General features: G+C 41.6%; 2 protein-coding genes across 7 annotated transcripts; one reads left to right on the plus strand and one right to left on the minus strand.

Moving 5' to 3' along the window:
* Positions 1-5,822: 5,822 nt before the first annotated feature.
* On the minus strand, positions 5,823-48,208 carry atp23 (ATP23 metallopeptidase and ATP synthase assembly factor homolog). 5 transcript variants are annotated; one of them, XM_072268257.1, is made up of 7 exons: positions 47,857-47,944; positions 40,729-40,906; positions 39,367-39,412; positions 36,994-37,075; positions 20,706-20,843; positions 16,323-16,406; positions 5,823-11,873 (listed from the first exon to the last, which is right to left on the minus strand). In XM_072268257.1, exons 2-7 carry the CDS (start codon positions 40,874-40,876, stop codon positions 11,670-11,672), a joined length of 702 nt encoding a protein of 233 aa, XP_072124358.1. In that variant the 5' UTR covers positions 40,877-40,906; positions 47,857-47,944; the 3' UTR covers positions 5,823-11,669. The 5 variants fall into 5 exon arrangements, with proteins under 5 accessions (XP_072124358.1, XP_072124359.1, XP_072124357.1 ...); XM_072268258.1 differs by lacking the exon at positions 47,857-47,944 and adding an exon at positions 47,735-47,752; XM_072268256.1 differs by lacking the exon at positions 40,729-40,906 and having other exon boundaries at positions 47,857-48,208.
* Positions 48,209-51,863: 3,655 nt separating this feature from the next.
* rpap3 (RNA polymerase II associated protein 3) lies at positions 51,864-110,160 on the plus strand. Of its 2 annotated transcripts, XM_072268262.1 has the most exons (16): positions 51,864-52,087; positions 53,999-54,139; positions 61,053-61,151; positions 65,469-65,596; positions 69,034-69,155; positions 69,304-69,374; positions 73,872-73,997; positions 75,016-75,143; positions 83,817-83,938; positions 86,567-86,637; positions 90,071-90,175; positions 99,467-99,660; positions 100,856-101,057; positions 101,364-101,461; positions 107,839-107,939; positions 109,890-110,160. In XM_072268262.1, exons 1-16 carry the CDS (start codon positions 51,926-51,928, stop codon positions 109,973-109,975), a joined length of 1,956 nt encoding a protein of 651 aa, XP_072124363.1. In that variant the 5' UTR covers positions 51,864-51,925; the 3' UTR covers positions 109,976-110,160. The 2 variants fall into 2 exon arrangements, with proteins under 2 accessions (XP_072124363.1, XP_072124364.1); XM_072268263.1 differs by lacking the exons at positions 107,839-107,939; positions 109,890-110,160 and adding an exon at positions 101,666-103,502.
* The last annotated feature ends 34,019 nt before the right edge of the window (positions 110,161-144,179 follow it).

The following is a 144,179-nucleotide window of genomic DNA, read 5'->3' on the forward strand; positions in this document are numbered from 1 at the left end:
ATAATAAAACTAATTGTGATTAGATTACCATAATTAGGGATGGCTAATAAATCTTGCCTCAGCCAGAAGTACCAATATCCTAAAAATAAATTAAAAACCCAAGCAAAGGATGACAAATTTGGAAGGCTCCCAAAGTGTTCTGACCACAGTAAAAACACTACATTATCTGGGTAAATTTCGTAGTGACTGTGAAAGGGTTAAACATCCCATGTCTAGTGCACATGCAGGAGAATGCATTGCAAGGTCTCAGTATCTTTTTATTGGTTGGTTTTGCTGACTACTGATAATTGATTGGAAAGTTCACACACTCTGTTTTTGCTTACTTGTGGTTCAGGAATTCATTCAATTGTGATTATTACCTTGTAGCAGAATTTGGGCAAAGCAAGTCATGTATTCGCATTCAGAGGAGGTATGTGAAGAATGTAGTGTATATATGTTAACTGGGCAAAGCACATGCTGTACACTACATTTCATCTTAAAGTATACTTATTCGTTCTTTCTTAATCTGCGAAGAAATTTCCAAAGCCTTGCTTTCTAATAAGAAACCATATTTCAAAGAAGACGTTCTTTTATGCCATTGAGCCAAGGGGTCCATGAACCCCAGACTGGGAACTCCTGACTTAAAACATCATTACAAAGGTATTGCACATGATACTTCTACAGATCTGCTTATAGTGCTCAAACCTGACCTCAGGGTCATTTCAAACCTGACCCAAAGGATCTATGCCCAGACACCTGACCTCAAAGCAAATGACTCCAGTTCAAAAAAAAAAGCGCCTTGCCTGACCTTGACATTGATGCAAGTCACCTTTCCATCCTGGGTCAAGATGCTCAGTCACAAACTAACTGGATGCTGGTCAACAGAGCCAACACCTGCTGACAATAACACACATTGAAGTGTTTAAAGTACTGAGCTAACATAGCACATTCTAACCCGACTCAACTCAAACCCTGTGAGTTTCAGTTTGGGTATCCAAGTTTGTACAATGAATAATATTTACAGTGTTTAAATGCCAGGCACAATGGGCAGGGGCACAATGATATGCAGTCACTCTCTGGCCCAGTGCTGAATGAAATGCTTGATGCACTACTGATAGCAGTGGAAATATGTAAAGAATCCAGTCTGTCAGTAACATACTCAAAACCTCGGAAACCCCTGGGGGACAGTACCATGTTGTAGCGGTTACAGTAACACTTTACAGCTTCAGCAATTGTGATTGGGGTTCAATTCCCACTGCTAACTGTAAAGAGTTTGTATGTTCTTCCTGGGACCTCATGGGCTTCCTCCAGGTGCTTCAATTTCCTCCCACATTCCAGAGACATACATACAACTTTGGGGTAGTAAATTGTGACATGCTCTGTTAGGGCCAGCATCATGGCAACACTTGCAGAAGCCCCCAGCGCACCATCAGACTGCGCTGGTCATTGACATGAAACTTGTCACCAGTGATCATCGGTGACTTTCTGTGGGCTATAGAAAAATGTTCCAGATTTCATAGAACATAGAAGATCTACAGCACGTTACAGGCCCTTCGTCCCACAATGTTGTGCCGACCATGTAACCTACTCTAGAAGATGGTTAGAATTTCCCTACTGCATAGCCCTCTATTTTTCTTAGCTCCATGTACCTATCTAAGAGGTTCTTAAAAGACCCTGTTGTTTCCTCTTAAATATACCTTTGAATTAATTTCGCTGCAATCTGCAACATGTAATTTTCCTCTGAATAACAGACTCCAAATGATCTTCAGATCTCACGATCAACAAAAGAACGTGGAGCAGTCAAGCACGGTGCCTTTAAGGGTCATCGCCATGGCTGAAAATGTGGCAGGAGTGGTGGAATTCAAACCAGGCTGAAACACAGAAGAATGAGGCCTTCTCTATCCAGCTTCCTGTTGGTGAATGTGCAGTCATGGAAAATAAAATTGGTGATCGGACGGCAAGGCTGCTGTATCAGAGGCAGCTCTCAGTTGTTTGTTGCACCGACACTTGGTTATCCGCAGACACGCCAGACCAGAAGGATTTATGATTTTCAGGATGGCCTGGACTGCAAGCTCTGGTAAGGCAAAGGTGGTGGCTCATGCTTTCTGGTCAATTCTTGTTGATGTTCTGGTAATGTCAAACTCATGCTCCCCTGACTTGGAACACCTATCAATTAAATGCAGATCTTGACTGCAGTTTGTATACCAACCTCAACCATCAGGCTCTTGAACAAAAGGGGATAACTACACTCTATTGAGATATTCCTAACAGCAATGATCTGACCTGAAGGACTCTTTATCTTGTTATTTCATGCTCTTGTCATTTATTGCTATTCATTTATATTTGCACAGTTTACTGTCTTCTTGCTCTGGCTGATCTTTCATTGATCCAGTTATAGTTACTAGTCTATAGATTTGCTGGGTATGCCTGCAGAGAAAAGAATCTCAGAGTTGCATGTGGTGACACATATGTAGTCTGATAATAAAACTTACTTTGAACTTTGAGGCATTTCGCTACATGTTTGATATATGTGTGATAAATAACGTGAATCTCATCTCTTTTATCTTGAAAATCTATGGTGAGTCCAGGGCTGGGGTAAGAGGTCAGTCTTGCTGGCATTTGATTTCTAGTGTTCTTGATTTTTGCATTCTACAATGGCTTGACAAATGAATATACTTGCTCTTTGTTCATTTTACAGTGCTGGGATGGTGCTCAGTGATCCTACCTCTTCAACACTAGCCAGACCTAATGCCATTGCAGAAAAACTACACTCAGAAATGTGATCCAAGTGACTTTGCCTGTGGAATGATTGTTGGTGCCAGATGGGGTGGTTTGAGCATCACAGAAATTGCTGACATCCTAGGATTTTCATGCACAACAGTCTCTAGAGTTTACAGAAAGTGGTGCAAAAACAGACAAAAAGAAATCCAGTGAGTGGCAGTTCTGTGTGCAAAAATGTTTTGTTAAAGAGAGAGGGCAGAGCAGAATAGTCAGACTGGTTCAAGCTGACAGGAAGGTGACAGTAACTCAAAAAAAACATACATTTCAACAGAGGTGAACAGAGAACATCTCTGAATGCACAATGTGTCAAACCTTGAAGTGGATGGGCTTCAGCAGCAGAAGACTATACTATTAATATTATTATTAATATAGTATTAACGGTAAGACTCTTGGCAGTGTGGAGGATCAGAGGGATCTTGGGGTCCGAGTCCACAGGACACTCAAAGCTGCTACACAGGTTGATTCTGTGGTTAAGAAGGCATATCCTGCATTGGCCTTCATCAATCGAGAGGTAATGTTGCAGCTATATAGGACCCTGGTCAGACCCCACTTGGAGTACTGTGCTCAGTTCTGGTCACCTCACTACAGGAAGGATGTGGAAACCATAGAAAGGGTGCAGAGAAGATTTACAAGGATGTTGCCTGGATTGGGGAAGCATGCCTTATGAGAATAGGTTGAGTGAACTCGGCCTTTTCTCCCTGGAGCGACAGAGGATGAGAGGTGACCTGATAGAGGTGTAGAAGATAATAAGAAGCATTGATTGTGTGGATAGTCAGAGACTTTTTTCCCAGGGCTGAAATGGCTAGCACGAGAGGGCACAGGTTTAAGGTGCTTGGAAGCAGGTACAGAGGAGATGTCAGGGGTAAGTTTTTTTTTACACAGAGGGGTGAGTGCGTGGAATGGGGTTCCGGCAACAGTGGTGGAGGAGGATATGATAGGGTCCTTTAAGAGACTCCTGGATAGGTACATGGAGCTTAGAAAAGTAGAGTGCTATGGGTAGCCCTAGGTAATTTCTATTAAGTACATGTTCAGCACAGCATTGTGGGTCGAAGGGCCGGTATTGTATTGTAGGTTTTCTATGTTTCTATGGTACACTCAGAAGGTACAGGAGGTATCTAATGAGAAGCCAACACATACTATGCTGGCACTGTAATATGTGGTGACACTTGTGAACTGCCCCCAGCAGATCCATAGGTTGTGTTTGTTTATGCAAATAATGGATTTCACTGACGTTTCGATATATGTGTGGTAAATAAATTAATCTCAATCTGAATCTGTATTTAAGCACTAAATTAGTCTATATTGTTGTAACTGGCATCTTTCCAAGAGGGGAAAAGTAACAGTAGCTCATGTTTAGTAAATTATTTCATTTCTATTGTTAGGGAAGTCAGAATGTGCAGCACTAAACCCAACTGCTCTCATTCATCTGGATGGAGATCAATACATGGAGATGATCGACCACCCCTCCCCATCCTGCTACTGAGGACATAGCCAAACACTAGGTAAATGGTAACTTACTTTGCCAGTGAGTTTACTTAAAGTGAAGGCTAGTAGGTTCTTGGTTAGTAAGAGCATCAATGGTTATAGGGAGAATGCAGGAGAATGGGGTTGAGTAGGATCTGGGATTAGCCATGATTAAATAGTGGATTAGACTCGATAGGATGAATGGCCTGTTACTGCTCCTTTGTCTTATTATCTTATGGTCTTTCATTCTCCAATGAGAACTCCTCCAAATGGAATGTTTGGAGACGTTTTGGCCCAAAATGTCAACTGTTTATTCATTTCCATAAATGCTGCCTGACGTGCTGAGTTCCTCTAGCATTTTGTGTGTATTGCTCTGGATTTCCTGCATCTGCAGATTTTCTTGTGTTTAATATTCTACCACTTCATGAAGCATCTTGTGTGTCTCCAAATGGTTTAGTACACATCTACATTGGACATGTCATCCAACTCCTCAGATTGGTGATCCCTTATAATGCTTTTGGCCCTTGGAAAAAAATCTCTTACTTAAGTTATAAAGAACATTAAAGAAAAGCTAGTCAAAACTTATGATCTTATAAAATATCTATTATCAAAATCCCTGCCATCTTCTCAAAGTTACCATCAGACAGGAGTCAGTGAGGCCTTAAATCCCACATTACCTGGTGAAGGAGAAGGTGCTTCTGTTCAACCATTCTGTTAGTCGTCATGTCAAATAATAGAAAAGTACACCACAGAAACAGACCTTTGGCCCATCTAGTGTATGCTGAACCATTTAAATTGCCTACTCCCATCGACCTGCACCTGGACCATAGCCATCCATACCCCTACCATCATGAACCTTCTTAAACATTGAAATTGAGCTCATGCACCATTTTCACTGGTAGCTTATTCTACACTCTCAAGACCCTCTGAATGAATTTCCCCCTCATGTTCTTCTTAAACCTTTCACCCTTAAGCCATGACCTCTAGTTATAGTCCAACTCAGCTTTGAATACACCTGCAAAACTCTGATCACTACCTCTTTATAGCAACATTATGACCACTTTGCAGTAAACTTTATTTTTGTTTATTCTTGTATAATTTCATTTAGTTCATGTTTATCTTCTGAGTGCTTTGTATCTAATACTAGGTGATTGCGATGCTGCTGCAATTAAGGTTTTCATTGCATTTTTGCATACATTACTTGTGGATATGGTAATAAAATCGACTTTGACTAACTCCTGAGCTAATCTGGATTGACCGATGCGAAAAACAGTTCAGTACTTGCAACCAATGAAAAGATCATTCATGTTGCATCATGTTGTACTTTTTTCTCCAAGGACTAAGTGAAAATACCCGAGGACAACACGGCATTCAATATAATACTACTGAAGAAATTCTGGATCAATGTGTTATATGTTGGTATTATGCTAGACTGAGCATGTTGAGAAGCTTTTGAAAATCCTGAAGTCCCACCAACATTGCTTGTCACATGATGCAGGTGAAGCCACCACATCAGGCACCCAGACACCAAAGGCAACAACATATATATTTTAAAAAAAATTTAATCAATATTTCTTTCTATTAAAGATAGATGGAAATGGGAAGTGAACATAGGAAAAAAACAATTTAACATGGGAGAAACAAGTAGTTCCCAATCAGATGCTGAAAACTCTGTCCCTGACAATAAACCAGAAAGAAGGCAACAAAAGAACATGAGAGTGGAGTAGAAGAGCTTAGCACATGATTTAAGATTATAAACCATAGGAAATTTTAATGTGAAAATGGAGATCTTTTATGGAAAAATCTGGAGAGGAGTAAAATAATTTTGAATCTGTAATGTCTGGTAGGAAAGAACAATGAAATTATTAGTTAGTGCTGAATTACAGTCATTCCTGATAGATTGACTTGACAACCTGAACATTGTTGCCCAGAATAATTTCAATATGCATTACAATGCCAAGAATTTCTCAATAATTCATAGATATTTAAAAATATACATTATAACTAGTCCTTTTTGGTTGGTCCTGCACAAATGAACTGATAACCATCCGGCAGGACTAAATCAGGACTGCTAGAGCATGGGATGTTAATTAGACCATAAGACATGGAGCAGCATTCTGCCAGTTGACCCATCAAATTTGTTCTATCACTCAATTATGGCTGATTTATTTTCTCTCTCAACCCCATTCTTCTACCTTTCCCCCATAACCTTTGACACTATTACTAATTAAGTACCTGACAACCTCCACTTTAAAGACACCCGATGACTTGACCTCCACAGCTATCTGTGGCAATGAATTAAAGTTCAAATTCAATTGTCATTCAACTACCCATGAATACAGCCAAATGAAACATCCTTCTAGGACCAAGGTGTATAAAACACAATACCAACAGTCATACACAGAACAAAATACAAGATAGCAGGAAATATACAGTCACACAAAAAAATATAATCTAGCCCAAGTTCCTGTAGATTGATAGTGCATGGGATATTGTCGGCAAGAACACATCTGAGGCAATTCAATCATCGCACACTAGCGCAGTCACAGACGAATGCAACCCAGCTGGTCTTCCACTGAGTGAACACTGAAAGACAGCAGCAGTGAGAGAGGCCAGCCCCCTACCCAGAATGAACACCCACCATGCCACAGTGTCTCCAATGTCTCTTCCTCTGGGCGGCTGCAACAAATAACCCCTCCAGTTCAAACAAGGTAGACCCGCAGTACTTGAAGTTCATAATGTTCAACAAAGTCTTGCAATCATAAAAAAGACAAAGGATGAACAATTATAGGTTTATCTTGATCTGGAGAGGCTGCTGTGGCCATGTGCGTCACCACCTTACCAGACAATTCACCAACTCTAGCCAAAGAAATTCCTCCTCATCTCTGTTCTAAATGAACATCCTTCTAATCCAAAGCGGTGTCTTCAGGTCCTAGATTTTCTCACTATTGGAGACATCCTCTCCACTTCCACTCTATTTAGACCTTGTAATATTCAGTATGTTTGTGTATGTGCGTGTGGGGGGGGGACCTTATTTTCCAGTGAATACAGGCCCAGAGTTATCAGGTTCTACTTAATTGATCCACTAAGCAGATGCCAGCATGCTACAGAGCAACTCATTTATATGTACTGTCCCTCTGTAACTTTCCTAGAGCTATGGAAATTATTTTCCATGAAGACCATAAGTATTTTTTGAAAACCCTGTATGACAAGCCTTACAAGCACAAAGTTCTAGATAGTACCCACCAAACTGTAAATTCTAGATCATACACACTGCACCTATAAAAAATATTTTTTCTCTACATCCTTTCTGTACAATCAGCTAATTATCTAAGCTCCAAATCAATTGGTTCTTGAACCATTCACCTACTGGAACAATCACAAACAAGAGAAAATTTGTAGATGCTGGTAATCCAAGCAACACACACAAAATGCTGGAGGAACTCAGCAGTCCAGGCAGCATCTATGGAAAAAGAGTACAGTCGACACTTCCGGCTGAGACCCTTAGAACATCAGAAATAGGAGCAGGAGTAGGCCATCCAGCCCATCAAGCCTGCCCCACCATTCAATAAGATCATGGCTGATCTGTCCGTAAACTCAGCTCCATCTACCTGCCTTTTTTCCATAACCCTTAATTCCCTTACTATGTAAAAAGCTATCTAACTGTATCCTGACAAAGGGTCTCGGCCTGAAACGTCCACTGTACCTCTTCCTAGAGATGCTGCCTGGCCTGCTGTGTTCACCAGCAACTTTGATGTGTGTAACTGTATGTTAAATATATTTAGTGAAGAAGCCTCAACTGCTTCCCTGGGCAGAGAATTCCACAGATTCACCACTTTCTGGGAAAAACAGTTTCTCCTCATCTCCGTCCTAAATCTTCTCCCCTGAATCTTGAGGCAAAATCCCCTAGTTCTAGTCTCACCTACCAATGGAAACAATTTTCCTACTTCTATCTTATCTATCCCTTTCAAAATTTTGTATGTTCCTATAAAAGACCCTTTCATTCTTCTGAATTCCAGAGAACATAGTGCCAGGCGATTCAATCTCTCCTCATAGGTTAACCCCTTCATCCCTGGAATCAACCTGGTGAACCTCCTGTGCACTACCTCCAAAGCCAGTATATCCTTCCTCAAGTATGGAGACCAGAACTGCACACAGTACTCCAGGTGCGGCCTCACTAGTACCCTGTATAGTTGCAGCATCACCTCCCTGCTCTTGAATTCAATCCCTCTAGCAATGAAGGCCAACAGTCCGTTTGCCTTCTTAATAACCTGTTGTACCTGCAAACCAACTTTATGCGATTCATGCACAAGCACTCCCAAGTCCCTCTGCAAAATGGCATGCTGCAACCTTTCATCATTTAAAAAATAATCTGCTCTTAGATTATTCTTTCCAAAGTGGATGATCTCACATTTACCAATGTTGTATTCCATCTGCCAGACATTGGCCCACTCACTTAACCTATCTACATTCCTCTGCAGACTCTCCACATCCTCTGTACAATTTGCTTTTCCACTCAGTTTAGTGTAATCAGCAAATTTTGCTATGCTACACTCAGTCCCCTCTTCCAAATCATCAATGTAAATAGTAAACAGCTGCGGGCCCAGCACCAACCCCTGTAGCACCCCATTAACCACAGACTACCAACTGGAGAAACACCCATTTATACCAACTCTCTGCCTTCTATTGGTGAACCAATCCACTATCCATCTTCTGTCCTGATGAAGGGTCTCGTCCCGAAACATTAACTGTACTCTTTTCCATAGACGCTGCGTGGTCTGCTGAGTTCCTCCAGCATTTTGTGTGTGCTGTTCGAACAGGACCAGCTTTTCTTACTTTAGCTAGAACTGTCACGCTCTTCATATCTCTATCAGGGAGTACACTCAACTGCTCTTTGATTTGCTTGGAGGAGACAACTTCAACTTTCCCAATTTTGGCAGAAATTCTCATTCCTAGAACAATTCCACTTAATCTCTTCAAATGGAATCACATCAGGGATGAGGGATTTAATGAAGAACATTAGAAATGGAAGTTGTTTGGGCCCGTGCCTGCTTCACCTATCAATGAAATCATGGTAAATATTTCCTCCAACACCATTTTCTTGCATTAACTCCATCTTGCTTGATTGCTTTCAGATTTGAAAACTGAATATATAAATAGGACCTCTACAACATCCCTAAAGTACAGTAACCAGAAATAGGCACAATGCTCAGGATGTAGCCTAGCCAGTTTCAATATAACTTCCCTGCTCTTGTATTGTGTGGATGTACAACACCATGTCATACACTCCTTTTGAACAGACATATATAAAGCACAGATGAGATATCTAACCTGAGTGTCTTAAACATGACTTATTTACAATTAAGCAAATATCAAACACAAAAGACAATGAATTTCAGAACAGATAAAGTATCTCTTTTAATAGAATATTGAAAGCTTGGCTATTCAGTATTAATAAGACCATTAGCAAAATATGTCACTAAATAGATATTTCCAGGATTAAAGGGCAGATAGTCAGCCTTTTAACTAAAATGGGAAATAAGGAAAATTAAAATGTCTAAAAATATCCTGAGAGCTAATATGGTGACCCACATAGCAAAGTAATATTCCTTTTCTACCTTACATTTATTCCACACACACACTGCAGCCAAGAAGGAAGAAAATTAAGTTTTCAGAAACTTTTAATTTGGCCCACTTCTGCTCCTTATTCCTCTCCTGGGGAGATGCCTCTCACAACAGTACAGGCCAATTCAGTAACTAAACAACAAACTGACTTCACTTCACGGTGCCCCCTTAAATATGAAAGCTGCCAAGACACTCCTACGTGATGTATCTCACATATATAAAAATACCTGCTTACAGCCGACACCCATCACCCTGTCATCAGTACCAGCTATTATTAACAATAGATGTTTTGGTCCAGAATTCTATGAAACTTCACAAAACAATTTTCAACAGGCAAGCAACAAACATTGCTGATGTCAGAGGAGGTAAATGGTACCGAAGTAATATTGTGCTCAATTCATGACGATCACAGGAAAACATTGGTTTTTGATCACTTGTTAAGCACAAAAATACCAGATCACCTTCACATTCAAATCCACTAAAGTTTATAGGAACCAAATGTATGGAGGCAAGTCGGGATGAGTGGCACGCCCACCACTGCTAGAAACAAAAGCATTTCTAACCTCAGACTAAGTAGAACTGAATCCTCAAAAGGAGTCAGGATTTTCAGTCTTTTCCTCAGAGGAGGAGCATTCCCTCATCGTATTTATCTAAATCCCATTGGTGAACACAGGTAACGGTACAACTTTACATAGATACTTCACTTATATTGAGCGTGGCCTCTTTGCCTCTACCTGTGTCACCTGAAGGAAAAAGAAACTTACCAGAGGACAAGACAGAATTCCATATTTGAAGAAATGGAGTTAGAGGACATGATTTATTGGGAGGAAAAATATTCTCTCCTGCCTGCCCCATAATAAAAACAGAATGGATTTATAGAAAAGTGACATCAATGTCAATCTATCATTACTTTCATAAAATGTAATACATTAGTTAATGTAATAGCATATGGAATAAGCAATGATTACAAGATTTTATGTATATGTTTGCAATGTGTACAGGAGGTGTAATAGCAGTTGCGAAATTAGATCACAGTTAAGTCTACTGATGTTTTAGTATTCCTCTGCTTCTTATATATTATTGGTCATATAAAACATAACCATATCTATAACTTTCCGTACAGAGACCTTCGATCAATATTTGGCAATCTGCTTGTTCACACATGTATTAGGTTAATTCTGCATATTCAATAAAACAGACAGATTTAATATAAAAAACACAAATCTTTGACATCAGACAAAGGAAAGAGGTGTGATAGTCATTTTCTCTAAATTGGTATGACATTCCATTAACCATTTTAACTTTTTATGCTCTGAAAATAAATTCACTCAGGATTTTCAGTTTTGGACTAGTTTTCCTCTCTTCACAGAAACAGATCATTATATGTGAAGTCAGTTCATTGTCCGATGTCTTTGCTTTGAAATACAATAATGTGATGAGTAATCTTATAATAACAAACACAAGTAAATATAGAATGGCAACTGGAGCAAGGAAAATGGTTTAAAATCAGTATTACTCTTTCTACAACATTACAGATATTTTTATGGTAATAATCGAATAATTGTCATTGTGTTTAACTGTGACATGACCACCACAAACTGGAATAATTTTATGAAAAAATAAAGAATATTATATTAAAAACTCTAAAAGGATTTACATCCAGCCATGCACAAGAGTTCTGTTTATTTTGTTAACAACTTGATTGAAAAAGTCATGCTCAAGAAAAATGAAATATCTGTAAAACAATAAATGATTCTAGTTACAACGGATTTTATAATTGTGTTGATAATTAATTGAAATGACACCACACCAGAATTTTTTTAAAGATTTGTATAAAATCTGTTCCTGTTCTGAAAATTCCTGTGGGCATACTTTGCATCCTTTTTATTGTGTGGAATTCTTCCAAAAGGTTCATGATCATTAAAACAGCTATCAAAAACATCATCAACAGCTTTCTTTGCAGTTTCTTGACTGACTTTGCGAACAGCTAAAATGGAACGGCAAGCTCGCTCACGGACACATTTCTGAGTGGAAATAAAAGAGCAAAATTATACTAGAGTCAGAGTTGATAGCAATTACAAAGCACAATTCAAGCAAAATGTTATTCGCAGGTAATTGGTACAATAATTCCTCTGTGCAAAATGAAAAGCATTCGGAATCTTGCATTGGAGCACACCTCAGCACCTTAAACAGCTTAAAAAATACCTGGATTTGTAATTCCTTCTTACCTTGTCACAATGCAATTTACATAACTGTAATGTCTGGAACTCTGTCATGGACACTCCCAAGCCCAGATGCAAAAAGAGGAGGGTTGGACATGGGGCTAGAAACCCTATCCCATAAAATCCCAGAGCTACAGAAATGCCAATAAAAGCTCCAGAGACCTTAACCTTGGGAGAGGAAAGATCTTCACCTAAAAAATGTAAGACGGCGTACACCCGAGGACGACTTGAAAGACTGGCCCAGGACAGAGGACTTTGGTGAGCTGCTGTAGGTGGCCTCTGCCCCAGTTGAGGTGATAAGGGCTAAGAAGAAGGTGATTCATGATCAACTCTCCATTAAACAAAACTTTACAAGGCCAACAATAACTGATCAGCATGCACATTACTTTTGTAACTCTCAGGGATGTGCAAAAGTGACCGGACATCTTTCTCTTTGTCAAAAAGAGATAACATACAACCTCTGTCTAATAACCCTTTCCTATCGCGGCTATATTATTTTCACACCATCATGAATAAATGCAGTGTAAAAGGTTTACATATTTTCGCCAAATACTGTACAACAGATCATTACAGCTTAATTTGCTAGCCTGGATAAAAGGTTTAAACTTTTGATACCACGTATAAATATGTGAGTATTTATTAGTGAGAAGGCAAAATACATAGGAGGAAGAATAAATATTCTAAGTATAGAGTAACATTTATAATTTTGTACTAATAAAAAGAGCAAATACAATTGTGTATATCTGAGTATGAACTCCTTTTATCATGAGGTGGAGGATAAATGAGTGGCTGAGGGATTGGAGCAGGGGGCAGGGATTCAAGTTTTTGGATCATTGGGACCTCTTTTGGCGCAGGCGTGACCTGTACAAAAAGGACGGGTTGCACTTGAATCCTAGGGGGACCAATATCCTGGCAGGGAGATTAGCGGGGGCTACTGAGGTGACTTTAAACTAGAATGGTTGGGGGGTGGGAATCAAATTAAAGAGGCTAGGCGTGAGGAGGTTAGTTCACTACAGGGGGATGGGAACCAGTGCAGAGAGACAGAGGGGTGTAAAGTGAGGGTAGAAACTAAAAGTACTATGGAGAAAAGTAAAAGTGGCAGGCCGACAAATCCAGGGCAAGCATTAAAAAGGGCCACTTTTCAGCATAATTGTATAAGGGCTAAGAGAGTTGTAAAAGAGCGCCTGAAGGCTTTGTGTATCAATGCAAGGAGCATTCGTAATAAGGTGGATGAATTGAAAGTGCAGATTGTTATTAATGATTATGATATAGTTGGGATCACAGAGACATGGCTCCAGGGTGACCAGGGATGGGAGCTCAACGTTCAGGGATATTCAATATTCAGGAGGGATAGACATGAAGGAAGGGGAGGTGGGGTGGCGTTGCTGGTTAAAGAAGAGATTAACGCAATAGAAAGGAAGGACATAAGTCGGGAAGATGTGGAATCGATATGGGTAGAGCTGCGTAACACTAAGGGGCAGAAGACGCTGGTGGGAGTTGTGTACAGGCCACCTAACAGTAGTAGTGAGGTCGGAGATGGTATTAAACAGGAAATTAGAAATGTGTGCAATAAAGGAACAGCAGTTATAATGGGTGACTTCAATCTACATGTAGATTGGGTGAACCAAATTGGTAAAGGTGCTGAGGAAGAGGATTTCTTGGAATGTATGCGGATGGTTTTTTGAACCAACATGTCGAGGAATCAACTAGAGAGCAGGCTATTCTGGACTGGGTTTTGAGCAATGAGGAAGGGTTAATTAGCGATCTTGTCGTGAGAGGCCCCTTGGGTAAGAGTGACCATAATATGGTGGAATTCTTCATTAAGATGGAGAGTGACATAGTTAATTCAGAAACAAAGGTTCTGAACTTAAAGAGGGGTAACTTTGAAGGTATGAGACGTGAATTAGCTAAGATAGACTGGCAAATGACACTTAAAGGATTGACGGTGGATATGCAATGGCAAGCATTTAAAGGTTGCATGGATGAACTACAACAATTGTTCATCCCAGTTTGGCAAAAGAATAAATCAAGGAAGGTAGTGCACCCGTGGCTGACAAGAGAAATTAGGGATAGTATCAATTCCAAAGAAGAAGCATACAAATTAGCCAGAGAAAGTGGCTCACCTGAGGACTGGGAGAAATTCAGAATTCAGCAGAGGAGGACAAAGGGCTTAATTAGGAAGGGGAAAAAAGATTATGAGAGAAAACTGGCAGGGAACATAAAAACGGACTGTAAAAGCTTTTATAGATATGTAAAAAAGAAAAGACTGGTAAAGACAAATGTAGGTCCCCTGCAGACAGAAACAGGTGAATTGATTATGGGGAGCAAGGACATGGCAGACCAATTGAATAATTACTTTGGTTCTGTCTTCACTAAGGAGGTCATAAATAATCTTCCAGAAATAGTAGGGGACAGAGGGTCCAGTGAGATGGAGGAACTGAGCGAAATACATGTTAGTAGGGAAGTGGTGTTAGGTAAATTGAAGGGATTGAAGGCAGATAAATCCCCAGGGCCAGATGGTCTGCATCCCAGGGTGCTTAAGGAAGTAGCCCAAGAAATAGTGGATGCATTACTGATAATTTTTCAAAACTCGTTAGATTCTGGACTAGTTCCTGAGGATTGGAGGGTGGCTAATGTAACTCCACTTTTTAAAAAAGGAGGGAGAGAGAAACCGGGGAATTATAGACCGGTTAGCCTAACGTCGGTGGTGGGGAAACTGCTGGAGTCAGTTATCAAGGATGTGATAACAGCACATTTGGAAAGCGGTGAAATCATCGGATAAAGTCAGCATGGATTTGTGAAAGGAAAATCATGTCTGACGAATCTCATACAATTTTTTGAGGATGTAACTAGTAGAGTGGATAGGGGAGAACCAGTGGATGTGGTATATTTGGATTTTCAGAAGGCTTTTGACAAGGTCCCACACAGGAGATTAGTGTGCAAACTTAAAGCACACAGTATTGGGGGTAAGGTATTGGTGTGGGTGGAGAGTTGGTTAGCAGACAGGAAGCAAAGAGTGGGGATAAACGGGACCTTTTCAGAATGGCAGGCAGTGACTAGTGGGGTACCGCAAGGCTCAGTGCTGGGACCCCAGTTGTTTACAATATATATTAATGACTTGGATGAGGGAATTAAATGCAGCATCTCCAAGTTTGCGGATGACACGAAGCTGGGTGGCAGTGTTAGCTGTGAGGAGGATGCTAAGAGGATGCAGGGTGACTTGGATAGGTTGGGTGAGTGGGCAAATTCATGGCAGATGTAATTTAATGTGGATAAATGTGAAGTTATCCACTTTGGTGGCAAAAATGGGAAAACAGATTATTATCTGAATGGTGGCCGATTAGGAAAAGGGGAGGTGCAACGAGACCTGGGTGTCATTATACACCAGTCATTGAAAGTGGGCATGCAGGTACAGCAGGCGGTGAAAAAGGCGAATGGTATGCTGGCATTTATAGCGAGAGGATTCGAGTACAGGAGCAGGGAGGTACTACTGCAGTTGTACAAGGCCTTGGTGAGACCACACCTGGAGTATTGTGTGCAGTTTTGGTCCCCTAATCTGAGGAAAGACATCCTTGCCATAGAGGGAGTACAAAGAAGGTTCACCAGATTGATTCCTGGGATGGCAGGACTTTCATATGAAGAAAGACTGGATGAACTGGGCTTGTACTCGTTGGAATTTAGAAGATTGAGGGGGGATCTGATTGAAACGTATAAGATCCTAAAGGGATTGGACAGGCTAGATGCAGGAAGATTGTTCCCGATGTTGGGCAAGTCCAGAACGAGGGGTCACAGTTTGAGGATAGAGGGGAAGCCTTTTAGGACTGAGATTAGGAAAAACTTCTTCACACAGAGAGTGGTGAATCTGTGGAATTCTCTGCCACAGGAAACAGTTGAGGCCAGTTCATTGGCTATATTTAAGAGGGAGTTAGATATGGCCCTTGTGGCTACGGGGGTCAGGGGGTATGGAGGGAAGGCTGGGGCGGTGTTCTGAGTTGGATGATCAGCCATGATCATAATAAATGGCGGTGCAGGCTCGAAGGGCCGAATGGCCTACTCCTGCACCTATTTTCTATGTTTTCTATGTTTTCTATGATATCATCGGGATCCACCACAGGGTTTCCCAAATTTCTAGCATCATCTTACTCAAAGTTTATCAGACAAGCCTATGAATTCCACAAAAGCTACGTTAATCTGAAAAATCCCTTAAGAAATCCCTGATTCTAGCAATATGTGCAGTATTACCATACTTACTTGATGATGTTGCTTTAGACCAAAATTGAATCTGCTCAGTTCATTCTGAAATGTGCACTCCCCACTGAGATTAGCAGCTCGAATCTGTTGAAAATGTCAAGGTCAGTGTATATAATAGAACTCCAGCAAGATTTCTTTTCTGAAATACCACGCAATGGAAAGTTTTTTTCACGTATTGATTAAAAATGACTGAAGCCATCAGAGAAGCATGTAACATTTCAAAATAACTCAGAGTGAGACCTTTCTTCCTGGTTTTCTCTCTGATGATCTCTTTCCTTTATAAAAGAAGCAGTCTGGTAATTACAAGCTGTTGCTTATCTAAGCCATCAATCCATTCTTCTCAGTTTCTCAAGGAAGAGTGGCATTGCAATGTCACATTTTATTTAAAACAGAACTATTCCTGACCAGTTGTAATGACCCTTTAATTAACTGAAAGACATGTCTACTTATAGTACTTTTGAAGTGGAATTGGTTACACAGGCTGAAGATCAGAATTCTCTCTGAGCTAGTTAGGAGGTGTCAATATAAACTGACAGATCACATAACTATTCCAATTGAACGGAACAAAAGCTTTCTGTGAGCAGTCTTGAAAGTGAAATGAACACAGCAATAACTTATAATACAGAAATATTCTCCATCTCACAACTATTTGAACCCAATTCTATGGCTCTGCGACTATAGATTTCTGACATGTAAAAATGGGATTATATCAATTCCTAAAACATGCCAATGAAGAACACAGATGTTCATGGATTCTTATCTGCAATACGCCTACAGAGTAGTGTTTTAACCTTCACACAAACAACGAAATAACTTCCAACCTAACTTCCCTTAAAAAGTTCTGACATGTTTTATCTCCTTCACCAAGAGCCCTCGGCTGTTCCCATCCACAACCTTCCAGCCTCTAACACTATTTCCATAGTCCGACGAGATTCCATAGATGTTGGTAATCCTGAGCAACACACACAAAATGCTACAGGAACTCAGAAAGTCAAGTAGCATCAATAAATAGTCGTGGTTTTGTTCCATCAGTACTTTCCCCACACTTTGTACACTAGCTATTTCTCTTCTCACTTTTCGGTCCCAATTAAGGATCAAGAGCCAAAACATTGACTGTTTACTTCCCTCCATAGGTGCTAACTGACCTGCTGAGTTTCTCCTGAATTCAGTGTGTTGTTATTTCCATTCTTGCCTACTCCATCTACCAGTCACACTTCCTCACCTGGATCCAACTAGCACTTGCTGTTCTTGCTCTACCCTTTTCCCCTCACCTCTATTACTGACCATCTACGTGGAACAGTCTATGTTCCAAGCCTATGTCACTTCCCAACTTTTCCTCTGCTACATCGACAGCTGCATTGGTGCTGCTTCCTGCACCCATGCAGAGCTTATTGACTTCATCAACTTTGCCGTCAACTTCCACCCTGCCCTCAAATTTATCTGGTCTATTTTCAACACCTCCCCTTTCTCGATTTCCTATTTGTATCGCTGGAGACAACTTATCTACTGATGTCTATTATAAACCCACTGACTCTCACAGTTACCTGGACTATAACCTCTTCCCACCCTGTAACCTGTAAAAATCCCATCCCCTTCTCTCAATTGGTTCATCTCCACTGCACCTGCTCTTTAAAGATGTTCTCATTCTTTAAAGAAAGGGGCTTCCCTTCTTCCACCATCAATGCTGCTCTCAACTACATCTCTTCCATTGCACATACGTTTGCCCTCAACCCATCAGGATAGGGTTCCTCTTGTCCTCACCTACCACCCCACTAGCCTCTGTATCCAACACATAATTCTCCATAACTTCTGCCACCTCTAACAGGATCTCACCACTAAGCACATCCTTCCCTCCCCCCCAACTTTCTGCTTTCCACAGGGATCGCTCCCCACTCGACTCCCTTGTCCATTCATCCCTCCTCACTGATCTCCCTCCTGGCACTTATCCTTGCAAGCAGAACAAGTGCTACATCTGCTCTCCGCCCTCACTACCATTCAGGGCCCCAAATAGTCCTTCCAGGTGAGGTGACACTTCACCTGTGAGTCTGTTGAGGTCATCTACTATATCTGGTGCTCCCAGTGTGACCCCCTGTATAATCGGTGAGACTCAACATAGATTGGGAGACTGCTTCACCGAGTGCCTACGCTCCATCCACCACAAAATGCAGCATCTCCCAGTGGCCACTCATCCATCTTAATTCCATTTCCCATTCCAACATGTCAGTCCATGGCCTCTTCTACTGTTGTGATGAGACCGCACTCAGTTTGGAGGAGCAACACCTTATATTCCGACTGGGTAGCCTTCGATCTGATGCATCAACATCAATTTCGTGAACTTCCATTAATGCCCCCCCCCTACCATTCACCATTCCCTTTTCCCTCTCTCACCTTATCTCCTTACCTGACCATCACCTCCTCTGATGCTCTTCCCCCTTTTCTTTCTTCCATAGCGTGCTGTCATCTATCAGATTTCCCCATCTCCAGCCCCGTATCTCCTTCCCAGCTCTTTACTTCACCCCCCCCCCAGGTTTCACCTATCACCTTATGTTTCTTCCTCCCCTCCTCCCACCTTCCAAATCTGACTGCTCATCTTTTTTTCTCCAGTCATGATGATGAAATATCGACTGTACTCTTTTCCATAGATGCTGCTTGGCCCTGTTGAGCTCCTGCATTTTGTGTTTGTGTGAATTTCCAGCATCTGCAGATTTTCTCTTGTTTGTGATCTCCCCACTATCTTTCAATCTGGATGCAGGATCTCAACCAGAAATATCACCATTCGTTTCCCTCCACAGATGCTATCTGACCCATTCAGTTCCTCCAGCAGGCTGTGTTTTGCTCCTGACTGTTCAGGAATAGTTATTTCCCCTCAGTGTGTTCAGGAACAGTTATTACCCCGCAACCATCAGGCTCTTGAGCCAAAGTTGTTAACTTCACTCCTCCCATCACTGAATTGTTCCCACAACCAATGGACTCATTTTCAAGGACTCTTCATCTCAAATTCTCAATATTTATTATCATATTTCTTTTTGCATTTGCTTATCTTGCTGTCTTTTGCACACTGGTTGTTTTCAATCATTGATTCTATTATGGTTATTGGATTTATTGAGTATGACCGCAAGAAAACAAATCTCAGGTTTGTACATGGTGACACATATGTACTTTGATAATAAACTTACTTTGAAAATGTTTTATGTAGCTAAATAATTCAGGGAAATTGACAGATAATGAGGATGCTGCTGCCTTTTTGTAATTATTGTTGCCATCTGTCATTAGCAGATTCATGTATTCATCCAAATATGCACAGAATATGAACAATAACTATCCTAGGAAAAGTGTTCTCTGAGCCAATTACTGCCTCTCTAGCAGATGTTCATCATTTCTTAGCCATCAATAGCAAATTTTAGCAGCAAAGGAAAATAAACATCTGTTTGGTGAATTATAAAGAAAGACAGTTTACATCGACACCAGGAAGCAGATATGTCACAGTACATTCCACAGCCAACATCCCTGGAATACCAGCCATTTCACAGTTCATGTAAGAATCAGCCATGTTGCACATTGCAAAACACTTATTCAGGTAAATTCAGGAACAACACAGGAGTTAAGAGGGATGCACAATAGCAATGTGGTTAGTGTAATGCTTTACAGCACCTGCTGTATGTTCAGGGTTCAACTCCTTGCACTGTCTGCAGGGAGTTCTCCCCAAGACTGCATGCTTCAGTTTCCTCCTACAGTCCAAAGGTTTACAGGTTAGATAGATAGATAGATAGATAGATATACTTCATTAATCCCGAGGGAAATTTGGTTTAGGGTCAGTAGGTGTGGGCTTGCTATGTTGGTGCAAAGAAGCATGGCTGTCTGCTAGCTCATCCTTAATGCAAATCATACTTTTCACTATATATTTTGATGTGCACGTGACAAATATAAGCTAATCGTTAATATACCAAAATCTTTGAATATGGAGATACCTTTCATAATGCAGGTTGTCCCCAGGTTACAAACCCCCAACTAACGGACAGCCTGAACATATGGACATATGACATATGGACAGCCTGCACATATGGACAAATATTTTTTCGGATAGAGATGGATTTTTTTAAGCAGCAGGCATCTTACCCTGATTGTAAGGAGGCATTTCTACAAGCCTTACTCCACCCCCCCAATATTGAATCACAAAAATCAGGTCTGGATGGAGCAGAGCAAAGCCAGACTGCTGATCAGACTCACTCACTAAGGCCAGCCTGTGCCAATTCTTCCCCTGTATGCTCGCTCACCTGTCACAGCCATCTCTACTTATGCCTCATTCACAAACAGTGCACTATAGCAACCAAAGACTACCTGCATAGATCTTGAGATTTTGACCATCCTCAAGTGATACCTTACCTCCGAGCAGGCCAGATGTCTTATATTGTGGAACCAATCTACATGCGCACGACAATGATCAAACGCGTGGATTAATTCATGGGTCACCACCCGGTTCATGTGCTGTTGCTGATGGATATTATTCTGGCATAAGACGATCTAAAGAAAAAAAGCACAAGTCAAATATTGTCTTGTAGCTGATTAACGAAACTCTGACAACTCAAACACACACCATTTACTTGTACACAAGGAGAACAGCCTGGCCCCATCACCAAACTGCTCTGAACAAAGAAATGGCATCTTTATACTGAAATTGGCCAGCTGTATACAAATATTGACTCAATAGAGACTCTGTGCACATCTGAATCCCATTATATTATATATTTCAGGTTTTATTAACCGATTAAATCTACATGTTAAAGACCAATAATACTAGAGAATTAGTAAAATAACTGTCCAGTAATAACTGTCCTAGGATCCTTCGTTTACACCTTTATCTTGTCTGATTATACTCAGTGACCCTGGTTCTCAAGCTTGAACAGGAAGGCTGTAAGTACAAAGGAAGGTGAGGACCATGTTCAGTCTGGGTGACAGCACTGTCTTTGTCAGCTTATCATCCTAACTCGTCTTCATAAGCTTTCACACAGAGTATACAAAGTGTCAGTGCTCTGTTTGGTTAGCACACCATTTTAACCCTTGCGTATCAGTAAAGGGAGATACAGGTTTCCCCTGCCATCCGAAGGTAGAGCGTTCCTATGAAACAGTTCGTAAGCCGAAATGTCGTAAAGCGAACAAGCAATTACCATTTATATGGGAAAATTTTGTGAGCGTTCGCAGACCCAAAAATCACCTACCAAATCATGCCAAATAACACATAAAACCTAAAATAACAGTAACATATAGTAAAAGCAGGAATCATATGATTAATACACAGCCTATCTAAAGTAAAAATACTTTTCCACAATCATTACTGGACCGTTCGCTGAAGCGAAAATCTCACGCAAGCACTCTCCAGTAACCTTTAAGCCATGAAGCTGCCAAATCATACCAAGTAACACGTAAAAATACACAGCCTATATAAAGTAGAAATAATGTATGTACAGTGTAGTATCACTTATCGTAATCGGGAAGACAGCTTGCCGAGCACACTGATGATGGTGTGTTAGACTGAGTCGTGGCAGGTTGTGGTGGTGCAGTGGCCCCCACCCTCCAGCCCGCTGACCGAAGCATGCAGGGGTCCAGTGGTAGCCAGGAGACACACAGCACATCTTTAAGAAAAAAGCCAAAATAAACATGCTAATTAATTAGGTGCCACCCGACACGTAATTGTCGGCCCAGATCAGAGCCGATTGCATCGCCTCTGATCTGGGCCGACATTTATGTGTGGGGTGGCTCCTAATTAATTAGCATGCTTATTTTGGCTTTTTTCTTAAAGATGTGCTATGTGTCTCCTGGCTACCGTTGCATTCTCTGCGAATCGGTATCTGTCCGCGGCCTGGGTGTTGGGGTGGTGGGACACTGGGGTGTCATCTTGTCATCTATTTCCATTAGAGCAGGCAGCTCATGTTCTCCTATGACTGCCTGCCTCGACGTCAAAGGTCGAGGTTCATCATCTGCTGTGGCTGATGTGGAAGGTTTGCTTGACTGCTGAGCCTCGCGCATTTTCCCATCATACAGTTCTTTGTAAGGACTCAAACCATCTTGCAAATATCCCCTAAACCGACGCACCCTTTCATAAAGTCGTACTTTATCATTGCAGCGAAAATCTCACGCAGGGGCTTCACGTTCATTTCGCTACTGCATTCGGTTTCGATTGTTATCCTTTTCCCTTCCAATTGCATCAGTTCTTCAACTATCAGTTCTTGGTCATGGGATGCCAAAACCTCTTCAATATCATCTTCATTAGCTTCCACAAGTCAAACTCACTTCACCCTTGCTTTGTTCACCACGATCAAAACGCTTAATTATGTCTAGTTTTACGCTAAGTGTAACACCCTTACAAGCTCTTTCAGGCTTTTCCAATACCTCAGAACTCATCTTGCAAACGGCTGCTCACAGGCACGTGTTAAAGCAATGCCGTTCCGAATCTGGGGGAGAGTGGCTGCTCGGGGCACACGCTGCCTTTTATCGTGCGCTGATTTTTTTCGTAACTGTGAAAACACCTTCTGAAAGCAAAAACAGGGTACTAATGTAGGTCTTTCGTAACAGTGAGGTTTCATAAAGCGAACGTTCGAAAAGCGGGGGACACCTGTAGTTAAAAATCTAGCTGCTTATAGAACATAGATCAGTACAGCACAGGAATAAAGCTATTGATCCACAGTCTCAGTGCTGAACATATTGCAAATGTAAATTTAATCTCTTTTATTTGTAAATGATCCATAGCTCCTCCACTTCCTGCATACCCATATGTCCAAAAGGTATTAAACACACCAGTGAATCTGTTTGCACTATTTCAGACACCTAAAAAAAAGTTACCTGGACTTCTCCTTAAACTTTCTCTCTTCTCACCAACCCTGCCTGCCACCCTCCCTACCCCACCTTTGTAATTGACAATTCCATCCTGGGAAGGAAAGAAACCTATTTATGCCTCTCAGAACTTTATAACCTTCTGTCAGATTTCTCCTCAGAGGACACAACCCAAGTTTGTCCATCCTCTCCTTACAGCTCATGCAGTAACCTAACAACCTCTTTAAAAGTTTTGGCTGAGACCTGAAGGTTACTCTTTTACAATCTCTTCCATGCAACATCTACCCATCTTATTGTCCTGTGCTAAGAACTACTCTGTTATCAGTTCACAGGCAGCATCCTGGTAAACCTCTTCTGTATCCTTTCCAAAGCCTTCACATCCTTCTGCAATGGGGTAACCAGATTATAACACGTCCAAAATAGGATCAGGACTTTCAAAGCACTATCCAAGAAAATACCTTCACTGTTTTCAAACTCCTGTATTATCTGTCATAAAACCCATCCAGAACTGTGTAAAAAAAAAGTGATATAAGAGGTAACGTCAAAACTGCCCAACACATCACCAACACTGGCCTGTCTGCCATCAAGGGACAAGTATACAGAAAGGTGCTGGAAAAAGGCCAGTAATATGAAGGATCCCATCGACCCTGCTCATGGACTTTGTCCTACTCCCATCAGAGAAGCTACATAGCATCCACACCAGGACCACCAGACTCAAAAACAGTTATTTGCCCCAAATAACACCTCCATTCACTAACCTATCACCATTACTATATCATTTCCCACCAGTCACCTCCTGTACCTAGCATCATTTTATGTATACATGTCCTTAATGGACAGTAGGGTACTGCTGATGATGGATAATGCAGTTTTGATTTCACCTCTTGTATCAATGTTTGTTACATGTGCCCGTGACCTTTGAATGGTACGGTACGCGTTTGACATAGTGCATACAATCAACATAATGTATTTATATTTATTGTGTTTTTGTTTATTTCTGCGTTCTTTATCTTACTGTGCTTTTTCTGTGCTGCATCAGATCCAGAGTAACAATTAGTTCATTCTTCTTTACAAATGTGTGCTGGAAATGACATTATATAATCTTCAGTCTTGTATAATGTCTTTCAAAGTGCGATAGGTATAAATGATAAATTCAAAGATTTTCTTGGATGCAGGTGTCAGTAGCTAATTCAGCAGTCACCAGCCATTCCCATAATGAGGCACTGAACTGAGATGTTTGCGCAGTTATTTTCCAGGGAGAATAGGAGTGAACCTGATTACTGACTTGTGAACCCACTAAACCAGACAGATGATGCTTCCATCCTTGAAAGACATTTAAAACTAAACAACTCTTCAAGGAATCCATGAACACAAGAGACTCTGTTGATGCTGGAAGTCCAGAGTGACACACACAACATGCCGGAAGAACATGAACTGTGGTCGTGACTCTGGGTGAGCACATGGTCAAAGGGTTGGAGAGCAGTGAGGTCACAGAGGGCGGGCAGAGAGAGAGGGTCTCACTGAACTCCTGTAGGACTACTACAGTTGAAATCCATAGTCACAGACATGGGTATTTAGTAAGCATTAACTTTTAAAAAACTACCAATACCCAAATTGATATCAGCGGACCCTGGACATCAGACTCAGGTTACATAGAAACATAGAAAATAGGTGCAGGACTAGGTCATTCGGCCCTTCGAGCCTGCATCGCCATTCAGTACGATCATGGCTGATCATCCAACTCAGAACCCTGTACCTGTCTTCTCTCCATACCCCTGATCCCTTTAGCCATAAGGGCCATATCTAACTCCCTCTTAAATATAGCCAATGAACTGGCCTCAACTGTTTCCTGTGGCAGAGAATTCCACAGATTCACCACTCTCTGTGTGAAGAAGTTTTTCCTCATCTCGGTCCTAAAAGGCTTCCTCTTTATCCTCAAACTGTGCCCCCTTGTTCTGGACTTCCCCAACATCGGGAACAATCTTCCTGCATCTAGCCTGTCCAATCCCTTTGGAATTTTATATGTTTCAATCAGATCCCCCCTCTATCTTCTAAATTCCAAAGAGTATAAGCCTAGTCAAGCCAGTCTTTCATCATATGAAAGTCCCACCATCTCAGGAATCAATCTGGTGAACCTTCTTTGTACTCCCTCTATAGCAAGAATGTCTTTCCTCAGATTAGGGGACCAAAACTGCACACAATACTCCAGGTGTGGTCTCACCAAGGCCTTGTACAACTGCAGTAGTACCTCCCTGCTCCTGTACTCGAATCCTCTTGCTATGAATGCCAGCATACCATTTGCCTTTTTCGCCGCCTGCTGTACCTGCATGTCCACTTTCAATGACTGGTGTACAATCACACCCAGGTCTCGTTGCACCTCCCCTTTTCCTAATTGGCCACCATTCAGATAATAATCTGTTTTCCTGTTCTTGCCACCAAAGTGGATAACCTCACATTTATCCACATTAAATTGCATCTGCCATGAATTTGCCCACTCACCTAACCTATCCAAGTCACCCTGCATCCTATTAGTATCCTCCTCACAGCTAACACTGCCACCCAGCTTCGTGCCATCCCCAAACTTGGAGATGCTGCATTTAATTCCCTCGTCTAAGTCATTAATATATATTGTAAACAACTGGGGTCCCAGCACTGAGCCTTGCGGTACCCCACTAGTCACTGCCTGCCATTCTTAAAAGGTCCTGTTGTTTCCCACTCTGTTTCCTGTCTGCCAACCAATTCTCTATCCACATCAATACCATACCCCAATACCATGTACTTTAAGTTTGCACACTAATCTCCTGTGTGGGACCTTGTCAAAAGCCTTCTGAAGATCTAAATATACCACATCCACTGGTTCTCCCCTATCCACTCTACTAGTTACATCCTCAAAAAATTCTATGAAATTCGTCAGACATGATTTTCCTTTCACAAATCCATGCAGACTTTGTCCGATGATTTCACCGCTTTCCAAATGTGCTGTTATCACATTTTTCATAACTGACTCTAGCATTTTCCCCACCACCGATGTCAGGCTTACCGGTCTATAATTCCCTGGTTTCTCTCTCCCTGCTTTTTTAAAAAGCGGGGTTACATTAGAAACCCTCCAATCCTCAGGAACTAATCCAGAATCTAAAGAGTTTTGAAAAATTATCACTAATGCATCCACTATTTCTTGGGCTACTTCCTTAAGCACTCTGGGATGCAGACCATCTGGCCCTGGGGACTTACCTGCCTTTAATCCCTTCAATTTACCTAACACCACTTCCCTACTAACATGTATTTCCCTCAGTTCCTCCATCTCACTAGACCCTCGGTCCCCTACTATTTCCAGAAGATTATTTATGTCCTCCTTAGTGAAGTCAGAACCAAAGTAATTATTCAATTGGTCTGCCATGTCCTTGCGCCCTATGATCAATTCACCTGTTTCTGACTGTAGGGGACTTACATTTGTCTTAACCAATCTTTTTCTTTTCACATATCCATAAAAGCTTTCACAGTCAGTTTTTATGTTCCCTGCCAGCTTTCTCTCATAAAAACAGACTGTAACAGTTACAAATCCCTTTAAGAAAACATACATGGCATGGTGCCCTGGTTATAGGTACGATTGAAACACAAAGGTCTTAGACTCCCACTGCTGACTATCCTGCTGACGAACGTACAGTCTCTGGAAAATAAGACTGAAGACAACAGAGCAAGACTGCAGTACCAGAGGGACATCAGGGACTGCTTCATGCAGACTCTAATTTCTAATGCAGGGTTGTAGCTCGATGGCTTCACTATTTGCAGTAAAGAAAGGATGGCCAAGTCTTAAAAGTAGAGGTGGTGAAGTATGCTTTATGACTAACTCATCTTGGTGCACAGATATGGTAGCTTTGTCTCCATCTTCTTCACTCAACTTGAAACGTCTAGTGGTCAAATGTCATCCATTTTATCTGCTGAGGGACTTTTCTGCCATCATCTGGTAATGCTTTACATTCCACTTCTTGTGAATGCTGCTTATCTGATGCTATGTGCCTGCAATGCTGCTGTAACTAAGCTTTTCACAGCATCTGGACATACATGTATTTGTGCATTAGAAACTGGACTTTAACTGAACTTTGACTTAAACTTATTGCAACATTTAGTCCCAGAAAAATTCAAAACTTATTAGCAAAACCACTGGGTAGCAGCATCATTCTGGTATGGCTATAAGACACAACACGTAGTAATAGGCCAAATCAAATTCTCATTGCTACAGTCGGACATTCCCACCTGCTTTAAAAGGGCGACAATCATACCAGTACACAAGAGCAAGGTGAGCTGCCTCGATGACTATCACCCAGTAGTATTCACATCTACTGTGATGAAGTTGACCATGGCCAGAATCAACTCCTACCTGAGCAAGGACCTGGACTCACTGCAATTTGCCTATCACCACAATAGGTCTACAGTGGATGCAATCTCACTGGCTCTCCACCGGGCCCTGGACCACTTGGACGATGTAATACCAACATCAGGCTGCTGTTATTTGATTACAGCTACCGTTCAACACAATTATACCCTCAGTCCTGATCAACAAGCTCCAAAACCTGAGCCACTGTGCCTCCCTCTGCAACTGGATCCCGGACTTCATCAGAAGACCCAGAGACAGTGCGGATCGGAAACAACATCTCCTCTTCGCTGACAGCCAACACTGGCGCACCTCAGGGATGTGTGCTTAGCCCACTGCTCTACTCTCTCTACATCCACAACTGTGTGACTAGGCACTGCTCAAATGTTATCTATAAATTTGCTGATGACACAACTATTACTGGCAGGTGGTGATGGAAAGGCAGACAGGGGTGAGATAGATCAGCTAGTTGAGTGGTATTGCAGCAACCTTGCACTCAACGTCAGCAATTCCAAGGAATTGATTACGGACTTCAGGAAGGGGAAGTCAAGGAAAAACGCACCAGTCAGCAGAGGGATTAGCAGTGGAAAGGGTGAGCAGTTTTAAGTTCCTGGATGTCAACATCTCTGAAGATCTATCCTGGGTCCAACATATTGAAGCAATTATAAAGAAGGTACAACAGTGGCTATATCTCATTAGGCATTTGAGGTGAATTGGTATATAACTAAAGACTCATGCAAATTTCTGTAGATGTACCATGAAGAGCATTCTAACTGGTTGCATAACTGTCTGGTATGGAAGGGCCACTGCACCGGATCAGAAAAAGCTGCAGCAAGTTGTGAACTCAGCCAGCTCAATCATGGCACTAGCCTACCCGACTTTCAATACAACTTCAATGGGGATGCTTCAAAAAGGCAGCATTCATCATTAAGGACCCTTCACCCAAGACATGCTCCCTTCTCTTTGCCACCATCAAGGAGGAGGTACAGAAACTTGAAGATACATACCCTGCATTTCAGGAGCATCTTATTTCCCTCTGCCATCAGATTTCTGAATGTATAATGAACCCATGAACACTGTATCACTGTTTTCCTTTGCTCTATTTTGCACTATATATACACTCAGATTAAGTACTCCTTATCCAAAATTCCAAAACCTGAAATCCTCCGAAATCCCAATTTACTTTGAGCGCTGACTCGACATCACAAATGGAAAATTCCACAAGGTGCTGAGAAGGCTCCCAGATAATGTGCAGGTCTCTGCATACCCCAGGCAGTTCTAAGAAGTTCTGAACAGAGGTTAGTGAAAAATATAAAACACTGCATTGATGGTGCTTTGACAGAGTGGATCAGAAGCATCGGTGGATCCCTTAACGGTATGCTGATCATGAAACAAGCAGAGACCTAACATGACAAACTAAAAATTGAAGGTATTTGTGAATATTTAGCACGCTGGCTGCAGAAATTTAAGAAAAGGCATGGCATTACATCTTTAAAAAATGTTAATGATAAAGCGTCTGCTGATCATGAAAAGAGCAGAGAAATTCATTGATAAGTTTGTGAAGATCGTCACTGATGAAAATCTAACACCAGAACAAGTTTACAATGCTGTTGGTTTTTATACTTTACTAAACCTAAAAAGAAAAATACAAGTGTACAGTAATCTTTTAATCAAAACACAGCATCATAGGTGGAGATCGAAAGCCTGCCGTTGGTTGTTGTTGTTCAACAGCTGACTCAGGTATTCGCCTTACTGCTTTTGTTACCCTGCACACATATTTTCATTATATTAATGGTATGTAAGAATTTTTGTGTGATGAACAAGTGCTATCAGTAACAAAATCTGCTTACTGGTAGCGCATAAATTCAGAGTTGGGAGTGGTGGCAATCTCAAGCTATCTCATTATCTATATACTACTAAAACTCTCATGTTCTGTTTGCGACCTCCAATTAGCGCAAACAGCGCATTACAGCGGCACTTTTTTGGCTAAATCGAATTAAAATGCGCTAACTTACACAATGCAGGCAAAGTTCAGGGTTATATATTCATATAAAATTGCTCATTCGCAAAAATCAACAGACAACCTTTCACCCGACACCTGATCGGCCATCATGGAAATCCGGACGCAACAGCCCGACGCATGCGCAAGACCAGCCTCAGCAGCGACACCTACTGGAGCAAAAGGGCAGGACAGCATGTGTTGCTTGAATTTCCAGCATCTGCAGAATTCCTGTTGTTTTTTATTTCGAGGGGTCCACATTCTGCTAATCACCATCAGCATGTGCAGGATTGGGACAGATCTAACTGCCACCCATCAATAAGAGATAATTAAATCTTATTGTAATGACATACTTTGAGACACCCATAAAACCCTTTGCTGCAGTTAAAGGACAGCGGTGACTATATCACATCCACTTAGGAGAACGCCAACTACATCATCAAGAATAACCAGCATCCTTTGGTGTTACTGCTTCGTATCTTCTATCCAGCATTAGGGTAAAAAAAAATGGTCAGCCTAATTATGCCACATGGAGAGGGAAGGGGGACATTATGATCAAGAGATGATGCCAAACGTCGTCAAGTGCGGCAAGGAGAGGGAGAGAACAAGAATTGGATGAGGCCAGGGTCGCACGACTCCAGGATCAAAGAGGACAAAAAAATGACAGAAGAAGAGACAGAGGAGGAGAGGCATGCACATCTCCAGGATCAGAGATAAACAACAAACAGCAGAAGAGATGGAGACGGGGAATGAAAGGACTGCACGTCTCCAGAATGACAAGAGGCACAAGGGTGGCAGATAAACCAGAAATGATGCCATCAAAAGTGTCATTCGTTGAATGAGGAGGAGCTATATTTGCTTTGCTACGCGTTGTTCTTCTTTAATAAACTGAGGTTTTCTACTTCAGTTTCCAAAGCAAAGCGATACCAATAGCATTCAGGAAAATTTAATGTTCATTCTGGTCACATCAGACTGCACCATCCTTCTCTCAAAGGGTGCCCCAATGGGTCACCCCGTTGTCTAGTATATTCCAGAATCAGAAATCGGAAACACTTTCAGTCCGAAGCATTTCGAATAAGGGGTACTCAACTTGTATCAGAATCAGGTTATTATCACTGGCATATGACGTGAAATTTGTTAACTCAGCAGCAGCAGTTCAATGCAATACATAACATAGAAGAAAAAATTAAAACAAATAGTAAGTAAATCAATTACAGTACACATATATTGAATAGATTAAAAATGTACAAAAATCAGAAATACTGTATATTAAAAAAAAGTGAGGTAGTATCCAAGGATTCAATGTCCATTTAGGAATCAGATGGCAGACGGGAAGAAGCTGTTCCTGAATCTCTGAGTGTGTGCCTTCAGGCTTCTGTACCTCCTACCTAATGGTAACAGTGAGAAAAAGGCATGCCCTGGGTGCTGGAGGTCCTTAATAATGTACGCTGCCTTTCTGAGACACCGCTCCCTGAAGATGTCCTGGGTACCTTGTAGGCTAGTACCCAAGATGGAGCTGACTAGATATAAAACCCTCTGCAGCTTCTTTCGGTCCTGTGCAGTATCCCCTCCATACCAGACAGTGATGCAGACTGTCAGAATGCTTTCCACTGTACAACTGTAGAAGTTTTTAAGTGTGTTTGTTGACATGCCAAATCTCTTCAAATTCCAAATGAAATATATCCGCTGTCTTGCTTTCTTTATGGCTACTTACATCCATATGTTGGGACCAGGTTAGATCCTCAGAGATCTTGACACCCAGGAACTTGAAACTGCTCACTCTCTCCACTTCTGATCCCTCTATGAGGATTGGTATGTGTTCCTTCGTCTTACCCTTCCTGAAGTCCACAATCAGCTCTTTCAGCTTACTGATGTTAAGTGCCAGGTTGTTGCTGCGGCACCACTCCACTAGTTGGCATATCTCACTCCTTATGCCCTCTCTTCACCACCTGAGATTCTACCAACAATGGTTGTATCATCAGCAAATTTATAGATGGTACTTGAGCTGTGCCTAGCCACACAATCATGTATATATACAGAGTAGAGCAGTGGGCTAAGTACACACCCCTGAGGTGCGCCAGTGCTGATCGTCAGCAAGGAGGATATATGTTATCAGCAATCCGCATAGATTGTGGTCTTCCAGTTAGGAAGTTGAGGATCCAATTGCAGAGAGAGGTACAGAGGTCCAGGTTCTGGAGCTTCTCAATCAGGATTGTGGGAATGATGGTATTAAGTGTTGAGCTATAGTCGATGAACAGCATCCTGACGTAGGTGTTTGTGTTGTTCAGGTGGTCTAAAGCCGTGTGAAGAGCCACTGAGATTGCATCTGCCATTGACCTAATTGTGGTGACAGGCAAATTGCAATGGATCCAGGTCCTTGCTGAGGCAGGAGTTCAGTCTAGACATGACTAATCTCTCAAAGTATTTCATCACTGTCGATATAAGTGCTACTGGGCGACAGTCATTTAGGCAGCTCACATTATTCTTCTTAGGCACTGGTATAATTGTTGCCTGTATTATTGCAAAGGTACTGCTGACGTAAAACAACAAAGTTCATGAAAAATGCCAGTGATATTTAACCTGATTTTGAACCCCTTTCAAAGAGAAGATTTAAACTTTAAGGTAAATAAAATGTGGTAGACTCCACAGACCTCTTGGTTAATGGCATTGGTCCGTAGCATAAAAAGGTTGGAAATGCCTGCGGTAGAGAGTCCTGACGAACGGTCTTGGCCCAAAACGTCGACTCTGACCTGCTGACTTCCTCCAGCTTTTTGTGCATGTTGCGCTTCAGGTAAACCTGTTTCCTCACACCTCCTGCCATTCTTTAACAACCCACAAGGTGGAGGCTACCCATAGTGCTACAATGATATAAATAATGATTCCACACCTATTTAATTTGGCTCGAAATGACTGCCAGTTTGTCACATTCATCAAGATTTCTTTTGCCATTCTAATAGCGACATTAATTAGCTTATCCCAATACCCAACCATAATCCACAGAGAAGTTCTTTGCTCTGGTGTTATTTATTTATTCTGCTTATTTAAATTTGACATTTATTTTAGCTCGGTATAGTAATGGTCTGGAAGTGATAAATTAAACTGCCGTGTTTTTGCTTAATTTGCCGCTGTTGAAAATGTCAAAAATAACTAATCCTAACACCCCCCCCACCCCTAGGTCTCAGAGAACAAAAAATTACCAGGATCTAGGAAATCAGTTGTGTTAATCTGTAAGACAGTAAGTGTAGCGTGAAGTGAAATAAAAAAAATGGAAATACAAACCTAGACAGTTTATAAAACTAACGAACTACTAACATTACAAAGCAGGTAAAGTCATTTCCCTCTAATGTTCACCATGATTTAGCAATTTTATGCAAAAGAAATAAAATTATATCTTTATCTGCATAACAGGCAGCAATATTATTTCTTTGACCTGATCCAATTCTACTACTTCTGCTCCCTTATCTTATGGTCTTACACCAAGTCCAGATACTCATCTAACCTCAGCAGTTTGAACAGCAGCAGACTTCTGGTTGTGCGATGTCAGTACACTGTGCATCAATAACCACTGTCTTTCCGTGAACAGTTAAACATGGAAATCCAGACCCTGCTCCCACAAGCCATCCCCGCATGTCCAACCCCATCTCCATAGGATGCCCCGTTGGTCCACTGAATGAGTGAATGAAAAGTATTTGAACTCATCGAACCATTGAAAGCTTGTTTTATTATACAATACCCTCACAGGACGCAAGTGGACCTTCTTGAATCAACTGCAATTCAGTTTTAACAGAAGTCCCACACCATTATTACTCCACAATGACCTATGGTTCCAAACGTATGCACGTTCGTATTATTCCTTTAAAATACACTCAGTGGGCACTTTATTAGATACCTCCTGTACCACTGAGTGCATGGTCATGGTCTTCTACTCCTATAGCCCATCCACTTCAAGATTTGATGGGTTGTGCATTCAGGGATGCTCTTACAGCACTGTTGTAACACACACCGATCTACCACTCATTGGATTTCTTTTTTGTTTTTCTCACCATTCTTTGTAAACTCTAGAGACTGTCATGAACGAAAATCCCAGGAGATCAGCCGTTTCTGAGATACTCAAACCACCCCACCCAGCACTAGCAATCACCCCATAATCAAAGTCACTTAGATCACATTTTTTCTTCATTCTGATGTTTGGTCTGAATGATAGCTGAACCTCTTGACCAAGTGTGAATGCTTTTATGCACTGAGTTCTGATTAGATATTTGCATTAACAAGCAGGCATACAGATATACCTAATAAAATGGTGACTGAGTATATGATTATAATGTTTCAATCACCTCCTTTAACTGTTCCTATGCAACAAATTATTTTTCTTTACAAAGTAATTAAAAATTAGAACTTAACTTCCTTATTTGCTGTCCGTGGTAATTCTTCTGTGTAACTGGCTATTCAAATTAGTTGATGAGACCAGTAGACATACTACTCCTTCTCAACTGTAACTAAATGATCTGGCGCTTTTGTGATCTCCTGGGGGATTTAGTGAGCAGCACTCTTGAGAGCGCTGGTACAGCCATCGCTGGGGGTGGGCTCTGCGTCAAGGCCTGATAACAGACGACAAACCCATGGTCAGCTCCATTACTTGTGCCAATTAAAGTGTTGATCAAGATTAAAATCATTGAGGACCGAGTGGAAAACAAACAGGTGTTCAGCAATGTCCGCCTGCATTTGACCAGTCTCCATCGCCTCTCGCTACCACAGTCAAGCGGGAGGTACAGGAATCTTGGGTTCCATGCCGCCAGGTTCAGGAGCAGTCATTGTCCTGTAGTCATCAGGCTCCTGGATGGGCTTTACTCCCCTCAATGCTGAATGGACTCCGCAGCTGTCGACTCACTTTTCTGGGACTCTGCGGTTCACATTCCTTGTGTTTTTGTTTACTTTTTCACTATTCATGTGAGTAGGTTAAAAGGTTGGCACAACATTTTGGTTCTCATTTGCAAATTAGATACATGGTCCGTGTGAGTGTGTTTTACTGAATTCTATTGTGTTTCTTTGTTTTGTGAATCCTTGCAAGAAGTTGAATCTCAGTTGTATATTGTAGATATTTTGACAATTAATTTGAAGATCATCACTCCATGGCCTTAGCTCTTCATTACCTTATTCAGCATCAAGAAAGGAAAAATGCACAGACGTTGTGGATTAAAATACTTGACCAATTTATAAGTCATACACTGAAGAGTATCCACAATTTACAACAAGGCATTAGCAATATTATGCTGATTAAGGATCCATTATGAGCAACTGTCCAAATTTCACATTATCATCATCTTTAGAAACAAATTATAAATAGTCCTTGAGAGAAGGGCACTTGACAGGATGTTATTATACTCTGCAAAGATAGAGGGTCTCTTTCCATCATGAACATCTTGAAATGTACTTTCTAATGTGCATAATAGTAACCTAAGTGACACCGTTTGGTTGTTTCACTGCATGTTGTATCAAATGATTGATCAAAATAAATTGGTAAATACCATTGTCACATATACCGAGGTAAAGTGGAAAAACTTGTCTTTTACACCATTCTTCCAGATCGATTCATTACAACAGTTCATTGAGGTCATATAATAAAAGGGTGCACAATGAATTGTTGGAGCTACAGAGAATGTACAGTGCAAGTAGACAATAAGGTACAAGGTCATATAAAACGAGGTAGATTGTGCAGCAAAAATCCATTTTATTACACTAGGGAACCGTTCAATAGTATAACAATGGGATAGAAGCTGTCCTTGAGCCTGGTGGTACGTGCTTTCAGGCTTTTGTATCCTCTACCCAATGGGGTGGGGATAGTGGGTGGGATCTTTGATTGTTTTGATGTTTTACCACTGCAGCGACAAGTATAGAAGAGTCCTTGGAGGGGAGGCTGGCGAGGCTTTCTTGACATGGTTGGACCAGGACCAGTTAATGGTGGTGTTCATTCCAAGAAACTTGTAGCTCTTAACCCTCTCGAGCTCAGTACCGTTAATGTAAACAGAAGCAATTGCACCACCTGGCTCCCTGAAATCAATGACTAGCTCTTCCGTTTTGCTGACACCGAGGGAAAGGTTGTTGCCATGATACTGTCACTGGCCTGTCCGTCTCCAATTCAATATAATTACTTGCCCACTATGGGAGTATCATTTGCAAACCTGCAGATGGAAATAGAGCAGAATCTGGCCATGCAGTCATGAGTGCACAGGGATTAGTGTCTCAGCCTTGAGGGACACCAGTATGGAGGATAATGGAGACACAGCTGTTGCCGCCTACCCTTACTGACTGTAGTCTGTTGGTCAGGAATTGAAAGATCCAGATGTAAGGAGGTGTTGAATCTCAGGTTTTGGAGTTTGTTGATAAGTTTGCTTGGAATTTTAGTATTGAAGGTGGAGCTGTGGTCAATAAACAATAGTTTGACGTAGGTGGCTTTTCTGCACAGATGATTAGCAGCTTCTCAACTACTTTCCACACCTCATACAGTTTAAGTTTATTTACATTTTTCACAGCATTCTAACATAAATTTCAAAAAGATATCATCACTTTCCTTTTAAGATCAGAGATAAAGGAGCAGAATTAGGCTATTTCCCATTGAATTGCTCCGTCATTCGATCATGGTCATTTATTTTCCTTCTCAACCCCATTCTCCTGCCTTCTCCCATAAACTTTTGATAGTTTTACTGTGTACTGTACCAGCAGTTATGGTCGAAATGACAATAAGAAGTGACTTGACTTGACATTAATTATCTATCAGCCTCTGCTTTAAATATACCCAATGACTGGGCCTCCACAGTCGTCTAAGGCAATGAATTCCGCAGGTTCACTACCAGCTGTCTAAAGGTATTCCTCCTCATCTCTTTTTAGAAGAGATCTCCTTCTATTCTGAGGCTGTGCCCTCTGGTCTAGATTCTCCCACTATTGGAAACAACCTCTCCACAACCACTCCATCTAGGCCTTCCAATATTTTATCAGAATCAAGTTTAATATCACCAGAATATGTCTTCAAATTTGTTAACTTTCTGGCAGCAGTACAATGTAATAAGTATAGAAAAAAAACTGAATTACAGTAAATTATATATATACACACACACGCTAAATAGTTAAGTAGGTTTCATTAAGATCTCGACTCCCTCATTCTTCTGAACTCCAGCCCGGAGATGATAGAAAAAAAATGGACACCCATGTAAGGGGGAAAGGTTAGACTGAAGAGTTGGCACAACATTTTGGCCCAAAGGCCTGAACGGTGCTGTTGTGTTCCACGTTCTACATTCTTTACAGAGCTACATAAATCAGCACTGAAGATTGATTTAGTGAATCACAAAAGGGAATTTGATAAATATTTCAAGGGGAATACATTTATAATATAATGAGCAGAGTAGTAGGAATAAGTTTAAGGAGCCAACACAAGGACAATAGACCAATTGTGTGTTTCGTCTCGGTGTGTTACTCACCTGCGATATTTCAGCATCAAAGCCTCCACTGACTGTTCCGTCACAGTCTTCACAGGAAAAGTGACGATTTGTATCAACAGTGCTGAAGACATAGAATATTTTAGATATAATTTGGTTGCTTTTGTTGTGGACATATAAAATACAACACTATGACTGCTGAGTATCTGAAATAAAAAGCAAACTGCTACGAGCACATCAAAACCGACAGTAATGTGGAGTAAAAAATAAAGTTAACACGTCAGATATATAGTCTTTCACTAGACATAGATGCTCTGAGTAAATCTTTGGTCCCTCAACAACACCTCTCGGCAAGAAAACACAGCAGCATTTCCACTTCTGGAGATTGAAGGAAGAGAAGCTCTCATCACCCCCCCAACCCCCCCCCCCCACCTAACAAATTCTTACAAGGCATCTGACCACGTCCCTACAAAGGATTGTGAGGGCTGCTGAAAAGATCACCAGGGTCTCTCTTCCACTCATCAAATATATTTATCAGGAGCTCTGCAAACAAATGCCCCTAGCATTGTCAACGATAACCTCCCATCCCTCCAACAATATCTGCCCTACCCCCACCATCAGGCAGGAGGTACAGAGGCATTAGGACAAGAACTGTTAGGATGGGAAACAGTTTCTTCCCCTCAGGCTGTAAGACTACTGAACTCCCAGCCACCTCCCAAGATTCATCACATATGAAGCACCAGTAGTGTTATACAGTTTTGTAAACACAAAATACTCTGCAGATGCTGGGGTCAAAGCAACACGCACTACATGCTGGAGGAACTCAGCAGGTTGGGCAGCATCCGTGGAAATGAACAGTCAACGTTTCGGGCCGAGACCCTTTGTCCAGCGTGTTGTGCGTGTTATACAGTTTACTTTTTAATTTATATTATTTGTGGCAACGTTACTTTATGTTGTGCACCTTGTCTGTTGTTTGGCAGTGTACATCAACACAGCTGAATGACGATAAATTGAACTTGAGTTATTCAAAAGCTAATCTTTTCTTTACTTATCCTGATCAGTTTTTTCTCACATAACCACCACAATCATCAACCATTTCTGCCTTCCACTTTTAGTCCATTTCTTTCAACTTCTATGTGCTCAGAAGTCATTTCTGAGGAAAGATGTTGCCCAAAGCATTAACTGCCTCTTACGTTATCTATGTAGAGTGGATTCTGGTTAATTGGGCCATCGGTTAATCAGGGCAGGCCCTTATTTGGGACAACTCTTGAGGAACAAAAACTAATCGAGAAAACTTCCAGGATTCCCTTCATTTGTTTGGGACCTTAACCATTTAATTGGTGCAGGACACGGTTGCCAAAACTTTTCTGGCTAACACCTCAGTTGCATACACATGTGGGCAGTAGACACTTCACCCTGCTTAGAGAAATCAGTTGTTAAATAGCGTTAGTTGCATGCATTTGTGTTCAAAAAGCAGTGAGTTTTGTCACTGATAGTTGGCAAGAAAGCAGTATGGCAATTCAGAACTGTTTCCTTTACTGGGGTTTCAAGCATTTAGGCTTGGAGATGGCAGAAATGGCTGGGAGTGAAAAAGTAATGATTTCACTATTTCAACAAGTTAGGAATTGTCTGCAATATTGTATGAAGGCAGTCCATTATCTGCACTAGGTGTCAGCACTGATTTTGTTCATTTACAGTCAATCAAAATAAAATAGTACATGAATTCTTCTGTCAATAACTACTATGGGTTAATACACAGTTTTATAGTACTTTACAGGCATTGGTAGTGTTCTAAATAGTTCTGTACTTCATTTCAATACTTACATTGTTACTCAGTTAAATGGTAGTTTGTTTTTCTTTCTTTCAATGATTTCCATAAAACTTTGGCAAACTGGGGCAGCTGTTTAATTGAGTCAAAATGTACTGGTCCCGATGTGTCTCAATTAACTGGAATCCACTATATATGCCAAAATGCTATCTAGTCTTCAATATCTTCTAATCTATTAGATTAGTTTAGTTTTATTTGGTATATGTACATTGAAACATACAGCAAAATGGTAGTTTGTACTAACGACCACAGTCTAAAGTTTGTACTGGGGGCAGCCTACAAGCTCACATTTCTCTTGCCAACATAGCATGCCCACACCATTAAAGCTTTGGAATGTGGAAGGAACCCATGTGGCCACTTGAAGAACGATTGAACCCTGATCACCGATATGGTAAGGCATCGCACTAACCACTATGCCACCGTGACATCCCAAGGATTCTGTTCTCCATTGTAACTCTGTACTCTTTGTATCTCAAATGCATTGGAGTAAACTTAATAGTCAGTAAAATTGGTTGAAAGCAAATATGTGCATTTATTTAGAAAAGACTTTTAACAGCTGCCAAGACGCAATGTCAGATTCAACTTACCATCCTGAACTTTTCATGGCATCCATAAGTAGTTTTGCAAAAGGGCCTACAGAAAGGATTAAGTGTCAGAAATATGCTCAAAGGAACACTGAACTCAAAATCAGAAACTCAAAATGAAAACTGATTTAGCATTCAGTCATTTCTGAAAAATTTGAACATTTGCAAACAGATACACTCAATTGTGTCTTGAAGGTCATTGCTTAACTGCTTAACCTTAGAATGAGAGCTAAGCTAGTCAGAGCTGTTGTGAGAAAGCAATATTTCCAGACCGAAGTTGTAGAGAAAGACAACTTCACAACTTCACAACTATAACAGACATCCCACCCTGCAAAAACTCATTTCAGGGAGGTATCCCCCACCCCCCCCCACCAGTCAACCTCCAAGGGTGTATGTAATACCTTGTTTAGTGATTTTGTCTAATCTGTAAACCACGTTGGGTATATGCAGAAAATGTGACATTAAAATATGTACTTACATTATGTTTATTCTATTACAACTTTAAGCAAGTCTACAGGGAGTTTGGCCTCATCACGTAGGACATCAATAGAGTAGCTCCTTAGCAGCCAGCCAGCTAGCTTAAATAACGTTAGCTATGCTGATGAACGAATGACATCTGTTAAACTCACCTCAACATGTCTTTTACATTTTAACCCACCACAAGCAATAGAAAAGTCACTGTTGCAAACAAAGCAGCGAGCAACATCGTCATTATTTTTGAGGTCGACTGTAAAGCCCGCCCACAGATAGGTCTACTTAGCAGGGGTCCCCAACCTTTTTTGCACCGCGGACCGGTCGACCGGGGGGGGGGGGGGGGGGGGGGGAGCGCGCAGGGGGGTGTTAATCACAACCAGAATATAGGTGATAAGTCAACTATAAGTCACTATAAGTGGCTAATACACTCAATTTCGTTTCTAAAAGGGTTTATCTAACGAATTTAATATTAAACACACAATGCATATTTTCCTCGCATGAATATAGTGATAAGTCAACTGTAAGGCAATAGCATCATAACGTTTTAATTAACGTTTGATTATTAAACACACAGCACCTATTTTCCCCATATGAACATATAAAATCATTGCAACACACCAATATCGCTGAATCAGTGGGAGACCTGGGCTTGTTTTCCTGCAACAAGATGGTCCTATCGAGGGGTGATGGGAGACAGCGATACTCGAAGGCGGTTCCTTATGTTCAGTCTATTCCGTAATTTAGTTTTCGTTGCATTCATTGCAGAAAACCCCGCTTCGCAGAGATATGTTGGAAATGGAAGCAACGTTTTCAGTGCTTTCGTGGCTGTCTCAGGATATTCAGCCTTGACTTTGAACCAGAATGCCGGCAAAGATGTTATGTCAAACATACCTTTCAGCCCGTCGTCATTTGCAAGCTCAAGGAGTTGATCTTCCTGCGCTGACATGGATGACACATGCGTAATGGCCTCGTGTGCGTTCAAGTTCAACAGTGCGTGACAGGGAATGAGGAAAGGTGCAGCTGGCTCATGTCGTTTCATGTCACCAAATGATATCAGTTGGGGATCACACTAAGCACGAAGAGAGACCAATCAGGATGCTCCCTCTCCCTCTCAAAAAAATTGATTTCCGGGATATTGTATATAATTTCCGGGCGTCAGGGAGCCACTATCTATATGCAGGAGAGTCCCGGAACTTCCGGGAGAGGTGGGATGCCTGCTATAATGGGTTCTAGCAAAATCAATTACACTTCAATGACAAGAGTGATAGATTTTACAGCTAATGTCACAATGATCTTTCTGTGAAGCTCAGTATCATACAGTTCCCATGTTTCAGCAGACAGTTGCCACCCCCCACCAAACCTCAAGAGAATGTAGTAAAGAGGAAATTAGCAACTGCCAGAAAAAGCTCCCTCCCAAAAAAACAGGCAATTTAATAATTCAGCACGCCGCCCATTTCTTCTCCTCAGCTTCAAGGACACCTTGTCCTCCTAACAGTAGAGGTTCTCCTGGGAAGTAAAGCCATTGCTAAAACCATAGATAAGGGGAGCTCAATCATACACGGAATAGGGAGAAAGCTAAAAGCACAGAAGCGAGTTTCAAAGTTATGGAAGCAGCCACTTCCTGCCCTTCTCTCCGGTTTATAGACACCTCCTTAGTGCTAGTGAAGAGATTATCAATGAGCAGCTGGAAAAAAATTCCTGGATAGGGAGGGTGAACAGCCAGAGCTGTCTTAAAGACGATGGTATAAAACATGATGAGATTCCAGAGTCAAATTTTAAGGAGTGATGAAATCACATGTAGTACCAGAGGAACCAACCCACTGGACCACCATTATACCACCATCAAGACTGTTGAACGTGCTATCCCATACCCACCCTTCAGAAAGTCTGATCACCTGGCTGTACTTCTACTCTGAGTATAGGCAGAGACTGATGCTGTAGCACCAGTAGTGAGGACCAAGAAGGTAGGGCCATGGGAGACACAAGAGCACCTACAGGACTGTTTTGAGTTGGTGGACTGGACTATATTCAGGGATTCATTTTTGAGTCTGAATGAGTATGCCACAGCTGGCACTGACTTCATTGAAACCCATCTGGATGAGTGCATGCCCAGGAAAGCATACTGTACATAACCCAAATCAAAAATCGTGGATGAACCAGATGGTTCATAGACTGATGAGGGTTAGATCTGTGGCATTCAAGTCTGGCGACCCAGGTCTGTACGAGAAAGCCAGGTACGAATTATGGAGGGCTATCTCACAGTCAACTCTGGCAGACTTTGCAGGCTATTACTTCCAATAAAGCAAAACCCAATTTCTAGGCGAGCTCAATGCCTTTTATGCTCGCTTTGAAAGGGAAAATAAAACTACAGCTACGAGGATCCCCGCAGCACCCAGTGGCTCAGTGATCTGTGTCTCGGAGGCCGACTTCATGCTGTCTTTCAAGAGGATGTAACCCTGCAAGGTGACAGGCCCCATTGGGGTACCTGGTAGGCCTCCGGAAACCTGCGCCAACCAACTGGCACAGTTCAAAGACATTTTCAATCTCTCATTGCTATGACTGGATATTCAAAAGGGTAGCAACTACACCAGTGCTCAAGAAGAGGAGGGTGAGCCACCTTAACAACTATCATCCAGTAGCACTCACATCTACAGTGACGAAGTGCTTTGAGAGGTTGGTTATACCTAGAATTAACTCCTGTCTCAGCAAGGACCTGGACCCAATGCAATTTGCCAATCGCCACAATAGGTCTATGGTGAATGCAATCTCATTGGCTCTTCACACGGCCTTGGATCACCTGGACAATACAAATAACCACGGCAGGACGCTGTTTATTGATTACAGCTTAGCATTTAACACAATCTACAATTCTGATCAAAAAGCTCCAGAACTTGGGCCTCTATACCTTCCTCTGCAACTGGATCCTCAACCTCCCAACCAGAAGACTGCAATCTGTGCAAATCGGAAATAACATTTCCACCTCACTGACGATCAACACTGGTGGACCTCAGGGACGTGCGCTCTACACTCTCTACACCATGACAGTGAGGCTAGGCACAGCTCAAATGCCAGCTATAAACTTGCTGATGATACAACTATTGTGGGCAGAATTTCAGATGGTGATGAGAGGGTGTACAGGAGCGAGACAGGTTAACTAGTTGAGTGATGTCGCAGCAACAACCTTGCACTCAACGTCAGTAAGACCAAACAAGTGATTTGGACTTCAGAACCGGTAAGACAAAGGAACACACACCAGTTCTCAGAGGGATCAGAAGTTGAAAGAGTGGGTGTCAATATTTCTGAGGATCTATCCTGGGCCCAACACATTGATGCAGTTACAAAGAAGGCATGACAGCGGCTATATTTCATTAGGAGTTTAAGGAGATTTGTTATGTCACCAAAGACACTTGCAAAATTCTACAGATGTACCATGGAAAGCATTCGAACTGGCTGCATCACCGTCTGGTATGGGGCAGGGTGGCTACTGCATAGATTTGAAAAAAGCTGCAGAGATGTGTAAACTTAGTCAACTCCATCATGGGCACTATCCTCCACACTATCCAGGACATCTTTGTAATGCCCTGGTAAAGATTTTACTGCTAACATTGTAGGGTATTTAATGTAATGGTTTTTCTGTAGAAGCAGTGTGTTCTGCTGGTAGTGTTTGGGTTACTGTTAAAGATAAGGAATGCTTAGGAATATTGTGTCATCCAATCAGGATGGTGCAACTGGGAAAAAGATCTAGACAACACTGGGGGAGAGGTTTTGTGACTTACGCTGAGGTGGGTCGAGGTCTTTATTGATGGGAGTTGGAGAGAGAAGAAGCTTTAAAGAACTGGCTGTTGGATTTGATCCAGCGGGAATGCGCAATTCGATGGAGCCCAAGAGGGGGAATCCTACTGGTGATTGGTGAATATGAGTTAGCACCACGAGTACACAATGGCTTTTTGGAAGATTTGAGCTGCAACCTGTACACATTTGACTGTTTAATTAAGATGCGTCCTTTTGTTTGTTTCTTACTTTTTTGTAATAACTCTTTGGTTAAACTAACATTCATAAATATACTTCCTTTATAGTTGGATGCAGTGTACGGTCTGTTATTTCTTGCCGCCAGGCGATTGCATGGGAGCAGCAGGTTACACAGTATTCACACAAATTGGGGTTTGGGTGGGTGAGACAGCCCAACCTCATGGTGGGACCCAGGTCATATCAACCCTAGACATACGGAGTCTGAGGAAAGGTAGTTTTCTCACCGCTTAGTCTGGTGGCTGTTAGCGAGAGGCTATCGCGCTGCATCTCCAGAGATGCCCAATAAAAAGGGGTTTCATCTTCAAGGAGTGATGCCTCGAAAAGGTAGCATCCTTTATTAAGGACACCCATCACTTTTTTTTCCTATTTTTGCATCACTTATTTTATATATTTACTGTAATTCATGTTTTTCTTTGTTATGTATTGCACTGTACTGCTGCTACAAAAACAACAAACTTCACAACATATGTCAGTGATATTAAACCTAATTCTGAATCCTGGACCTTCCCCCTGATGGTAGGAATGAGAAGTGGGCATAACTCAGATGGCAAGAGTCCTTCATGACAGACACTGCCTGACTGAGGCGCTGCCTTGTGAAGATGTCCTTGCTGGTGGGCAAGACTGTGCCCCCGATGGAGCTGGCTGGGTCTATCACCCCATGCAGCCTCTTCTGATCCTGTGCGTTGCAGCCTTCATGCCAGGCTGTGATGCAACCAGTCACACTGATTTCCACTGCACATCTGTAGAAATTTGCTAGTCTTTGGTGATGGTGTGTGTTGGAGTGAAACCATCATCAAAGACTTTCAGCATCAGGCAGGGATCTACCCACTACCACCTTCAGGGAGAAGGCAGAGAAACCCAGGGACACGCAACATTTTAGGAACAACTTCTTCCAATCTGCCATCAAATTTCTGAATGGTCCACGGACCCATGAATACTCCCTCACAATTCCTATCTTGCATATAAAAAATGTAACTTATAGCAACATTTGATATCTTGCTCTGTACTATTGCCACAAAAAAAATTCATGACATACTGTACAACAGTGACAATAAAACTGATTCTGATTCTAACATTCCAAATATCAAACTCCCAATGAAGGAGAACCACTGACATTCCAAACCTGAAACTCCCAATGACGAAGAGCCACTGACACGACAAATCTCAAACTCCCGAAAACGTAAGCCACTGACACTCCAAATCTCAAACTCCCAATGATGAAGAGCCACTGAAATTCCTAATCACAAACTCCCAATGACGTAGAGCCACTGACATTCCAAATCTCAAACTCTCGAAAACATAGAGCCACTGACACGACAAATCTCAAACTCCCAATAACGTAGAGCCACTGACATTCCAAATCTCAAACTCCCAATAACGTAGAGCCACTGACACGACAAATCTCAAACTCCCGAAGACGTAGAGCCACTGACACGACAAATCTCAAACTCCCGAAGACGAAGAGCCACTGACACGACAAATCTCAAACTCCCAATAACGTAGAGCCACTGACATTCCAAATCTCAAACTCCCAATAACGTAGAGCCACTGACACGACAAATCTCGAACTCCCAATAACGTAGAGCCACTGGCACGACAAATCTCAAACTCCCAATGACGAAGAGCCACTGACACGACAAATCTCAAACTCCCAATGACGAAGAGCCATTGACACGACAAATCTCAAACTCCCAATGATGTAGAGTCACTGAAGTGTTTTCTTCATGATTTCATCAATATGTTGGGCCTCAGAATAGATCCTGTGAGATGTTGATAACCAGGACTTGGAAGTTGCTCTCTCCTTCGAACGTTAACCCCTCAATGAGAACTGATGTGTAAGCAACAGACATCAAAGTTGCTGGTGAACGCAGCAGGCCAGGCAGCATCTCTAGGAAGAGGTACAGTCGACGTTTCGGGCCGAAACCCTTCGTCAACTGAAAGAAGAGCTAGTAAGGGATTTGAAAGTGGGAGGGGGAGGGGGAGATCCAAAAAGATAGGAGAAGACAGGAGGGGGAGGGATGGAGCCAAGAGCTGGACAGTTGATTGGCAAAAGGGATACGAGAGCATCATGTGACAGGAGGCCCAGGGAGAAAGAAAAGGGGGAGGATGGAAAAACCCAGAGGATGGGCAAGGGGTATAGTGAGAGGGACAGAGGGAGAAAAAGAATGTGTGTATATAAATAAATAACGAATGGGGTACGAGGGGGAGGTGGGGCATTAGCGGAAGTTTGAGAAGTCAATGTTCATGCCACGAACACTGACTTCTCAAACTTCCGCTAATGCCCCACCTCCCCCTCGTACGTCATCCGTTATTTATTTATATACACACATTCTTTCTCTCCTCCTCTGTCCCTTTCACTATACCCCTTGCCCATCCTCTGGGCTTCCCCCTCCCCCTTTCTTTCTCCCTGGGCCTCCTGTCCCATGATTCTCTCATATCCCTTTTGCCAATCAACTGTCCAGCTCTTGGCTCTATCCCTCCCCTCCTGTCTTCTCCTATCATTTTGGATCTCCCCCTCCCCCTCCCACTTTCGAATCTCTTACTAACTCTTCCTTCAGTTAGTCCTGACGAAGGGTCTCGGCCCGAAACGTCGACTGTACCTCTTCCTAGAGATGCTGCCTGGTCTGCTGTGTTCATCAGCAACTTTGATGTGTGTTGCTTGAAATTCCAGCATCTGCAGATTTCCTCGTGAGAACTGATGTGTGTTCTTCTGATTTCCCTGTCTTTCGCGATCAATTCACTGGTCTTGCAGAGATTGAGTGTGAAGCCGTGGTAGCAACACCACAGTCAGCTGATCTATCCTCATTCCAGTACACTGCCTCATTACCATCTGAGATTCTACTAACCATCGGCCAAGTTATCAATGGCATTTGAGCCATACCTAGCCACAGAGTAATGAGGCATATTTTAACCAGCTACAAAACTATGTCAGGTAGCATTACTGAAACCAGCACATCCCTTCCCCGTGACTTTAACACATTCTATGCATGTTTTGAAACCAACAGCTTCCAGTGCAACTTAACATATAATCCCCATTACGGACATAAGAAACCATGGAAAGTAGAACATCCAACAGTACGTTGCAGAAAGAGGCCCTTCGGCCTATAATGTTTTGCTAAACCAATTAAATTGCCAATTAAACTAATCCCTTCTGTCTCATGCTCATGTGCCTATATAAACATCTCTTCAAAGTCTCTTATATTTCCACCTCTACCACCACCCCAGCCAGTGCATTTCAGGCACCCACCACGGCGTAAAAATCTGGCCCCTCACTTCCACACCACTGCCTCCTTTACCTCATCCTGCCTCTCACCATTCCCTCCTCAGCACACCCTCCACTTCCACACCACCTCATCTTTCCCCCTCTTCAGGCACCTCCTGCTCACCCTTATTTCCACACTGCTGCCTCCTTTTCTTCATTCTCCCTCTCCTCCTTCTCACCCCTATTTCCACACTACTGTCTCCTTTTCATTCTCGCTCTTCCCCTCCTCACCACTATCTCCACACTACTGCCTCCTTTTCTTCATTCTCCCTCTTCTCCTCCTCACCCCTCTCTCCACACTACTGCCTCCTTTTCTTCACCCTCCCTCTTCTCCTCCTCACCCCTATTTCCACACTGCTGGCTCCTTTTCTTCACCCTCCCTCTTCTCCTCCTCACCCCTATTTCCACACTACTGCCTCCTTTTCTTCATTCTCCCTCTCCTCCTCCTCACCCCTATTTCCACACTGTTGCCTCCTTTTCTTCATTCTCGCTCTTCCCCCCCTCACCACTATCTCCACACTACTGCCTCCTTTTCTTCACCCTCCCTCACCTGTTCCTCACCCCCTATTTCCACACGACTGCCTCTTTTACTTCACCCTCACTCACCCCTACTTCCACGGCGCCTCCTTTTGCTCATCCTCCCCCTCCTCACTCAGCATCATGACCTCCTCCTCACAACCCCCTCCCCCGCAGCATCCACAGCACCGCCTCTCTCCCCTCGCACTCACTCGTGTCCAGAGCCACCTTCAGCATCAGCTGACATTTGTGGTTGAAGGTAAAGAGGCTTTTCTCCAACATGCTTTTCTTCTCTTTGCTACTTTTGTGTTCGGGAAATAGCCCGTAGCCATAATCCTCCTCCTGTTGCTGCTGCTGGCTTTTATCCATTGAGTTCCAGTGGAGAGAGTTCAGAGCAGGAGCTCCCGGTCAGAACTGGAGGTCAGGCACAGCACTGCCATGAAAGGGGTTAGAGGTCAAACTACTCCAATAACTTTAAAAGCAGTCCAAAATTCATTACTTTATTTATTACAATAATACTATGCTAAAATTATATAGTTTATTTTAAAAGGACCGTATTTTATATCAGAGTTTTTCGATGCGTATGCGATTGCATAAGGGCGTCGCGGATTGGTGGTCACTCCCTCGAACGTCATCCGCTTAGGCAAGATAGACCGGTTTCACGCCGACGTCATTTGCTGGGACGACGGGAAGTCGAAACTTTTTTACTGGTTTTGCTTTTCGGAAGTTTTCTTCATGGTTTACTTTTCTGCAATATCAACCGATAATCGAACCTCTGTAGATATACATGTTATACCATTCATAAATCCACATCGCAGACAAAAAGCCCAAGAAGGTTGCCTCAATTTCTATTTGCCAGTGAGCTGTTGTAGTGAAGCAGTTTTGAAAGTTATCATGCGGTACACTTTTCAGCTGGCAATAACAAGTGTATAAATTCCTCCACTGCGGAAATCTGTGTTTTGTGACACTGTATTTTTCAGCGTTTTGGAGGAAAGTCGATATACTGTACTACTGCCGCAAAACAATGATTTCAAATCTCTTGCCATTTAACACCATCATTCCCACAGTCCTGATAGATAAGCTACAGAACCTGGGCCTCTGTACCTCCCTCCCGACTTTCTAACTAGAAGACCAGAATCTGTATGGATTGGTAACAGTATCTCCTCCTCTTTGACAATCAACACCGGTGCACCTCAGGGATGTTGTGCTTAGCCCATGATCTACTCTCTTTATACTCATGACTAGGCATAGCTCAATTACTATCTATAAATTTGCTGATGATACAACCATTGCCGGCACAATCTCAGATGGAGACGAGATGGAGTGAGCTATACTAGCTAGTTGAGTGCTGTTGCAGCAACAACCTTGCTCTCAGCATCAGTAAGACAAAAGAGCTGATTGTGGACTTCAGTAAGGGTAAGACAAGGGGACAGGAACCAATTCTCATAAAAGGATCAGAAGTGAAGAGAGTGAGCAATTTCAAGTTCCTAGGTATCAAAATTTCTGAGGATCTAATCTGGTTCCAACATATTGATGCAGCTATAAAGAAGGCTAGACAGTGGGAATATTTCATTAGGAGTTTGAGGAGATTTGTCTGTCACCTAAAACACTTGAAAACTTTTACAGATGTACTGTGGAGAGCATCTGAAAAGCTGCATCCCTGTCTGGTATGGGCATGGGGTGGCTACAGAACAAGAACAAAAAAAACTACAGAGTGTCGTAAAATTAGTCAGCTCCATTTTGCGTACCAGCCTCCAAAGTATCGAAGGCACCTTCAAGGAGATGTGCCTCAAGAAGCTGGCGTCTATTATTAAGGACTCCCCATCAACCAAGACATGCCCTGTTCTCATTGTTATCATCAGAAAGGAGGTACAGAAGCCAGAAGACACACACTCAGTGATTCAGGAACAGCTTCTTCCCCTCTGCCGTCGGATTCCTAAATGAACATTGAACCCACGGACATTACCTCACTTTAAAAAACTTTATTATTTCTGTTCATGCACTATTTTACATTTAACTATTTAATAGACACATATATACTTGCTGTAATTGATTTCCTTTTTTTCTATATTATCAGTATTGCATTGTACTGCTGCGGCTATGTTATAATATATCACAATACATGCCAATGCTATTAAACCTGATTCTGATTCATTTAATTCAATGGTAATTTATCCGATTCTGTTGTTTACAAAAATGTAATGGCTATCTTCCCGATGTATCTCTGGAATTCTCTATCCCGAAGAGTAGTAGAGGCCAGATTGTTAGATATACTTATGGTAAGGTGGAGATTGATGGAAAAAAAGATGAATATTTGAAAGATTGAAGAATTGAGGGTTATAGAGCACTGGAAGAGGAATTGAGTGGAGGCCATCATAGATTGAATCGTGGGGCAGGCTTGTGAAGGGCCACTGGACTACTTTTGCTCCTATTGTCTTGTGTTCTTGTATCACAGAAGCCAGTTTCCAAACAATTTGATTAATTCTATGTGGTAACAAGAGTTGGCTTGGAACACTTGATACTGTAACACTCAGATATCACATTGCAGACATGCATTCTCGGATGGACTGTGCATTAAGACAAGGCATTTCAGTACAGTTCTAATGCTGTACTGGATTGTGGAAAGTTGTTACAAACAGGTGGACATATGATCAGTCTACTCACTTTCATCAGCGAACGTGATGGAAGCCGTCATCAATGGTGCTATTAAGCAGCTCTCAACGCCCAGTTTGGGTTTTACTTAAACCAATTACTTCCAGACTGCATCACAAACTTGGACAAAAGTCTGAATTCCAGAGTTGAAAGAACAAGAGTGACTTCTCATGACATAAAATAGCATTTCATCAAATCTGATAACCTCAGTCATCAGCATCAAAGAGAAAACACTCCTGTGGTTGGAGTCATACCTCATGCAAAAGAAACAGTTATTGATTGTCATACATTAATTATTCCACCCCCAAATATGATTGCAGGAATTCTTCAAAGAGAAATGTTCAACCTAATGTATCTTCAACACCTCCAAGGGCCTCCCTTCATCTTAAAGTTAAAAGTGGGGATGTTTGCACAATTTTAAACTCCATTTGCAATTCCTCAGCCACCAGAGAATATGTCCTCGATAACATAGGCTGAATACCGCTTATTTTTTAAACTCTCATAAATGCACCCCATTATTTGTTCATTTATTTGTAGCGATATTACTTCATGTGTTATGTCTGTGAGTAAAATGTACTGTGTTGTGCATCTTGGTCCAGAGGAACATTGTTTCATTTGACCGTCTACATGTTGAATGACAATAAACTTAAATATGAAAGTGGCAAGTAACTTTCATGCAATGAACATCTCTCGCAGGGGAGAGATTAACCATCTACCTTAGACATTTAAGTTCATTACTTTAGCCAGGTTCATCAAGAACCTGCATATCACCATTGACCAGAAATGCAAATAGACCCATCACAAAAATATAGTGACCTGCAATAGTAGGTCAAAGGTCAGGTATCCTGCACTGACTGACTCGTATCGACATCCTATCTTTTTAGCCCACTTACAAGGTAGAAGTGAAGATACAATACTTTCCACTCGCCAGGGTTAGTGCAGCTCCAACAGTTCTCAAGAAGATAAAACATAATCCACATCAAAACTGCTCTATCATTACCACAGTCTCCTATGCGTATTCTCCATCGTTGCTTCACTATTGAGCACAAAACCAGGGTTAATATATTGTTGATCAAATCGTGTATATGCTCACTTGCTAGTTCAATTCATTTAAACACGGGCATTTATACTACAAAACAACAGTAGCTAGCAACAGAGGCGAGTCTGCAGATGCTGGAATCTAGAGCAACAAACAAATGCTGGAAGAACTCAGGGCGTCAGGCAGCATCTGTGGAGAGATATGAAAATTCCATACGGTCAATTCCTGTGGACTATCCGGTCTACTGTCCATATCCCTTCACAGATGCTGTCTGACTGACTCAGTTCCTCCAGCATTGTGTTTGTAAATGGCTAGCAATGCCCAATTACTGGAAACTAGCAAGCCAAACATAAAAAAAACCCTCTCCCCAATTGATACTAAATCTGTTTCTAATCCTACTGACTGGTGAAGTAGAGCTGATTGACCCTACTTCTTACAGCCTGGCGTCTCTATGACCCATTAACAGTCAGTCAGGAGAGAGCAAGGAGAAACACGGACCGCCTGCACCGCTTCCGGCCCTGACGTCATTTCCGTGTACGCGATGTCATGGTGGCGGTGCCGCGCCGGGCCTGGGTTCTCTGCGCTTCGCCATGTCGGGACTCAACAAATCGGTGGAGCTGCAGTTTCAGGTTCGGCATCAGGCTGAGGAGCTGCGCGACTTCATGCGGGAGCTGGACGGCTGGGAGAAGGACATCAAAAAGAAGGACGAGGACCTCCGGCGGCAGAGCGGCGTGGTACCGGCGGCGGACCCGGTGCGGAGTGGGAGAAAGGATCACAGCGGGTGGTGGGGGTGGGGGGGGGTCACACGATGGGTGAGAGGGCGTGACGGGGGTGGTCACACCGGGGGTGAGGTGGCGGGACCGGTCACATTGGGGGTGAGGGTGGATGGGAAGCGTTGTCACACCTGAGGGAGTGTGGAGGGTCCCGGCCAATGAGTGGGTTTTGGTGGGGACCACATGTGGAATTTGGGGATGGGCAGCAGGGGTCCCGGCACTTGAGGGTGTTTGGGGATGGGGAGGAGGGGTCTTGAATGCGTTTACAATTCTTCTTTAAAATGATGAAAATAATTTGAAGATATTTGAATCTGTCTACAATTCTGAAAGTTTCTGTTCAACTGGTGGAATATACTCTTTGACACACATATCTAGTTAACGTGAACAGTAGGTGGTGTGGCCACGGAGCAGTACCACATTACTTTCGCTAATGTCTGTGTGGGCTTTTCTTCTACATTCCAAAGATGTATTGCCAGGTTAATTAACAACAGCAGCACGGTAGTGTAGTGGTTAGCACAATGTTTTACAGTACCATCGACCCAGGTTCAATTCCCCCCACTGCCTGCACGTGCCTCAGTACATTCACAACATGGTAACGTAGTGGTTAGCACAACGTTTCACCATTGACCCAGGTTCAATTCCCCCCACTGCCTGCACAATATGGTAATGTAGTGGTTAGCACGACATTATTACAGCTTGGGGCGTTCTGGAGCTCGAAGTTCAATTCCGGCACTGTCCATTAGGAGTTTGTAAGTTCTCTTTGTGAACCGTGTGACTTTCCTCTGGGAGTTCCGATTTCTTCCTCCAATCCAACGAAGTATCGGTTGGTAGGTTAGTTGGTCATTGTAAATTATTCTGTGGTTAGGTGAGGGGTAAATTGGGGATTGCTGTGTGGTGCGGCGTGAAAGGTATGTTCTGCACTATCTCAGTAAGTAAATCAAATTGCCACTACTGCAGATGTGTGGCAGGAAAAAGGGAAAATCAGTGGTGGTTTGATGAGTATGTGAAAGAGAACTGGGAAATCAGTGTTGGAATGGGAATGATGGAAATTCTCTGAAAGCCTGCATTGATCTAATTAGAAATGAAGAAAACCTAGAGCACAACACAGGCCCTTTGGTCCTCAAAGCTATACCAAACGTGTCCTTACCTTAGGAATTATCTAGGGTTACCCATAGCCCTCTATTTTTTCTGAGCTCCATATATTGTCCAGGAGTCTCTTAAGAGACTGTATTGTACTGCCTCCACCACCGTCGCCGGCAGCCCATTCCATGCACTCACTGCTCCGTGTAGAAAAAAATTTACCCCTGACATCTCCTCTGTACCTTCTTCCAAGCACCTTAAAACTGTGCCCTCTCGTGCTAGCTATTTCAGCCCTGGGAAAAAGCCTCTGACTATCCACCCAATCAATGCCTGTCATCATCTTATACACCTCTATCAGGTCACCTCCCATCCTCCGTCGCTCCAAGGAAAAAGGCAGAGTTCACTCAACCTATTCTCAAGCGGCGTGCTCCCCAATCCAGGCAACATATTGTAAATCTTCTCTGCACCCTTTCTATAGTTTCCACATCCTTCCTGTTGTGAGGTGACCAGAACTGAGCGCAGTACTCCAAATGGGGTCTGACCAGGGTCCTATATACCTGCAATATTACCTGTTGGCTCCTAAACTCAATCCCACGATTGATGAAGGCCAATGCACCATATGCTTTCTTAACCACAGAGTCAACCTGGCTGATAAGGAAATATAGGCTGTTTTTGTTTTAGCTAAATTTTTTGTTTAAAATAAATGAATATTGAACTAGTTGTGGTCAAAGTATGATAAAGTATTTTGAATGTAATAGTATATGTAATTACTTCATTGAAAATGGTCCATTATTCTTTGGATAACTGCAGTCTTTGCCACCTATAAGAAATCAAGATTTCAAGAAAAAAACAAATAAGAAGCCTGTCTCCCAGAACAATAGGAAGAATGAAGAAAAAAAAGCAACCAGAATAAAGTCTTACGATTATAAATCTTGGGAAAAATTTGATGTGGTAAGTCTTGATTGTGTACTTGATATAATTTAGCATAATTTAAATTATTGCCTCAGATTTTCTGGCATTTTTTAAAGCTTGGTTTATTCTGTAAAGACAAAATGATATAAAATATAAATGTAATAAGTAATTTCGATCTGTCTTTAAACCAGTCTCTTTAATTCACAGTTATAGGCTTAAAAATAAAAGGCTGAATTTCTTTCCAATTCTGAACTGTTTGGACCATAAATCATCTTTTCAGCTGTTTTGGAGTTGTTATATGTTATTGAGAATAGAGGAACTAGGAACACAATTTTCATACTATAAGTGCTTCCAGAAAGGGCAATTGAATATCAAAATGATGTCTTTTTATGTTTTATTGATTTCACTAAAGCATTTGATAAAGTGCAACATGAAAAATTATTTCAAATTCTTACTAAACTAAACATTGACGGAAGGGACCAGCAACTGCTTCAAAATTTATATTGGATCGAAATGACAGCAGTAAAAATTGATGATAATATAAACAGTTGGCCTAACATTCAAAGAGAAGTTAGGGATGCGTTGCCTCATCAGATTTGTTTAATATCTATAGTGAAATGATTCTCCGAGAAATAGAAGACCTAGATGGGATAAAAATTGAAGGTGTTAACATCAGCAATATAAGACATGCAGACGATACCACTCTAATAGTAAGTGCTGCAGAAGACCTGCAAATCTTCCTAGACAAAGTAGTACAAACAAGTGCAGAATTTGGTCTAACTGTCAACTATAAAAATACCAAATGTATGGTAATATCAAAACAGCAGGATACTTCCAACTGCCAATTGTACATTGATAACCAAGAGATTGAACAAAAGACCAGCTTTAATTACCTTGGTAGCTTTATATCACAAGATGCTTAGAAGTAAAGTAGAAATAAAAAGAATTGTCATTGCCAAAACCAACTTCCAAAAAATAAAACCCATTTTTATCAACAGACAGATTTCTATGACAACAAGGCTTAGGCTACTAAAATGTTACATCTGGTCAATCTTGCTGTATGCTTCTGAAGCATGGACGATAACACCAGAAATCCAAGAAAGTTAGAAGCAACAGAAATGTGGTTTCTTAGAAGAATGATGAAAATATTATATAGAGATAGGGTAACTAATGAGACAGTACTCCAACATACAAAAAGATCTTTAATGAGATCATTAAAGTTGTGATAGTAGGGGATTTTAATTTTCCACATATTGATTGGGATTGCCATACTGTTAAAGGTCTAGATGGGTTAGAGTTTGTAAAATGTGTTCAGGAAAGTTTTCTAAATCAATATATAGAGGGACCAACTAGAGAGGATGCAATATTAGATCTATTAGGAAACGAGTTAGGACAGGTGACGGAAGTGTGTGTAGGGAACACTTTGATTCCAGTGATTATAACACCATTAGTTTCAACTTGATCATGGATAAAGGTAGATCTGGTCCTCGGGTTGAGGTTCTAAACTGGAAAAAGGCCAAATTTGAAGAAATGAGAAAGGATCTAAAAAGCATGGATTGAGACAGGTTGTTCTCTGGCAAGGATGTGATTGGTAAGTGGAGGCCTTCAAAGGAGAAATTTTGAGAGTGCAGAGTTTGTATGTTCCTGTCAGGATTAAAGGCAAAGTGAGTAAGAATACGGAACCTTGGTTCTCAAGGGATACTGGAACTCTGATAAAGAAGGAAAGAGAGATATATGACATGTATAGGAAACAGGGAGCAAATAAGGTGCTTGAGGAGCATAAAAAGTGCAAAAAAAATACTTAAGAAAGAAACCGGGAGGGCTAAAAGAAGACATGAGGTTCCTTTGGCAGTCAAGGTGAAGTATAATCGAAAGAGCTTCTACAGGTATATTAAGAGCAAAAGGATAGTAAGGGATAAAATTGGCCCTCCTGAAGATCAGGGTGGCCGGCAATGTATGGAACCAAAAGAAATGGGGGAGATCTTAAATGGGTTTTTTGCGTCTGTACTTACTGAGGAAACTGGCATGGAGTCAATGGAAATAAGGCAAACAAGTAGTGAGGTCATGGAACCTATACAGATTGAGGAGGAGGAGGTGCTTGCTATCTTGAGGCAAATCGGAGTAGATAAATCTCCAGAACCTGACAGGGTATTCCCTCGGAGCTTGAAGGAGACTAGTGTTGAAATTACAGGGACCCTGGCAGATACATTTAAAATGTCGGTATCTACGGGTGAGGTGCTGGAGGATTGGAGGATAGCTCATGTTGTTCCATTGTTTAAAAAAAGCTCTAAAAGTAATCCGGGAAATTATAGGCCGCTAAGTTTGATGTCGGTACTGGTAAATTATTGGAAAGAGTACTGAGAGATAGGATCTACAAGTATTTGGATGGACAGGGACTTATTAGGGAGAGTCAACATGGCTTTGTGCATGGTAGATCATGTTTAAACACTCTATTAGAGTTTTTCGAGGAGGTTACCAGAAAAGTGGATGAAGGGAAGGCAGTGGATTTTGTCTACATGGACTTCAGTAAGGCCTTTGACAAGGTCCCGCATGGGAGTTTAGTTAGGAAGATTCAGTTGCTAGGTATACATGGAGAGGTGGTAAATTGGATTAGACATTTGCTCAATGGAAGAAGCCAGAGAGTGGTAGTGGAGGATTGCTTCTCTGAGTGGAGGCCTGTGACTAGTGGTGTGCCACAGGGATCAGTGCTGGGTCCATTGTTATTTGTCATCTATGTCAATGATCTGGATGATCATGTGGTAAATTGGATCAGCAAATTTGCTGATGATACAAAGATTGGAGGTGTAGTAGACAGTGAGGAAGGTTTTCAAAGCTTGCAGAGGGATTTGGACCAGCTGGAAAAATGGGCTGAAAAATAGCAGATGGAGTTTAATGCAGACAAGTGTGAGGTATCGCACTTTGGAGGGACAAACCAAGGTAGAACATACAAGGTAAATGGTAGGACACTGAGGAGTGCAGTAGAACAGAGGGATCTGGGAATACAGATTCAAAATTCCCTAAAAGTGGAGTCAGAGATAGATAGAGTCCTAAAGAGAGCTTTTGGTACATTGGCCTTTATAAATCAAAGTATTGAGTATAAGAATTGGAATGTTATGTTGAGGTTGTATAAGGCACTGGTGAGGCCGAATTTGGAGTATTGTGTAGTTTTGGTCACCAAATTACAGGAAGGAAATTAATAAGCTTGAAAGAGTGCAGAGAAGGTTTACAAGGATGTTGCTGGGACTTGACAAACTGAGTTACAGAGAAGGGTTGAGTAGGTTAGGACTTTATTCCCTGGAACGTAGAAGAATGAGGGGAGATTTGATAGAGGTATATAAAATTATGATGGGTTTAGATAGAGTGAATGCAAGCAGGCTTTTTCCACTGAGGCTAGGGGAGGAAAAAAAAACAGAGGACATGGCTTAAGGGTGAGGGGGGAAAAGTTTAAAGGGAACATTGGGGGTGCTTCTTCACACAGAGAGTGGTGGGAGAGGTGTATGAAGGGACATGGTCCAGGTGCAGGTCAGTGGGACTAGGCAGAGAAATGGTTTGGCACAGCCAAGAAGGGCCGAAAGGTCTGTTTCTGTACTGTAATGTTCTTTTTTTTAAGGCATCCGTTAGTCTTCTGAGACCATGGATATGCGCCTGGAAAGTCTTCACTCTCCAGGGCACAGGCCTGGGCAAGGTTGTATGGAAGACCAGCAGTTGCCCATGCTACAAGTGTTCCCTCTCCGCAACACCGATGTTGTCTAAGGGAAGGGCAAGGGCCGATACAGCTTGGCACCGTGTCGTCGCAGAGCACTGTGATTAAGTGCCTTGCTCAAGGACACAATACACTGCCTCGGCTGGGGCTCAAACTCACGACCTTCAGGTAGCTAGTTGAATGCCTTAACCACTTGGCCATGTGTAATGTTCTATGGTTCTATTAAATGAGAGGAAACTTAAATTCCTGGGCCATGTCATCAGAAAGGGAGAAATAGAATGCATTACATTATAATGCTTTATGCCTGCGAAACGCAGAAGAGGAAGGCAAAGAAGAAAATATATGGGCAGTGTGAAAATACTAACAGATCTAAGTGTGTGAGATTTCATTGACGCTGCATGGGATCGTTTGATGTGGAAAGCCATGATTGCCCAAGCGAGTAACGCGCAAGACACATGAAGAAGAAGAATACGTTATAAAGGGTCTTCGTGGTTAACCTGCCGTTTGAGTTGGACTGAGAGTGTGAATGACTGATAAGTACCATCGGCTCTAAAAGCTCGAACTGTTATGCCTACTGTAAAATAACTACATGTCTGTAATGACCTGTTTTCCCATGCACTACCCCCATCCAATTTTCCATCTACCAGTTATAGAGCCCCAAAAGCTTAATTCCAAGAAGCTACTGAGTTCCTTTTTACAATCACATGGTGATTACTTTTTGGTATATTCATGGGTGTTGACAGCAAGTTCCTACTGAGTGGCTTGATGGTCTGTTTAGGAGGTTGTTAATCAACTAGAATGTTGGAGTCATATGTAAAACTTTGTAAGGATAGTAGGATTGTTTCTCTTAAGGATAATTGTTCATCAGATAGTTTTGTGACTTTGTGTGCCATTTGACATCTGCAATAAAAAGTACAGAAGTTGGTGGAAGCAGCTCAGTCCGTCACAGGCAAAGCCCTCCCAATCCTTAAGCACACTTACAAGGAGCACTGCCATGAAGAAGCTGCGTCCACCATCAAGGACCCCCCCCCCCCCACCCCCATCCTCTCGCTGCTACTATTTGACAGTAGGTGTTGGAGCCTTGGGTCCCACACCACCATGTTCAGGAACAGTTATTACCCTTCAACCATCAGGCTCCTGAACCAGTGTGGGTAACTTACTCAACTCATCTCTGAACTGATTGCACAGCATATGGACTCACTTTCAAGGATGCAACAACTCATAAATGAGAAAATCTGTAGATGCTGGAAATGGAAGCAATACACACAAAATGCTGGAGGAACTCAGCAGGCCAGGCAGCACCTATGGAAAAGAGTACAGAGTCACCGTTTTGGGCTGGGGCCCCTCACCAGGACTGTTGCCATTTTGGGCCAAGGCCCCTCATTGTGTTCACAGTATTATGTATTTACTATTATTATTTGTACAGTTTGTCTTTTGCACACTGGTTGTTTGTCAGCCTGTGTTTATGTATCATTTTTCATAAATTCTATTGTATTTCTTTATTTTCCTGTGTAAATGCCTAAAGGAAAATGAATGTTGTTAGTATATGTTGAGGCGAGGGCCTCCATTGGTTGGATTTGACCATGGATATTGCATCCTAGGCTACGTCTACACTACGCCGGATAATTTTGAAAACGAAGCTTTTTCTCTTTGTTTTGACCCTCCGTCCACACTAAAACGGCGTTTTCATCCCCCGAAAACGGAGATTTTCAGAAACGGTCTCCAGAGTGAATAAATCTGAAAATGCCTAATATCCGTTGTAGTGTGTATGGGGTAAACGGAGAGATTTAAAAACGCTGTCATGACAACACCACAACAATGCTTTTTCTGCTTCTGCTTGGTACTGTGCAAGCACTGCCGGACGGCTGTTATAACGCGCAGTCGGTGTGAACGGCGTGAGAGTTAAATTGTAAAGTGAGCTTTTTTGACTGTTTAAAAATGCTGTCATGACGTGCCGGAACAGATGGCCGCAGCACGGCATTTCGTTGTTTTCTTGAACGCAACCCCCCACACAACCTAACAATTTCAGAACAGACGGCAACGAGACTGAAGCCAGAAGAGTTAGAAATGTACTCACCAAATACTTGGACTCATAGCTTACTCAATAAATAAGTATACTCACTTTGCCCTGTTTTCTGTCCTTGCTTGTATGAGGGTGGTTTACCCTTTTATGCAACTACTTCTCTGGCAATAGATGTGTAACAGCCTAATGTAACATTGTATAGAAATACAAGATAGCACTGATGCAGACATGTTTTGTATATTTAACAAGGTGCTTTATTAATGCAACAGAGTTAGTCAGCTTTTCAATGATTGTCGTCGGCCGGGTTGTACTGTCCGTGAACTCCCTGTCGGGTGCCTGCATATGTTCCAGTATTTTTTTTTTGGTTGTAAGTCCTCCTGCGCGAGAGCCAAGAGCAGTTCCTTTGAAGTTTTTTTACTCTGTAACTGGACAAATGCGCACCAAGTATATCGTTTCCTCTTCCCTTGTTTTCTGTGTGTCCTGCGCATGCCCAGTAGGAGTTGATTCGCCCAAATATCCGTCTAATGTGGACAGAGATATTTTGAAAAACACTTAGTGTGGACGCCTGTCGTTTTTATTCGAAATCGGCGTTTTCAAAATTATCTGGCGTAGTGTGGACATAGCCCTAGCTGTCCAGATACGCAAGCCGGAGCAGTACAATATGGAGAGCAAGCCATTGCCCATGTCGCAAGCTCCCCTTCTCCATGCATTTGATGAACCCAAAGGAACAGCAGAGACCAATACAGTTTGGTACCAGCAGCGTCACTGCAGTTGCCAGTCAACATTGAACCCTATGTAGGACTGCTTTAGGAACTCCAGCTCCAGATTTTTCCCTCAGGGTTTACTCCCGAGGCCTTCTCCATGAGTCAGTATAGCTACAAGACAGCAGAGTTTTGAAATCAAAGTTTTCCTTCAAGGTGAATCCCATCTGCCCAAAGCGACTGGTTTTGAGGCACCTGCCTTTGCCCCTTCTCCTGTCAGTAGAAACGGTTCCACCAGGCTTAGTAGCTAAGCCACATGTGAAGGCCAGGAACTGGACTTGGTTGTCAGAGGCTATTTGAGACGCACGCCATTGGGAGTATTTAATAGGTAGTGGCAGCTTGTCCCCATTACCACCCCTGACTATAATAGCCTTGAGGACCTATATGGACTACGATAATAAGTTTAATTTGACTTTGCTCGCTGTTGGAGATTATATAGATGTTGTATTTCATCTTTTACCTTAGGATAAAGTACTGGAAGAGATGGATAAAACTGACAGCACTCCAGAGCCTGATACAGAAGAAGAAGTAGATGCAGAGAAAGCTCTTGCTGAGAAAGAAAAGGTTTGTTTCAGAGATCCCTCACTAACCAGGAATACCTAAAGAGAGTTGTGAAATTGAGTGGCACATTAGTGAACAGAATTGTAAATCAGCACAAGTTGATCTACCCATGGGCACAATACTGCTTATTCATCTTTAAAACTACTTTGCAGTTTAATGTTCACAATCTCCTACAAGCAGACAATTTATATAACAAATGATATATTAACTAAAAGTAATTTGGAGACAATCTATTGAACAATGGGGTCTGAGGGAGGACTGGCAAGAACAGTTGGCAGGAAATATGACAAGATCTGCTTGTTCATTCCCAACTTGCTCTTTTTTTGGAAGTTCTCTGAATCCCAACTTGCCCTTATCCCTTGGCAGGTCTATTTTTAGTCATGTGGTGGACAGGTTTTAAAAGTTTAGATGCTGATATGGTGCTCATTGGGATTTTTTTGCATGTTCCACTTATTTATTCTAGATAACCCATAGAACATAGAATAGTACAGCACAGTACAGACCCTTCGGCCCACAATGTTGTGCCGACCCTCAAACCCTGCTTCCCATATAAGCCCCCACCTTAAATTCCTCCTTATACCTGTCTAGTAGTCTCTTAAACTTCACTGACTCAGGCAGTGCATTCCACGCACCAGCCACACTCTGAGTAAAAAACCTTCCTCTAATATCTCCCTTGAACTTCCCACCCCTTACCTTAAAGCCATGTCCTCTTGTATTGAGCAGTGGTGCCTTGGGGAAGAGGCGCTGGCTATCCACTCTATTCCTTTTAATATCTAGTACACCTTTATCATGTGTCCTCTCATCTTCCTTCTCGCCAAAGAGTAAAGCCCTAGCTCCCTTAATCTCTGATCATCATGCATACTTTCTAAACCAGGCAGCATCCTGGTAAATCTCCTCTGTACCCTTTCCAATGCTTCCACATCCTTCCTATAGTGTGGTGACCAGAACTGGACACAGTACTCCAAATATGGCCTAACCAGAGTTTTATAGAACTGCATCATTACATCGCGACTCTTAAACTCTATCCTTCGACTTATGAAAGCTAACACCCCATAAGCTTTCTTAACTACCCTATCCACCTGTGAGGCAACTTTCAGGGATCTGTGGACATGTACCCCGAGATCCCTCTGCTCCTCCACACTACTAAGTATCCTGCCATTTACTTTGCACTCTGCCTTGGAGTTTGTCCTTCCAAACTGTACCACCTCACACTTCTCCAGGTTGAACTCCATCTGCCACTTCTCAGCCCACTTCTGCATCCTATCAATGTCTCTCTGCAATCTTCAACAATCCTCTACACTGTCTACAACACCACCAACCTTTGTGTCGTCCGCAAACTTGCCAACCCACCCTTCTACCCCCACATCCAGATCGTTAATAAAAATCACGAAAAGTAGAGGTCCCAGAACAGATCCTTGTGGGACACCACTAGTCACAACCCAGCTCGAAAAAGGGAGAGAAAGATATAACTTTATTTAAATAACCTTTTTTCTCAATCTCAGGAAATCCCAATGTTTCACAGTTAGCCAGATTGTTCAGAAATATGATCACAGTTCCATTGTGGGTGATGGGTGACCTCAGTGAAATTGTATAACCAATGTGAATGCAGATAATTGTTTTGATTAAGAATAAACATGGACACCAAAGAAAATTCTTCAGAGCCGTGCACTATATCCAGCTAGGAGAGTCTTGGGTTTGAAAGGTGGTGTTGTTGAAAGTCAGCCCTCCTGTCGCTGAAAGCATTAGGATGGCACTTGAGGTTGAGACAACACTGCCACAACTGAAGCAAGACCAGAGATTGACCTATGAACTAGGTTTCTTATCCACTGAGTTGATCTGCCAGATAGACTTCCAGCGGAAGATGATCTTTGATATTTGTTGTTCAATCTGAATGTGCTGGGCGGAGGTTTAAGTTTTCTCCCCCCTCTCTTTATCACTTGCAGTGGGTGTTGTGTCAACTAAGATTTGCGAATGAGTTCTCTCCAGTTCCTTGTCAGCAGGGAAAACTGGAAATCACAAAACACCGTGTAAAATTTTAATTCGGATTATTCAGTGTACCAATGAGATGTTATTACGTAAGGCACTAAAGAAATGCTTGTGATTGTTTAGTACCTTTTATGATCCAAAACAACTGACAGCCAACTAAGTTCGGTTCCCCAAAGTATAGTTAATGCTGTAATGTGGCAAACCCAGCAGTCAATTTGTACTTAGTGGTAAAACAATATGAAAATAACCAGAGAAATCCAAAGCTGCACACAAAATGCTGAAGGAACTCAGCAAGTCAGGCAGTATCTAGTGAACGGTAGGGCACTGAGGAGAGTAAAAGGACCTGGAAATACAGGTCCACAATTCATTGAAAGTGGCAGCACGGGTAGGTAGGGTCTTAGAGAAAACTTATGGCACATTGGCCTTCATAAATCAAAGTACTGAGCACAGGAGATGGGAACTTGTGTAAGACATTTGTCAGGCCAAATCTGCAGTATTGTGTACAGTTTTTGTCACCTACCTGCAGGAAAGATGTAAATAATGTTTGAAGAGTACAGAGAAAATTTATGAGGATGTTACTGGGACTAGAGAACCTGAGTTATAAGGAGAGATTGAATAGGTTAGGACTTTATTCCTTGGAATATAGAAGATTGAGGGGAGATTTGATGGGAGGTATAGAAAATTATGAGGTGTATAGATAGGGTAAATGCAAGCAGGTTTTTTCCACTGAGATTTGGTGGGACTACAACCAGAGGTAATGGGTGAAGGGTAAAAGGCGAGAAGTTTAAGAGGAACGTAAGGGAAAACTACTTCACTCATCACACAGAGGATGATGCGAATGTGGAATGAGTTGCCAGTGCAAGTGGTGCATGTAAATTGGATTTCAATGTCTAAGAGAAGTTTAGATTGGTAGGTGAATGGCAGGGGTATGGCAGGGATATGGAGGTCTCTGGTCCGGGTGCAGGTTGATGGGACTAGGCAGTTTCAGCTTGGACTAGATGGGCCGAAGAGCTTGTTTCTGTGCTATACTGTGCTATGACTGAATAATCAGGCACTGTTTCAGACTGAAACCCTTCTTCAGGACTGGAAAAGAAGGGGGAAGAATAAAAAGGTGGGGGGAGGGGAAGGAGGACAAGTTAGAAGGTGATAGGTGAAGCCAGGTGCATGTGAAAAGTAAAGGGCTGGAGAAGGAGGACTCTGATAGGAGAGGAGAGTGGACCGTGGGAGAAGGAGAAAGGGACCAGTGGGGAGGTGATAGGCAGGTGAGAAGTGGTAAGGGATCAGAGGGGGAAATAGAAGGGGGAGGGGAATTTTTTTTAACAGGAAGGAATAATCGATATTCATATCATTAGGTTGGAGGCTTCCCTGACGGAATGTGAGGTGTTGCTTCATCCTAAGCATGGCTTCATTATGGTGGCCATGGGTCGACATGTCAGAACTGGAATTGCAATCAGAATTAAAATGGTTGGCCACAAGGAAATTCCGCTTTTGGCAAATGGAGCTGCAAGTTTCACAACATATGCTGGTGGTATCTGATTGTGATTTTGAAGTGAGGATAACAACAATCAGACACTTTTTGTAGTATTGTTAGTATGGTCAGGTGGTATTACTGTTCTATTGTGCTAAATTATTGTTCCTCACCGTTCTGAGATCACAAGATGGGTATGTGAATTACAATCTACCTCATTATGATCGATCTCACACCTTATTGTCTACCTGCACTGCACTTTCTCTGCAGCTGTTACACTTTATTCAGCATTCTGTTGTTGATTTACCTTGTTCTGCTTCAATGCACTGTGTGATAATCTGATCTATACGAACAGAATAGAAGGCAAGCTTTTCACTGAATCTGTACATGTGACAATAATAATCCAATTTTAATTCCAATTCCAAATTAATTTCATCCATGGCAGCATAAACTTTGTTACTCCTATCTTTTAATATAATGTGGATTATTTTCACTGTTAAGCATTTTATTAATGGAGTGTTTCAGTTACAACGCAGTTATTTATTTTACTGAGATGCATGCAATATTTTCTTACAAATATTTGGGAAGCATTTTAAACAAAGAAATGTACATGATTAGACTGCTTTAAATTGCTTTAAATTGTCTTAATCTACAAAGTCTTTCTACAATATTCATTGTTTTTCTTGGCACCAGAATATGTTAAGATAATTCCATCTTTCTTAGTATCTGAAAATAAGTATCTCCATTCTTATGGCAATTTGATAAATAATTACTCTGTACTTTTGCATCTGTGGATCAAGTCTCTTTGTCAGAGCAAATGCTTTGAGAACTGATGGGTATACTTGTTTCTGTTTTGTTCCTCCCAGGGTAATAATTTCTTCAAAGAAGGAAAATATGATGAAGCAATGGAATGCTACACGAGAGCTATGACAATGGATCCATATAATCCAGTTTTTCCTACAAATCGTGCAGCAACTTTCTTTAAAATGAAAAAGTATGTATAGCACGGTGATATACCTTTAAGAGGGATCAGGCTATTTCAAAATCAGGTTTATTATCACCGGCATATGACGTGAAATTTGTTAACTTAGCAGCAGCAGTTCAATGCAATACATAATGTAAGGAGAAAAATCAATCAATACGTATATTAAATAGATTAAAAACGTGCAAAAAACAGAACTACTGTATATTAAAAGAAATGAGGTAATATCCAAGGGTTCAATGTCCATTTAGGAATCGGATGGCAGAGGGGAAGAAGCTGTTCCTGAATTGCTGAGTGTATGCCTTCAGGCTTCTATACCTTCTACCTGATGGTAACAGTGAGAAAAGGGCATGCCCTGGGTGCTGGAGGTCCTGAATAATGAACGCTGCCTTTCTGAGACACCGCTCCCTGAAGATTGCCTGGGTACTTTGTAGGATAGTGCCCAAGATGAAGCTCACTAAATTTGCAACCTTCTGCAGCTTCTTAATGGTCCTGTGCAGTAGCCCCTCCTTACAGGACAGTGATGCAGCCTGTCAGAATGCTCTCCAGGGTACAACTATAGAAGTTTTTGAGTGTATTTGTTGAGATGCCAAATAACTTCAAGCTCCTAATAAAGTATAGCCGCTGTCTTGCCTTCTTTATGACTACATCAATATGTTGGGACCAGAGTAAATCCTCAGATCTTGACACCCAGGAACTTGAAGCTGCTCACTCTCTCCACTCCTGATCCCTCTGTGAGGATTGGTATGTGTTCCTTCATTTTACCCTTCCTGAAGTCAGTTCTTTCATCTTACTAAGGTTGAGTGCCAGGTTGTTGCTGTAGCACCACTCCACTAGTTGGCATATCTCACTCCTGTGAGCTCTCTCGTCATCATCTGAGATTCTACCAACAGTGATTGTATCATCAGCAAATTTATAGATGGTATTTGAGCTATGCCTAACCACACAGACGTGGGTATATAGAGACTAAGCACATACCCCTGAGGTGCACCAGTGTTGATTGTCAGTGAGGAGGATATGTTATCAGCAATCTGCACAGGTTGTGGTCTTCCAATGAGGATCCAATTGCAGAGGGATGTACAGTGGCCCAGGTTCTGTAACTTCTCGATCAGGATTTTGGGAATGGTGTTATTAAATGCTGAGCTATAGTTGATGAACAGCATCCTGACGTAGGTGTTTGTGTTGTCCAGGTGGTCTAAAGCTGTGTGGAGAGCTATTGAGATTGCGTCTGTCATTGACCTATTGTGGCAATAGGCAAATTGCAGTGGATTCAGGTCCTTGCTGAGGCAGGAGTTCGGTTTAGTCATGACCAACCCCTCAATGCATTTCATCTCTGTCAATGTGAGTGCTACCGCGTGATAGTCATTAAGGCAGCTCACAGTATTCTCGGGCAGTGGTATAATTGTTGTCTTTTTGAAGCAAGTGAGAGCTTTCGCCCATAGCAGTGAGAGGTTGAAAATAACCTTGAATACTCCTGCTAGTTGGTTGGTAGAGGTTTTCAGAGCCTTGCCATGTACTCCATCGGGACCTTCCACCTTGCAGAGGTTCACTGTCTTTAAAGACAGCCTAACATTGGCCTCTGAGACAGAGATCACAGGGTCATCAGGTGCAGCAGGGATCTTCACAGCTGTAGTTGTGTTCGCCCTTTCAAAGGAGGCATAGAAAGTGTTGAGTTCATCTGGTAGTAAAGCATCACTGCCATTGATACGATTGGGTTTAGCTTTATAGGAAGTAATGTCTTGCAAACCCTGCCAGAGTTTTGATTGTGTTGCACTTTAATTGTCTGTCTGGTTTAAAAAATAGTGTCCTGTTGGATTGATGTGTTATTCGGGTTATACTAGTTCATAACTGGTTTGAGAAGGCACACTTGCAATGTATTTACCCCTGGTGTTTTTCTAGTTTATAAATGGCTCTGCATGCTATACAATTTAACTTTCCATTGTAATTAAAGAAAGAATCTATTTGAACTTCTGTGCTGCAATCCTTAAAACTCAGAAACTAGCAAAAGGTATCTTTGGCTGGTTTCTGTGAAACCTTTATCTCTAGTCTTGCTGTGCTCTTTTCCTGAATAATTCCAACTTCCTTCACTTTTGTGCGTGCTGACTCTATTTGAACCCGTTCCCAACATAAATATATAATTTTTACCTCTTTAATGAAACAGGCCCTTCAGCCCATCTAGTCCATGCCAAACCGTTATTCTGCCTACTGCCATCAACTTTCATCTGGAACATGGCCCTTCATGCCCTTTCCGTCCATGTACTTATCAAATCTTCTTCCAATGTTGCAATCAAACCTGCATCCACCACTTTGCACCAGCAGCTCGTTCTTCACTCACACCACCCCGAGTGAAGATGTTCCCCCTAAATATCACACCTCTGCTTCTAACCTCAGATTCTCATAATCTGACCTCAAACCTTTATGCCCTTCTCTGTCAATATGCATTCATAATTCCTACCTCTCAGTTGTTAACACCATTCAGATGAAAGCTTTCTGTAATCTTTTAAGTCTTGGCAGTTTTATACACTGTTTAATACATACTGAATTTTTGCCCTGCTGCTTTGTCAGGTATTTTTGATCCAAAGGTTCTTCATAAGTCAAGAGTGAAGCATAAAACTTATTGCTTATGATCATTTTATTAAGTGTTATTAGAGTGGAAAATGAACACAGGAGCCAAGATATAAAGCAAAGACCAGACTAAAAGGCAATTGTGGTTTTCTCATATGTGGTCTAGAGATATCAAAATTCCAATGATAACAATTAACCGTTAAAATAGCCAGACTCAGGTGGTGTGACAGCTGCTACTGAAAAGTAAGAATTGTAGAAAAATACAGAACCAATTGCACTGTGATTACTGGAATCTTCACTAAACGATTACATGTACATAGGTGGTTATATAAAATATAAGCAAGCATAGGAAATGTAAACTACAAAAAAAGTACAATGTAACCAACAATCTGCACACCAATCTAACAAATATGACTGTTTTCCCCAAACAATCAAAGAAGTACAAAACATTTGGTATATTCTCTGCAATTCTTGTTAATTTTTCACTTAAGACATCTTGAATTTTTATTGTACTAAAAAACATTTTCTTATTTCAATATTGGTCCAGCTAATTAAAATTTAAAAAATTTCAGCTGAATAACTCAAAGATGTTAATGATTTTGCAAATGTTCATGTTGCGTGGTATTTCAGTAACTTTTCTTTCCTTATCCTATTCCCTGTGCCATCTTACATCACTACTTCAACCGGGTTCAAAAGCTGCTGCTTTCACTAGGCTTTCCAGCAGATCTTGTGATAATTCCCTGCCCACTCAGTTCATCTTACTTTTGCTCTGTAATGAATTAAACAGTGTGGAAACACTCTGGAGCAATTCGTCATATATTTGTTAAGCCTTTGAATGAAAATATGTTGTGGATGACATCCTATGAAGCTTATTTCCCATGTAGGTATGCTGTGGCAGAATCAGATTGCAATTTGGCAATTGCACTGGACAAAGCCTTCTTCAAAGCCTACCTTCGAAGAGGTTCTGCTCGTTTTAAACTGACTAACTTGCAGGGTGCAAAAGAAGGTTAGTAATACTAAGTCTGTGGAGCAATTAGAATTGCTGTCCATAAAAGATTCATGATCATTTAATTTTTTATTGCTATCTGTGCAGAATTAATAGATTTTAATTTAAACAGTTGTAAATCTTTATTTTTATTTTCTTAATGTTTCAGATTTTGAAATGGTACTGAGCTTGGATGCAGGAAACTTTGAAGCTACTAATGAACTCAGAAAAGTAAATGAGGTAAAATATGAAACTCAAACTGCGCAATTTTATAAAGCATTCTACTGAGAGCATTTGATTCTCTGGACCTGTGCACAATGGAGTTTGGAAAGTTGAGGGAGATCTCTGAAAGGCCTGGGTAGAGAGGACGTTTCCATTAGAATCGGACTTATCACATGTACATAGAAACATACAGTGAAATGTGTCATTTGCATTAACAACAAGCACATCCAAGGATGTGCTGGGGACAGCCCACAAGCATGAGTATCGCCACATGTTCTGGCACCAGCACAGCATCCCACAATGCACCACAGTACAACACAGAACAAAGCAAAACAGAAAATAGCAACAAAGGAACAGCAGCAAGACAAGACCCATTTCTCTCACCCTCCCACCCAGTGTATAATCTGTGAGCACAGCCTCAGGATAAAGGAAAATTCCCTTAAAACAGAGATGAGGAATTTCTTTAGCCAGAGGGTCGTGAATCTGGAATTTGTTGCCACAGTGGGGTGTGCAGGCCAAGTCATTGGGTGCGTTTAATGCAGAGATAGCTTCATTATCTGTAGTGGTGTTAATGGTTATTGAGAGAAGGTAGAAAATAAGAACATAAGAAATAGGATCAGGAGTAGGCCATCTGGCCTGTGGAGTCTGCTCGGCCATTCAATAAGATCGTGGCTGATCTAGCCATGGGCTCACCTCCACCTACCTGCCTTTTCCCCATAACCCTTAATTCCCCTACTATGCAAAAATTTGTCTAACCTTGCCTTAATTATATTTGCTAAGGTATCCTCCGCTGGGCAGAGAATTCCACAGATTCACCACTCTCTGGGAAAAGCAGTTCCTCATCTCTGTCCTAAATCTACTCCCTCAAATCTTGAGTCTGTCCCCTAGTTCTCGTCTCACCTACCAGTGGAAACAACTTTCCTGCCTCTATCTTATTTATCCCTTTCATAATTTTATATGTTTCTGTAAGAACTTCTCGCCTTCTGAATTCCAGCAAGTACAGTCCCAAGCGAGTCAATCTCCTCATAGTTTAATCCCCTCATCTCTGGAATCAACCTGGTGAACTTCCTCTGCACCGCCTCCAAAGCCAGTATATCCTTCCTCAAATAAGGAGACCAGAACTGCACACAGTACTCCAGGTGTGCCCTCACCAGTATCCCATACAGTTGCAGCATAACCTCCCTGCTCTTAAATTCAATCCCTCTGGCAATAAAGGCCAACATTCCATTTACCTTCTTGATAACCTGCTACACTTGTAAACCAACCTTTTGTGATTCATGGACAAGCACTCCCAAATCCCTCTGCACATCAGCATGCTGCAATTTTTTACCATTTAAGTAATAACCTGCTCTTTCATTTTTCCTTCCAAAGTGGATGACTTCACACTTACCAATATTGTACTCCATCTGCCAGACCCTTGCCCACTCACTTAACCTATCTATATCTCTCTGCAGACTCTCCATATCTTCTACACAATTTGCTTTTCCACTCAATTTAGTACCATCAGCAAACTTAGATACACTGCAATCGGTCCCCTCTTCCAGATTGTTCATGTATATTTTGAGCAGTTATGGGCCCAGCATGGACCCTTGCGGCACACTGCTCACCACTGATTACCAACCAGAGTAGCACCCATGTATCCCAACTCTGCTTTCTACCAATCCTCTATTCATGCTAATACATCACCCCCAACTCTATGCATCCTTGTTTTATGGATAAGTCTTTTATGTGGCAGCTTATCAAGTACTTTCTGGAAATCCAAGTAAATAACATTCATCTGTTCCCCTCTATCTACTGCACTTGCTATATACTCAAAAAAAAACTACTCCAGGAAGTTTGTCAACCAGGACCTGCCTTTGCTGAATCCATGTTGTGTCTGTATGATGGATCCATTTCTTTCCAGATGCCTCACTATTTCTTGTTAGTGATAGCTTCTAGCATTTTCCTAACTACAGATCTTAAACTAACTGGCCTTTTGCCTACATCCTTTTTTGAACAGTGGTGTGACATTTGCCTTTTACCAATCCACCAGGACCTGCCCAGCGCCGAGAGAATTTTGGTAAATTATCAGCAAAGCCTATCCTATAACCTTTGCCATTTCTTTCATACCCTGGGATGCAAACTGTCAGGACCAGGGGACTTGTCTACCTTTAGGCCCACAAGTTTGCTCTGCACTACCTCTTTAGTAATAGCTATTGCATCGAGGTCCTCACCTCCCATCGCATTCTTATCTTCTCTATTTGGCATGTTAGATGTGCCCTCCAACGAGAAGACCGACATAAAATAATCATTCAAAACCTCGGCCATTTCCTCATTACTTGATATCAATTCTCCCTTCTTATCATCCAAGGGACCTACATTCACTTTAGTCGCCCTTTTCCGCTTTATAGAATTATAAACACTTTTGCTATCTGTTTTTATATTTTGTCCTAGTTTACTTTGATAATCTAGCTTCCCTTTCTTTATGGCTGGCTTTGTGGTACCTTGTTACTTTTTAAAGTTTTCCCAAACTTCCAGTTTCCCATTACTCCTGGCGATTTTGTTTGCACAAGCTTTGAGTTTGATGCCTTCTTTTATTTCCTTAGAAGGAAGAATGTGGTTTGGGAAAAAAAATTATCCATAATCAAGGAAGAGCAGATTTGATGGGCTGAATAGTATAACTCTGTTCTATATCTTGTGGTCTACTCCACCTCCGTTTTAAAAAAAAATAGTGTCAGCCAATCTATTCAGTTGTTCATGAAGAATGTTTGCTATTCTCTTGTGTGTTGAAAGTATGACCAGTGTTTTTATAAACTCAAAAAAGAAATACCTTATCAAGTGAATCTGAGCCACCGTTCTTGTGGAAATGAAGAATGAATTCACTATTATGGCAATTAGTTAAGGCAATGTGCGATGAAAGGTCACTACTGTTATAGCTGTAACCCTCAGAATCGGCCAGCACACGTTCGTCTAGGGGAAAACAACTTCTGGCCCCGCCAAACTGAGAAATCTTGTTCGTGTGGATGCTGCGTGATGTGTTGTCCGGTTACAAATCCGCACCGCAAAATATCAGACAGTTCACCGTATGCAATTAAATGATTGAACCTTATAAATCTTAATCTGGATAGAGGGTTAGTAAAGAAAATAAAAAGTAAAAGGGCCCATTTTAAGGAAAAAGTCTATTGTGCATCATTGGAACTCACTGTTTGTTCATTTATTCCCATGACCTCCAAGCGCAGCCAGCCCTCGGACCCTCGCTCCTCAGTCCACTCCGTCTGGTGGTCTTCTGACTCTCTCCATTTGCATCCTCTCTACATTGCTCCCCAACAAAAGACCGCGAAAAACCTGGCTCCCGGACACACAAGAAAGAACAACATATTTCCCTTTGGATAGCCCCTGCATTCCAAAGTCCTGTTATCTCTAGTCATGACCCAAGCATTGCTGCTACAGAGAAACCATTACTTTAACCTTGGAACATTACATAGAAGCCATTACATTAGCCTTAGCAGTGAAACCTTACAGCGTGTTACATGGTGTATATGGATGCAATGTTCTCAACTGTCCTTTCATTAGGTACTTTTAGAGGTATTTCTCACCCATTTGGAACTTCCATTTTACTTTTTTTAAAATTAACAGTGGGCCTTTATTTTGTATTGAAGAATAATGAGGTGAATTCCTTCTGTTTATTGAAGCCAACTTTGATGACCACATTTAGACAGTTAACTATGGGAATTGAGAGATTATCTAATCCTGCCACAGGACTCTGTGCTGAAGTACATGCTCAACATGAATTTGAGTACACCATGCCAGCTGGGATCTAAAGACGAGGAAAAATTAGGGTTGGTGTATTCAGAAACAGATTGTGAAATTTTCCTTGTGTGAAAAATGAATTCACTTGCCCTTGGTCTGAACAATTTTTTCTGTGAGAATGAGAAGCAGCAATAACTCTAAAAAGGCAGACTTGTGTGACTGGCATCAGCTCTCTACTATATTGTTAATAATGTATAATCTAATGTATTTTCTAATTCCTGATGCAGATTCTATGGAGATTCTTCAGTCTGATTTAAGAATCTTGGTCTTATCCTGTTTCTTGCTGTTAACAATAACTGGAGCAAATGTAAGCTCTAAAAGAACTGAACGCTTTATAGGAACTGTTGCAAGGTGATTGACCCACTCAGTTCCCCCAACAATTTTTTTCTTCAGGTTACAGCATCTAAATCTTCTGTGTGTTAGAGAATTGCTTGGTTGTCTCGACATTTCTCAGGGAATCTGTATAATATTCTGAGTGCGATCAAAGTATTTTGCTTTCTTGAATACTTCTCCAAGGCTTCCCTGTCTTAAACATGAAGAATAGCAGTAATTATACATTTTACCTAAAGCAAAAGAAATCGTGATGATCTTTGGGAAGCTACAAACTAGATTTGCATTATGCAATAAGTACAAGGGCAGAGTTACTGAAACATGAAACAAGCACAAGTCGTTTTGTCTGATGGTCCCCTCACGCATTTCAATGTGTGTATGTGCTTTTCTCACTAGGCTTTAGATCCAACAAAGTCTATTGAAGATCAGAATCGGTCAAACACTGAAAAGTTGAATGCCCATGAAGAAAAGAGAGTGACCGAAGCACAAGCAAAGCAGCAAGCCATTTTTGAGAAAGACTTGGTATGTTAATGACCAATGATGAGAAGATTTTAAAATGCCATTCAAAATGGCTGGGTTTAACTAGTCACGCAACTGAGATACTCGGGTTGTCCAGTTTGATTCCAGGTTTAATATCATGCAATTTAATAGTTTATATTTGCAGAAATCCATTAATTAATAGTACCTTTTAGTTTGATACCAATGTGCAACACCATGAGTGTGCAGTATAATTCCAACTCACTAATCTAAATACATGCAAACTATCTGAGACCACACCTGGAGTATGGTGTGCAGTTTTGGTCCCCTAATCTGAGGAAAGACATCCTTGCCATAGAGGGAGTACAGAGAAGGTTCACCAGATTGATTCCTGGGATGGCAGGACTTTCATATGAAGAAAGACTGGATGAACTGGGCTTGTACTCGTTGGAATTTAGAAGATTGAGGGGGGATCTGATTGAAACGTATAAGATCCTAAAGGGATTGGACAGGCTAGATGCAGGAAGATTGTTCCCGATGTTGGGGAAGTCCAGAACGAGGGGTCACAGTTTGAGGATAGAGGGGAAGCCTTTTAGGACCGAGATTAGGAAAAACTTCTTCACACAGAGAGTGGTGAATCTGTGGAATTCTCTGCCACAGGAAACAGTTGAGGCCAGTTCATTGGCTATATTTAAGAGGGAGTTAGATATGGCCCTTGTGGCTACGGGGATCAGGGGGTATGGAGGGAAGGCTGGGGCGGGGTTCTGAGTTGGATGATCAGCCATGATCATAATAAATGGCGGTGCAGGCTCGAAGGGCCGAATGGCCTACTCCTGCACCTATTTTCTATGTTTCTATCAGCATAGTTGTGTTCTCCACCTGTGGCATGTGGTAATTGAAATTGTAGAGAGCTCGTTTCATAGTCATACTTATACGTTATTGATCCCGGGGGAAATTGTTTTTTTTTAACATTAGAAGTTGTGAATCTTTTGCTCTGAAGTGTATTCTATTCACTACAACTCCAGTCATTTTAAAGACAAAAATGTAAATGGTTTCATTACAGGGCAACGATTACTTTAAGCAAGGCAAGTATTTAGAAGCAATTGAATGCTACACCAAAGGGATGATAGCAGATGGCACCAATGTACTTTTACCAGCTAACCGGGCCATGGCTTTTCTGAAGCTTGAAAAGTAAGTTTTGCTTTAAACATGTAAGATGTTAGGGCAGCCCAGTAACATAGCAGTTAATGTAACATTATTACAGTACCAGCAACTTGGATTCAATTCTGCCACAGATTGTAAGGAGTTTAAGGCCCGAGTAGGAAAGGCTACAGCGAAAAAAAGCTTTGACCAACGACCAATCAGCTGTTGGGATTGATTAGCAAGAGCAACTTAAACGAAGGCAAGGGCAAGCACAGCAGCCATCGTCACAACAGCTGTCATCTGAGTTGACAGAGTCAGAGTGGTGATCTTGAGACTTTGGCTCTTCAAGGTTTCAGTGAAGAGAGGCTTCAGTTAGTGAAAGCAAAGTAAAGTAAAGCTCAAGGTTAAGTTTTTTTTTCATTCTCTTCTTTACATCTGCTCAGGACAGTAGAGATGCCAGGAAGGATAATTGAACACACCTCTTGCGGGATGTGGGAAGGCAGGGAGACATTCAGTGTCCCTGACGACTACAACTGCGAGAAGAGTATCCAGCTGCAGCTTCTAACAAACCACGTTAAGAAGTTGGAGCTGGAACTGCGGATCATTTGGGAGGCCGAGGGGGTGAAAGATAGGAAATATAAAGAGGATAGTTACCCCCAAGATGCAGGATATAGGAAACTGGGTGAAGGTAAGGAAGGGGAAAGAGGTTAAGAAGCCAGTAGAGTACCCCTGTGGCCATCCTCCTCAACAACGGATAAACATATATCACTTTGGATACTGTGGGCGGGGGGGGGGGGTGGCGGTGGTTGGTGGGAATGACTGAACAGAGGAAAGTTACAGTGGTCGGGTCTCTGACACTGAGTCTGCCTCTGTAACTCAAAAGGGAAAGGGGAGGAGAGGCATGCTGTGGTGAGAGGGAATTCGTTAGTAAGGGGAACAGACAGGAGGTTCGGTTTGCCTCCTGGGTGCCAGAGTCTGTGATAGATCAAGTCCACAGCATTCTTAAGTGGGAGAGTTAATAGCCAGAAGTCGTGGTCCATGTAGGTACCAATGGCATGGATAGGACAAGTGTCGAGGTTCTGCATAGAGAGATCAGGGAGTTAGGTATTAAGTTAAAGGGCAAGACCTTCCAAGGTTGTGATGTCAAGATTGCCATTGCTACCAATGGCATATGCTGGTGAGGCCAGAAATAGGAAGTTTAATACATGGCTAAGGACTTGCTGTAGGAGGGAGGACCATTTCTGGATCATCGGGTTCTCTTCCAGGGAAGTTGGAACCTTGTACAGTGGGGATGGTTTGCATCTGAACAGGAGCGGGACTAATATCCTAGCAAGAAGAATTGTTAATGCTGCACAGTGGAGTTTAAACTAGAATTGTAGGGTGATGGGAACCAGAGTGCCAGTACAGTTTGTGGAGAGGTTGTCTGAGGTCTTAACAATATCTACCTCCACAAAGTTAGAAATCAAACGGTTGAGCATGGTGCAACTAGTGTCCAGAACTGCATGTATTTCAATGCAAGAAGTATCGTAGGAAAGGTGAATGATAGTGCTGAAGAGGAGGTAGCTGGTTTACAAACAGAGACAATGTATACCGAGGAGAGGCTGTTGATATGGCAAAATTGCAGCCAACCGGATGAGTTGCAATGTCAAAGGTGGGAACCTTGCGTACTTCCTTTACTCTCCAGTTTTAGCCAGTTTTCAGGATATAAATTGAACCTACATAAGAGTAAATTATTTCCTTTAAATAATTTGGTATCAATTAGTACTAATCTCCCTTTTAAAATTGTAAAGAATCAATTTACTTATTTGGGTGTAACAGTGGCTAAGAATTACAAACACCTGTTTAAAGAAAACTTTTTTACTTTATTGAACCATGTAAAAAGGATATCATTAAATTAGTCACCTCTTTCAATATCATTGATTGGATGAATTCATTCTATTAAAATAAATATTCTACCTAAATTTATATATCTTTTTCAGGCTTTACCTGTTTTTATTCCTAAATCCTTTTTTGGCTCTTGATTCTAATTTGTCCTCTTATATATGGAAAAGTAAATGTCCTCGATTAAATAAAGTTCATCTTCAAAAATCTAAAAATTCTGGAGGTTTAGCCTTACCTAATTTTAGGTTTTATTACTGGGCAGTTAATATACGATATCTTACGTTTTGGCTATAATTATATTAATCATGTATTCTGTCCGGTATGGCTTTCTTTAGAAGCTAACTCTGTTAATAAATTTTCTATTATTTCTCTTCTTGGATCCTCACTTCCTTTATCTGTAAGTAAACTAACTGATAATTTAATAGTTAACCATACTCTGAGGATCTGGATACAACTTAGAAAACATTTTGGTTTATTGAGATTTTCCCTTTCAAGTCCCACTTATTCTAACTTTTTTTTAAACCCTTCCATGACTGATTTAGTTTTTAAAGAATGGGATAGGTTGGGTATTAAATGTTTCTGGGATCTGTTTGTTGGAGGAAATCTTTTTTCATTTGAGCAATTGTCAGCTAACTATTGCTGACCCAAAACTCACTTTTTTAGATACTTACAAATGTACAAATCAGAGACTTTCTAAGATCTCAATTATGCACATTTCCTATAAGCTCAGATAAGAACTTACTGGACATAATTTTCAATTTGACACCTTTTCATAATGGTTCAATATCTAATATTTATAGCATGTTACTGGAGACGAGGAATGTTCCTTTAGACAAAATTAAGAATCTCTGGGAACAAGATTTACAGACATCAATATCTGAGGAAACTTGGAATGAAATTTTTAAACTGGTTAATACTTCGTTATTTGCTCGCCATCTCCTCATACAATTTAAGGTGGTACATAGAGCTCATATGAGTAAGGATAAGCTATCTCGTTTTTATTCGGATATATCTCCCTACTGTGACAGATGTAATAATGGAGAAGCTTCATTAATTCATACGTTTTGGACATGTCTGTGTCTTGAAAAATATTGAAAGGAAGTTTTTCAAACTTTCTTTACTTTACAAAGTCAATTTTAAGCCGAATCCTCTGATGGCCCTATTTGGTATTGTTGCCAGACAAGATATCAAGCTGAAGACATCTGATTTACATATTTTGGCCTGTAGGTCTCTTTTAGCTAGGAGGACGCTTTCGTTTAAATGGAAAGATGTTTTTCCTCCTACTTATGCTCAATAGTTATATGATGTTCTGTCATGCTTAGATTTAGAGAAGATTCGTTGTTCAATTTCTGAATCTCCTCAGGGCTTTCAAACATTGTGGGGACTGTTTCTGAATTATTTTCAAAACCTTCAATTCGTTGTTTAAATTCAGATATTGGCTATTATTTTTCATTATATGGGAAGATATTTTACCTCTTTTCTCCTTAATAAACAGCTTTGGTCTTGGTAGGGGTTAGATTTTTTTGTAATAAATTAGTATATTTCATTATAACTTTTGATTAACTTGCATGAATACGGGGTAATGAGATTGTTATTATGGATAGATATAATGTAATTGGTAGTCTTTATCTTTTTTGACCTTATATATACTTTCTTGTACTCTGTATTCTTCTATGTAGAAACTAATAAACAAAATACTGAAAGGAAAGGTTGGAAAAAATTGAATACAGGATTGTATTTGAATGTTCACAGTATACGGAATATGGTAGTGAACTTGTAGGACTGTTGCAGATTGGCAATATGATGTTGTAGGCTTCACTGAATTATAGCTGGCAGCTTAATGTCCAAGAATGCACATTGTAGAGAAAGGACAGGCAGGAAGCAGAGGGTGCGGTGTGGTTCTGTTGATAAAAAAAAATGAAACATCATAAAAAGAGGTGACATAGGTTAGAAGGTGTTGAATCATTGTGGATAGAGCTAAGGAACTACAAGGGTAAAAAGACCCTGATGGGAGTTGTATACAGACGCACAAACAGCACTAGCGATGTGGTCCACAAGTTATAATGAGAGATAGAAAATGCATGCCAAAAGGGCAATGTTACAATAGTCATGGGAGATTTCAGTATGCAGGTAGATTGGGAAAGTAAAGTTGGTACTGGATTCCAGGAGGAGGAATTTCTAAGTGCCTACCAGATGGCTTTTTTGAGCAGCTCATGTTGAGCCCACTGGGGGATTAGCTATTCTGGATTGGGTGTTGTGCAGTGAACTGGAATTGATTAGAGAGCTTAAGGTAAAAGAACCCTTAGGGGAAAGTGATCATAATATGATTGAATTCACCCTGAAATTTGAGAAGGAGGTGCTAAATTCAGATATACAAGTATTACAGTGGAATAAAGGGAATTACAGAGGCATGAGAAAGGATTTGGCCCGAGTTGATTGGAAAAGAACATAAGCAGGGATAACGGCAGAGCAGCAATGACTTTTTAAAAAAGGAGGGAGAGAGAAACCAGGGAATTATAGACCAGTTAGCCTAACATCGGTGGTGGGGAAACTGCTAGAGTCAGTTATCAAAGATGTGATAACAGCACATTTGGAAAGCGGTGAAATCATCGGACCAAGTCAGCATGGATTTGTGAAAGGAAAATCATGTCTGACGAATCTCATAGAATTTTTTGAGGATGTAACTAGTAGAGTGGATAGGGGAGAACCAGTGGATGTGGTATATTTGGATTTTCAAAAGGCTTTTGACAAGGTCCCACACAGGAGATTAGTGTGCAAACTTAAAGCACACAGTATTGCGGGTAGGGTATTGATGTGGATAGAGAATTGGTTAGCAGACAGGAAGCAAAGAGTGGGAATAAACGAGACCTTTTCAGAATGGCAGGCAGTGACTAGTGGGGTACCGCAAGGCTCAATGCTGGGACCTCAGTTGTTTACAATATATATTAATGACTTGGATGAGGGAATTAAATGCAGCATCTCCAAGTTTGCGGATGACACAATAACGGCAGGGGAGGATGCTAAGAGGATGCAGGGTGCCTTGTATAGGTTGGGTGAGTGGGCAAATTCATGGCAGATGCAATTTAATGTGAATGAATGTGAAGTTATCCACTTTGGTGGCAAAAACAGGAAAACAGATTATTATCTGAATGGTGGCCGATTAGGAAAAGGGGAGGTGCAACGAGACCTGGGTGTCATTATACACCAGTCATTGAAAGTGGGCATGCAGGTACAGCAGGCGGTGAAAAAGGCGAATGGTATGCTGGCATTTATAGCGAGAGGATTCGAGTACAGGAGCAGGGAGGTACTACTGCAGTTGTACAGGGCCTTGGTGAGACCACACCTGGAGTATTGTGTGCAGTTTTGGTCCCCTAATCTGAGGAAAAACATCCTTGCCATAGAGGGAGTACAAAGAAGGTCCACCAGATTGATTCCTGGGATGGCAGGACTTTCATATGATGAAAGACTGGATGAACTAGGCTTATACTCGTTGGAATTTCGAAGATTGAGGGGGGATCTGATTGAAACGTATAAAATCCTAAAGGGATTGGACAGGCTAGATGCAGGAAGATTGTTCCCGATGTTGGGGAAGTCCAGAACGAGGGGTCACAGTTTGAGGATAAAGGGGAAGCCTTTTAGGACCGAGATGAGGAAAAACTTCTTCACGCAGAGAGTGGTGAATCTGTGGAATTCTCTGCCACAGGAAACAGTTGAGGCCAGTTCATTGGCTATATTTAAGAGGGAGTTAGATATGGCCCTTGTGGCTACGGGGATCAGGGGGTATGGAGGGAAGGCTGGGGCGGGGTTCTGAGTTGGATGATCAGCCATGATCATAATAAATGGCGGTGCAGGCTCGAAGGGCCGAATGGCCTACTCCACCTATTTTTTTTTTCTATGATTCTAGAAGACTGGAAAATTGCAAATGTCACTCTACTCCTTAAGGAAGACAGGCAGAGGAAAAGAAACTATAGGCCAGCTTGTCTGCCCTCAGTGGTTGGGAAAATGTTGGAGATGATTATTAAGGATGAGGTCTTAGGGCAGTTGGAGGCACATGATAAAATAGGCAATGTTCAGCATGGTTTCCTCAAGGGAAAATCTTACCTGACAATTCTGCTGGAATTCTTTACAGAAATAACAAGCAGGAGAGACAAAGAAAAATTGATTGTTGTGTACTTAGATTTTCAAAAGGCCTTTGACAAGGTGCCACACATGAGGGTGCTTAACAAGCTACATGTCCATGGTATTACAGGGAAGCTTCTGGCATGAATAAAGCAGTGGCTGATTGGCAGAGGCAAAGAGCAGGAATGAAGGGAGCCTTTTCCAATTGGCTGCCGGTGACTAGTGATGATCCACAGGAGTCTGCGTTGGGGCCAGTTCTTTTTCTCATTATATGTCAATGAAACGTTGTTGCAAAACTTGCAGAGAATGTGAAGATGGATGGAGGGACAGGTAGCTTTGAGAAAGTAGGCTATAGAAGGACTTGGACAAATTAGGAAAATGGGCAAAGAAATGGCAGATGGAATACACTTGGGAAGTGTATGGTCAAGCACTTTGGCAGAAATAATGAAGGGTTAACTGTTTTTTAAATGAGAAAATAAAAAAAAATGGAGGTGCAAAGGAACTTGGGAGTCCTCGTGCAGGATTCCCTAAATGTTAATTTGCAGGTTGAGTCTGTGATGAGGAAGGCAATTCACCTACTGATGGAACCGTCCATAGCTACAGCATTGCACACCGTCCTCACTCACCTGGAGAAGAGTGATGTATATATTAAAATATTGTTCCTGGACTACAGTTCAGCATTTAACACCATAATTCCTTCCATACTTGACAGGAAGCTCAGGGACCTCAGCTTCCTATCGGATCATTGGCAGGTGATAAGGATGGGCTCCCTCACCTCTGTCAACACTGGTTCTCTCTCCCCCCCCCCCCCCCAAGGTTGTGTCCTGAGTCCCCTTCTCTACTCCCTTTACACCCACGTCTGTACTGTCACACACAGCTCCACCTGATCAAATTCAGGGATGACATGACTTTAAGCGACCTAATTTCTAGTGGTGATGAGACAGCCTACAGAGGAGACATTGACACCCTGACACAGTAGTACCAAGATAACAACCTCTCCTTCAATGTCCAAAAAACAAAAGAGCTGATTGTGAATTACAGGAGGAACGGAAACATCAATGGGTCTGCAGCTGAAAAGGTGAATAGTTTCAAGTTTCTCGGTATACACATCACCGATGATCTCACCTGGACTCTACACATCAGCTTTGTGGCAAAAAAAAAAGCTCAACAGCATCTCTTCCACCTCAGGTGATGAAGAACCTCGGCATGGGTCCCTAAATCCTCAAGACCTTTTACAGGGGCACCATTGGGAGCCTGCCGACTGGCCGTATCACAGCCTGGTATGGGAACTGTACTAACCTTGATCGCTAGGCACTGCAGAGAGTGGTACGGACAACCAGCACATCTGTATATGTGAACTTCCCTCCATTATGGACATTTATAGCAGCAGGTGCAGAAAGAAGGCCTGAAAGATCATCAAGGACGCCAGTCACCGCAACCATAAACTGATTTATCTGCTTACTAAAGGCAAATGCTACTGCAGCATTAAAGTTAGGACCAGCAGGCTATGGGACAGTTTATTTAAATTCTAATTCTAAATGCAGTGTTAGCCTTGAGTCAGAATATAAAAGCAAGGATGTAATGTTGAGATTTTATAAAGCACTGGTGAGGCCTCACTTGGCATATTGTGAGTAGGTTTGGGCCCCTTGGTGAAGAAAGAATGTGCTGAAATTAGAGAAGGTTCAAAGGAGGTTCATGAAAATTACTCCAGGATTGAATGGTTTGTGTGAAGAGCGTTTGATGGTTCTGGACCTGTATTCATTAGAATTCATTGAAACCTATTGAGTGGTGAACCTGTGGAATGTTTTGCTACAGTTAGCTGTGGAGGCCAAATGTTTGTGTGTTTAAGGCAGAGTTTGATAGATTCTTGATTGGTGGAGCATACTGGATGAGCCAAATGGCCCAATTCTGCTCCTACATCCTATATCTTATGGAGTTTGTACCTATGTCCATGTGGGTTTCCTCCAGATGCTCCTGCTTCCTCCCACAGTGCAAAGGTATGTTAGGTTAGTTGGCTTGTTACCATGTTGTATCTCTAACTAAAAACAGTTATTTAATTTGGTTAAAATTAATGTTGCCTTAAATTTATCATGATAATTGTTGACATTCAATAAGTACTCTGTAATCAAATGAAATTGGTAGTGTTACTGTAAGTTTAAATTTTAATATTTTCAAATCCATATTCTGAGTTTTGAGTCTAATCGTTGAAATAGCAACCGTTCAGGCAAATCTTTCTCAAATATGATATTTTATAATGTCATCAAATTTAAAAGGTTAGCTATCAGTGTTTGTCTTAGACTATTAGTTTTCCTTAAGTTGTATCTGAAGTGAGGGAAGGTGTAGAAACAAATGCATTAGGTTAAATGGGTTGTGACGTGGAGTTTGATATCCTTGTCCATGTGAGACTAACTATCTGAAAAAACATACACCTTTTCATTCTCCTCTGTGATGAACTCTAGTTTGTTGATGTACTTGACCTATTTTTAGTTATTATTGATACTAATTTTATTTGTTTCAAATCAATTGTAATTAATGTTCAGTTTCCTAAAATCTGGCAATATGTGGAGAGATTATTTATTCATAAATACATATGTTTTGAAATAAAATATTTTGAGATACTCGTGCAATATTAAACATATTCTTAAGACAGCGCCAAAGAAAATGTCTTCTTTCACAACCAATTGTTATAACACCTTTGAGCCACTTAATGACACTCTCTAGGTTTGCAGAGGCAGAAGCTGACTGCAGCCAAGCAATCTCATTGGACAATACTTATTCCAAAGCCTTTGCACGAAGAGGAACTGCCCGTTTATGCCTTGGGAAATTAAAGGAAGCAAAAGAAGGTGAGAATGGTTTAAAGCTTAGAAAAAATGATTTTTATTTCAAAGAAAAATTCCTCTTGGATTTTGCAGTTAATTTGAACAGAAATTAACAGAAGTCACTGTTTTATTTTGTATTGAAGACTTATTGGGGGGGACAAGTTGGATTCTCTGAACTTGTATAACAGGAGAACCCTGTGTTATGTTTCTTCACAATATTCTGTAACATGAAGCTGCATCATCTGCGTTTGCATCTAGAATTTGTGTTTGTTTGCTATTTTCGCATAAATTAAGTGCAGATCTTTTTTCTTATGCCAGGTTGTTTTGGGAGTGATTTGTGAATTATGTAAGTGCCAACTTCTGTAACATGGAGGTCTCCCATGCCAGTTACTTTTCATTTGTCATTGTGTTCTTGCATGGGAAAGCTATTGATATTTAGTTAATCTGGGTGTGATCTTGTCAGTTACTATGATCATTTGGGCCATTAATCTTAGTGACCAATATCCTGTTACTTGCCAAAAGTATGCAATCCCATTTGTCTTTCTGGACAAAATGACAGACATTCAGTTCGTGTTTGTAACTTTGGTGAGAGACAGAAAGCAGTCTGCAGAAAAGAAAGCACATGGATGAATTGTTCTGAAAGCCACAATGGAATTGATGGACCAATTAGCCAATCATATATAACAAAATATAAAAATAATTGAAAAAGGATCTAGTGCTTTCCTGGTCTATAGGATGAATAAACTCTTCTCGGGCTTCCAACTGGGTACATGTATCAATTATAACCAGCTTTTCGATGACAAACTCCACGATCTTCGTCAGGGATGATGCCTGGGCATATCTAGTCTGGTGGTATTTATACCCTTGTAGTCCATCCTTCCTGATTGGCTAGACCTTGTCCAATAAGAGTTCCATTCTCCCACATTGTTTACAATTGAATTCCAATCCTTGGAACAAGACCTTCATCTTTGTTAAAATTCTTTTCCTCCAGTTTTATTTCAATGGCTTCCTTTACCCAGCAGTCCCAAAAGCCATTGGCGCAGCACAGTAGTTTTGCGCTGTTGAAGACAATCCTATGGTCATTGCGAATGCAGTGTTCTGCTACTGTCGATTTCTCCGGGTAATCCAATCGGATACACCTCCTGTGATCCTTGATGTGGGCTTCCACTGTGTCTGGCCAAGATACGCTGGTCTGCATTCACGGGGAATCATGTAAACTTTAGGCAACTTGAGTCCCAGGTCATCTTTTACCCGCATAAGCTGTGATTTGAGCTTCCTTACGGGTTTGTGGATGATATTAATCTTAATATGGTATTAATTTCTTCAGGATTCTGGCTATACTGCCTGGGCATGATCCCTGAAGATGGCGGAATTTGTCATCAAAACGTCTGTTGTAATCGATACCTGTACTCAGCTTGAAATCCGAGCAGAGTTTATTCATGCAAATAATTGCTTTATAATTTTGCTGATTTCTTCACTAATCTAAACATTGAAAGATTTTTGCATCTTAATTATTTGTAAAGTAATTTTTTTTTCTTTCATAATCCGGGTGTTGTTGGCAGGACCAACATCAATTCCTAAGTGCCCTGAGAATTGGGCATGTCAGTGAGATAGGGAATTGGCGACCTTCCTAAACTGCTGCAATCCTGGCAAAGTGTCTGTGTAGTGCTGTTGCTTCCACGATATTGATCCTATGACACTATTGGTCATAGAGCATGCTGTAGTTACAATGCACTATGATGTTTTAGTGCAAGAACATTGTGTGATTGACAGGTGCCAGTCAAATGGAATTTCACAGCTGCAAGTAAAAGTTTGAGAGCCCTTGGCAATTATCTGGTTTTCTGCATTAAATATTCATAAAATGTAGTCTGATCTTCATCATATCCCTTGATGCCCCAACCAATCAGGAATCTATCGACTTCCGTTTTAAATATACCCAAGGATTTGGCCTCCACTGCAGTCTGTAGCAGAGCAATCCACGGATTCACCTCTCCAGCTAAAACAAAACGCTCCTTATTTCCGTTCTGATTCATGTCGTTACTGAACACATTGTTTCGTCCTGATTTTGTGTGTCTCTTTTATAGAGCTGGGCACCTCCAAAACCTATATCACCAATCTCATCTCATTGTTTGACTCCAAATAGCTTTTGCAGAAGGCATTACCCCAGAGGTTCATGTACTTTTTTGAACGTAGACTGACTGTTTATATGGTGTAATCAGTATTGATGTGAAGAAGTACAATTGTTTGTGTGTTATTAGTTTAGGCAGATTGTGCTTGTCTATTATTGTGACTTGTATAAGATCAGACCACATCTTATGAGTAGTTAATGAAGAAAATCAGATAATTTCAAAGGGTTCACAAACTTTTTCTTGCATCTGTATGTTCCGGAAGATGCTGACACTTGAGTTGTTGCTTCTGGATAAGTTAAGTGGAAAGTACCTCTGATTAGTGCTTTGTCAGTAGTGGAAAATGGTTGGTGTGGGAGATGAGTCCAGGTTCTGACCTGATCCATTAAGTTTCTGATGGTAACACCCAGGTTTTTGATCCTCTCTCTCTTTGAGATGGTCGTTACTTTCACTTCTGTAGCACAATTGCTTCATTTGCGGTTGATCATTTAAACAGTTTTTAATTGCATTTTAATTATTTAATTAGACTTTGAAATGGTGCTAAGGCTGGAACCAGGAAACAAGCAGGCTTTAACTGAACTTGGAAAAATAAACAAGGTAAGAATGAAGAACTTGTATTGCATTGTGTAAAGGAAAATTATAGAATTAAATTGTATAATAATTGCATTTTGGAAACAACCATCTCATGTATATCCTTCCTGCCTATGTCCGCAGTGTGTTCATCAATGCCAGTAGCAGATTGTTCAAATTATGGTATTAAAGTAGGTGTAGATATACCATTAGTAAGTGTTATTAAAATCGTGATAGATTTGAGAGTATGAGAAGTTGTCAACAATAAAACAATTTGATAACCAGGAGATACAGCCAAAGCTGAAGTGAAGAATATTTTATTTAACACAATGGTTGCTGTGGACTGGAATGCAATGTCAGAAGGAGTGAAAGAAGCAGAATCAACAGTAATATTTAACAGGTAATGTTGTTACTTGGATTTTCAGTAGGCCTTCAACAAGGTGCTATACATCCATTTGTCTTGCGAGACCATGGATCTGCGCCTGGAAAGTCTTCACTCCAGGGCGCAGGCCTGGGCAAGGTTGTATGGAAGACCAGCAGTTGCCCATGCTACAAGTCTCCCCTCTCCACGACACCAATGTTGTCTAAGGGAAGGGCATTAGGACCCATACAGCTTGGCACCAGTGTCGTCGCAGAGCAGTGTGTGATTAAGTGCCTTGCTCAAGGACACAACGCGTTCTCTCGGCTGGGGCTCGAACTCATGACCTTCAGGTAGCTAGTCCAATGCCTTAACCACTTGGCCACGTGCTCACACAAGGTGCCATACATGAGGCTACTAAACAAGATAAGAGCTCATGGTATTACAGGAAAGATATTAACATAGGTAGAATATTAGCTGTGTGGCAGAAGGCAACAAGTGGGAATGAAAGAGGCATTTTCCGGTTGGCTGTCGGTGACTAGTATTGCACAGGGGTTGACGTTAGGTCTGCTACTTTTCTCGTTATGTTAATAACCTGGATGATGGAATTGATGGCTTTGTGACCAAGTTTATAAATGAAACAAAAATAGATGGAGGGGCAGGTAGCGTTGAGGAAGCAGGGAGTGTGCAAAGGACAGATAGATTAGGAGATTGGCAAAGAAATGGCAGTTGGAAAACAGTGCAGGGAAGCATATAATCATGCACTTTAGTGGAAATAATAAAGGTGTAGCCTATTTTATGAATAGGGTGTGAATTCAGAAATGAGAGGTGCAAGGGGACTTAGGAGGCTGCATGCAGGAATCCCTAAAGGTTAACTTGCAGGTTGAGTCTGTATTAAAGAAGGCAAATGCAATATTAGCACTCATTTTGAGAGGACTAAGATGTAATGCTGGGCTTTGTCAGGGATTGGTCAGACTATATTTAAAGTACTGTAAACACGAGGAAATCTGCAGATGCTGGAATTTCAAGCAACACACATAAAAATTGCTGGTGAACGCAGCAGGCCAGGCACCATCTATTGGAAGAGGTACATTCGACGTTTCGGGCCGAGACCCTTCGTCAGGACTAACTGAAAGAAGAGCTGGTAAGAGATTTGAAAGTGGGAGGACTGTAAGATGTTTTGGGCCCAGAAAGGATGTGCTATCATTGGAGAGCAGTTTTGGGCTAAGAAAGGAGGTGTTGGCATTAGAGAGGGCCCAAAGGAAGCTTTGGACAACAATTCTGGGAATGAAAGGATTAATATCCAAGGAGTGTTTGGCTCTGGGCCTGGAATTCAGAAGAATGGTGGGGGAGGGGGGATCTAATTTAATCTTCCTGAATATTGAAAGGCCTAGGAATTTTCTTAGCCAGAACATTGTGAATCTGTGGAATTCATTACCACAGGCTGCTGTGGAGGCCAAGTGATTGGGTATATTTAAAGCAGTGGTTGATAGGTTTTTGAATAGTAAGGGTTTCGAAGGTTATGAGGAGAAGGCAGGAGAATGGGGCTGAGGATAATTCAGTCATGATGGAATAATGGAGCAGACACAATATGCTGATTTTACTCCTATGTTTTATGATTGAGTGGATTAATAGTTGAACATAGAAACTTTTTCAGAGCTTTTGAGATGGAGCAAAAGGCAGGGTTAATTGGATCACTCTTTTGGAGGTTCCCATGCAAATGACTCCCTTGTGCATAAAGGGTGTTAGCATGCAATGGTTGAAGAAAATGTGAGCAATCTTTATCATAGCATCTGTAGTTTTTAGAATAGGATTGTTTTGCAAGGTGGCACAGCCTTGAATGGGTTGAATGGTGGCCTCGTTTTAGTAAATAAATACAGTCAATTCTAGTTAATTAGGTCACATCGGAGCCAGTACATTTTGGTCCAATTAAACAGCTGCTCCAAATATCAAAAGTTTAATGGAAATTGTTGTTAAGATATAAAAAAGACGAACTACTGTTTGACTGAATAACAAATTACATATTTAAATGAAATACAGGAGAAATTAGAGCACTACCAATACTACTGCAGTGCTAAAAGTCTTTATTAGTTCCCAATATTTGTCAACAGAGGAATTCTTTGTAGATTAACAAATCCAGCACAGATACCTAGTGCAGATAATGGACTTCCTTTGTACAATGCTCTCGACGATTCCATCCTACAAATCTTCATTTTCATGGTAACATTCAAGATGATTGTTGATGCCTTTCAATTCCTTGTAGTTCCTAACTTGTTGAAGTAGTGGAATCGTTTCATTTTCACTCCTGGCCATTTCTGGCATCTACAAGCCTCAATGCTTGAACTGCCGTGAGCAAAACAGTTCCAATTTGTCTTATTGCTTATTTCTTACCAACTACCAGTGACAAAGTCACTGCTTTTTGAACACAAACTCACACAGCTGACTCTATATAAAAAATGCTCACTGTAAGCATTTTGTAGCATCCAATGGCCACATAAGTACACATGATTCAGCTTCAGTCTCCTGCCCTAATGAAGCAGCATAGTATCCCAAATGAACAAAAAGGAATGCCGGCTATTTTCTCGATTAGTTTGTGTTCTTTAAGAGTTGTTCCAAATGAGCGGCTGCCCTGATTACCTGATGGCCCAACTAACCAGAATCCACTGTATAAGAACTTTTTTCAATGATTTTAACTTGAAGAAAATGGGTAGGAAATGAGAGAAAGGTAATAGCTTTCATCCTTAATGAGGGATGACACTGCATTGAACACTTTGGAAATGGTTTACAAGAACATATTTGACTTAGTTTCCTTACAGTTCATTGACTGTTTCTGTAAATTAATATTGTAATAAGAATAACTTGTGTTTAAGTTGACTAATTGTTTATAATGCACAAAGTTGAAGTCTGGGTCAGAATTATATGTTCGGAAAATAAATAGGAATTCTTAGTAATATCTAATGATTTTTCTAGGCCAACAAACGAGATGGTTGGCAAGTTTAGAAGTTTAATGAAGTTGATAAATCATAGGCCTGCAGCAGAAAATATCTGACTTCTGCGTATTTATAATCAATTCGTAATGAGAACTTCAATGTTTTTTTCAAGGAATTAGCTTTGCAAGGAGATACACTTACAAAATCATCGGGAGAGAAGGATGATGTTCCAAGGCTAGTCAAAGCAATTGATAAGCCACCTCATCTAAGGTCTACAGTAAGTTTTGAATTACTATCAAGTAGAAATTTAGAATAACTGGACCAACAGAGGCATATCCTTGTATGATCGCGTGTTGAATTATCTTCAATGCTTTTCGTGGTCTGTAAGTGAAGAATACGAAGGATCCATGTTTCCAGAATAATTCCATTTAAATTTACTAAAAATCATGTCAATTATTATTAGGTGATCTTTTAGAAGAATGGTGTGCTGTGGTGTATTTTGCAAGTTTCCTCCTTTGGCTATACAGCAGAAAATCTCAAGTATAAAAGTATCAACACTAAAGCAGAGTTATGCTTAATGCCTATATTGTTAAATTTTGTCAACAGCCTTTTGGAGTTATTTTCTAAAATCATAATTTGAGGGAAGTAAATTGAAAGGTGTCTTTCACTGAAGAATTGTGTTATTATTAGATGAACAGTACTCGTATTCAGTAATGAAGGGTCTCAGCCTGAAATGTCGACTGTCCATTTCCCTCCACAGATACAGCCTGAACAGGCGAGTTCAATAATGTCAACTTCTTTCAATCTGGCATAGTTATTTGAAAGTTAATTTTTTCTGTGCAATTAATTCTTATGTCCTGATTCTCACTTCAACATTTGTCATTACTTTCATAAAAATGTATGGAATCAAATTATGAAATATAAGTATTTCTTCTATTTAATAGGGAATCTTTTAAACACAAACCAACACATTGCACAGCTATTACGTTTACTCTTAGCAAGGTGTGCGTGACTCCTTTTTTGGACCAATTAATTTTGCATTTTGGATTCCAATTTCTATTAGTTTTCATGAAAATAGTAGTCACTTAGTGTTTAAACTTGAATGGTATTATCAAAAATACAAAAAGGTGCCAAATTTACAACCATTAGGCATTAGTCTTTCAGTATATGCAGTGGCTTGCTGCTACTTTAGTTTTGTGAGTGTTGTGGTGACTAGTGAGGCAAGTGTTGGATTCACGGGCTGTTTTCTGGATGGGACAGGATGTGCCTGGTGCAACTGTTAGGTGGGTAGTTAATGCATTCCCAAATCATGGGTGCAAGGTACTCATTGCCATCCAGGATGCTCCTTCTCTAGGCCCTGAGATTCCTTGGAGTCAATGGGAATGTTGCACAGTCTGCTAATAAACAGCCTCGTATGATAGAGTGCTTTAGAAGTCTAGTGTAAGAAAGGGCATCCCATGGTTAGCCTCATCGTGCCAACTGAGAACCAGGATCTGAATGCTGGGAGTGCTGGCCTGGGGAACAATGCACATTGGCAAAATGGCATTGATGGTACTTTTCTATTGCTTTGAGATGCATGCCTCAGGAGCATATGAGACTGTACATATGCAGGCTATTTTGGAGACTGATTTTTGTGCCAGCAAAATCTTAGCCAAAGTGCACATGCCATGTTAGCAGAGTGGTTAGTATGATTCCATTGCAGCTCAGGGTGTTTTGGAGTTTGGATTTCAATTCCAGCACCATTCTGCAAGGAGTCCCTGTGTGTCCTCCTTCGTGGAATGTGTGGATCTTCCCCAGGTGCCCGGGTTAATTGGTTATTGTAAATTGTCCCATAATTGGATGAGGGTTCATCGGGGTTATGAGTTACTGGGGCTGTGTGGCTCAAAGGGCCTATTCCCTGCTATATCACTAAATAAAAATCAACATTGAAGGCAGTCATGAATTTCTACAATACACTAGCCTTTTATTAAATCTGTCACACGCACAGCCTTTTAATAAATGTGATATTACTTAAAAATTAGATGATAGTTTTTCTTGGAATAAAGCCAGTTTTTAGCAAAGTTGAATGACTTGTTTGAACTTTAAACTTTGAAATTTGCTTTCTATGATTTTACTATAGAAGCTTCTCCCCATGATCTGAACTAAACAAGAACAAGGAAATCAAAAGGTCCAATATATTGAATTCTGGTCTGCATTTATACCACAGAGTTGAACCAGCATAAATTATTTCTTTGTTTTAAGTTCGGTAGTAGAAAGAAAGACTCACCTGTCAGTCTACATTGCTTTTGACGGAAGCCTTTTGAAAATAAACAGTGACGTGCTAACTCACAGAACTGTTAGACTGTAGGAATGCCTCCAACAAAAGAAAGGAAACATGCCCTCTTCTCATTGCTACCATCAAGGAGGATGTACAGGAGCTTGAGGATGCACTATAATGTTCCAGGAGCAGTTTCTTCCCTTCCACCATCAGATTTCTCAATGGACAATGAACCCATAAACACTACCTCAGTATTTTCCTCTCTTTTGCACTATTTAATTTAATTTTCTTCTTTATATATAATTGTAATTTATAATTTATATTATTATGTATTGCTGCCACAAAACAACAAATTCATGACATATGCCTGTGATATTAAATCTGATTTTGGTTCTAGTTTAATGGACTGTTGGGCAGCATGTATAATGGCTCATTTAAACGAAGATTCAGCAAAACTGAGTTGACAAAAGTGGAGAGTTGAAAGTGTTTATGACTGGACATAAACTGAAATGTAAATCAAATGATTGCTCTGTTTCTGTCTTTTAATATTCATTATTGCCATCATAAACTGATCACATTGAGTGGGCAGCACAAATTAACTGCATTGCCATGGTTGCTGCATTGCAAACAGCGTGAAGGTTATGCTTCATTGTATAGTTATTCCAATTCAATGTGAGGGATGAGATGGGGGGTGGACGAGAAAGTATTCCTACTATCAGCAAACTGCCAATGTATAACTTTAAGGCTAATTGACAGTCTTAATGTAAATTAGCCATACAGTTATACCTTGGCAGTTTGCTTATTATAGCCTTGCACTAAAGCCTTCACTGCAATTAGAAAATTTACATAAATTAATACGTATTACATTGCAAAATAATAATTTTATTAATTTCAGCAGCTCTTTTCTGATTTTCAAATAATTTTAGATTATGAAGACATGCAGTCCTCTTTTATTGTCATTTAGTAATGCATGCATTAAGAAATGATACAATATTTCCTCCAATGTGATATCGCAAAACACAGGCAAACCAAGACTGAAAAAAACTAACAAAGCCACATAATTATAACATATAGTTACAACAGTGCAACAGTACCATAACATGATGAAGAAGTCCATGAGCACAGTAAAAGTTCAAAGTCTCTCAAATGTCCCACATCTCACGCAGATGGGAGAAGGAAGAAAAACTCTCCCTGCCATACCCGACCACGGTCCGACTCTGAGTCATCCGAAAACTTCGAGCTCTGATCAGCTCTCCACCGAGTACTGAGCGCCATCTCTATCCGAACGATTCGACCTCCTTCTCAGTCGCCAAAAGCAGGCAAAGCCAGGGATTTTGAGACCTTCCCTCCGAAAGATTCCCCGACCGCGCAGTAACGACAGCAGCGAGCGAGGGTTTCAGAAAATTTTCCAGATGTTCCTCTGTGCTTTCACGTCCATCTCCATCAAATCAGAATTGTCCACAGCCCCTATTTAACAGATACGATATCATTTTTCACCGGAGGGCTGCGCACGTGCAGCGCACTGCTTTCTCTCCTCCCGCTCGGGGAAAGGAAAATAATTTCCTTTCCCCCACATGTAATCTGACCTTGCCACACTCAGCAAATTCTGTACCTATTTGGAACATAGTTGTATTTCTCATTATTTCAAGGTCCACCCTTGCTGTCACTTGTGTGAGAAAGTTATGTGAAAATTATCTTCATTCCTCTTTTAATGGGCTGATTTCAAGCTAGGGATTCCAACAGAAAATTTGTCCACGGTGTTGCTTCTGTACCTCAGCCCCACGAATGGTATTTTCTGAGGAAATGTTTGATTGGACTTAAATTTTTTCAGCTTTTTTGTTTCAATAATTTCTTTTTAGTTTAGTAACTTGATGATAACTTGAACAGTGTTTTCTTGGATGCTTTTCTCCCTCTTTCATTTGTCTAAAAGCTGAATATACTGTGTGTGCTATCCTTAAAAGATGGCTTGATATCTCCTTTTCCATCAATTTTCAAATTCACTCTCTCCCTCCAATATCAATTTCTCACATTTCATTTTATCCCTATCTCAGCTGATCATTCTGTCCCACCTATGCAGAGTTCATAACCTTTCTCCCTGAATCTTTTCTTTTTGAACTCTCGGCTACAGCTGAGCATTGCCAATTTAGGACAATACTGGTGAAGTTCTCACTTGCAGGATTGAATTTAAGTTCAGTACAGAGCAAGTGGTCATCAATAATGTGTAGTTGGGAATACCTACTGCACTGTCAATGAATGCCAATCAGGATTTTCTCCACTGTGCACCTGAGACCAGTAGAGCTTTAGCTTTAAATTTAAAAGTGATTTGTTTAAGCAACTTAACTCTCAAGTTGAGCTAAAAAAAAAAGTAGAAATCTGGAGTAGATGGTATTACTCAGATATCAGCAATATTAAAAATAAAAAAATTTTGGGTTGCACTGTATAAATCAGTGTATTGGTGGATATAGTAATGGCTTGTCTGTGTTGTGAGGTCAAAGGTGTTTTTACAGAACTTCTCCCTCACTAAGGCAATTGGTCTGACACTCTTTTGTGGTGAAATGTCAAAATAGTGTCTTTTATCTTGTTGTGTGGTTCCTGTCAGTATCAAAAAGCAAGAAACATTGATCTTTATGTTAGCAGATAAAATGGAGTCCCTGAAATCAAATTGAATTTCCTTCAGCCTGCTTCTTATATTTAAATTACCTTAAATTTGAACCATTTTGCAGCAAACTATTGAAATGAAAAATGCAAAGCCCATTATTATAATAATTATAAAAAGTCCACTTCAATAACCTCTAAATGTTAATGGTAGAATGGTAAATCTATGCAGGGAGTCAAAGGAGATGGGAAGATCTTAAATGGACTTTTTGCATCTCTATTTACTTAGGTGACGGATACAGAATCTATAGAAGTGAGGCAAAGCAACAGCAGGGTCATGAACCCTATGCAGATTAGAGAGGAGGAGGTGTTTGCTGTCTTAAGGCAAATCAAGGAGGATAAATCCCCAGGGCCTGCGGAGGACACCGAGATTGGGGTGAAGTGGTCAGCGAGGAAGACTATCAGAGCTTGCAGCAGGATCTGGACTAGCTAGAAAAATAGGCTGAAAAATAGCAGATGGAATTTAATGCAGACAAGTGTGAGGTGTTTCACTTCAGTAGGACCAACCAAAATAGGTCTTGCACAGTGAACGGTAGGGCATTGATGCAGTAGAACAAAGGGATTTGGGAAAACACTTCCGTAATTCATTGGAAGTGGTGTGACAGGTAGATAGAGTCGTAAAGAATTGGCCTTCATAAATCAATGTATTGTGTGCAGGAGATGAGATGTTATGTTGAAGTTGTATAAGACTTTGGTAAGGCTGAATTCAGAGTATTGTGTGCAGTTTTGGTCACCTATCTACAGGAAAGATGTACTATAAGGTTGGAAAGACACATAGAAAATTTGCAAGGGTGTTGCCGGGACTGGAGGACATGAGTTAAAGAATGACTTTATTCCTTGAAATATTGAAGATTAAGGGGAGATTTCTAGAGGTATACAAAATTATGAGGTGTTTAGATAGGGTAAACGCAAGCAGGCTTTTTCTACTGAGGTAGGGTGGGACTTCAACTGAAGGTCTTGGGTTAAGGGTGAGAGGTGAAAAGTTTAAGGGGAACATGAGACTGTGAAAGTGTGGAATGCACTGTCAGTGCATGTGGTGCATACTAGCTCAATTTCAACATTTAAGAGAAATTTGGGATAGGTTCATGGGGCAGGTGTATGGATGGCTATTGTCAAGGTGCAGGTCAATGGGAGTAGGTAGTTAAAATGGTTCAGCACAGTCTAGATGGGCCAAAGGGCCTGTTTCTGTGCTGTAATTTTCTATGGCTCTATAACTCTAAATGTAGTTAATAGGGGAAGAAAGGCCAACTTGCAGCATTTCCCATTAATGTAATTATACATAAATGTGCCCTTGAATTTAGATCTTGTTTCCTTATAATAATCTGTATTTAAAATACTGATGTGATAGTACTTTGGTAATACTAGGAAAGAGTTAAGAGATTTTTTTTTCTTTCAAGCTGCACTGTGTGCAATTGTCAAAATTTAGCTGACATTTCTAAAGGGCAAGCTGTGATGATTGAATTGAACCTTGCAAATCTGAAGTCTTGTTGTTGAGGGATTTCAGACCCTAATACAGAGACATATTCTTGCTAAAACATCTGCAAATCACATAATCAACATCTAATAATGACATTGTTATGCTTGGCTGTGCGAGTTGGTGGTTCAGTCCAGTCCAACCTGTGGCCTGTGCTTACTCACACACTCCTGTCTGTTCTTGTGGTTGTACTTTCTGCTTTCCTTTGGGTCCAGTTGGCCTTGAGGCCGGCTCGATGTAGCTGAAGCCACTTAAACTTGAATGGTGTACCTTGAAGGCTTGCCTGCATTCTGATCAGGGATCTTCAAGAACTACTGAAGTAGATTGAAATACTTTTAAAGCAATATGCTTAAATCCTTTGCAGTTCATATGACTTTCCACAATTTATGTAAAATAATAAAAACAACCTAAGTGTTTGCACTTCATACACTTTTGCAAAAGATTGCCTTTATTCATGAAGCCACAATGAATATTGCCAGCTCATGTCCAGCAGAGTAGGAGGTTAGATGTCGCAGCTAATCTCAAGCTTATTTCTTCCTTTCAAAGTTCAAAGTAAATTTATTGTTGAGGTACATATATGTCATGATACACTACACTGAAATTGATTTTCTTGCAGGAATTCATAATAAGTACAAAGAAATACAATAGCATCAATGGAAAAACTACACACAACAAAGGTGACAAACAGCCAATGTGCAAAAGACTGCAAATACAAACGAAAAAAAAGCAAAGTAATAATAATAAATAAATAAGTACTAAATCTCAAGAACATGACTTGTAGAGTCCTTGAAAGTGAGTCCATAGGTCATGGAATCAGTTTGGTGTTGGGTGTGTGAAGTTAGAAATTTAAGCACTGCAGGCTGTAATTAAGAATCAAAATGATACAGCTCATTTTCTCTGAACACTTGGTGCGGAACAATTGTGTTTCTTGTTGCCAACAGCCTCCTTTCATCTTGCATCTTTTGACAAGAGATGAAGGCTGAAAATTGTAATTAGTTTTCAAACATTGAAAATCACAAGTCAGGGATCCTGTTGTCACTATCATAAAATATTATACCCTCTTATTTATTTTTACTCTATTAGTAATAATTAACTCATTTAGCAGGCTTGTCAGTTAAATATGTAGTTAAGCAAAAAAAAAATATATAATGTGGGCATTTGATCTGAGTCAATAGGTTGTGGGTTTCAGCCTCAAGTGCAGTGCTATGAAAATGCTGCTTTAATGTTGGTGCTACTTTTCAGGTGAGACGGACATTAAACCAAAATGCCACTTGCCATCTCAGGTGTCATAAATTTATTCTGTGAGCAGCAGTGTAGTTCTGGTTTTCTACCCATCTCTCAAACCACATACAATTTGTCTATATGGCAATATATTATGGGAACAAACTAACAAAATATCTGATAACATGCTAGATCACTAAATATAAAAATTACTGGATTCGATATAAAGTTAATTTCCATGTCCTGAGGTGATGAAATCAACCATGTTTCCTCACTTCTCTTCCTGAGATTAACAATTTTTTTTCCACCATCTTGAATATTTGTACAATTGGAGCAGTATTAATTGAATATTGTAAAGAAGTGTTTTGCAGTTGATTAGGTATAATGTGTTATACTCCAAAAGTTATTTTCATTGCCTAAAGTCCCACACTCTATTTAATTTGTGAGCAGTTTCCTGTTCTCTATATACATCCTAATTCTATCAAGTGCATTTTGGCATGACCGAAGCCTCTTTCAATTTGTGTAAATCAAAGACCCAGACTTTCAAAGACTGTCCTTCACTTCAGGGGAAAACTTTACATCCAGTGCAGTTCTTCTGGAGTCTAATCACTTTTGTAATATATCTAGTGCAGAATGCTTCCATCAGTTAAAATTTGAAGGTAGTTCCTAATTTTTAATAATAATGTAAGAAATATAATGGTCATATCATTTAGGTTTACTCCCTTAGTGCATTCCAGAAATCTCCCATGGGATTCTTTATGTCCATATGTGTACACAGACTTAGCCTTAGCTTAAAGCTTCATACAGAAGATTTCACTTGCATCCTTGTGAAACACCCAGGTTGCTGAAGTGGAATGTCAACCTAGATTTCTTTGTGTAGTCAATTGTCTTAAAGTAGAAATTGAAGAATCTGAATCACTGGTATATGTCGTGAAATTTGTTGATGCTTTGTGACAGCAGTACAGTGTAATGCATGATAAAAAAAAACTAAATTACAATAAGGATGTATATAATTTATTTTTTACCAGCATTATGAATGAATATATAATGAGAAGAGGACAAGTCATCGGTGATGAGGTCCTTAATGATGGGTGCCGCCTCTTTGAAGCATTGCCTTTTGAAGATGTCCCAAATGTAGGAGAGGCTAGTGCCCATAATGGAAGTGATTAAGTTTGCAACTTTCTGCAGCTTCCCCGGTACCAAATGCTATGCAACCAGTTAGAATGATCTCCATGGTATATCTGCAGAAATTTGATAATAGTCTTTGGCGACATAGCAAATCTTCTCAAACTCCGAATGAATTATAACCTCTGTTGTGCCTTCCTTGTACTTGCATCAATAATTTGTGCCATGGATAGACCCTCCGAGATGTTGAAACTACTTATTCTTTTCACTGCTGATCCCTCGATGAGGACTGGTGTATGTTCCCTCGACTTCCCCTTCCTGAAGTCCACAAACAATTCCTTGGTCTTACTGACATTGACTGCAAGGTCATTGTTACAACACCACTCAACCAGCTGATCTACCTCGCTCCTGTATACCTCTTTATCATCATCTGAAATTCTGCCGACTATAGTTGTCGTTGGCAAATTTATTGATGATATTTGAAGTGTGCCTAGCCACACAGTGGTGGGTGTAGAGGGATTAGAGCAGTGGGCGATGCATGCAGTCTTGAGCTGCTCCAGTGTTGATTGTCAGCAAGAAGGAGATGTTATTTCCAATCCACACAGACTGTGGGCTCCTGATGAGGAAATTCATTTTAATATTACTTTAATTTTTTGTGAAATGTAATTTCATAATTCATTCTGACAAAGGATCAGACAAAAGCAATCTGTATCTGCATTGCAAAACAAAACAAATATTGAGGAAAAGTATATTTATTGTTTAGTTGAATTTACTGTCTTAAGTTTAGCTGTAACATCCTACAATTAATTTGCCTTAATATTAATATTCCCTTCAAGAAACCTCTGATCAGAGTTGCAATTGAAGAAGTTGGTGATAAAACAAGTAACATTAAGGAGATACCAGCTGCAGTCTCTTCTTCTTCTGATCTTCCATCAAAGCAGACATCTGCGTTATTATCTCCTGAAGCTCCCAATGCCAAAATCCTTAAAGTGGAAGAATGTGGGGGCTCTCCATTAACTTCTAGCAGGAGGTATGTTATGTTTATTGTAAGAAAATGTATTGGCATAGGTAGGGTAGACTTTCCCCAGGGTAGGAATGTCAAGTGTTGGGTGGTACTTGTTTTGCTCTGCATTGGCATTTAACTATAGAGCAACAGCCCTTAATGTTACAGGCCCTTCAGCGTATGATGCTGTGCCTACATTTTAACTTACTTTAACATCAGTCTAACTTTGCCCTCCTACATAGGCCTCATTTTTTTCTATCATCCATGTGCCTATCTTAAGAGTTTCTTAAATGCCACTAATGTTTCTGCCTCGGCTACCACCCTTGGCAGCATGTTCCACTCATTCACCATTCTGTATGGGGGTTGAGGGGGAAGAAACAATTTATCTCTGACATCTTGGGCATGTTTATGCCAGTAAAAGTACTGTGTTAAGGGAGCTCTGTTTGCTTTTCTCCTTATTTTTTCCACCTGTAGATGGAGAGCTCTCATAGTGTGTCCACTGCTACTGTACTGTTGGTGAAATCAACTCATTGACAGTGAACTAGGAACCATCATCTTGGTCTAATGATTCAGTGTACTTACACTGATATTTCAGAGAAATGAAGAAGGTTATTTTGTTAAAAAGTAAACCTGGAGTGTAGAGTGTGACTCTGAAAGTACCATACAAAGCAATCAGTTTACTGATAATGGTCCTGTCCCTGTCTAGTTGCTGTTTGCTTGCCTTTATTGTTTGCACAATTTTTTTCTCTCTCTGCACACTGGGTGTTTGGACAGTCTTCTTTTGTTTTGGATTAATTTTATTGGCATTCTTTGTTTCATTGCTGCCTGAGAATAGATAAATCTTAAGGTTGTATGAAGTATATATACTTTGAAAATAAAATGTACTCTGACCTTTGAAGATATTTGAGCATGTAATCTAGTCTGCCACAGTTTCAACCTTGTATTTAAATTTCTGCATCTTGGGGCTATGATTTCTTTCATTCAATACCCTGAGGATTGTATAAACCAAATCATGTGTTCCCCAGTAGATACATCAATGGAACTTCCTACGTGACCTTAAAAGTGGCTCTAAGTTTCTTTGCTACTTTAATGTTCTGCTGGAAAAGTATAGATTAAAAAAAACTAAATTGGGAAATATGAAACTTCAGTGTTTTAATGGTTTATGTATATTGAATGAATTGTATTCCTTTCCAAGTATTTTACTGAAACTGTCCTTTTTCAGTGGTTATTCTGGTGTGCCAGACAAACAACCAGGTAAGGCTGAAGCCATTGCCGTAGCAAACTCGGCGAAAGTGAAGAAACCGGAATCCTCTTTGCCTCATCACAATGTAACTATCCCTGTTGCCCCTGCCAATGCCTTTCAGCTTGAAGCAGACCTCCGCAAGTTGAAAAATTATCCAGAGATGGTCCATAAGTATTTAAAGGTAGGAATAATAGTGTATCATCCATGGGTGTGCAATTTTTTTGTATGTTAATTTTAAATGTTGTTAAATGGTAGAAAGAAATTTACCTAGGTTTGGAAAATTAATGTAAAGGAGGAGGCTAACAATAGTCAAGTGACATTGCATCAGAAGTACAGAGGATTATGTCTTCCATTTTGTAATCAGCAGAGCACAATCAGCAATTTAGGGTAAATCAGTAAATTCCAGTAGTTAATTGTAGGCTGTTGTAAATATTTACTTTCCAGTGCATTGTTCTGATTTATTTAAATTATTGTTCCTTTTGAGCAGCAAATTGAGCCCTCTTTTTATCCGCAACTGTTTCAAAAGTCTTTGGAACCCGACATTCTAAATCACATTTTAAAGATCCTTCATGATTTATACATCAGGTAAGCAATATTCAGCTTTTCATTCCACCTTCTCTGAATAGTGCACCAAAGTGTGAGTGATGGTGATAAACAACAGGAAGATTTACCAAAAAAAGCAGAAGTCATCCAAATGTTTTTCTTTCCCATGTCTTGTAAAGTTTAAAGTAAATTTATTATCAAAGTACGTATGTCACCAATACTACCCTGAGATTCATTTTCTTGCAGACATTCACCGTAAATACAAAGAAACAGAATACACTGCACACAACAAAGATGGACAAACAACTACTGTGCAAATACAAAAATGAAACAAAGCAATAATAATTAAGTAACAAATACTGAAAGCTTGAGCTGTAGAGTCCTTGAAAATGAGTGCATAGGTTGTGGAATCAGTTCAGTATTCAGGTGAATGAAGTTATCCATGTTGGTTCAAGAGCCTGATGGTTGAAGAGTAATAACTTCCTGACCCTGGTGGTGTGGAACCTTACGCTCCTGTACCTTCAACCCAATGACACCAGCAAGAAGAGAGTAAGGACCGGTTGGTGGGCGTCCTTGATGATGGATGCTGCTTTCCTGCAACAGCGCTCCATGTAGATATGCTCAATGGTGGGGAGGGCTTTACCCGTGATAAACTGCGCCGCATCCACTAATTTTTGTAGACTTTACATGTTGTTGAATGCCTCCTCTTTACCAAGATTTTGACCACAACACAATACTGATTGAAAATCTCTTTGTAATACTTCTTGCAATATTTTCTTCGTTAGTGACATTAAGGAAATGCAAATGTCTCTGGTGCTATCTTATTGCTGTTAAGTGTGTACATTTTTCAAACTTGATATATTAATGCTTCTAAGGCCTATCACAATAGGAACAGTGAGCCAATCTCATAGCATATGTTGGAAAAACAAATCAAGTTAACCTTTCCAAGCTCATTGTGAGTTAAAACATTCTATCAGTAGTTTTGATGTAAAACTTGGCAATTAATGATTAATTTACAGGGGTTAATCAATAGATTTTTGAGAACCCACACACAATTTATTCTTTGTTATCTGCTGACTCAGGCAATCCTTCACTCCTGAAATGTACAATCCAGCCATTGAAATTCTTGTCATGGAATAGGCAGAAAACTGACAAAGACATACTAGGAGATTCATAGACTGCTGAGGGCTAGATCTGTGGCATTCAAGACAAGAATTCCAGGGACAAGCTATGAAAGGTTATTTTAAGAGCGAAAAAAAAAAACAAATACTAATTGAGGTTAGAGACGGAATTGGATGCACGTCAGCTCTGGCGGGGTTTACAGGCCATTACTTCCTGCAAAGCAAAACATAACATCATGAATGGCTGTGATGCTTCACTCCCAGATGAGCTCGATGCCTTTTCTGTACAGTTTGAAAAGAAGAATAAAGCTACACTTGCGAATCCCTACTGCATCTGGTGGTTCTGTGATCTCAGTCTTGGAAGCTGATGTCAGGACATCTTTCAAGAGGGTGAAACCTTGCAAGGCATCAGGCCCTGATGGTATATCTGGAATTTCTCCGAAAACCTGTGCCAACCAACTATGGAGTGTTCAAAGACATCTTCACACTCTCGCTGCTGCAGTCAGAGGTTCCCACCTGCTTCAAAAATGTGGCAATCATACCAGTGCCCATGAAGAGCAGGGTGAGCTGCCTCAACAACTATCACCCAGTGGCACTCACATCTACTGTGATGAAGTATTTTGAGAGGTCGGTCATGGCTAGAATCAACTCCTGCCTAAGCAGGGACCGGGACCCACTGCAATTTGCCTATCACCACATAGATCAACAGTGGATGCTTTCTCAGTGGCTCTTCAATCGACATTAGTAATACTTATGTCAGTGTGCTGATTATTGCTTACAGTTCATTGTTCAAGAAAGTCATACCCTCAGTTCTAAAAAAGCTCCAAAATCTGGGCCTCTGTAACTAGATACTTGACTTCCTCACTGGAACACCACAGTATGTGAGGATCGGAAATAACATCTCCTCCTTGCTGACGATCAGCAAGACCAAGGAATTGATTGTGGAACAAAGGGCAAGTGGAAGGAACACAATGCCGTCCTCTTTGAGGGATCAGCCGTTGAAAGGGTGAGCAGTTTCAAGTTCCTGGGTGTCAACATCTCTGTGGATCTATCGTGGGTCCAACATAGTTACAAAGTTACAGAGGCTGTGTTTCGTTAGGAATTAGAGGAGGTTTGTTATGTCACCAATTTCTCCAGATGTACTCTGGAGAGCATTCTAACTGGTCTCATCACCATCTGGTAATAGAGGGGACACTGGACAGGATCAGAAAATGCTGCAGAAAGTTGCAAACTCAGCCTGCTCCATCGTGGGCGTTACCTTTGCCAGCACCAGGGATACCTCCAAAAGACGATCCCTCAAAAAGATGGGCAAGCATCATTAAGGACCCCTATCACCGAGGACATTGCCCTTTTCTCATTGCTACTGTCAAGGAGGAAGTTCAGGAACATGAAGACACACACATTTCAGAAACAGCTTCTTAAAACATAGAAACATAGAAAACCTACAGTACAATACAGGCCCTTCGACCCACAAGATTGTGCCGAACATGTCACTACCTTAGAAATTAGCTAGACTTACCTATAGCCCTCTATTTTTCTAAGCCCCATGTACCTATCCAAAAGTCTCTTAAAAGACCATATCGTATCCGCCTCCACCACCGTTGCTGGCCGCCCATTCCACGCACTCACTACTCCCTGAGTAAAAAACTTACCCCTGACATCTCCTCTGTCCCTACTCCCCAGCACCTTAAAACTGCGTCCTCTTGTGGCAGCCGTTTCAGCCTTGGGAAAAATCCTCTATCCACACAATCAATGTCTCTCATCATCTTGTACACCTCTATCAGGTCACCTCTCATCTTACGTTGCTCCAAGGAGAAAAGGCCGAGTTCACTCAACCTATTCTCTTAAGGCATGCTCCCTGATCCAGGCAATATCCTTGTAAATCTCCTCTGCACCCTTCTATGGCTTCCACATCCTTCCTGTAGTGAGGCAACCAGAACTGAGCATAGTACTCCAAGTGGGGTCTGACCAGGGTCCTATATAGCTGCAACATTACCTCTCGGCTCATAAATTCAATTCCATGATTGATGAAGGCTGATGCACAGTATGCCTTAACCACAGAGTCAACCTGCGCAGCTGCTTTGAGCGTCCTGTGGACTCGGACCCCAAGATCCCTCTGATCCTCCACACTGCCAGGAGTCTTACCATTAATACTATATTCTGCCATCATATTTCACCTACTAAAATGAACCACTTCACACTTATCTGGGTTGAACTTCGTCTGCCACTTCTCAGCCCAGTTTTGCATCCTGTAAATGTCCCGCTGAAAACTCTGACAGCCCTCCACACTATCCACAACACCCCCAACCTTTGTGTCATCAGCAAACTCATCCCTCCACTTCCCCATCCAGTCCCAGAACAGATCCCTGAGGCACTCCACTGGTGACCAACCTCCATGCAGAATATGACCCACCTACAGCTACTCTTTTGTTATGTAAATATATGTATGTATGTATATACAATGTATTTATAGCTTTTTTCCACTATGTATTGCAATGTATTGCTGCTGCATAACACATTTCGTGACATATGCCAGTGATATTAAATGTTATTCTGATTCTGAAACCTGGCACTATATGTATTCCCCTTTATTTTTAACTTGGGGGGCCTTGTGAGCATTTGTCCATTGTGTGTGTTTTTGACCAGAACATATGGCATGCTCTAGTACTGTAGTTAACGTGCGTTGGTTTTAAACATATTGGCATTTTGCTGGTAAGATATACTGCAGCAGTACTACAAATATCCACTCCAGATTAAACTTCAATACTTTATAAAGACCAAGTTGAGATAAAGTGAAGAAAAGTAGCTTTAATAGTGAAAGAAGGGTGTAGATGTTAATAGGATGCTGTGGTTTATTAGATCACTTAAATTAGTCAACACTGACTGTAAATGGTAAAGCAGCATTTAAACGAGGTGCTGAAAATCTGACATCAAAATGTGTTTTGTTTGTAAACTTTTTTGTCAGTGTTTCAAAGGAACAAGCTTGAATAATCCAGCTGCCTTCAATATAATGGCTTTAGTCCTATCATCAGAATCAGGTTTAATATCACTGGCACATGTTGTGAAATCTGTTAACTTAACGGCTGCAGTACAATGCAATAAATGATAAATATAGGAAAATAATAAATGAAGTACACTAAGTATATATGTATATTAAATAATTAAATTAAGAATAATAGTGCAAAAACAGGAAGAAAAGCAATGAGGTAGTGGTCAAGGGTTCCAATATCTATTTAGAAATCAGGTGGCAGAGGGGAAGAAGTTGTTCCTGAAACTGTTCCTGAATCACTGAGTGTGTGTTCAGGCTCCTGTACTTGCTTGATGATAAGAGCACAAAGCAAAAGTAAACCACTGTGAGTAGTGAAGCTCCATTAGGGAGGCAGTTCATGTTTTGAGTCAGTTAACTTCTGTTTGAATTGAAAGTTAGGAATGTTGCTGTTTATCAGCAACACATTAGCAGGAAAGCATGAAGATGGAGATGAACAAGAGGCTTGAAAGCAAAAAGAAACTGTGGATGCTGTAAAACAAATACCATCTAGATAGTTATCAATCTATTTCTAACTGACCGATTATCTCCATATATTTTTTTGAAAAATGTCTCTTAGCTTTGAAGCAGCAGAAGTTGAGTTAAAAGGTATGAAAGGAAATGTCAGATGAAGTTTTAAATGTAGATATTTTGTTTATGACATTGTTACAAGAGTTACCCCTTGTAATAATGATCAGTGAAGCACAGAGAATCTGTATTGACGGACAAATAACTTCTATTGTTTCAACTAAAAGGCAAATGGGTTCAGAAACTGTCTCCGTGTGCACCCTACTAGGATCCCTGACCCTCCATGAACAGTCAATGAAGAGAAAAAGTATTACCCGGGAAAGAAGTCTGTGCTGACCAGGCATTCTTTGTAGTCCCGATCTCCACGTGTCTGTGAGGTCCTCCTTATCTGCGATAGTTGGTCTCTAGTTGCTGGAGAGTTATTGCTACTGTGTATTTGGAGCTCCTTGACTCTTATAGTGCTCCTCATCCCATTGGCTTTAGGTCACCTGACCTACCTGGTCACTTTCTTACTGGTCATTGTACAGGACTACAACCAACAGCTCTGCCCACCCTAGCCTTATGTATTTGTGTCTTTCAACTCTGACTGGTCCAAACCAGTTAAATGAGGCAACCTAGACAGAGTCTAATGAGATTCCAGATTGCTTCTTTGTTAAGTCTGGAATTTTAAGTAATAAGTAGCTACTCCTCCAAGAGTGGTCTCAGATTCAGCAGGTCATTACCTGAAGTTCCCTGTGTCCACATTCAGTTGCTCTGATTAGGTTGTCCCAGAGCAAGAATCAGTTCAGAGTCCATGCCCTTTACATAACAAATAGCTACTTGCTTGAGAATGGTAACACACATGAAAGTTGCTGGTGAACGCAGCAGGCCAAGCAGCATCTCTAGGAAGAGGTGCAGTCGACGTTTCAGGCCGAGACCCTTCGTCTAGTCCTGACGGAGGGTCTCGGCCTGAAACGTCGACTGCATCTCTTCCTAGAGATGCTGCCTGGCCTGCTGCGTTCACCAGCAACTTTTATGTGTGTTGCTTGAATTTCCAGCATCTGCAGAATTCCTGTTGTTTGCTTGAGAATGGTCTCAGGTTTAGCAGATCATTTCTTGAAGCTCCCTGTGTCCACATTCAGTTGCTCAGATTAGATTATCCAAAAGCAAGAATCAGTTTGGAGTCCACAAAATAGGGGGAAACAAAGACAACTGGTTTGTAGTTTCTTCTGTCCAAATGGATTTTCAACCAGTGACTGGATATCTTGGGGTAGTAGGGAAAAAACTGGAATAGATTAAAAATGTGTGGTATGAATGACTGTTCAGCTCATGCAGTGTGAATTTCTTCACCTACAAATGCAATTTTAATATGATAAACTAATAATTAAACTGATGTACTCTGTTTTGACAAACTCTGAAAATAGCTGCAAGATCACTCTTGAACCAAAAATAAAACTGAAAAAATATTATGGCTTTTTAAATGGATAGGGCGTTGTCCACACAGAGTTCCAGGGCAGCTCCTAACAATTCTGTTCTTCACCAATAAGAATGGATGCCTTATAGTCACTGAAAGTGTCATTTGATGCTATTAAATTGTGGGTGCAACAATATCTTGCATCATACTGAATAATTCCTGCAACTGTCCAAGCAAATTTTGATTCCATTACTTCTCTCATGAAGTTTTAGATTGCATTAGAAATTTGGAACATAGATATTTGTACAGAATTGATTTCTAAAGTAATCGGTGATTGTACTGTATTTTATAGATTTGAAGAACCTTCCCTAATTTTTGACGTCCTGAAGAACTTATCAAATGTAAAGCGATTTGATATGGCAGTGATGTTCATGTCCGATCCTGAACGGAAAGGTAAGCTATTATTATGCTGAAGTTTGAGAAGCTTAGAAACTACAGATGTTGGGCATCTGAAATAAAACAATTGTGCGAAGCACTCAGCAGTCACGTGTTTACAAATTCCTTTGTTTTCTCTTGTCCTCATTAATCTGGAATCTAGACAATCCCATAATTCACAGATTCATTTTGGCAGCTTTGGTTTTGCATATCAGGGATACTCTTTGTCCCTTGCACCACTGCCCGCTCTCTAGCTTAAAACTAACCTGTTTTCTCTTTTCCAGAATATCTTCAACCTGAAGTATTAACTGTTTACCTTTGCATAAGTGTATCCAGCATTCTATGCACTGAGGAACACACTGATTTATTTGATTTGCTTGTAAATCAAGTCAAGTCTATTGTTATTTAACTGTATATATGTGTACCATCAAAGACAGACAATGTTTCTTTGAACCAGGGTGTACAGCACTGTAATATACATAAACAAAAATTACTTATTGCAAGACACAGAACAGATTAATCAGTGACGCTTTGAATGCAATGTGACAGAGATTTCAGAAGCCTAATGAAAGTCAGAGGATGCTGGATGGATGGGTGGAATCCTTGATAATACTAGGGGCCCTGCGTATGTAGCACTCCTGATAAATGTACCTGATGGATGGTAGGGAGATCCCTATGATCCTGTCAGCCTTTCTTAGTCCCTTGTAGGGACTTACGATCCAATACTTGGCTGCTGCTATACCAGATGGAGATGCAACTTGTCAGTGGTAACATAACAGCATATACTTTTCACTGTTAAAAGAGCTGCTTTTTTTTTCCATCTCCTTTGCTAATTTGCTGATATATTTGATGTTATCTGTATAGCTACACCATGCAGAAGTCAAGTCAGAGGCTTGGTATGGGCTGTTTTTTAAAAAAAATTATTTCCCTAAAATCGGAGGACTTGTTAAACAAAATTATTTGTATCTAGAAGGACAAAATCAAAGTTTTTTTTTTGGCTATTTCCTTAAATTTGAAGAGCACAATTGTTTTATTTTGGATTATGTATGTGGGATGGACAAAAAGAAAGCAAGGCATATGAGGATGAGTAAAGATAAAGATTTTATCTTTAAGGTAATTGAGTCCACTGAACAATTGTAACATTTGTAACATTATGAAAAGACAAGCATTGCCAACAACGCTGACCAAAAATAGCCACAGATTTCAGTGTCATGTATAAAACACTCTTTATTGTGATTGGATGAATAACGATCAGGTGCATCCTGCCAGTGCTTTGACTACACAACTCATATAAAGTAGGCAGTTCTGCATAAAGTAAAGTCCTAACATTAATAAACCAATTTCTCAAAACAATGGAAGAAATCCTAATACCTGAACTGGGAAAGTGACAGGCACAAGGTTTTTGAAATTTTTTCTCTTGATTCAGCATTGTGCCACATTATTACCCGGTTCTACCTTTTCACGCTGCAGTAATAATTTGAAGCTATCTTCTAGAGCTTCATTGCAATAGTTGGTCAATAAGTCAAGGGCTATAATAGTTATTTCATTGAATCAAAACGTGATTCACTATCAGTCACTTAGTGTCTCCAGAGCTATTGTCAGCTTTCTTAAACTCGGTTAAATTCTTGTGAAGAATTTAAAGCAAATAGCTGCATTAGTGAAGAAGGGAATATGATTTATATAATAAATAACTGAAAGCATGGACTCACTAGTTAAATGAATGAATACAGCTAATTCACAAATGTTTCTTCATTATAGCAGTAAGTGCTGGGAGTGTCCATATCTAGAAACCCTTGTTTAAAGAGATATGCGGATTGAATAGTAAGCTCTTTTTGAATGTTCCCTATGACTAACGTTTATCACTGGTTCATCTTCTGTAATATTTAGTGTTTATTGCTTTTCAGCAAGACTTGTGGAGAAGTTTAATGACTGTCAATGTAAAGCAAAAATTAATTTTTGTTTTTGCAGTTGTAAAAGAACTATTTGATCATCTACGGAAATCTGGCATTGAAGAACCATTGCTGATAGCATTGAAGAGTAGATACAGTGTTTGAAAGGTTATTTGATTTGACCACATTAACTGTTATTTGTCCATGATTTCCTTCATTAACAGATACTTTAACACAAGGTGTACGTGTGCAGTATTTCTGCTGATCTCCTAAACACAAAATAACCTGCAGATGCTGGGGTCAAAGCAACACTCACAACACACTGGAGGAACTCAGCAGGTCAGGCAGCATCCGTGGAAACGATCAGTGGATGTTTCAAGCCGGAACCCTTCGTCAGGCCTGTAGGAGGAAGGGACAGAGGCCCTATAAAGAAGGTGGGGGGAGGGTGGGAAGGAGAAGGCTGGTGGATTCCAGGTGAAAAACCAGTAAGGGGAAAGATAAAGGGGTGAGGGAAGGGAGGCAGTGAGGAGATAGGCAGGAAAGTCGAAGAAAGAATAGGGGAAAACAATGGGTAGTAGAAGGAGGCGGAACCATGAGGGAGGTGGTAGGCAGCTGGGGGAAGGGTTAGAGTGACATAGGGATAGGGGAAGGGAGGGGGAGGGAATTACCGGAAGTTGGAAAATTCTATGTTCATACCAAGGGGCTGGAGACTACCTAGACGGTATATGAGGTGTTGCTCCTCCAGCCCCTTGGTATGAACGTAGAATTCTCCAGCTTACGGTAATTCCCTCCCCCTCCCTTCCCCTATCCCTATGTCACTCTGCCCCCTCCCCCAGCTGCCTACCACCTCCCTCATGGTTCCTCCTCCTTCCACTACCTATTGTTTTCCCCTATTCTTTCTTCGCCTTTCTTGCCTATCCCCCTCCCTGCTTCCCTTCCCCCACCCCTTTATCTTTCCCCTTACTGGTGTCTCACCTGGAATCTACCAGCCTTCTCCTTCCCACCCTCCCCCCACCTTCTTTATAGGGCCTCTGCTCCTTCCTCCTACAGTCCTGACGAAGGGTTCCGGCCCGAAACATCGACTGATTGTTTCCACGGATGCTGCCCGACCTGCTGAGCTCCTCCAGCTTATTGTGAGTGTTTCTCCTGATCTCCTTTTGTTTGATCAGGTCGCTGATTGATTGATCCTGCTGAAGATCCTGGCACTGAACATTCATTGGGAGATGAGTTTTTTTTTGGAATTTTAGCCATATGTCTAGCTTGACTGAAACTACAGAACATTATCTAAGTGCTGTGGCACTTGAGAAACTTCATCGTAGGATTGTAGGGTGCATGGACTAAGGCGCCACTTTTTGCTGTATGAAAATTTTCACCCTGGACTGTTCTGATTTAGTCTTTCTTTGGCAAATTAAATCCAATTTATTTTTCTGATTTGCATGAGTTCTTGCATTATTTTTTGAGGTATCTGAAAGACTTATTTACATCTATTGCAAATAAAGTGGAGCAAGAATGTTATCTAAGATTTATCTAGCATCAATATTTTAATCCAAGTGTTTTATCAGTCTGAGATTTGCAATGAGCTGGCGTGAACCTGAGTTAAAATGTACAAACTTTAAAAATTTCTACTTGCACTTTATGCATGGTTTGTTTTCCACTTTGGAATTGCAGTTATTAAAGAGTTGAGATGAAAGTTATTAACAATTCTGCACAGAAATATTGTAAGCCATTTGGCTCAATTAATAGACAGCACACGGTATGATCTCTTGCTTCCTAGTTGGAATTGCAGAGATTAGAAGAATGCTCCAAGACAAAAATGCAATAATAGCATTTTTCAAATTTGCAACAAGATTATGAACATGCATACAATATTAAAAGAAAATCTTTTATTATTAAATGCAATAAAAAAGATGGGCTGCTGGTGGTACAGAATGTGCTAAAGAACTCAGTAGAATAAACTTTTAAACTTCCGAAAGCAGAAGCTTCAAAATTAATATTTCAAAATTCCTTTCAAAAAGAAAATTAACTATCTGTATGAGTAGTTCCAAGTAAATAAAGGGAAAATCTATCCAACTGCTTTCAACCAAGCATTTTGCCCAGCAGCTTTGTGGAGAGCCAAGTGCAGAAAAGTTTACTAAATTGTATTGAACAAAAATACTTGGATTAGGAGGTAATAACCAGTATGAAAGCATTTGCTTAGCTTTATAGCAAAATACATTTTTCTTTGTCATTCAAGGTGCTTAAGTGTTCCCAAAAATTATGAAAACCAGAAGATAATACTTTCCAAAGCAGTATAATGTTGAATTGGATTTAATATTGGATTGCTCACAGCCTGGCAATAGAAGTATATTTACAGACAAATTTTCACCTTTCGCCTAAATAGTCAATAATAATCAGAGGGACATGCATTCGTGATGAGCATCTGGAATTTATTAATGTAAGTTCATTGTGTAAAGGATGTGGCAGCCAATTTGTGCACATGAGCTCTTTCAAATGTACCCTTGTGGTAATATACAGATTATTTTGAATTGGAAATATTGATTTGCCAGAAGGCCATTAGAGAAATCTTTTCTTCAAATTGTACCAGTTTGTATCCTGCTGAGCTATAGCCTGACATCTCAAACAGAAGAGTTTTCTAATAGTGCTATGCTTAGTTCTGGAACAACAGTTTGAGTTATGGAACATCCATCCGGCAGTCAAGTCTTGTCCTTTCTATCTGCCAAGGGAGTTTTCAGCCTTCATCCTGGTTGCAGTGTACACTCTATTTCGACCCAACATCATGCTAGCACTGGAGGAGCTGAGCACTGTGATCAACAATCATGAGGCAGTGCACCTTGATGTGTTCCCGATCATTGCAAGGGACTTAAACCAGGTCAGCTTGAAGTCATTGAGCAACTACCACCAGTATGTCACCTGTGGAACCAGAGGAGTCAAAATACTGGACTACTTGTTGTACCACCATCAAGAACGCTTCCTGTACCATCCCATGCCTGCACTTTGACTGTACTTATACTCCCAGCATAGAGGCAGAGAGCCAGGATTGTGGCACCTCTCGTGAGGACTGAGAACATATAGTCAAAAGAGGCAAAGGAACATGTACAAAGACTTCATCAGGACTGGAAAGAACAATGAGAACTTAGAGCAAGAAGGTGGGGGGAGTTGGTTGACATGGGTTTTCAGTACCCTTACAGGTATGTCATTAGGACCTGACGCCATGTGAGGATTCGCTCTCTTGAAAGGTGTTCTGATGTTGGCTTCAGACAGATATGATTGTCGGTGAAACCCGATTATAGATTGGGAGACCGCTTTGCAGAGCACCAGAAGAAGTGTGATCTTGTGTTATTCTGGTGAACACCTACTTCAATTCTACTTCCCATTTCCATTCTGACATGTCAGTCCATGGCTTCCTCTACTGCCACGATGAAGCCACATTCAGGTTGGAAGCAACACCTTGTACTCCGTCTGGGTTGCCTCCAACCTGATGGCATGAACACCAATTTCACGAACATGGTAATTGTGCCTGCTCTCCCTCCTCCCACCCCCCACTTTACCATTCCCATTCCCTCTCACATCTCCTTAGCTGCCCATCATCTCCTTCTGATGCTCCTCCCCCTTCCCTTCGATGTTTTTCTACCCTCTTCTATCAGATTCCACCTTCTCTTGTCCTTTATCTCTTTAGCTATCGGCTTCCCAGCTCTTCACTTCACCCCTCCCCCCATTTCACCTATTACCTACCATCTTGTACTACTTCCTTCCCTCACCCCACCTTGCTCTAACTTTTCATCTTTTTTTTACAATCCTGATGAAGGGACTCGGCACGATAATTTGACTGTTTACTCTTCCATAGATGCTGCCTGTCCTACTGAGTTCCTCCTGCATTTTGTGTGTATTGCTTGGGTTTACAGCTTCTGTAGATTTTCCCATCGTCGAATATGCCATGGTTGTCTCTGACTTCAAGACTTGTGTGTTTAAGTGTGTGCCTTCAAGAATGTACCAGACATACCCAAATCAGAAGATTCACAGGCTAGACTTGTGCTGTTCATGACCAGTGATCCAGAGTTCCAGGTATGATCTACAAAGGGCTATCTTAGAACAAAAAAGCAATTCCAAATGAATTTGGAGACAAAATCAGATGAACTTCAGCTGTGCCAGGGTTTGCAGGCTATTAACTTTTTTCGAGGTGAAACCTATCATCATAAATGGATGCGATGCTTGACTCTCCAATGAGCTGAACACTGTCCTTTGAAAGAAAATTTCAAAGTGTGCCAAAAAAGGTGTTCAGATTATAGGCCTCTGAGATGGATGTCACAGGGCTGCCAGATGCTGCAGGGAGTGTGAATCCCTGCAGCATCTGGTGACCCTGTCATATCTGTCTTGAGATGACATCAGAACATCTTTCAAGAGGGTGAACCCTCAAAAGGCTTCAGGCCCTGATGGTGTACCTGGTAGGGGACCGAAAACCAGCGTCAACCAACTGGTGGAAGTGTTCAAGGATATGTTCAATCTTTTGCTGCTGCAGTTGGAGGTTTCCAGAGGTTTCAAAAAGGCATCAATCATATCAGTGACCAAGAAGAACAGGATTGTTTCCTACAATAATTATTGCCCAGAAGCACTTATGAGGAAGTGCTTGGAGAGGTTGTTCATGGCTAAAATTAATCCCTGCCTGAGCAAGGACCTGGACACCATGCACAAAATGCTGGAGGAACTCAGCAGGCCAGTCAGCACCTAGGGAAAGAGTACAGTCGACGTTTTGGGCTAAATCCCTTCAGCAGGACCTAGACATACTGCAATTTGCCTACTGCCACAATAAGTATACAGCAGATGCAATCTCACTGGCTCTCCATTCGGTCTTGGATCACATCGACAACAGCAATACCTATGTTAAACTGCTGTTAATAAATTACAGGTCAGCATTCAACACCATCATCCTCTCAGTACTAATAAACAAGTCAAGTCAAGTCACTTTTTATTGTCATTTCGACCATAACTGCTGGTACAGTACACTGTAAAAACTAGATAACGTTTTTCAGGACCATGGTGCTACATGAACAATACAAAAACTACACTGAACTACATAAAAAACAACACAAAACTACACTAGACTACAGACCTACCCAGGACTGCATAAAGTGCACAAAACAGTGCAGGCATTACAATAAATAATGAACATTCGAAGAAGGAAGTCTGAGAGTCGGAGCGGGAGTGCGGAGAAAGACATTTTTAAAATTTTCTTTTTTTTTCTCCAACGGCGTTCAGAGAGGCGGGACTGCGCAGGCGTGTGACGTTGGGCAGTGCAGCGCGGCAGATTTAAAAGAAACAGAGCCTCATACAGCGGGCAGTGGAGTTTGCGGGCTGCGGAGTGAGCCGGGAGCAGAGTGAAGGCTTAAGGGCTTCGGCTCAACGGGCTTAGGCGGAAACGGGCGAGGCGAGGAAGGTTTGGTATTCATTTTCTGTTGTTATTTGAGGAGAGGGGCTGTATGAGTGTGAGGGCAGTTTGTTGTTCTTGGTGTCGGATGTGGGAAGCCCTGGAGTCTATAAGCCTCCCGGACGTCCACATCTGCGCCAGGTACGCCGAGATGCAGCTCCTAAGGGACTACGTTAGGGAACTGGAGCTGCAGCTCAATGACCTTCATCTGGTCAGGGAGAGTGAGGAGTTGATAGAGAGGAGTTATACGCAGGTGGTCACACCGGGTCCACGGGAGGCAGACAAGTGGGTCACGGTTAGGGGGAAGGGGAAGAGTCAGGTAATAGAGAATACCCCGGTGGCTGTGCCCCTTAACAATAGGTACTCCTGTTTGAGTACTGTTGGGGGGGGACAGCTTACCCGGGGGAAGTGACAGTGGCCGTGCCTCCGGCACAGAGTCCGGCCCTGTAGCTCAGAAGGGTAGGGAAAGGAAGAGGAGGGCAGTTGTGATTGGGGACTCGATAGTAAGGGGGTCAGATAGGCGATTCTGTGGACGCAGTCCAGAGACCCGGATGGTAGTTTACCTCCCTGGTGCCAGGGTCTGGGATATTTCTGATCGTGTTCAAGATATCCTGAAGTGGGAGGGTGAGGAGCCAGAGGTCGTGGTACGTATAGGTACCAATGACATAGATAGGAAAAGGGAAGAGGTCCTGAAAGGAGAATATAGGGAGCTAGGAAGGGATTGAGAAAAAGGACCGCAAAGGTAGTAATCTCGGGATTACTGCCTGTGCCACGCGACAGTGAGAGTAGGAATGCGATGAGGTGGAGGATAAATGCGTGGCTGAGGGATTGGAGCAGGAGGTAGAGATTCAAGTTTTTGGATCATTGGGACCTCTTTTGGCGCAGGCGTGACCTGTACAAAAAGGACGGGTTGCACTTGAATCCGAGGGGGACCAATATCCTGGCAGGGAGATTAGCGAGGGCTACTGAGGTGACTTTAAACTAGAATGGATGGGGGGTGGGAATCAAATTAAAGAGGCTAGGCGAGAGGAGGTTAGTTCACAACAGGGGGATGGGAACCAGTGCAGAGAGACAGAGGGGTGTAAAGTGAGGATAGAAGCAAAAAGTACTATGGAGAAAAGTAGAAGTGGCAGGCCAACAAATCCAGGGCAAGCATCAAAAAGGGCCACTTTTCAACATAATTGTATAAGGGCTAAGAGAGTTGTAAAAGAGCGCCTGAAGGCTTTGTGTGTCAATGCAAGGAGCATTTGTAACAAGGTGGATGAATTGAAAGGTGCAAATTGTTATTAATGATTATGATATAGTTGGGATCACAGAGACATGGCTCCAGGGTGACCAAGGATGGGAGCTCAACGTTCAGGGATATTCAATATTCAGGAGGGATAGACATGAAAGAAAAGGAGGTGGGGTAGCATGCTGGTTAGAGAGGAGATTAACGCAATAGAAAGGAAGGACATAAGCCGGGAAGATGTGGAATCGATATGGGTAGAGCTGCGTAACACTAAGGGGCAGAAGACGCTGGTGGGAGTTGTGTACAGGCCACCTAACAGTAGTAGTGAGGTCGGAGATGGTATTAAACAGGAAATTAGAAATGTGTGCAATAAAGGAACAGCAGTTATAATGGGTGACTTCAAACTACATGTAGATTGGGTGAACCAAATTGGTAAAGGTGCTGAGGAAGAGGATTTCTTGGAATGTATGCGGGATGGTTTTTTTGAACCAACATGTCGAGGAACCGACTAGAGAGCAGGCTATTCTAGACTGGGTTTTGAGCAATGAGGAAGGGTTAATTAGCAATCTTGTCGTGAGAGGCCCCTTGGGTAAGAGTGACCATAATATGGTGGAATTCTTCATTAAGATGGAGAGTGACATAGTTAATTCAGAAACAAAGGTTCTGAACTTAGGGGTAACTTTGAAGGTATGAGACGTGAATTAGCTAAGGTAGACTGGCAAATGACACTTAAAGGTTTGACGGTGGATATGCAATGGCAAGCATTTAAAGGTTGCATGGATGAACTACAACAAATGTTCATCCCAGTTTGGCAAAAGAATAAATCAAGGAAGATAGTGCACCCGTGGCTGACAAGAGAAATTGGGGATAGTATCAATTCCAAAGAAGAAGCATACAAATTAACCAGAAAAAGTGGCTCACCTGAGGACTGGGAGAAATTCAGAGTTCAGCAGAGGAGGGCAAAGGGCTTAATTAGGAAGGGGAAAAAAGATTATGAGAGAAAACTGGCAGGGAACATAAAAACTGACTGTAAAAGCTTTATAGGTATGTAAAAAGGAAAAGACTGGTAAAGACAAATGTAGATCCCCTACAGACAGAAACAGGTGAATTGATTATGGGGAGCAAGGACATGGCAGACCAATTGAATAATTACTTTGGTTTTGTCTTCACTAAGGAGGACATAAATAATCTTCCAGAAATAGTAGGGGACAGAGCGTCCAGTGAGATGGAGGAACTGAATGAAATACATGTTAGTAGGGAAGTGGTGTTGGGTAAATTGAAGGGATTAAAGGCAGATAAATCCCCAGGGCCAGATGGTCTGCATCCCAGAGTGCTTAAGGAAGTAGCCCAAGAAATAGTGGATACATTAGTGATGATTTTTCAAAACTCGTTAGATTCTGGACTAGTTCCTGAAGATTGGAGGGTGTTTAATGTAACCCCACTTTTTAAAAAAGGAGGGAGAGAAAAACCGGGGAATTATAGACCGGTTAGCCTGACGTCGGTGGTGGGGAAACTGCTGGAGTCAGTTATCAAAGATGTGATAACAGCACATTTGGAAAGCGGTGAAATCATCAGACAAAGTCAGCATGGATTTGTGAAAGGAAAATCATGTCTGACAAATCTCATAGAATTTTTTGAGGATGTAATTAGTAGAGTGGATAGGGGAGAACCAGTGGATGTGGTATATTTGGATTTTCAAAAGGCTTTCGACAAGGTCCCACACAGGAGATTAGTGTGCAACCTTAAAGCACACGGTATTGGGGGTAAGGTATTGATGTGGATAGAGAATTGGTTGGCAGACAGGAAGCAAAGAGTGGGAATAAACGGGACCTTTTCAGAATGGCAGGCAGTGACTAGTGGGGTACCGCAAGGCTCAGTGCTAGGACCCCAGTTGTTTACAATATATATTAATGACTTGGATGAGAGAATTAAATGCAGCATCTCCAAGTTTGCAGATGACATGATGCTGGGCAACAGTGTTAGCTGTGAGGAGGATGCTAAGAGGATGCAGGGTGACTTGGATAGGTTGGGTGAGTGGGCAAATTCATGGCAGATGCAATTTAATGTGGATAAATGTGAGGTTATCCACTTCGGTGGCAAAAATAGGAAAACAGATTATTATCTGAATGGTCACCGATTAGGAAAAGGGGAGGTGCAACGAGACCTGGGTGTCATTATACACCAGTCATTGACAGTGGGCATGCAGGTACAGCAGGCAGTGAAAAAGGCGAATGGTATGCTGGCATTTATAGTGAGAGGATTCGAGTACAGGAGCAGGGAGATACTACTGCAGTTGTACAAGGCCTTGGTGAGACCACACCTGGAGTATTGTGTGCAGTTTTGGTCCCCTAATCTGAGGAAAGACATCCTTGCCATAGAGGGAGTACAAAGAAGGTTCACCAGATTGATTCCTGGGATGGCAGGACTTTCATATGAAGAAAGACCGGATGAACTGAGCTTGTACTCGTTGGAATTTAGAAAATTGAGGGGGGATCTGATTGAATCGTATAAAATCCTAAGGGGATTGGACAGGCTAGATGCAGGAAGATTGCTCCCGATGTTGGGGAAGTCCAGAACGAGGGGTCACAGTTTGAGGATAAAGGGGAAGCCTTTTAGGACCGAGATGAGGAAAAACTTCTTCACACAGAGTGGTGAATCTGTGGAATTCTCTGCCACAGGAAACAGTTGAGGCCAGTTCATTGGCTATATTTAAGAGGGCGTTAGATATGGCCCTTGTGGCTACGGGGATCAGGGGGTATGGAGGGAAGGCTGGTGCAGGGTTCTGAGTTGGATGATCAGCCATGATCATAATAAATGGCAGTGTAGGCTCGAAGGGCCGAATGGCCTACTCCTGCACCTATTTTCTATGTTTCTATGTTACTATGTAAGACAATATGCACAGTAGAGGGCAGTAGATTGGTGTCAGTCCAGGCTCTGGGTATTGAGGAGTCTGATGACTTGGGAGAAAAATCTTACATAGTCTGGTCGTGAGAGCCCAAATACTTTGATGCCTTTTGCCAGATGGTAGGAGGGAGAAGAGTTCGTATGAGGGGTGTGTGGGGTCCTTCGTAATGCTGTTTGCTTTATGGATTCAGCGTACGGTGTAAATTTCTGTAATGGTGGGAAGAGAGATCCCGATGATCTTCCCAGCTGACCTCACTATCCGCTGCAGGGTCTTGCGATCTGAGATGGTGCAATTTTCGAACCAGGCAGTAATGTACCTGCTCAGGATGCTCTCAATACAACCTCTGTAGAATGTGGTGAGGATGGGGGGTGGGAGATGGACTTTTCTCAGCCTTCGCAGAATGTAGAGAAGCTGCTGGGCTTTCTTTGCTATGGAGCTGGTGTTGAGGGACCAGGTGAGATTCTCCGCCAGGTGAACACCAAGAAATCTGGTGCTCTTAACAATCTCTACGGAGAAGTCATTGATGTTCAGCGGAGGGTGGTCGTTCTGTGTCCTCCTGAAGTCAACAACCATATCTATTGTTTTGTTCACATTCAGAGACAGGTTGTTGGCTCTGCACCAGTCCATTAACTGCTGCACCTCCTCTCTGTATGCTGACTCATTGTTCTTGTTCATGAGACCCTGCACGGTCGTGTCATCGGTGAACTTGATGTGGTTCGAGCTGTGTGTTGCAGCACAGTCGTGGGTCAGCAGAGTGAAAAGCAGTGGACTGAGCACACAGCCCTGGGGGGCCCCCGTGCTCAGTATGATGGTGTTGGAGATGCTGCTTCTAATCCAGACTGACTGAGGTCTCCCAGTCAGGAAGTCTGGGATCCAGTTGCAGAGGAAGGTGTTCAGGTCCAGTAGGCTCAGTTTTCCAATCAGTTTCTGAGGAATGATTGTGTTGAATGTTGAACTGAAGTCTATGAACAGCATTCGAACATATGTGTCTTTTTTGTCCAGGTGGAGGGTGATAGCAATGGTGTCATCTGTTGCAGCGGTTGGGACGGTGCGTGAACTGCAGGGGGTCCAGTGAGGCGGGCAGCAGGGTCTTGATGTGCCTCATGACGAGCCTCTCGAAACACTTCATGATGATGGATGTGAGTGCGACGGGTCGGTAGTCGTTGAGGCAGGACACTGAAGACTTCTTTGGCATGGGGACAATAGTGGCTGCCTTGAAGCACGTAGGAACGACGGCGCTGCTCAGGGAGATGTTGAAGATGTCAGTGAGAATTTCAGCTAGCTGGTCTACACATCCTCTAAGTACTCTGCCAGGAATGTTGTCTGGTCCAGCAGCCTTCCGTGAGTTGACCCTACACAGGGTTCTCCTCACATTGGCCACAGTAAGACACAGCACCTGGTCGTTTGGAGGAGGGGTGGTCTTCCTCGCCACCATGTCATTTTCCACCTCAAAATGAGTGTGGAAGTTATTCAACACATCTGGGAGGGAGGCATCACCAGCACAAGCAGGTGATGTTGTCCTGTAGTTGGTGATGTACTGAATGCACTTCCACATGCATCACGTGTCGCCACTGTCCTGGAGGTGGCTGTGGATTCACTGTGCATGTGCACGCTTTGCCTCTCTGATGGCCCGGGACAGTTTGGCCCTCGCTGTTGTTAGGGCTGCCTTGTCACCTGCTCTGAAGGCGGAGTCACGGGTCCTCAGCAGTGCACGCACCTCTGTGGTCATCCATGGCTTCTGGTTAGCGCGTGTAGTGATGGTCCTGGCCACGGTGACGTCATCAATGCACTTGCTGATGTAGCTAGTCACTGTACTCCTCTAAGTTGGTAGAGTCACCATCGGTTGCAGCCTCCCTGAACATGTGCCAGTCAGTGTGCTCAAAGCAGTCCTGAAGAGCAGAGATGGCTCCTGCTGGTCAGGTTTTCACCTGCTTCTGAACTGGTCTGGAGCACCTGACGAACAGTCTGTATGCTGGGATTAGCATAACAGAGATATGATCTGAGTAGCCGAGGTGGGAGTGGGGCTCTGCCCAGTACATATCAGGAATGTTTGTGTAAGCAAGGTCCAACGCGTTCGCCCCTCTCGTTGCAAAGTCCAGGTTCTGATGAATCTGGGGAGCACTGACTTAAGGTTCGTGTGGTTAAAATCTCCAGCGACAATGAACAGTCCATTGGGGTGTGGATTCTGCAGTTCGCTAATAGCCCCATACAGTTCACAGAGCACCTCCTTAGCATTAGCGCTGGGGGGAATGTAGACACCGACAGCGGTGAATTCCCGTGGTAAATAAAATGGTCTACATCCAACAGTCACAAACTCCACTAGCAATGAGCAGTATCATGAAACCAGCACAGAGTTCTTGCACCACTCCGTGTTGATGTATATACACAAGTCACCACCACGAGTCTTACCAGAAAGAGCTGCATCTCTGTCCACTCAAAACAAGATGAGCCCATCCAGCTGAATGGCAGCGTCCGGGATTCCATCGGTGAGCCACGCTTCTGTGAAAACATACGCACAGCAAACACTGTACTCCCGCCGAGTATTTCCTTGGAGTCGGATGTAGTCCAATTTATTGTCCAGGGAGCAGACATTGGAGAGCAGAATGAACGGGAGAGTTCCAAAACCTAGGCTTCTATGCTTCCCTCTGCAACTGGGTCCTTGACTTCCTTATCAGGAGACCAGGCTTTGCAGATCGGAAATAGCATCTCCTCCTTGCTGACAATCAACACTGGCGCATCTCAAGGATGTGAGCTTAGCCCACTGCTTGACTCTCTCTACACCCACGTCTGTGTGGCTAGTCATAAGTATGTGATTCTGCAGGTGCTGGAAATCCAGAGTAATGCACTGAGTAATGCTGGAGGAACTCGGGTCAAGCAGCAGCTTTGGAAAGGAACACGGGGTCAATGCTTCAGGCTGAGACCCTTCGTCAGTGCAACAAAGAAAGGAGGAAGAAGTGGGGTTCCCAACCTTTATTATGCCACGGGCTCTTGCCATTAACCAAGGGATTGTGGACCCCAGGTTGGGCAGCCCTGAGAAGGTGGGGGGAAGGGAAAGAATACAAGCTGGCAGGTCATAAAGGTGAGAAGGAGGGTGGGTGGGAGATGGGGAATGAAGTGAGAAGCTGGGAGGTGATGGGTGGAAAAGGTACAAGGCTAAAGAAGAAGGAACTAATAGGAGAGGAGAGTGAACTCTGGGAGAAAGGGAAGGAGGAGGGGCACCGGGGGAGGTGATGGACAGGTGAGGAAGAAGGGGTAAGAGGGAAACCAGTATGGGGAATGGAAAAGGGCAGAATGGGAATGGGGAGAAATTACTGGAAGTTAAAGAAATGGTAGAGCTAAAGAAATGAAACAATTTTTGAAGCCATGGAGAACGAATGCATTAACTGCTGGTAATTTCTTCACCCCACCCCACCCCACACCCCCACTTGATGCCAAAGAGTTGAAGGAGAATGATCAAGTACTGTAAATATTTGGTGAAGACGGAAAGTCTTACAAAATATCTAAGAACTGCAAATATGTCCAGTCCTCTCACCAAACCCTCAACCTTGCTTAGCACAATGCAAAGGAAATTCAGTAGTTCACCCTGATGGTGTACTGATGAATTTAACTTCCAAGACATTCTTACGTCACTTTGAGAGGCATGCCCTCTGGAAAAAGAATAGTGTGTGCTAATAACTAGTACATAGGGATGTGGATGGTGCTTATGTGATAATAGGGAAACACAGACAAGGCCTAGAAGTGGAGACATGGAGCGCAGCAGTGACAACATCCGAGTTCCAGGAACTTCGTTAATTATGTTATACTGTGCACCTATTATTACCATAGAAAGTTGGATATTTTTTTGTTAGACCTCTGTATAATCATGGATGGAATCTTTTACTTAATTAAGTATTCCTGTAGCTACCATGCTGTTTTTTTTAAAAAATGGAGCTAATGTAAATTGTAATGTAACTGAGAATGTAAAAGTTCTACCAAATTCATACAGGTAGATCAGCTTTGACTGGACTCCTGGTGTGCTCTAGTTTTCTAATAAATCTGTTATTTGGAGCACCAGCTCCCTGTGACTTTTCAGTTTGCTCCTACACTGGCAATTTAATATTAATGTAGAACAAGTTTTACTACTTAATGGAGTGTACTGTAAGTGCTTTATCATTCACAATTTGCTCAAACAAATTATACTAAATGTACGTCTTTCTGTGAAGAGAGGTTTGGGACTTACTCCTCTGTGAATCTTTGGGCAAAATATGAGCTTCACTCCCATTGGTTATTACAGTATCAATATTAAGATTGCAGAATTATGTCTCTATTGTTTTTGCATTTTCATAAACATTTATAGAATAAACTGCAGTGTCAGGAGATTTAAATGGAGTTAGTAAGAGGTAAATAGAGAATGCAGAGAATGTAAATGTAAAATACAGCAGAAGGCTTTGCAATATTTTGTCTTATTCCACATTTAACCACAAATCTTACAAGGCCTGTATAATGGAGTATGACAATATATAATTATTATTTTTACTGAAGTGTCAAGTGTAAACTTCCCACTTAATATCAGCAATTTAGAATGATTATGATAAATATTCCTAAACCATTATTGGTACTCTGTATCATGCAGATCCCCAGTCTATTTCAATTAGATTAGATTAGATTCAACTTTATTGTTATTGTGCCGAGTACAGATACAAAGCCAATGAAATGCATTTAGCATCTGACCAGAAATGCAAAGAATAGTGTTATTTACAAAATAACTGCAAATTAAAAAAGTGCTACAGCACACAAATATAAAAGTACTGAGACAGTACAATACGGATGCAATACTGCTTAGCGCTGTGATGAGAGGTTCAGCAGTGTCACAGCCTCAGGGAAGAAGCTCTTCCTGTGCCTGCTGGTGCGGGAGCGGAGGCTCCTGAAGTGCCTACCGGATGGGTGGAGAGTAAAAAGTCCATGGTTAGGGTGAGGTGCATCCTTGATAATGCTTTTTGCCCTGCCCAGGCAGCATTTATGATAGATGTTCTCAATGGTGGGCAATTGGGTGCCGATAATCCGCTGAGCAGTTTTCACCACATGATGGAGTGCTTTGCAGTCCGATACGGGACAATTGCCGTACCACACTGATAATTACTGATATAAAGCAAACGAAGCATTTTCAATTAAATGTCTTTAAATTGACAAAGTCATGAAAATTATCAAATATATTTTGATTAAATGAAAAAAGAAGATATAGTTAAACTCTAATCTGCTGTTCAACCTTTCAGAAATCCTGACAGTTTGGCATGGTTGCTGCCCTTCTCTTCCATTTGTCAGGATGTCAATTCTTTCTTCTGGCCTGTGTCCTGCTCACCAAGGCTCTGCGCCCCCTGATCCATGCCCTTCCTCCCACTTATCTGAGACCCAGTTCCTCAACTCCCCAGCTCCCATTCACTTTGCCTGGGTCACAATTCCCATACTCTCTTTAAACAGGTTTGCTGAATGGGAAATTTATTATGTTACTGTATAACATCTTAAAAATCTGTGGAGTATTAGTAGGAATGACATCAAAATCGAGTGTTCTGGATAATTGGTGCTGGTTGTGGTTTTAAGGTGCATTTCAAATAGTGATGGAGATGTTTAGAATGAAGAGAAGTGACAAAAAAACACTCCTTGCTTGATACTGGGGAATGACAGTGAAGGTTCAGAGGGGTTGTGGGAATTGTAGCAATTACAGAGGCAGAGTGGGATGAGATCAAAGTTTCAAAATTCATTTATTGTGAAAGTAGATATACAGTATATGACCCTGAGGTTGGTCATCATGCAGACAGCCTTGAAACAAGAAAACACCACGGAACCTGTTCAAACACCTAAAGCACCAAAAAACGAGCAAGTTGTGTAAATGCCTGAAAAAAAAAAGATCAAATAACACACAGAAAATTAAACACCAAACTACAGAGTCCTTGAAACAGTTTAGGAATGATCAGTTTAGTTCAGTTCAGTTCAATTTACTGTTGTGTTATTTATTGACTGCAAACCGCAATGCCAGTCAGCCCTGATCAAAATGTAAAACAGCAATAAAAAAAGGAGTAATCAGAAACATATCATAACATGAACTGCAGCGTCCTCTAAAAACAAATCCAATTCTCAAACCTTGCCCAATACACAGTGATCTGGAAACAAGGATGAAAAATTTAAAGAGTTTGCAGATGCTGGAATGTGGAACAGAAAACAAACTGCTGGATGACGTTTGTAGAACTTAATGGCACACTGAATTCCTCTGGTAGATTTTCTTTTAAGCAAAGGAAATTTTAATACTAAAGCTTCAGTGAACTGAATAGTCAGTGTGTATCAGTATGATGGTTAAAGTGACTGTACAGGTTAATCAGGGTCAGTGGACTTTTAGATGACCTTTGACTTCTGAAGGATGGAAGACAAATTGGTCAAGAGTCCAACAGAATAGCAAACCGTAGAGTATGAAGTACAAACGTATAAAACAGGGCTTCAGAGAGAGACTCCATTGCACAGGATCAAAAGAGGCTGCAGATGATTGTAGACTTGGCCAGCTCCATCACTGGCATAAGCTTCCCCACTATCAAGGACAATTTCTAAAGGTGGTGCATCAAGAAGACGCCATCCGTCATTAAGGACATGCCCTCTTCTTACTACTTACAGGGAGGAGGTACAGGATCATAAAGAGACAACCATAACTTTTTATGAACAGCTTCTTCCCCTCCACCATCAGTTTTCTACATTGTCCGGGAACCCATGACCTCCACCTCATTTTCCCTTGCAGACATTTTAGTTATTTCATTTCTGATTGTAACTGGCAATAATTTTCTATGCATGGTATTGTACTGCTGCCATAAACCAACAAATTTTGCAACATATATTAGTGATAATAAACATTTGGATTCCCGTTCTAAGATGAGGGAGCGACTGCACTGAATGTGGAAATGTGTGATTACAGTGATACATTGACAAGTCGTCAAGGGTCAAACATTGTCAGCAAAGTTACATATTGTCTGGTATTGGTTTATTGTCGTCATTTGTACAGAGATAGTGAAAAGTTTTTTATCTGGGTCAGCCTCAGATAATTGCCATGGGGAGGGAAAAAGTTGGTGGCTGATCAGTGAAAATTGGAGCAGGATCCAGAAGCAATAGCGTTGGTCTTTCCAGTGTTTAATTGGTGGAAACTTTGGCTTATCCAACACCAGGCAGCAAGTGGAAGAGGCCAAAGCAACATGTGGAGGTTATGCTGCAGTAGAAAACGTGATTTCCTGCTTGTGTCTCGGTACAATTTTGGAATTTTGGAGAGCGTGGAAAGTCTGCACAGTCTCAGAGGTCAGCATTGAACCTGGCTCACCGGTTCTCTGCTAGCTGCCCCACTGTGACACCATGTTCTTCAGTATGCATGATTCAGAATAAAGAAATGAATCATCTCCTAACTATATATCACTCAAGCTTGCATGATCAAACACTTTAACCAGTATATCTACAGATATACTGTTGAAGGTATCCTGACTAGCTGGATCATGGCAATTCAAATGCACACAAAGCCAAAAAGTTGCAGAGAGTAGTGGACTCAGCCCCAGTACATCCCTCCCCACCGTTGGTAGTACCTACAAAATGCACTGCCTCAGGAAGACACCATCCGTCGTCAAATATCACCACCATTGGGGCCCAGCCATCTTTTTGCATCTACCATCAAGCAGGGGGTACAGAAGTCTGAAGTCACACATCACCAGGTTCAAGAGCAGCCACTTCCCTTCAACCATCCTGTCCTTGAACCAACTGGCAAAACTCTGTTCACTACAGTTTAGCAACGCTATGACCATTTCGAACTCTTTGCACCAATGAGGATTTTTTTCTTTCTTCTTACTGCATTTGTTGCAAAAATGTTTAATTTATATTTGTCTTGTAAATATTGCTGATATAGTTTTACATGTCTGTGATGCTAAATTTTTCATAGCACCTGCACATCCATGTACTTGTGCTTATGGCAGTAAACTTGACTGACTGGCTAACATCGCCCTATGCTCGGACTCCTTTTGAGGAATTCTAAATGCCACAGGGTGGCACCAAAGTATTATAACTAGTGTGTTAGAGGAGTTTATGAAGTACATTTCCATATGTTATCTAAGTCAGGATGTTGTTACTGTATCTGAATGTAACCTCAAAGCTTCCTACAGTTATTAGTGCTGGAAGAGTTGTAGAGCACAATCAAATTAGGAACAGCATGCTAATTCAAATGAAATCTTTCCCCTTTCATTTATAATTTGAAGATTTTCATCAGTTTAAAAGGACCGCATTTACAGTATGTTAATGTATTTGTAATTTATGACTCCTGTGTCATCCTAAATTCTTTAGCCAAAGGGTGATGAATCTATGCAGTTCACTGCCACAGGTGGCTGTGGTGGCCAAGTCATTGAGTCTATTTAAACCGGAGATTGACAGGTTCTTGATTGGTAAGGGCATCAATGGTTACAGAGAGAAGGCAGGAGAATGGGGTTGAGAGGGATAATAAATCAGCCTTGGTGGAATGGCAGAGCAAACTCGATGGGCTGAATGGCCTAATTCTGTTCCTATGTCTTATGGTTTTATGCACATGATTTTGACTTGGAAATTTATCACCATTCCTCCAAACCTGCTGGTTTTAAATTCCTGGAAATCCTCCCTCAGCAGTAGGTAGCAGGAGGAGGATCCTCAGCAGAAGCATTGCAAAGTTAAGGAATCAGCTCAATGTGACCATCTTAGTGGGAATTAGGAATGGATAATAAATGCAGGTCTTGACAGCAATGCCTAATCTTGGAAAATGAAAACGAATATAAACTTGCTTGGTGCAAATGCAGCAGCTCTTTTCTGTGGAATTCCTTTTCATGGTTAATGTAATGTAAAACCACTTGGTAGGTATTAAACTGAAAGTAGTTAGGCTGAAAATGGTAAGAATTGGTTGGCAAAATGGCACCGATGACATGTGGCAATGTTTTGCGGAGTTCATCCAGTATTTTGTATGTGTTACTAGATACAATTTTGAACTACGATCATTGCAATCCACAGCTTGTAATTTCCCTTTAAGAAATTTACTTTTGAATCATCTAAACAAACTAGTGATTTCACAATCTCCTGAAGGATTCAGCAAACCTGACTCTTGAGAATGCAGGTACAGCTGCCTCTGGGTCGGACGCTATGTCAAGGCCGGAGAATGGAAAATGAACCCATGCTCAGTGTCATTACTCCATGCATCTGACTTTTCATTGGTGTACTGTTTAAAGAAGAAAGGTGAGTGGTATTGGTGCTTGGTAAGAGTACATATAGGTGGAATGCACAGTGAATGCCTGGCTGCCACAGTAAAGCAACTAACATAATCAAAGACATCCTCCACCACCGCGGACATCCTATTCCCTATCCTATCTCAGGCAGAAGGTACAGACGCCTGAAAGCACATACCACCAGGCTCAAGGACAGCTGCCTTACTATAAGATGGACTCTTCAAAGTTCAAGGTTCAAAGTAAACTTATAATCAAAGTTTGTTACCCTGAGATTCATTTTCTTGTGAGCTTTCACAGTAGGTGCAAAGGAGCATGGTAGAATCAATAAACAACTGCACACAAGCATAGACAGACGAACATCCAATGTGCAAAAGAAGACAAACTGCCCATACAAAGCCCTTCAAAACTAATCAATAAGCTCCAAGACCCTGGCCTCAATGACCCTGTGAAATTGGATACTCGATTTCCTGACTTGCAGACCCCAGTCAGTTCGGTTTGGCAACATCTCCTCCACAGTACACTTACGACTGTGGCTAAGCACAAGTTGAAAGCCATATTCAAGTTTGCTGATGACACCACTGTGATAGGCCGTATCAAAGGTGGTGATGAATCAGCATTTAGGAAAGACTGAAAATCTGAGGGGGTGTCGTAACAATGTCAGTAAAACCAAGGAGCTGATTATAGACTTCAGGAGAAGAAAACCGGAGATCCATGAGCCAGTACTCATTGGCAGATCAAAGGCGGAGAGGGTTAACAACTTTAAATTCTGGGGTGTTTACTATTTCAGAGGACCTGTCCTGGGCCCAGCATGCAAGTGCAATAACAAAAAAAAGTTCAAGCACTTCTAATTCCTTAAGAGTTTGCAGAGATTCGTGTAAAGGCTGATTTATACTTGTGCGTCAAATGTACACCGTAGGTACGGCGTAGCAACGTACTCTACGCTGTACTCTATGCCAACCACCCTATGCCGTAGCCTAACGCGCACCTCTCCCAAAATGTAACTACGCATCGCAGCATCGCAGACTGCAACAACTGTGATTGGTCTGCTTGGTAGCATCGCATTTCCTCATACACTATAGTTTGCCATTGGGCGACTGAAGGGCAGGGAAGGAACTCTGGCTGCAATGCTTTCCATAAAGCTTTACAGACCTCCAAAATTATGGAGGACCCTGTGCTTGACACCAGTTTGTAGCTAGCTGCTACAGCCTGTTGACTTCCACCTGAAGCTAAAACTCGAATGGTGATTGCCAGTCTCAGAGTACGCTATGCATACACTGTTGCGAAATAAATGGTTGGAGACGATGAACCAAATTATCAAATCTACCTGCCGACATCCGAAAGTAGTTGAAATGCATTTCCTCATCCACGTCTCTCAGTGGCCGGACAAGCACAGAAAATTCACCCTCCTTCAGTTTCAGTCGCCATTGTTTGAAGTTTGAGTTTCTTTGTGTTGAGTTTCAACATGAAGAAACTCAACACAGTGGCATAGAAACCCCACCGCCAACTAGTGTTTTGGCAGTGAATTGCAGAGCGATGCAGACACACCAACACACAAGTATAAGTGCTCACAACGGCGTAGCCCACTTGCGTAGGCTATGATATAAGCTATTGCGCACAAGTATAAATCAGCCGTTGACAACTTTTATGGATGTGTAGTGTAGAGCATATTGACTGGCTGCATCACAGCCTGGTATGGAAACACCAATGCCCCTGAATGAAAAATCCTTCAAAAAGTAGTGGATATGGTCCAGTCTATCACTGGTAAAGTCCTTCCCACCATTGAGCTCACCTACATGAAACACTGTTGCAGGGAAGCAACATCCATCATCAGGGACCCCAACTACCCAGGGCATGCTCTCTTCATGCAGCTGCCATCAGGGAGAAGGCACAAGAGCCTCAGGACCCACACCACAAGGTTGACGAACAACTAACAGCCCTCAACCATCAGGCTCTTGAACCAGAGGGGATACCTTCACTCAACACGACTTGCCCCATCATTGAAATGTTCCCACAACAAATAAACTCATTTTCAAGGATTCTTCATCTGATGTTCTTGATATTTATTGCTCATTTTTTCATTATTGATGTTTCTTCTTTTGTATTTGCACAGTTTGTTGACCACTGTACTCTGATTAAATACCCTAGTTGTATGGTACTTTATTGATTCTATTATGGTTATTATTCTATAGATTTATTGAGTATGCCCACAAGAAAATTAATCTCAGTGTTGTATTTGGTGACATATATGTACTTTGTGAATAAATTTACATTGAATTTTGAAAAAAAATAATAAATAATAAATTATATTGAGAATATGAGTTGTAGAGTCCTTAGGTTGTGAAATCAGTTCAGTTTTGAGGAGAATGAAGATATCCATGCTGGCTTAAGAGCTTGATGGTTGAAGGGTAATGACTGTTCCTGAACCTGGTGATGTGGGACCTAAGGCTCCAGTATTTCCTTTAGGGTGGCAGCAGAGAGAAGAGAGCAAGAGCTGGATGGCAGGGATCCTTGATGATTAATTTTGCTTGACCTCACAATCTATTTCATTATGGCCTTGTTATTTATTGTCTACCTGCACTGGACTATATCCCAACAATAATCTGAAGTCTGTTACTGATTTCCCTTGTGCTATCTCGATGCATTGATCCAAATAAACAATATGCAACATTTTTCACGATACCTTGGTACATGTGATAGCAAAAAAATCATTTATCAATGTTTATTTGATGGCACAATTAATGTAAAGAAAGACAGAAACTGATTGTATTCCCTGTATATGGTTTTAAAATAAAATATATTCCTGAGATTTAAAAAAATAACTGATTTTCATGTCAGTCAAGTAATAAATGACCATTCTCAAATGGAGTGTTACTGGGGAAATAAGTCCACATTGCAGATGAATAGACAACCGCAGGGCAATCAGGATAGGATTCCAGGCAGGTAAGTTAATTACTTTTTATTCTTCGGTCCCATTTCTTCTCACAATCCCAACCACCACCCGCTGTCAACATTCCCCAAACTCTGATTCCTAATTAACTCAGTGCTTAACTTCCAATCTTCCACTCAACTGCTCATGCCCACTGCAACTATCCCCAAAGGAGCCCCAGTCCGCACCTCAAGCCTGATTGATCTTCGATGACTCACCACCTCTCATCACCTCTAGACTTTATTCCCTGCCCTCTCATAAGAAACATAGAAAATAGGTGCAGGAGTAGGCCATTCGGCCCTTCGAGCCTGCACCGCCATTTATTATGATCATGGCTGATCATCCAACTCAGAACACCGCCCCAGCCTTCCCTCCATACCCCCTGACCCCCGTAGCCACAAGGGCCATATCTAACTCCCTCTTAAATATAGCCAATGAACTGGCCTCAACTGTTTCCTGTGACAGAGAATTCCACAGATTCACCACTCTCTGTGTGAAGAAGTTTTTCCTCATCTCGGTCCTAAAAGGCTTCCCCTCTATCCTCAAACTGTGACCCCTCGTTCTGGACTTCCCTAACATCGGGAACAATCTTCCTGCATCTAGCCTGTCCAATCCCTTTAGGATTTTATACGTTTCAATCAGATCCCCCCTCAATCTTCTAAATTCCAACGAGTACAAGCCCAGTTCATCCAGTCTTTCTTCATATGAAAGTCCTGCCATCCCAGGAATCAATCTGGTGAACCTTCTTTGTACTCCCTCTATGGCAAGGATGTCTTTCCTCAGATTAGGGGACCAAAACTGCACACAGTACTCCAGGTGTGGTCTCACCAAGGCCTTGTACAACTGCAGTAGTACCTCCCTGCTCCTGTACTCAAATCCTCTCGCTATAAATGCCAGCATACCATTCGCCTTTTTCACCGCCTGCTGTACCTGCATGCCCACTTTCAATGACTGCTGTATAATGACACCCAGGTCTCGTTGCACCTCCCCTTTTCCTAATCGGTGACCATTCAGATAATAATCTGTTTTCCTATTTTTGCCACCAAAGTGGATAACTTCACATTTATCCACATTAAATTGCATCTGCCATGAATTTGCCCACTCACCCAACCTATCCCAGTCACCCTGCATCCTCTTAGTATCTTCCTCACAGCTAACACTGCAGCCCAGCTTCGTGTCATCCGCAAACTTGGAGATGCTGCATTTAATTCCCTCATCCAAGTCATTAATATATATTGTAAACAACTGGGGTCCCAGCACTGAGCCTTGCGGTACCCCACTAGTCACCGCCTGCCATTCTGAAAAGGTCCCATTTATTCCCACTCTTTGCTTCCTGTCTGCTAACCAACTCTCCACCCACACCAATACCTTACCCCCAATACCGTGTGCTTTAAGTTTGCACACTAATCTCCTGTGTGGGACCTTGTCAAAAGCCTTTTGAAAATCCAAATATACCACATCCACTGGTTCTCCCCTATCCACTCTACTAGTTACATCCTCAAAAAATTCTATGAGATTCGTCAGACATGATTTTCCTTTCACAAATCCATGCTGACTTTGTCCGATCATTTCACCACTTTCCAAATGTGCTGTTATCACATCCTTGATAACTGACTCCAGCAGTTTCCCCACCACCGACGTTAGGTTAACCGGTCTATACTTCCCCGGTTTCTCTCTCCCTCCTTTTTTAAAAAGTGGAGTTACATTAGCCACCCTCCAATCCTCAGGAACTAGTCCAGAATCTAATGAGTTTTGAAAAATTATCAGTAATGCATCCACTATTTCTTGGGCTACTTCCTTAAGCACCCTGGGATGCAGACCATCTGGCCCTGGGGATTTATCTGCCTTCAATCCCTTCAATTTACCTAACACCACTTCCCTACTAACATGTATTTCGCTCAGTTCCTCCATCTCACTGGACCCTCTGTCCCCTACTATTTCTGGAAGATTATTTATGTCCTCCTTAGTGAAGACAGAACCAAAGTAATTATTCAATTGGTCTGCCATGTCCTTGCTCCCCATAATCAATTCACCTGTTTCTGTCTGCAGGGGACCTACATTTGTCTTTACCAGTCTTTTCCTTTTTACATATCTATAAAAGCTTTTACAGTCCGTTTTTATGTTGCCTGCCAGTTTTCTCTCATAATCTGTTTTCCCCTTCCTAATTAAGCCCTTTGTCCTCCTCTGCTGAACTCTGAATTTCTCCCAGTCCTCAGGTGAGCCACTTTCTCTGGCTAGTTTGTATGCTTCTTTTTTGGAATTGATACTATCCTTAATTTCTCTTGTTAGCCACGAGTGCACTACCTTCCTTGATTTATTCTTTTGCCAAACTGGGATGAACAATTGTTGCAGTTCATCCATGCAACCTTTAAATGCTTGCCATTGCATATCCACCGTCAATCCTTTAAGTGTCATTTGCCAGTCTATCTTAGCTAATTCACGTCTCATACCTTCAAAGTTACCCCTTTTTAAGTTCAGAACCTTTGTTTCTGAATTAACTATGTCACTCTCCATCTTAATGAAGAATTCCACCATATTATGGTCACTCTTACCCAAGGGACCTCTCACGACAAAATTGCTAATTAACCCTTCCTCATTGCTCAAAACTCAGTCCAGAATAGCCTGCTCTGTAGTTGGTTCCTCGACATGTTGGTTCAAAAAACCATCCCGCATACATTCCAAGAAATCCTCTTCCTCAGCACCTTTACCAATTTGGTTCACCCAATCTACATGTAGATTGAAGTCACCCATTATAACTGCTGTTCCTTTATTGCACACATTTCTAATTTCCTGTTTAATATCATCTCCGACCTCACTACTACTGTTAGGTGGCCTGTACACAACTCCCACCAGCGTCTTCTGCCCCTTAGTGTTACGCAGCTCTACCCATATCGATTCCACATCTTCCCGGCTTATGTCCTTCCTTTCTATTGTCTTAATCTCTTCTTTAACCAGCAACGCCACCCCACCTCCCCTTCCTTCATGTCTATCCCTCCTGAATATTGAATATCCCTGAACGCTGAGCTCCCATCCCTGGTCACCCTGGAGCCATGTCTCTGTGATCTCAACTATATCATAATCATTAATAACAATCTGCACTTTCAATTCATCCACCTTATTACGAATGCTCCTTGCATTGACACACAAAGCCTTCAGGCGCTCTTTTACAACTCTCTTAGCCCTTATACAGTTATGCTGAAAAGTGGCCCTTTTTAATGCTTGCCCTGGATTTGTTGGCCTGCCACTTTTACTTTTCTCCATAGTACTTTTTGTTTCTACCCTCACTTTACACCGCTCTGCCTCTCTGCACTGGTTCCCATCCCCCTGTAGTGAACTAACCTCCTCACGCCTAGCCTCTTTAATTTGATTCCCACCCCCCAACCATTCTAGTTTAAAGTCACCTCAGTAGCCCCCGCTAATCTCCCTGCCAGGATATTGGTCCCCCTAGGATTCAAGTGCAACCCGTCCTTTTTGTACAGGTCACGCCTGCGCCAAAAGAGGTCCCAATGATCCAAAAACTTGAATCCCTGCCCCCTGCTCCAATCCCTCAGCCACACATTTATCCTCCACCTCATCGCATTCCTACTCTCACTGTCGTGTGGTACAGGCAGTAATCCCGAGATTACTACCTTTGCGGTCCTTTTTCTCAACTCCCTTCCTAGCTCCCTGTATTCTCCTTTCAGGACCTCATCCTTTTTCCTACCTATCTCATTGGTACCTATATGTACCATGACCTCTGGCTCCTCACCCTCCCACTTCAGGATATCTTGGACACGAACAGAAATATCCCGGACCCTGGCACCAGGGAGGCAAACTACCATCCAGGTCTCTGGACTGCGTCCACAGAATCGCCTATCTGACCCCCTTACTATCGAGTCCCCTATCACAACTGCCCTCCTCTTCCTTGCCCTACCCTTCTGAGCTACAGGGCCAGACTCTGTGCCAGAGGCACGGCCACTGTCGCTTCTCCCAGGTAAGCTGTCCCCCCCAACAGTACTCAAACAGGAGTACCTGTTGTTAAGGGGCACAGCCACCGGGGTACTCTCTATTACCTGACTTTTCCCCTTGCCCCTCCTAACTGTCACCCACTTGTCTGCCTCCCGTGGCCCCGGCGTGACCACCTGCCTGCAACTCCTCTCTATCACCTCCTCACTCTCCCTGACCAGACGAAGGTCATCGAGCTGCAGCTCCAGTTCCGTAATGCGATCCCTTAGGAGCTGCATCTCGATGCACTTGGCGCAGATGTAGACGTCCGGGAGGCTTGTAGCCTCCAGGGCCTCCCACATCCGACACCGAGAACAGCAAACTGCTGATGGTATGTACTTGGCCTCAGTTTCAGACACTCCATCTACCTTCCTCTGCACTGCTCAAGGGCTTCGAGTTCTGTGTGTAAAAGGGACCTACAATTAAGTGGGCATTGGCTCACCAGAAAACAACACTATAAAATTACTTCCAGCTCAAATCGGTTTCAAGCACTTTGTTTTTTTTTCCCCTGGCTCTAGCTAACTTTTGTCTTTGATTACATGAATAGCTTTCATGTTCTGCTTAAATGTTAACAGGTGTGATCTCCTCACAGATGCTGATTTCAAATGTTTTTATTTTGCATCTTGGCATAGACCCCAGTTTGCTTCTAGAAATGAAATCAGCTTTTGTGAAATATCTTCATTGCAGAAATAGAGGCTCTATCAGTTTGAAATGCTGGAATTGTCTCCATGGCTGTAGCCTAGAGCTATCGGACTCCTGGACTGGCTTCACTCATCTCAGTGCTGAACTGGCTCCGTGCCGTGGACTCTTTTGGAGACTCTACGTTCATCTTCTGTGTGTTACTTATTGACTTTTTCATTGTTTATACAATTTGTTCTTTTTTCACACATTGGGTGTTTGACTGGCTCTGTTGTGTGGATGTTTTAAAATGGGTTCAGTTATGTTTCTTTGTTTTGTGGCTACCTGTAAGCAGACAAAGTTCAAGGTTGTATATGGTGTGCATACTTTGATAATAAGTCTTCTTTAAACTTTGAACTCCATATCAAAGAGTATATGGGAGTATCTTTCCCACATGGACTTCAGTTCTTCCCCATTTTTCCCCTCCTGTCTCCTGCCTCCCTCCTACAAATCCCAACCCCCATCCAGTTGAATGGTAGTTCAGTCCCTGACACTACACTTAAAGGATTCTAGAATATCGATTAGTTTAAGGAACATGGATTGTAAATTAGCTTAATAAATACTTAGTCTGCATCTGAAGGTTATTATTTTGAGACTTGGTCCCAGATGTTGGGGAAGTCCAGAATGAGGGGTCACAGTTTGAGGATAAAGGGGAAGCCTTTTAGGACCGAGATGAGGAAAAACTTCTTCACACAGAGAGTGGTGAATCTGTGGAATTCTCTGCCACAGGAAACAGTTGAGGCCAGTTCATTGGCTATATTTAAGAGGGAGTTAGATATGGCCCTTGTGGCTACGGGGATCAGGAATTATGGAGGGAAGGCTGGTGCAGGGTTTTGAGTTGGATGATCAGCCATGATCATAATAAATGGCGGTGCAGGCTCGAAGGGCCGAATGGCCTACTCCTGCACCTATTTTCTATGTTTCTATGTTTCTATATCCTAACCGAAGTACACTGCATGGTTCGAACTGGATTTGGAGGGAGGTTTGCTGGAGTATAGAAGAATGAAGAGGGATCTCAATTGAAACCTATCAAATATTGAACCTAGATAGAGTGGACATGGAGAGGATGTTTTCCGTTGTGAGGGAGTCTAGGACCAGAAGGCACAGCCGCAGAGTAGATGGATGCCCATTTAGAGTGGAAATGAGGAGGAATTTCTTTTGCTTGAGATTGATGAATCTGTGGAATTTATTGCCACAGGTGATTATGGAGGCCAAGCCACTGAGTATATTTATAGCAGGAGGTTGATAGTTTCTTGATTGGTCAGGGTATCAAAGGCTATGGGGAGAAGGCAGGAGAATGGGGTAGACAGGGATAATCAGCCATGATGGAATGGTGGAGCACTTGATGGGCCAAATGGCCTAATTCCAATCCTATGCTCTTATGGTCTAATATCTGTTGTCACAGGTTTCTTTGAGTACAAGGTTTGGCCATTAAAGGTAAATCTGTTTGGAAGGAAATTTTAAATTTTCTTGACTCTTGTATAGTTGCGCCAGCTGATATCAATTTCTGATAGATTGAGTAATCGTTCATAGGTAAATTAAGGAAGGTTATAGAATTCATTACATTGAGATCAGGCACTTCATAAGTTCCATACAAATGAGTATGTAAACACAACTGGCTTGTCTTCAGTGCTGTTATGAACTCATATTACTGTGTCCCTATGTCTTATAGCATCCTTGGTGCATTGACTAAGTGAGTATGGAGTAAGTTTGAATTGCCATGACATCTCTCATGAAGTAGATGCAGATTAAGAGAATGGATAAAATTAATTGCAGATTCTATCAATTCTAAAGAGATATTGTCCTGTGCACTTTCAGACTGTATCCATTGCACTTATTCCATTTTCTTTCCGAAGCCAGACACACTGGTCACTCATGGATTCCAGGAGGGGAAATTTCTAGAGTGCCAACAAGATGGCTTTTTAGATCAGCATGTGGTTGAGTCCACTAGGGGATCAGCTATTCCGGATTGGATGTTGTGCAATGAAGCAGAATTGATTTGAGCACTTAAGAGAAAAGAATCCTTAGGAGAAAGTGATCATAATATGATTGCATTCACCCTGAAACTTGAAAAGGATAAGCTAAAATCGGATGTATCAGTATTAAAGTAGAATAAAGGGAATTACAGAAGCCTGAGAGAGGAGTTTGGCCAGAATTGATTGGAAAAGAACACTGGCAGGGATGATGGCAGAACCGTAATGGCTGGAATTTCTGGAAACAGTTCATAAGTCACAGCATATTCCTTCCAAGGAGGAAGAAATATTCTAAAGGAAAGGTGAAACAACTGTGCTATCTAAGATTTTATTAAATGTCCCTAGTGTATACGCCTCTACCACAACTCCTGGCAGTGTTCTTCACACACTTATCACTCTCTGTGTAAAACTCCTACCTCTAACATACCTCCTGTACTTTTTCCCCAATTATCTAAGATTATGCCCCGTGTATTAACCATTTTCACCCTGAAAAAAGTATTTGGCCGTCCACACAATCTATCCCTCATATCATAAGGCTATAAGACCATAAGACATAGGAGTAGAATTAGGCCATCTGGCCCATTTAGTCTGCTCCGCCATTCCATCATGGCTGATCCTTTTTTTATCTCCTCCTCAACCCCAGTTGCCAGCCTTCTCCCCATAACCTTTGATACCATGTCCAATCAAGAACCTATCAATCTCTGCCTTAAATACACTCAATGACCTGGCCTCCACAACTGCATGTGGCAACAAATTCCACAAATTCACAACCCTCTGGCTAAAGAAATTTCTCCGCAACTCTGTTTTGAAAGGGTGCCCCTTTATCCTGAGCCTGTGTCCTCTTGTCCTAGACTCTTCCACCATGGGAAACATCCTTTCCACATCTACTCTGTCTAGGCCTTTCAACATTCAAAAGGTTTCACTGAGATCTCCCCTCATCCTTCTGAATTCCAGTGAGTACAGACCCAGAGCCATCAAACGTTCCTCATATGATAACCCTTTCATTCCTTTGTGAGCCTCCTCTGGACTCTCACCAATTCCAGCACATCTTTTCTAAGATGAGGGCACCAAAACTGTTCTCAATACTCAAGGTGAGGTCTCACCAGTGCCTTATAAAGCCTCAGCATCACATCCTTGCTCTTGTATTCTAGACCTCTTGAAATGAATGCTAACATAGCAGTTGCCTTCCTCATCATTGACTCTACCTGCAAGTTAACCTTTAGAGTATTCTGCACAAGGACTCCCAAGTTCCTTTGCATCTACAATTTTTGGATTTTCTCCCTATTTAGAAAATAGTCCACACATTTATTTCTACTACCAAAGTGCATGACCATGCATTTTCCAATATTGGATTTAATTTGCCATTTTCTTGCCCTTTCTCTTAATCTATCTAAGTCCTTCTGCATCCTGCCTGTTTCCTCAGCTACCTGCTCTTCCACCAATCTTTGTATCATCTGCAAACTTGGCAACAAAACCATCTATTCCATCATCTAAATCATTTACATACAGCATAAAAAGAAGTTGTCCCAACACCGACCCCTGCGGAACACCATAAGTCACTGGCAGCCAACCGGAAAAGGATCTTTTTATTCCCACTAGCTGCCTCCTACCAATCAGCCAATACTCTAACCACGTTAGTAACTTTCCTGTAATACCATGGGCTCTTAACTTGGTAAGCAGCCTCATGTGTGGCAGTTTGTCACTAAATTTGCTTTGTTGTATGTCCTTTCTTTTGCTTTTACAATAGCTCTGACTTCCCTTGTCAGCCATTGTTGTACTATTTTACCATTTGAGTATTTCTTCATTTTTGGAATACATGTGTCCTGCACCTTCCTCATTTTTCCCAGAAATACAAACCATTGCTGCTCTGCTGACATCCCTACTAGCAGTTCCTTCCAATTTACTTTGGCCAATTCCTCTCTCTTACCACTGTAATTTCCCTTACTCCACTGAAATACTGCTACATCAGACATTACGTTCTCCCCATCAAATTTCAAGTTGAACTCAATCATATGGTGATCACTGGTTCCTAAGGGTTCTTTTATCTTAAGCTCCCTATCCAGTTCATTACATCACAGCCAATCCAGTATAACTGATCCCATAGGCTCAATGACAAACTGTTTTAAAAGGCCATCTCTTAGGCATTCAACAAACTCAATCTCTTGAGATCTATTATAAACCTAATTTTCCCAATCGACCTGCATATTAAAATCTCTCATGACTCATGACAAAAGAGTCATTGCCCTTTTGACTCGCCTTTTCTATTTCCTGTTGTAATCTGTGGTCCACCTGCCAGCCACTGTTGGGAGGCCTGTATATAACTGCCACCAACACCTTTTTACCCTTGCAGTTTCTTAACTCAACCCACAAAGTTTCAACATCTCCCAATCCTATGTCACATCTTTCTAATGATTTGATGCCATTCTTTAGCAGTAGAGCCACATCACCCCCTCTGCCTCCCTTCCTATCCCTCCGAAATAATGTGTAACCTTGGACATACAACTTCCAACTACAACCATCCGTCAGTAAAAATTCAATGATGGCCACAACAACATCATACCTGGCAATCTGTAATATTGCAACAAGATCATCCACGTTATTTCTTTTAGTACGCTCATTGAGAGAAAACAGCTTGAGTACCGTGTTGGCTATCCCTTCTGACTCTGCATTCCTAATGAGTTGATACTCACCTTTTTGCCTGCCTTTTTGTTGGCTTTGTGGAACAATCTATGTTCCGTGCCTATTCTGGTATCTGTCCCCCACTTTTCCTTCGCTACATCGACGACTGCATTGGCGCTGCTTCCTGCACGCATGCTGAGCTCGTTGACTTCATTAACTTTGCCTCCAACTTTCACCCTGCCCTCAAGTTTACCTGGTCCATTTCTGACACCTTCCTCCCCTTTCTAGATCTTTCTGTCTCTATCTCTGGAGACAGCTTATCTACTGATGTCTACTATAAGCCTACTGACTCTCACAGCTATCTGGACTATTCCTCTTCCCGCCCTGTCTCTTGCAAAAATGCCATCCCCTTCTCGCAATTCCTCCGTCTCTGCCGCATCTGCTCTCAGGATGAGGCCTTTCATTCCAGGATGAGGGAGATGTCCTCCTTTTTTAAAAAAAGGAGCTTCCCTTCCTCCACCATCAACTCTGCTCTCAAACGCATCTCCCCCATTTCACGTACATCTGCTCTCACTCCATCCTCCTGTCACCCCACTAGGAATAGGGTTCCCCTTGTCCTCACCTTCCACCCCATCAACCTCTGGGTCCAACATATTATACTCCATAACTTCCACCACCTCCAATGGGATCCCACCACTAAGCACATCTTTCGCTCCTGCCCCTCTCTGCTTTCCACAGGGGTCGCTCCCTACGCGACTCCCTTGTCCATTCGTCCCCCCCATCCCTCCCCACTGATCTCCCTTCTTCAGTCCTGACGATGGGTTCCAGCCCGAAACGTCGACTCATCATTTCTAACTGATGCTGCCTGACCTGCTGAGTTCATCCAGTGTACTGAAAGTGTTGCTTTGATCACAGCAACTACAGATTATTTTGTGTTTAAGATTTGAAAGTGGGATCTCCCCCTCCCCCTCCCACTTTCAAGAGGTCATGTCCCCAGTGGTGAGGGTCCTTGGAGACAGATGCCCCTTCTTGAGGCTATGTCCTTGATGATGCGGGAAGTTTATAATTAATGTGTGTCAGCTATACTTTGTCAATGTATTAATTTTATATTTTCAATTACTTTTTTCTCTTTTGCTACCACATCAGTTGTTTGCTAATGTTGATCATAACCATTTGTAAACAACAAGAAGATCTTTAGCAGCATGAGCTCTCAGAAGGCCAGTCAAGTCAGTAGGTGTGTCCTTCATCAGCACCAGTCGCTGATAATGACCAGTTCTTCATGGAAACACCACGTCACTGAGGCATTGAGATTTTTGTGAGGTATGATCCGGGACAAACTTGGGGAATGGCCACTAGATGAGATAAGTGTCCAGCAGAACCCAGTGCAGTGACTCAGGTTGGAGGAACAACACCTTATATTCCATCTGGGTAGCCTCCAACCTGATGGCATGAACATTGACTTTTCTAACTTCCGCTAATGCCCCACCTTCCCCTCGCATCCCGTCCGTTATTTATTTATATACACACATTCTTTCTCTCACTTTCCTTTTTCTCCCTCTGTCCCTCTGACTATACCCCTTGCCCATCCCCTGGGTTTTCTCCCCCTCCCCCTTTCCCTTCTCCCTGGGCCTCCTGTCCCATGATCCTCTCATATCTCTTTTGCCAATCACCTGTCCAGCTCTTGGCTCCATCCCTCCCCCTCCTGTCTTCTCCTATCATTTTGGATCTCCCCCTCCCCCTCCCACTTTCAGATCTCTTACTAACTCTTCCTTCAGTTAGTCCTGACGAAGGGTCTCGGCCCGAAACGTTGACTGCACCTCTTCCTAGAGATGCTGCCTGGCCTGCTGTGTTCACCAGCAGCTTTGATGTGTGTTGCAGTGACTTTAGGATGTTTTCTGTCAAATCTGAATGTGGGCAGAGCTAAAGATGGTGCCAGAGTGTGACTTCTCCTGGCCCATCAGCAAAACAGTTTAAATTCCACTTCTAATGTCTCTATTTCCCTTTTCAAGGTGGCTGGAGTCCTGTCAGAGTCTGTGATTTATAGCTCACTCAAACTGCAGTTCTGTACGATGGCATGTTCTTGATCTTGGAGTTCATCGATTGGCTATGTTTTGATAGCTCCGGGAGCCGCGTGAAGACAGGTATCTTTGTGGATTTGATTGTTTGCTGGTGTTTCAAGCTGAAGTATCGTGGGGAGCCAGAACATCGAGGTAGTAAGTTCGGCTGTTCGAGGCCTCTACACTTGAGTGATCTCTCTCTCTCTCTCTCTCAATAGTGAGTGAGAGTTTTCTGCTGATTTTCGAGTTGCAGGAACTTGAAATAGATGCGGCACTACAGACTGTAACATCCAAACTGGGACTGTTTGTCTCTCCTCTCCCTGTAGAAGAAGTGATATCTCTCTCCCTTGTTAGACAGAGACAGAGAGAGCTCAACGTATGTAAACCTGAACAGTAGTTTTTGATGGACTGTAAACCAAGGTCTCTCTTTGAGGCTTTGCTGTTGCTTGCATCGTGGGTGGTGGGAGTGCTGATGCTTTCGGCTGGAATAAGAGGTGGAGGGGAAAGGGTTGATGCTTCTTGTGCATGGGAGTGGGGCAGGAGGCCTTGGGGCTCACGTTTTTTTCTGTTGTTCATTCTTTGGGATACTTGTTCTGTTTCAAGGACGTCTGCAAAGAGTAAGAATTTCAGGTTGTATAGTGTAAACAGATGTGTGGGTCAACGGGAATGCACTTGGGCCAAGGGATCTGTTCCTGTGCTCTATCAATCTATGACTTTATGATCATTATTATTGACACATATACTGAGATGCAAGCTTATCTTGCATACTGTTCATACAACTCAGATCATTACACAGTGCATTGAGCTAAAGAAAAGTAAAATAATAACAATTCAGAATAAAGTGTAAAAGTTACCAAAAAAGTACATTGCAGGTAAATGATATCATGCAAGATCATAACAAGATAGATTGTAAGGCCAAGGGTCCATCTTATCATACAAGAAGTTTTTTCAAGGGTCTGATAACAGTGGGATTGAAGTTGTCCATGTGTCTGGTGGTACATGCTTTCAGGCTTTTGTTATCTTCTACTTCATAGGAGAGAAGAGAAGAGAGAATCTCTGTTGTAGGTGGGGCCTTTGATTATGCTGGCTGCTTTAATGAGCTGAACAGAGTCCATAGAGAGGAAGTTGGTTTCAGTGATGTGTTGTACTGTGTCTTCAAACCTCTGCAATTTCTTGAGGTCATGTGCAGAGCAGTTGCCATATCAAGCTGTTATACATCCATACAGGATGCTCTCTGAGGTACATCAATAAAAATTGGTAAGGATCAACAGGGACTAGACAAATTTCTTTAGCTTTCTGTGGAAGTAGAGGCATTGGAGAGCTTTCCTGATTGTGACA

Source organism: Mobula birostris, chromosome 9 (assembly GCF_030028105.1).
Source record: "Mobula birostris isolate sMobBir1 chromosome 9, sMobBir1.hap1, whole genome shotgun sequence".
NCBI lineage: Eukaryota > Metazoa > Chordata > Chondrichthyes > Myliobatiformes > Myliobatidae > Mobula > Mobula birostris.

Excerpts from the sequence above, each read along its gene's own strand:
- atp23 (XM_072268256.1), bottom strand. The coding sequence starts at position 48,013 with ATGGATAAAAGCCAGCAGCAGCAACAGGAGGAGGATTATGGCTACGGG. Across the intron at positions 37,076-39,366 it reads GCCATGAAAAGTTCAGGATG|CACTGTTGATACAAATCGTC; the intron begins GTAAGTTGAATC and ends CTATGTCTTCAG. Across the intron at positions 16,407-20,705 it reads GACATCTGGCCTGCTCGGAG|ATTCGAGCTGCTAATCTCAG; the intron begins GTAAGGTATCAC and ends CATTTTCAACAG.
- rpap3 (XM_072268262.1), top strand. The coding sequence starts at position 51,926 with ATGTCGGGACTCAACAAATCGGTGGAGCTGCAGTTTCAGGTTCGGCAT. Across the intron at positions 52,088-53,998 it reads TGGTACCGGCGGCGGACCCG|TCTTTGCCACCTATAAGAAA; the intron begins GTGCGGAGTGGG and ends GGATAACTGCAG. Across the intron at positions 101,462-107,838 it reads CTTCATGATTTATACATCAG|ATTTGAAGAACCTTCCCTAA; the intron begins GTAAGCAATATT and ends TGTATTTTATAG.